General features: G+C 36.8%; 8 protein-coding genes and 1 pseudogene across 10 annotated transcripts; 8 read left to right on the top strand and 1 right to left on the bottom strand.

The window, feature by feature from the left end:
• Positions 1-1,037: 1,037 nt before the first annotated feature.
• LOC145774718 (uncharacterized) lies at positions 1,038-24,459 on the bottom strand. Its single transcript, XM_082586013.1, has 6 exons — positions 23,994-24,459; positions 10,821-10,969; positions 9,050-9,462; positions 5,431-5,602; positions 3,274-3,350; positions 1,038-3,187 (listed from the first exon to the last, which is right to left on the bottom strand). The coding sequence occupies exons 1-6, from the start codon at positions 24,449-24,451 to the stop codon at positions 3,056-3,058; spliced, it is 1,401 nt and encodes a 466-aa protein (XP_082442139.1). The 5' UTR covers positions 24,452-24,459; the 3' UTR covers positions 1,038-3,055.
• A 2,871-nt stretch (positions 24,460-27,330) lies between these two features.
• On the top strand, positions 27,331-37,024 carry LOC145774150 (uncharacterized). The gene is made up of 6 exons (XM_082585316.1): positions 27,331-27,810; positions 28,452-28,600; positions 31,354-31,766; positions 32,565-32,736; positions 33,844-33,920; positions 35,500-37,024. The coding sequence occupies exons 1-6, from the start codon at positions 27,350-27,352 to the stop codon at positions 35,629-35,631; spliced, it is 1,404 nt and encodes a 467-aa protein (XP_082441442.1). The 5' UTR covers positions 27,331-27,349; the 3' UTR covers positions 35,632-37,024.
• A 1,212-nt stretch (positions 37,025-38,236) lies between these two features.
• Positions 38,237-46,127, top strand: LOC145773699 (uncharacterized; annotated as a pseudogene). The gene is made up of 7 exons (XR_014289980.1): positions 38,237-38,682; positions 38,897-39,048; positions 41,413-41,494; positions 42,538-42,849; positions 43,823-43,994; positions 44,326-44,402; positions 44,977-46,127. The product of XR_014289980.1 is annotated as an uncharacterized LOC145773699 (transcript).
• A 139-nt stretch (positions 46,128-46,266) lies between these two features.
• LOC145774460 (uncharacterized) lies at positions 46,267-51,985 on the top strand. Its single transcript, XM_082585714.1, has 6 exons — positions 46,267-46,751; positions 47,428-47,576; positions 47,934-48,346; positions 48,849-49,020; positions 49,379-49,455; positions 49,614-51,985. Exons 1-6 carry the CDS (start codon positions 46,288-46,290, stop codon positions 49,743-49,745), a joined length of 1,407 nt encoding a protein of 468 aa, XP_082441840.1. The 5' UTR covers positions 46,267-46,287; the 3' UTR covers positions 49,746-51,985.
• Positions 51,986-52,109: 124 nt separating this feature from the next.
• Positions 52,110-61,763, top strand: LOC145774468 (uncharacterized). 2 transcript variants are annotated; one of them, XM_082585724.1, is made up of 6 exons: positions 52,110-54,187; positions 54,372-54,520; positions 54,722-55,134; positions 56,381-56,486; positions 58,100-58,176; positions 58,738-61,763. In XM_082585724.1, exons 1-6 carry the CDS (start codon positions 53,730-53,732, stop codon positions 58,867-58,869), a joined length of 1,335 nt encoding a protein of 444 aa, XP_082441850.1. In that variant the 5' UTR covers positions 52,110-53,729; the 3' UTR covers positions 58,870-61,763. The 2 variants fall into 2 exon arrangements, with proteins under 2 accessions (XP_082441850.1, XP_082441849.1); XM_082585723.1 differs by having other exon boundaries at positions 56,315-56,486.
• Positions 61,764-61,767: 4 nt separating this feature from the next.
• LOC145774471 (uncharacterized) lies at positions 61,768-67,283 on the top strand. The gene is made up of 6 exons (XM_082585727.1): positions 61,768-62,256; positions 62,490-62,638; positions 63,071-63,483; positions 63,801-63,972; positions 64,508-64,584; positions 65,174-67,283. Exons 1-6 carry the CDS (start codon positions 61,799-61,801, stop codon positions 65,300-65,302), a joined length of 1,398 nt encoding a protein of 465 aa, XP_082441853.1. The 5' UTR covers positions 61,768-61,798; the 3' UTR covers positions 65,303-67,283.
• Positions 67,283-75,280, top strand: LOC145774470 (uncharacterized). The gene is made up of 6 exons (XM_082585726.1): positions 67,283-67,752; positions 70,009-70,157; positions 70,540-70,952; positions 71,408-71,579; positions 72,678-72,754; positions 72,861-75,280. The coding sequence occupies exons 1-6, from the start codon at positions 67,295-67,297 to the stop codon at positions 72,990-72,992; spliced, it is 1,401 nt and encodes a 466-aa protein (XP_082441852.1). The 5' UTR covers positions 67,283-67,294; the 3' UTR covers positions 72,993-75,280.
• On the top strand, positions 73,022-81,038 carry LOC145774467 (uncharacterized). The gene is made up of 6 exons (XM_082585722.1): positions 73,022-75,756; positions 75,946-76,091; positions 76,682-77,094; positions 77,688-77,865; positions 78,199-78,275; positions 79,757-81,038. The coding sequence occupies exons 1-6, from the start codon at positions 75,290-75,292 to the stop codon at positions 79,880-79,882; spliced, it is 1,407 nt and encodes a 468-aa protein (XP_082441848.1). The 5' UTR covers positions 73,022-75,289; the 3' UTR covers positions 79,883-81,038.
• A 2,794-nt stretch (positions 81,039-83,832) lies between these two features.
• On the top strand, positions 83,833-93,897 carry LOC145774250 (beta-1,3-glucan-binding protein-like). The gene is made up of 9 exons (XM_082585441.1): positions 83,833-83,878; positions 84,339-84,501; positions 84,806-84,934; positions 85,644-85,848; positions 86,584-86,656; positions 88,163-88,305; positions 90,082-90,256; positions 91,328-91,530; positions 92,418-93,897. Exons 1-9 carry the CDS (start codon positions 83,833-83,835, stop codon positions 92,631-92,633), a joined length of 1,353 nt encoding a protein of 450 aa, XP_082441567.1. The 3' UTR covers positions 92,634-93,897.
• The last annotated feature ends 7,899 nt before the right edge of the window (positions 93,898-101,796 follow it).

Below are 101,796 nucleotides of genomic sequence, written 5' to 3'. Positions count from 1 at the left end.
TTCGCCTTCGGTTATACTGTAGTGCTGGTAGCAGGGTTGAGAAAAACCCGGGTTTTTTAAAAAAAAAGCCAAACCCGCATGTTTTTTTTTTAAAAACCCCGGGTTTTTTTGGGGTTTTATTTAAAAAAGATGCAAAAAAGGTAGATTCATACTTATTTCACCTCAAATACTACTTTTTACCAATGAAGTGCCTCTCACTCACAGTACATGCTGGCATAACTCAATAAAATAATGCACTAGGGCTGTTTAACCACAGTCTCTATATTACTGCACATCACATGGTTTAACTATGAGGTCTTCTTGCATAAATGAATTTTAGTGTAGTACAAAGTGGCATTACTTGATTTTTGTGTACAGAAATATCCACTGTGTTTTCAATTTATCCTTGGAAATTTCCTTCACAATCACATCCTTAAGTCCTAATTTGAAGTTTGTTTTAAGTACTGTAGTAGGCTACTTTGGTTCATTTTTTCAATTTTCTGATAAAAATTGAACAAATATGATGCTCTGGGTTTTTTTATGTTTTTTTTTGGGTCTTTTTAAGTGGGTTTTTTGAAAAAAAAACACCCGGGTTTTTTTGGGTCGGGTAAAATACCGACAACCCTGGCTGGTAGATCTGAGATCGATTCCCGGTCGGGTCATGACGAAACGATACCGACTGTGTTCTTTCTTGCATCACGCAGTGAGGATAAGTCAGGTAATAATGTGATGACATCATAAATCTGACAGAAAATTAAAAATGAACCCTGTCGCTGAATGACCGTAGCTGTTGTAGAACAACAATAAATAAAATCGTAACATTATTATTATTACTGCAAAAATGACATGATAAAACTTTTAAAATATTAATGCATGCTGTCGCCCAGACAGCAATAATTGGGTTTTTTACATTGACTTAACCTCTGCAAACATTGAATTAATGTATACAGGAAGATCTTTGGAAGGTAGCTATCACTCTGTTTTAGGCTACTTGCCTGAGAAACTTTATTACCTCCAACAAGGAACACGATGATTTTGATTGATCATATACTTTCGTGCTATGTCGATGGATTATGTTTATTATCGATTTAATTAAACTCCAACACTCATGGCAAAATCGTCATAAAATGAAAACAAGTAGGCCTACACTTAAATTACACAATCATTATTGTTAGCTTCGATTTTGAAGCTTGAATTGTGAAATATATCGAGAAATTTGATAAAAATTAGGAAATTAAGTGTTTGCCAGAAGCTAGAGCAACCTCGCCACCATCGCAGTGGCTCTGGTGCGGGTAGATCTGAAATCGATTCCAGGTCGGGGCATAGCCTACCAAAGACTTTATAAACGGTACCGATCATGTTCTTTCTTGCATCACGCAGTGAGGATAAGTCGGGTAATAAAGTGATGACATTGTAAATCTGATAGAAAATTAAAAACGAGCGCTGTCGCTAAAAGACCTTAGCAGTTGTAGGGTAAAAATAAACAAAACAATAACGTCATTATTAGAGCAACCTAAACTGCCATTCGGTCCTTCCGTGACACGAAGATCTTTAATACAAGATTGAAGTGTAATTTGACGGTGGCTTTTCTGTCAAGGCAATTGCCTTCTTGAGAGGGCTGCCCGTGGAAAACAACGAATGACCTTTCTATATAATTTCAACACAATAAATCAATTCGCCAACCAAGCTGCACTGCAAGAACATTGCACGACATTGGAAACGCTGACATAATCTACGAGCTCAGCATCTAGTTTATCAAAGCCCGCATCGGCTACGAGACATACGACAAGGATGGCATTGGTGGTTGCAATAAAGTATAAAATGCAGGATAGGCTACTGTGCAGTACGTGGGCTACTGGAAAGCAACGTTCCTTAGCCTTAGAGTATTTGAACTCCAAACTACTTGATAGTTAACTTTCACAGTTTTTTTAAATTTCAAAGTTTAAAAGTTTTTAGAGTTAGGGAGTATTAAAGAATTGAGCACACATGGATGCCAGAGACAAATTGGGCAGCAACGGACATAGCATATTTACAATAGTAACTAGAAAATCAGCAAGAAATGGTTGGCAACGATGCTTCTTTAGAGATTAAATCTCAATGTTAAACATTATAAGCTCACTTCACAAGAAGCAACAATGAAATTGGTTGAAAGTATGCAAGGAGAAACACTACTTTGAGATGATTGATGGACAGGTTAATATTGAAGATTGTATAAAAAAAGTAATCGCAACCAAAATGCAGATCAAAATTTTGTAAAATACACTCCACGTGAATTTCTAATTTAAAGACGCTCTGTAGGCAATAACAAAACACAATATGGCGGAAGGTGGCCATTGTTGTTAACGTAAGCTGAGTAAGGGTGAAACTGCAGCTACAGTACGGCATTGCACCATATAGGTCTTATATAAACTCTCAAGAACAGGGTAGCCGACACAGGTAGTTTGCGATGAAAGTATGGAGAATTTTTTTGGTCCACTGGATGTTAAATAACCAAAATCTAACAACGCATTTTATTGGGACCTTTACTGATAAATTTGCCAATATATGCCCGCCCCGATAGCTCAGTTGGTTAACGCGCGACTTCGTGAACGAAGAAACTTTAACATCAAGCGCGCTGATTCGACTTTCGGGGTGCACTTGAGCAACGCACGTTAAGGACTGCTCTCCATTCAGCGGCATTTAATAAATGAAATAATTCCCCGACAACAACACTTCAACAATCGGAAACGTCACTCTGTCAATCTTGGTGATCGGGCCTGCGTCAGCGGTTGGAAGCCTCCACAAGTCCACATGTATGAGAAACTGCCAGGATTAAGCTCTCAAAGAAGTTTTCCAAGTCCGAGGAAAAAGTTTCAATCAATCAATGCAAAAACTCAATCGATGAGCAGAACAAGTTCTCTCTAGGATTCTCGCTGAAGAAGGCCTCTGTCGAGAGTGATAGACGAAAACAATGTGTTAAAATCAGGTTACCTTTTCCCAACCACAAGTCCACATCATGCGTTACAATCGAAATAAAGCAAAAATATTTACAGAAGTGCCCGTGGTACAGTTTCCCTCGAATTTTCGAAGCCAATTACTATTTCTTGCCTTTAAGGAACCAGGAAAACAAATCATAAGCTCTTCTCGGTTGAAAACTTGGAACTTGATGTCCAGCATCCCTCACAGTAGAGAAAGCGAAATTATCGAACTCCTCTAAGTATCCCCCGACCTAAACGCATATAAATGTTAGTAATATCATCCAATGTTCGAAACTATACAAACTTGTAACATTAGGTTTGGTTTAAAGTGACTCACTTGACCTCTCGAATCCATCCAAGGGCGCCAAGGCGCAGTATTTGTCAAAGGGAGGGTCGGACCCCAACGCTGAGTTCCTGCCCAAACACAAACTGTTATTATTAGCTTTGATCATGATCTCTGTTGTGACAATTATATTCTTTCAAATGCACATAAATATTAAAGTTGGTACGTACGTAAATATTTGGTACGTAAAGTTGGTACGTAAAGTTGGTACGTAAGTACGTAAAACACAGCTGTTGGTACGTAAATATTATAATTTTTTAACGAAACAAAAGCAGCACGTTTTGTAAATACGATTTCACTACAATTTCTATGTGTTATGAAAAGGTAAAGGCTTCTGCTATACATTAAACAGCGCCAGAAGAAAAATACATAGGCTATCCAATCTGCATCCATACCCGTGGGCGTCGCTGTAATAGCATCTGGGCTGGAAGCCAAACGCTAGGCCTCATTTTGCATGGCAAACAGCATTGCCATATTGGCGGTTTTAACGCCAAATCTTAGAAACTTGACGTTTTTTCAATACATTTTCAGATTAACATGGCGCGGTTGCAACACCTTAAGCTATGGTAGTAATGGTTATAGGTGAATTGTCCGTAAACAGTTGTTCGTAAAATTAATTCTTCGTAAAACAATTCTTCGTAAATCATTTATTCGTATACATCAATTGTTCGTATAGTGAATTGTTCGTAAACAGGTGATAGGTCAATTGTTTGTGAGCAATTTTTCAGTTGTTACTCAGGGGCGCCGGAACCGGGGGGCAGGGGGGGGCATCATGGAGGGACAGGGAGCAATAGTGCCCTTTTAAAGTCGTGTAAGCTAATGCACATTTTGCAATATAACAATTTCTGCTATTCGCTTTTAGTCTAATTATAACACAGGCCAACAAATTTTTTTTTAGCACAAATAAAGGTAAGAGTCATTTTAAAGTATTTCAAGGCCCCTGATTCCGAAAATGCACTTGGTTTTTTCGAATTGGCTCTAGTTTTCGAGATGTTCGACAATGAAAATATTTTTGAAATCGTTAATCAAAAGCTTTCAATCAAAAGCTCAAAATAATATTTACAGCACAAATTCTGCAACACAATAGGTTACATCATTATAACATAGCATGATGTTCTTCTTTGTATACCGGACACTTGTATCATTACTCGATAGTGAGCTGACAGATGAGCATTATCGCTATATCTTATCTAAAAAGTTTTATAAAAATTGGCCTCTCAGCAACAAAAGTGCCCTTTTACATAATCCTGCCGCCCCCAGTCAAAAATTGTTTCGGCGCCCCTGTTGTTACTCGTGCAGGACATTTCCTTTGAAAATGCTTAAATTTCCAATAAGTAATTTCTTGTCCTTGTGCGTTAAGTGCACTATAATCTTTGTAATAATACAAAAGTTTGGCTTTCCTTTTTCGCTGCCATTGTGAATCAGGGACTTTACACTCTGTCTGCTTGTCTACAGCACGTCACATCTAGCACATCTCTAGCATATACGCTGTCCTAATTAATTGTTCGTAAAGAATTGTAACTGTTTTACGAACGATTAGTATTACGGTCGATTGCACGCACGAAGAAATGCTTTACGAAGAATTGTGTTACGAAAAATTAACTTTACGAACAATTGTTTACGAACAACTGTTTACGAAAAAAACGTCGGACACCGGTAGTACCTAATCATGCTGTTGATAAAATCAGTCCAATATGAAATATTATGAAAAGCATCATCGAGATTCGGGAAAAGTTGCTTTTTCAAACCTGAAATTTTGTAAATAGGCTACTGCACATAAAACAGAATTTTTTAAACTATTTACATTGCTGAGAAAAAAAAAAATTAAAAAAAAACGCCAAAAATATCTTAAAATGCCAAAGTTCTAAAATTTGGCAGTAAAACCGCCAATATGGCATTCCTGTTTACCATGCAAATGAGGCCTAGCGTTTGGCTTCCAGTCTAGATGCCATAATAGCGACATCCACGCCATACCAATCCATTATTAATTTTGATACAGTAATACTTTAGGATACTCACATGAGTGTAATCGTGTAAGTTACACGCAACAATGCCTCAAAATTTTTACATTGTTTGTTTCAACTCCTGTGTTTTGGCATGCGTAGGTTCGCCTTTACACGTTTTATACCCTCTAAACAAAATTGAACATACCCGTGGTACTAATGACACTGTCTGTGTCACCGGAATAAATTAAGATTCTTATCTTTTCTGGAATAAGAATATCTCTGTATATCGGCAACATGGAAGTCATGCAGTCATTTCCATCATAATCTAGGCTGGTAGAACAGTCAACCCATTCGCTTTTTTCTGCGTGGATTGCTTTCTGCAAAAATTAAGAGTGTGTATAAAATAATATTTATTCAACGCTGATAAAAGGGAACTCATATAAAAAAAAACAACTTTAAAACAAATATTTTGATGATGAGGTTAGATTGTTGCACGTGTTCTGTTTTGACATTGGCGTAAACTTATTCAAATACAACAATCTGTTCTAATCTATTGTCTAACATGAAACTTTGCAACTGTATAACATAAAACCTTAGGTAGCGCAGAACTTTTCATTGGCAGTATTTGCTATGAAGGCATTGAAGAGTTATGTAAAAAAATTGTAAGAGGTCACACATGATCAATCTAGAGTAGACCAATACTCATACTATTTAAACAGAAACGCTTGAATAGCTTACACATATGAAGCAATTATGACAAGTAGATTATTACTGAAGTAAATATCTGACGAAACACTGAAGTAACACAAAAACAGGTTTTTAATACAGTAGAATTCGTCTATAACGGCACCTCTAGGGGATTTGCAAAAACTGACGTTATAGCCGAATTGACGTTATAGACGAACTACCGCAAACTATTCCACAACTGTCTTTTGAACCATAGGCATACGAAGCCGAGCAACGTGATCAAGTTTAGCATCTTCAAGTTTATTACATTTACATAAACATAAAACTACGCAACAAATTAAGTATCGAACGTTTTCGACATCACAAGATGTCCTCTTCAGGAATAATATACATACAAATTAACTACATCTGAAAAAAATACAATGGTTAACTAAATCTACAAACAGAAAAAGACAAAAACTGCACAGTACTTCTGACTAGCTCAAACTCAACGACATAGGCTCCACGAGAATCAAAGGTAACTGCATCAAAAGGTGTTAAACAGATCACATGATATGGTAGAAAGGCAAGGTGCGAAAAAACTAATTTTAAAATACAGAGAGCAAGAAAGACGAGCCGCAAGCATACAATTGTCTGTTCAAAAGTGGATTGTGACGTTTTATGTACAAGGCTTCCAAAATCTTAGTTTGATACTCAAGATCTTAATTTGATACCCTTTCTACCATATCATGTGATCTGTTTAACACCTTTTGATGCAGTTACCTTTGATTCTCGTGGAGCCTATGTCGTTGAGTTTGAGCTAGTCAGAAGTACTGTGCAGTTTTTGTCTTTTCTGTTTATAGATTTAGTTAACCATTGTATTTTTTTCAGATGTAGTTAATTTGTATGTATATTATTCCTGAAGAGGACATCTTGTGATGTCGAAAACGTTCGATACTTAATTTGTTGCGTAGTTTTATGTTTATGTAAATGTAATAAACTTGAAGATGTTAAACTTGATCACGTTGCTCGGCTTCGTATGCCTATGGTTCAACAAGACAAACTCTCTACCGAAGCTCTAACTGTCTTTTGATTAAAGAAAGAGGTGTATAATCCAATCAGGGTTACCGTGTAGCCTACCACTAAACTGACAAAAGGCACGCAGAAAATACAGTAAACAAAGAAATTGTTTAAAAAAAATAACCTACAGCGAAAGGTACAGGAAATTTGCGCAATAGGCCTACAGCTCGTTATATAGGCTACAGTAGTAGAGAAGTTCATTGTTTATTCGCAAAAAAAGGCATTGATCTTGAGCTGTTTCGGTTTTGACACAGCTGTAGAGCTGCTTTTTACACGTGATAGTTTTTCACGCGGGAAAAAAAAGTTAATTAGTTTATACAGTAGCCTACTGCACGTACATTGTACAACTGTTGCTTTGAGTTGTTTAAAGGTCAGCTGTAGAGCTGCTTTGTACATGTGATAGTTTTTCACGCGGGAAAAAGTTAATTCAGTTAAAGAAAGTCCCTGCTGAGAACGACGTAGCGAAAAATAAAGGGAAGACATTTTGCAAGCAGCAGCGCTAACTGGATTAAAAGACTGACCGTTCGTAGTGAAGGTGATGGCTTAAAGTGACGTTATAAACGAACAAAAGACATCTGGGAACCAATAAAGGGTGCTGTTACATGCGAATTGACGTTATAGGAGATGCTGTTGTAGCCGAACTACAATGTATGTAAAAGATAGGAATTCTGCCGGGACCGAGCGAAATGTGACGTAATAGGCGAATTGACGTTATAAACGAAGCCGTTATAGGCGAATTCTACTGTAATAATCTTCAGAAAAAAAGTGAAACAGTATCTCCGAAAAAATGTCACACTCTTAACAACACTCTCTATACATAGGAACGATTCGGTAAGAGCGGTTCCACAAGTACAATTGATTTGAAGCTTGAAAAAGGTCTAAAAGTTAAATTTTCTTGATAAACCAAAATGGCAATTTGCTAGATCGCCTTCACAAAAATTCACAAAATCTACGGTATTCAAATACGAAAGAATCCATTTTCAACAACATTAACTTCCGTATCCAACTCAAAAACCACGGTCCCGATTTACAGCTTTCAATAAGCTGCTCATTGATCAAACTGATTTGAACAAAGAAACTCGTTGGGTCATTTTCGGTTAAATGTTATTTTGATCAAATGTAACTTCACAACTATAACGCATTCTTTGGAAGTGACGTTGCCTTGATGAGTCATGATCACGCAAAAATAAGCAACAACACTGCATTTGCTATGAGGCAAAAAAGAAAACAAACTGCAAATGGTTTCGACTGCTATAGTCGGGCATTTAAAACAGTGATTTAAATTGCACTTCATAAGAAATACTAGAGACGAGATTGTTTATAATCGATAGAGACTTATCCAGCAAACAAGTCCTGATTACAAATTAGAAGCTTATTAAGCCTGTTGCACCTGCGTTATCAATCGCTCTTGAATAGTAAACCTTTATTGAATGTTTTTTGTTGAATTATCCACAAAATTTCATGAAGGCTCACTTATTAAATCGTGCAACAATTACATGTACAAAATCTGTTACATTTTGTCTCAAAAACGTTCGTTTTACGAAGTGAAAAAATATTACTTTCTTTGAAAAATTACAAAATAAAAATAACCTATATGAATTGAATATTATCAAAAAATATTATTTTTGTCGGCCAAACTGAGCTGGTCAAGCGCCTGACTTTACAAACAAAGAAACTGCTAGATCAAGTGGCACACCCCGTGGGGGATCAAGCACCACACCCCAGTCACCCCACCTGCACACTCGGGGTGTGTACTGTGTACTTGAACAACACATCTTAGAACAGCTCTCCATTCGACGGCGCCTAGTGGGTGGAATAATTATTAATTAATAGACAACAAGACTTTAATAATAGGAAACTTCATTCTGTCGACCTCAGTAAGCGGGCTTGCGTCAGTGGTTCAAAGTCTCTGCAAGTATGTGAAACTGTCAGGATTAAGCTCTAAAAAAAGCTTTCTCAGTCCAAGAATAAAAGTGCCCACAATCAATCAATCTTTACATGGTTGTCATGTGTGTAAGAAACTTAAGTTCAAGAGTTTAAAGTTTAATCAGTTTAAGGAAAAGACCACTATAGTTTACCTGTACTGCAGGATCATTCAAATACTTTGGTATATAAACGCCTTGGCATGGATAATAAGGAGCACTGAGTATCATCTGCTGTAAAACTCCTCTTGCAAATGCTGACATTTCTGAGTTGGAATGAGCCAAATACTTGAGCAAAGCTTCACCATTTGAATAACTGTATCTTCGATCGGATGGGCACACATCAGCATATATTGCATAGGTATTGATAGGGCCAATATTTTCAGCAGCAATTCGTTGATAAACTGCACACTTGATGGGACTAATCTCACGGTGAGCAGGTGGGTCTCTCATAGTCAAATTGCAGTGTAACTTTAAACCGGCATAAGTTGGTATCGATATCAGTTGATGATCAAAGTAGTAATCAACGGTTGCACCAAAATCTATCGTTCCAACAGTTAACCCATTGCCTGTGAATCGAAAAAAAATGGCAATCTTATTTCCATAAAAATATAATTATAATCTTAACATTTTTTTCTGTTTTTTTATTTATTAATTAAAAAAATAGGAATTAATTAATTTTTAATCTAACATTTATTTTTTAGTATTTTTTTAGGACCTTTTCATGATCACTCTTTTAAGGTGAAACATGCTGTAGAAGTTTTAGAATTTAGAAAGTAATAACTATATTATATTTGATGTAATTTGCTCTGCTTGTTTTTTTTTGCTTGGCATTGAGCACTTTTTGTAGTATTAATAGTATTCATTGTTTAACTATAATATTGTATGATTCAAAAAGCAAATTGTAAAACAAGTAATGGTATTCACATTCACAATTAGACCATAGACAAATTTTTAATCTGCATTACAATACAGTCACAATTCCAAATTAAATACAATATTCACAAACATATTTATAAATCTGACTAAGTAACAAATTAAAAGCCTTAGCAATAAGAAATGTTAGATAGACAAATTTTTAATCTGCATTACAATACAGTCACAATTCCAAATTAAATACAATATTCACAAACATATTTATAAATCTGACTAAGTAACAAATTAAAAGTCTTAGCAATAAGAAATGTTAGATAGACAAATTTTTAATCTGCATTACAATACAGTCACAATTCCAAATTAAATACAATATTCACGAACATATTTATAAATCTGACTAAGTAACAAATTAAAAGCCTTAGCCATAAGAAATGGTAGTTTAATTGATTGATCTTTATCATACAAAATGAAATAATTCCACTTTATAAGTTGACAAAAAATAAGAATTTCACTTTGCATTAACAAATTCAACTGTACTACATATCATGAAGTCTGAATATTGAAAACACATATACTGAAGTCTGAAAACTTGCTCCAGCATTCCTGAAACATAGGCTATACCGTATCACTTCAAGTGCAAATTTTATCATTGAATTAAGTGGCGTCAAAATTTTTTTTAAAATTACAATTAGTTTTTCTGCCCCGTTAGCTCAGTGGTCAGTGGTTACGCGCCCGACTCAAGATCAAGCGGCGCTAGTTCGGCTCTCAGATTGTGTGCTTGAGCAACGCATACAACGACTGCTCCCCATTCAGCAGCATCTTGTGGATGGAATAATTCTTCGGCAACATTACTTCAACTATCGGAAACTCTATTCCGTCAATCTTGGTGATCGACCCTGTGTAAGTGGTTCAAAGCCTTTAAAAGTATGTAGCACTGCTAAAATTAAGCTCTCAAAGCTTTTCCAGTCCGAGGATAAAGATAAATTCAATCAATCAATCGTAACAATATATTGAAGATTTCAATCGGACATAATAAGGACAAACCACCAACCTATCATCAATCCTTTCAGATTGATCGCATCATCTTTTGATGAAACCTGATGATTGTGCTCGATTATCTTGGCAGCTAATGTGGGAATGTAGTGGCCAGCATATGATTCTCCAGTTATCCAGAAGTCGTTAGATTTCAAATGAGGATACCTTGAAAATAAAAATTGCTTTGCAACAATTTTACTAACTGTAACATACCGTACAATATGCTTTGAAAAACTTGCTAAATTGAGTTCAAAATACAATTAAATCATCATGTCTACTGAACGATGTGAACTCATGCAAACAAAGTTGAAGTTTATCATTTAACTTAGATTATATGCTTGTCCGTATATATCTATTATTATGAAGTAATTTTATCTATCCATGTGCTTTTAACATTGTGCCAATACCAGTCTTATCCACAAACTGATTTTAAATCAAACTTCTTACAGTGTTTATGACTGCTCTAAAAAGTAATAAAAATGCAAACGCAATAAATAGAAAAAATAAAAACAGCTGCATTAAAATCATTTCACAATTGACTCAGCTTAACCAAACAATAACATTTAGTGATCTATACAAAAAAAATGACAGAAAGATCATAGGCGCCGACTTTTCAAAAAACTTTGGGGGGCGAGTAGGTGATGACGTCATAACCATAACCTGTTTTTTTTTTCGCTGAGACTTTTCAGTCATTTGCCCGAAATGACTTGAAAAAATTCGGTCATTTTTTATTTATTTTGGTCATTTCTTCTGATGAAAATATTTCTTTTCAAGTAGCAGATACAAACAAAAATTTGCACTTCCTGACTAGCTACAACATTAAGTTTTGCTGAGAAATGTTGTTTTTTTTTTCGGACATTTTGACCGAATTGACTATATTTTTTTCGGACATTTTGCTAAAAAATCGGTCAATGACAGATAAATGACCGAAAAACCCCCCCAGACCATAACGTTATTTTACTCAATTAAAATAGTCTTTGATTAAGCTTATTGTTTTTTTTATATTGACACCTAGGTCGCAAACCTAATTTATTAGAACCGCTGCTGGAAACGATTAGTTTTACGCAAGCAGTACGCCTAGTCGTAAAAATTTGATTTTGTTAGCTCATAATTGAAACAGTTGGAAAACAAGCCGATTCATTACCTTTTCGTGCGAGTGAATAACAACGATCAATGATACAGTGAAGTTATCGAAATAAAACGCAAAAAGTCATGATCACAAGCAGAATGGAAACCCGCTATCTGTTTTATTAACCTCGTTTCGCTCGTTTTGCTAATTACTTGCCTTCAAAGCGTTAACAACGGTTTTTTATCGAAAGTCTTTATAGTCTTTTATGGAATACCGTATATACTCAAGTATAGGTCAAGATGTTCGCAAGTAATTTTCACCTCAAAAAGACAGGTTCAACTTATACACGGACAAGCTGTTGTTTCCAGCTCGGCAGTTTTCAAAATGAACGTATTTTTTCATGCGGCAAAATCATTGCCGACGTAAATTACGGAGTGTGAAATGACGTCGGCCGAAGTAAAAGTTTTAAATACGTTTATTTGCAGTGATACAAACTTGACATCGACTTCAAAGATCATGGAATGTTACGTAGTAAGAACGATTATATCCTACATGTAAAAATAAAAAAAATGATCTCTTAAAACAGCTCTTTCTGCTGTTTTGTCTCGTGAGATGTCAGGTTGGCTCTGAGGTGATAATAGCGGTAAGAGACGTCGTTAATGCAAGCTGAATCTGCGACCAAGACCATTAAACACCTTTTCTTTTATCGGTTTTCGATTTAATTCTAACACATTGCGAACAAAACAATGCGTTCTGTTGAATCATAATTGATCTTATAACGGGAAGACCTCGTTGAAAATAGCGCGGCTATCAGCTGGTTTACTTAATATTGCCGTGAATAATTAAAGTAACTTGCGTTCTTCTGGTGACTATTTACTAGGTTACCTTTATACTGAGTATATACCTTTATACTAGGTATACTGAGGCAAGTCAACTGTTTTTGCTATTATGCTAATGGGCGATTCTGGTGAGTCGCAGCATTTTAAAAAGTCTGGCAAAGGAAAATTGCCTTCATGTCCGGTTAGGCAGACGTCGGTAAAACCCCATCATAATGTGATTTCAGGGAGTTTGCAGTACTCGACTGCTGTTGGCGTACCGCGCGGTGGTGTGACCAGACGTAGTGACATACCGGCATGTTTTTATTGTTCGTCACGTGGTCAAGTTGAATATCATTTTTTGTCTAATTGTAGAGATTTTTTGCGCTTGACACCTAAAGATCGGAGAGATGTCATTGTGAAAGCTGGCAAATGCTTGAATTGTTTGCATCAGCATATGGTTAGGGACTGTAATCATGCAAATAACTGTCGTCAATGTGGGCCTAACAACGATAGGAAACACCTTTTTCTTCTGCATGATTTTTATGTGACGTCACGTGATTCTCTGGATTCGGTCGGTAAAGATGATGCTGGTGCCAGAGTTCCTGTGCGTAATGTTAAGATTGGAAATGTTAAAGCAGCCTTTAACCGCGTTACTGCTGCTCGTGTTTTGAATCCAATGACTGGTAAATCGAAGTTGGTGTATTGTCAGCATGATCCTGGTTCGCAGTTGACTTTTGTTTCGAGTGATTTGGTCTGCAAACTTGGCGTTAAATTGTATGATAAAGCGTCGTTTAAAATGGATACTCTGGCTGGTCAGAAACCTACTTGTGCTAACCTTGTTAAACTCAACATCCAGTCGTTAGAGACGGATGAACTGTTTTGTGATATAACTTCGGTGGTTAACCCAGCTTTGGCTGACGATGTTAAAACTTTACCGCATAAGCAGGATTTAAGTGGTTTCCGTCAATTTCATGACGTGAATATGCTTCATTTGAATGATTGTAGTACTGTAGATGTACTGATTGGCAACGACAACGCTTATGTGATGTGTGCTAAAGAAGAGCGTGTTGGTGAAAATCGTAGTGAACCGCATGCTTTACTCACTCCTCTCGGTTGGTTGGCTTGTGGTGGTAAGTCACCCTTAGATTAAAGCGTTGCTAACGTGTGCAGAGTGCAGACGTCGTCAGAGTCGGATGTCATCTCTGGCTTTCAACGTAAAATTGAGTCTCGTGAGAAATAGCAGACCTGAATAAAGTCATTCAGGATTTGACCTTGCAAAATGAAACCTGTGAATTGTCTCGCAATGACATTTTGGCTAGAGAACTTGTTGAACCGAATATTGAGTTGAAAGATGGTCGATTTGAGATACCTGTACCATTGAAAGAAGATATTGATTTACCTAACAATTTTGTGTTGGCGTCAGATAGAGCTGCTGCTTTAAGGAAGAAGGCTTTAAAACAACCTGAACTTCGTGATTTCCTTACTGACACCATGAAAGATCTTAAATCTAATGGCTATATTGAGCGTGCTGGTGAAGCAGAAAATGCAAAGGGATTTGAGTGGTATTTACCATACTTTGTGACGTCACAATCAAACAAGCGTATTGTTTACGATGGCAAGTCTGAATTTCGAGGAACTTGTGTTAATGATGTAATGTTTTCGGGTCCTGACTTGTTAAACCTTCTGGTAGATGTCTTGGCTAGATTTCGGCTTGGTAGATTCGGTTTCGTGGCCGATATGACCAAGTACTTTTTTTACATTTTGGACACTTCAATACGCAAGCCCAATTTTATTGAACTGCTTACGTACACAGGCAGTGCCGTTCGGATCGTAAACGAACGCCCTTTGGTACCTTTAAGTGACGACCCTAGGGATTTTACTGTCATCATTTAATTCTATTTGAATAAGGTTTAAGGAATTAAATAATGTAATGTAGTGTGGTTTAAAATGTTAAAGTTTATGAAGCTGCTCTGAAAAATCCTATGGATTTCTTGGACTTAACTTTTGGTTTCTGTTTTTGCGCTATCTTATGGCTGCAGCAGACCTTGAGCATGGAAAATTAAAATCAAGAAAGCAGCAGTATACTTCTTCAGGATGCAGTTTGTTACAAGTAAAAAATCTATCAAATGGAGAGTACAGTTTAGAGAAAACAGCTTGGAATGAGTTATTAAAATTGAAAATCAACAGGATTAAGCCAACCAGGAGGGGAAAGAAAGCAGGAAAGTGTTTCAGAAGACCAATTTCAGTTGTGTGCACAAAGTCATCTGGTAGGCCTATAACTTCTCATCGAAAACAAAGTGACTTGAACTTAACTAATCTAATTCCAGTCCAACGTTTTCCCACTTCTAGTAAATTTCACTCCCCCTTAATTATTGGATGTTTAAATATAAGATCAATCAATAATAAATCACTTGCCTTAACTGACTTTATTTTTGACTCTAAAATTGATGTGTGTGCCCTGACTGAAACTTGGTTAGGAAGTTCAATAGATGGTCATGTGTTAAGTAACATCACTGCTAAAGGTTATGACATTTTGCATGTTCCCAGATCTCAAGGAAAGCGTGGTGGTGGTGTAGGTTTCTTGTACAATGTCTCTGCCAAACTTGACAAGAGTCAAATTTTTGCTAGCTATCAGTTTTCTCAGTTTGAACATATGGAATGTATTTCAAAGCATGGTAATATTTCAGTATTAATTTGTGTAATTTATCGACCTCCTCCCTCCATAAAGAATGGATTTAAAACAAGCATATTTTTTAATGAGTGGTTTAACTATTTGGAACAATTGTCTTTATGTAATAATGAAATTATTGTTACTGGAGATATAAATTTGCATCTTGATAATATTGGTTCAGTGGATGTTGTGCACAATTTAACAATATTTCATCTACATTTGGTTTGAAACAATTGATGAATGATCCAACTCATGCAAAAGGTCACACACTAGACTTCATGTTAGTGCGATGTCATACAAACATTGTTGTTGATAAACCACTAGTCATTGATCCATGTCTGACCAATGTTCAGGGTATTTTCTCTTCTGACCATTTTGCATTAATATTAAAAACAAATCTATACAAACCACCTCGTCCCAAGAAGCAAGTAAAATTTCGCAAATGGAAGAACATTATTGATATAGATTTTGCTTCTGATGTTTGTCTTGCTTTTCAATCTTTAAAATTGAACTGTTCTTGTGAAGAACTTGTAAAATTGTATAATTCAACTCTTAAATCTATTTCTAATGATCATGCTCCCATCTGCTCCCAATTGCTCACACTCAGAACAAAATCTCTCTGGTTTACTATGGAACTCAAGAAAAAAAAAACAAATTCGAAAAAAGCTTGAACACAAATGGAGAAAAACTAAATTATCTATTCATCGAGATATTTACAAAAAAACAATGCAAATATGTGAACATGTTAGTACTTAAGGCCAAGAAAAATTACTATCTTAAGCAAATCAGTGAAAGCAAAACTCCAAAACAATTCTTCAAATTTTCTAAAACATTGATGGGCAAAGATAACAGAAATGTTCATCCAACTGGAAAGTCTGCTCAAGACATTGCTGAATCATTTAACCCATACTTTTCAAACAAAATTAGTTTAATTAGGAATACTCTTCCATGTCTTGACCATATAACTGGAGGAACTCAGTCAGCAGATCCTTGTAACTATAATCACATCGATTTTTCATTTTCTAGTTGTTTTTTGAAATGGACAAGACTGAAATTCTTAACATTTTAACTGCATTATCATCTGCATCTTGTGAACTGGATCCAGTACCCTCATGGCTCCTCAAAAAGCATTCATCAACTTTTCTGTCTATTCTGACCTCCATCATAAAAAAATCCTTGACAAGTGGTCTTGTTCCCCCAAAACTTAACATGCCGTTGTTCGTCCACACTTAAAAAAGCCTAGTCTAGACAAAGAAGAGTTCAAGAACTATCGCCCTGTGTCCAATCTATCTTTTGTGTCAAAAATATTGGAAAAAGTAGTTGGCAGACAGTTAAATGATTTCTTAAACGTGCAAAATTTATTTGATATCAATCAATCTGCTTATCGTCAACATCACTCCACAGAAACAGCTTTACTAAAAATCCATAATGATATTGCTACCGTAGCCTACTTGACTGTAATCACAGCGTTGTTCTACTTTCTCTTGATCTATCAGCTGCTTTTGATACCATTGATCACAAAATTCTTCTAAATCGTCTCAAATCAGATTTTGGCATTACAGGAATGGCACTTGACTGGTTCTCTTCTTATCTTTATGATCGAACTCAATCTGTAGCAATTGACAACTCAATGTCTTCTGCAACATTTCTTTCTTCTGTAGTTGCTCAGGGTTCTGTTCTCGGCCCTGTCCTGTTTTGCCTCTACATAAAACCTCTGTTTTACATCATAAAGCGACGTGGGCTTTCATACCACTCATATGCTGATGATATACAATTGTATTTGCGTGTTACTGATGAAGATTCATTGTGTTGTATTAAGTCAAAATTCCAAAAATGTATGGTTGATATCTCAAATTGGATGTCTTATAATATGTTGAAACTGAATCAAGAAAAATGTGAGTTTATTGTATTTTCTCCGAAACGGTGTATTTCAAAGTTTAATGACATGACCCTTACCCTGAGTAATATCAATCTTTCTTCTTCTAACTCAATTAAATTGCTTGGTGTAACATTAAATCAACATTTGTGTTTAGAAAACTTTGTCAGTTCCACTGTTAAATCTTGCTTTTTTCATCTTAGAAATATTGGTTCCATCAGACAGTTTATTAATGTTGATGCTTGTAAAACTTTAACTCATGCACTTGTGACATCCAGGCTTGATTATTCAAATTCATTGTTAAATAACATTCCACATTGTACTATTTTGCGTCTTCAAAGAGTTCAGAATGCTGCTGCTCGGCTAAATACTTTAACACGTAAACGTGAGCATATCACTCCTATACTAAAATCCCTGCATTGGCTTCCAGTGTTGTACCGTATTCGCTTCAAAATATGTTTATTAATTTATAAAGTTTTCCATGGTTTTGCTCCGAACTATCTGGACACTTTGCTTGTTCATTATAAACCTGCCAGAACTTTGCGTTCTCAGCATCAATTGCTCTTGTGCAACTCTTCATGTAAGACACAATATGGAAATCGTACCTTCCCAGTTGTTGCTGCCAGTTGCTGAAACTGTTTGCCTATTTGTGTGAAAGAAGCTGAAAATTTAAATGAATTCAAAGCTCGCTTGAAAACGTTCTATTTCAATGAACATTATGACTGAATATACCGTATTAATTATCACCATTGTCATGTACAGCGCCCAGGAGCATAGTTTGACTGTGGATGTGGCGCTATATAAATATTGTTATTATTATTATTATCACCCCTGCTTCACTTTTGACCCCATACTTAGACCCATACTGTGCTGTTGGGAAACCACATGATCGTGACCAACTAAGAAGGGATTATCGGTTCAATTTGTCACTTCTCAGCAGTTTTGGAGCAAATGGATAGATATTTACTTGCCAGGGCTTCAGGGCCGGAAAAAATGGTTAAAAATGGCCGAGAATTTGGAGCCTGGTCAACTTGTAGTGGTGGGCTCTCTCCAAGACATTGGTAAACGTGGGAAGTATCAACTTGGGAGGGTGCATGAGGTGGTTCCACAAATTAGGAAAGGGAAGCCTGTGGTTCGTAGAGCTAAAGTTGCCGTCTGCAACTATGATGAGAGTACGGGGAAAGTGAAAGTAGACTACGTGTTGAGGGATATTTCGTGCCTCGCCCCCGTAAAGAACACCTAAGTGTTAGGGTTTGAGCCTGGTTTTGTCTGCGGTGGCCGACACTTGTCTGAGCCCGGAACAGTTGGTTATTATCGCAACCATTGTATATAGCGTCATTTAGCGTGTACCTATGGTACCAATTTCATGTATCGTCGTGTATTATTCTTATTGCTGTTCATTCTTTGCACGCCCTTTATATTTGCGTATTAACTTAAACGTGAGTGATTCAAACAATTTGTGTATCGTGTGTTTTTATTCATTGGCTCAAAATTGTCCTTAAATTCTTTTTTAGTTATGCCATGTTAGACTGTCATAACTAGGGGCCGCTATGTTACGGACAATTTTCAAATCAAACGTCATATAAAACCGTTCAGGTCTACTGAATCTTAGCGTATTACGTCATGGAATTTTTACTAAAAAATGATGCAACATTGCACCATCGTTCGTAAGACCTGATGAAACATTGCATCATCGCCTTTGAACACCTGTTGAGAATTGCTTCACAATTCCTTTCATTATTGCGTCATATTAACTGCTTATGTACGTTTGAGATATTGCCATGTATTCTAATCATTCTTAAAATTGTTACTTGGAAGGTGGTCGCATACTTAACTGTTTTGCTTTGTGGTGTATCGCGTTGCACCCCATTTCGACAGCTTTGAGGCTATTTTTACAGAAATACAATTCTTGAATAGACGTTTCCAGAAGAGTGTTTCTTTTGGTCATTGCATACAATATTCATGCTAACTGCATAATGCATACAATACATTGTATTCAGAATGGCTAACTGGGAGTACTATAGCCTCCTCACCAATGAAGCCACACAGTATCTCCCATCCCCTCACACCAACAACGTGGAAGAAGTCTAGCAGGACTTTTGTGATGCAATAACATCAGAAAGCCTGGCCTCATGGTCAGCCAATAATAACCTCATTCTACTGCACGATCCCAAGGGTGCAGCGAGCTTCTTCTCCGGACGCTGGAACACTGGTACAAACCCCGATCTGGCTTTCGCAAGTGATGACCCCGATAATTGCCAACCAGACAGACGTGTGCTAGAGAAGTTCCCCAGGTCCCAACATCGACCCTCGATTATCACGGCTCCAACGCTCATAATGCCTGTCCCGAGCAAGCCTGTCAATCGATGGAACTTCAGAATGGCTAACTGGGAGTACTATAGCCTCCTCACAAATGAAGCCACACAGTATCTCCCATCCCCTCACACCAACAACGTGGAAGAAGCCTACCAGGACTTTTGTGATGCAATAACATCAGCGGCAAAACAATCCATCTCCCGCGGCCGACGAAAGACCTACATACCGTGCTGGGATAAGGAGTGCAAAAGCCTCTACTCCGAATTCCTCCACACCCCTCAGGGCAATGACACCAACAGCTCAGCCACAGCTCTGCTGGCAAGGCTGGACTTAAAGAGGAAGGAGCGCTGGACACAAGCCGTTCAATCAATCGACTTTACGCACTCCAGCCGCATAGCATGGAGTACACTGAACAACCTAACTGGCAGATCACGTGCCTCTCGTCAACAATGTCCCGTTTCAGCAAATTCCATCGCCTCACAACTTGTGGAGAACGAGAAATACAAATCGAGAGACCGTGAATCAGATAGATCCGTCTTGCAAGAAATGACGGACCTCTGGAGGGTAACAACCCCAGACGGGGACAACATCTCGGGTGAGTTCACCCCGGAAGAATTTTCCGCCGCCCTCCAGCATATAAAGCCAGGTAAAGCCCCGGGCCCTGACCACCTATGCCCGGAGTTGATACTCCATACTGCTGCCTCCTTAAAGTCCTGGTTAAAAGACTTCCTTTCCTGCTGTTTGCGCCACCTGAGAATTCCCAGAATCTGGAGAAGAGCCCTTGTGGTTGCAGTCCCTAAGCCGAAGAAGCCCCCATGGGACCCGAAGAGTTACTGTCCAATCTCACTGCTCTGCATCCCCTTCAAGATCCTCGAGAGACTCATCTACGCCCATGTCGAACCAATAATAGATCCGCAGCTCTCCCGTGAACAAGCTGGTTTCCGACACGGACGATCAACCGTAGATCAGGTCACACTTATGACCCAAGACATTGAGGACAGCTTCTCGGCTAAGAAGAAGGCTGGCGCCGTGTTTGTTGATCTCACGGCTGCCTATGACACCGTATGGCATAGCGGCCTTACCTGCAAGTTACTCCGTCTGCTCCCTGACAGACACATGGTCCATATGATGATGGAACTTGTGCAAAACCGCAGTTTTACCCTCACAACCGGTAGCGGTCGTCGAAGCAGACTACGCCGACTTAAAAACGGCGTCTCACAGGGCTCAGTCTTGGCTCCTCTCCTGTTCAACATATATCATACACCTACCGGTACGACTTGCCCCCCACCACCTCCAGGAAATATGCTTACGCAGACGACCTGACACTCCTGCACTCAGCAGGAAACTGGCAGTCAGTGGAGAGGAACCTCAGCCAAGATATGCAAACACTATCAGCATACCTCCAGAAATGGAAGCTACAGCTCAGCAAGTCAAAGACAGTGTCGGCGGCTTTCCACCTTAACAACCGAGAGGCACAGCGTGAGATAAACATCAAGATTGATGGGGAACGCCTGCCCTACTGTGCCGAACCTACATACCTCGGCATTACCCTGGACAGGTCACTCACGCACCGCCGGCACTTGAAGTCACTGCGCAAAAAACTATCTACACGCGTCGCACTTTTGACGCGATTGGCGGGTTTCGGCTGGCGAGCTGGTGCTAAAACTCTTCGTACAGTTACCCTAGCCCTTGTTCATTCCACCGCTGAGTACTGCGCGCTGGTCTGGTGTCGTAGTTCTCACACCCACCAGATTGATACCGCCATCAACGGCGCACTGTGTACTGTGACTGGATGCCTGTGTCCCGCTCCAACGGACTGCCTACCCATCCTAGCAGGCATCCAACCCGCTGAGCTACGCCGTAAAGGAGCCACGATTTCTCTCGCTCGCCGTGCTTTGGACCCGGACCATCTCCTCCATGCAACATTCAAGAGACCACCACCTATAAAGCAGCGGCTGAAATCAAGACGCCCCTTTGTGCCTGCCGCACAACAACTCCTTAAGAACGCAGAAGAACTTGGTTTAAGTGCGGCACACTGGACGAACCATATGTGGAACACGGAGTGGCAAAATCACACCTCTGCGCTCCGTGACTTCATACCCGACGCCGATCCCCGTCCACCAGGGATGTCCCTCGCAAGGCTTGCGTGGGTCAGGCTTAACCGCCTGCGAACTGGCGTCGGCCGCTTTCGTTCGGACATGCACAAGTGGGGCCTGGCTCCTTCATCAGAATGCGAGTGTGGTGCCACGGAACAGACCGCAGACCATGTCATCCACCACTGCCTAATCCACCGGCCTCCACACGGTGCGCATGGTCTGAGAATCCTGCACGACGAGACTGTTGAGTGGCTGAAGATCTCCTGCCCTCCAATCTAGCCTGGAAAGATCGCTCATACGCCATCATCATCATTGCATACAGACGAACGGATCTGGAAATCTTATGTTACAATTTTCCCACGAAGAGATTATGGTTTACCGTTGTGACCAACGGGAGAAGGAAATATCACCGATTTTCAGCTCAAAAGTAGGGGTTCGACTTATACACGAGATCGACCTACATTATACTCGAGTATAAGTTATACGATAGTACAGGAGTGTATATTGATGAGTGTATGAGATGTATATATTTTCACAATATATACATCAATACAGTGCTTATGGAAAAAAAACACGGATAACAGTTTTGAAAAATGCATTTTTCTTTTGCTGTATTCACTTAACTGTTCGTTGTGTCGCAGTTTCAACTCGATAAAGTTTGCTGAAATCGATTTCATGTTTGAAGTCACAAAAATCTAACGGACGTTTGGATAACTCGTGAAATGAGAATAAACATTCAATCTCGCATTCGCTTTTTTACTATCACTCGTTTTGACGTTGAAGTTGCTCCTCATGCGCGGGAAGATAAGCAGTGTGTGACTGTGAGGGTGCGTGCCGTGCGCATCTCAGTAGTAATTCACGTTCCAGAGAAAGCCATGCGATCAGCTGCTGTTTTTTGCTTTCGGCATTCTGTCCGTTTAAATGATTTAAATCTCTTTCGCAAACTATTTTATCTTTGAAACACTACTTTGTAAAGCCATTTTTGTTGCCTGTCAATCATATATTTATGGGGGCGCCGATCCCGGCCCCCTCGGAAGTCGGCGCGTATGAGAAAGATAGGCTATACAATACCGGTGCGGTTATTGTGTTTGTTTAATAAAATAATTCTTTTCAGCAGCAACAACTGCATTATATATATCACTGGATTATTTATTGAGAGTTCTCTCTCAGATGAAAATGATATTTCAAGGCAGGTACGCTCTCAGTACTGTGCTGCAAACAATGCAAAATCTCATTTCGCTAAATGCTCACCCTCTGTAAAAAACATTGTATTTCGCTCTTATTGTATGTCCTTTTACGCATCCCAGTTGTGGAACAAGTTTAGATCTTCTAGTATAAAACGATTACGTGTTGCTTACAATGATTCTTTTAGAATATTGCACAACTTGCCTCGTTATGTCAGTGCCCGTGAATATCAAGTAATGTATAATATAACAACGTTTGATGCTTTATTGAGAAAAAACATGTTTTCGTTTATCAACCGTTGCATTCACTCCTCCAATCGCTTTATATCAGACCTGATGTCATCTGATTGTTTTTATCGCTCTGAATACTTTCAATTCTTCCAACGCTCATTGTATATAAATTTGTAACAGTAGATAGCCCATTTAGTGAGCTTTTAAACCGACGGCATCCATCCATCTCTCTGTGATCTTTGTGCATTTTCAGTTTGTGTATTATTTCGTTGTTTTTGTTTTGGATATGGACAACTTTGTTTGACGCAAATAAATAATAATAATAATATCAAGAGAAAATAAAATAGAAGGTTGGACATTGACAATACAAGTTGCAAAAAAATAAGAATATTATAAAGGACAAATAGAAAAAATGTGTGCAATGTTCATGTTGTGCAATGCGGACATTCACACAATAACTGGTTTAGGGAAACAAAGTCAGATACCTTAGTTTATTCATTCACTCTGTTATTATGCCACAGAAAAGTTCCACAACAAGTAGTAGATAATGCTGATCAAAGTCAAAAATATAATGAAATAACTCAGCAAAACACAACATTTAACATACCGGTAATAAAAATAAAATAGCAAATGCTTTCAACTACACATCTAGCCTTATCATGTTTAGACATTTTAGTGTCATACTGTATATATGTTCTCTATAATTTCGTATTCAATATAAATTAGTTTTTTTAAAGACTTGGTGAAGGTTAGATGCATGGCCAAAAACGGTTGCTATTTTTTTGTTATTTGTTTATTTAAAGTCAAAAATACAAACACTGATTCTTTATGAACATGTACCACAACAACAGTACTAATTTGAGACATATTATTGAAATGGGATGAACACTCTTATATTTAAATGTAAACTCACAAATGTTTTTCTTACTTTTTGAAAAAATTCAGAAGAAACTTCAATGAATCTCGTGCTGTTTTCTCATCATTATATTGAATTTGTTTGTTTATTTTTGAAAATCCAACACCAGCAGGAGCTTCAAGAAAAACCATATTTGCAATCTTGTTCCAGCTATATTCATTGATTCCTAATGTAATGTTGGGTTTCACATAAAATGGACCCAACTCTCCAAGGAAACCTCCTAATGATGAACATCCGGGACCTCCATTGAGCCACAAAACCAATGGGTCATTGAAAGGATCAGATTGAGATTCAACAAACCAATAAAACAAGCGAGTGTCATTTTCAGGATCAACATTGATATATCCAGAATATTGCTTGAAGTTTATGGGGGTATCAAGGCCAGGCAAGTTGGTGATGATTTCACCGAGAGCATGGTTTTGTGAAAGACCAATCAACAATCCGATAGAAAATAATAAGGAGCCATACATTGTTAACAAATTCCTGTCAATGCGAACATAGAATTACATATTGTTTGGTATAAACATTAAACAATCAATTTTGTATAGCTTCTTAATGACAATCAAGTCGATAAAATCAATACCGATATTATGAAAGTTTTTCACTGGTTTAAAAATTGCATTTTGCTTTCCGTTTGCACAACTAGAAAGCTGTTATCACAGTTTTACTGCATTAAGCTTTAAAAAAACTTTCTTCAATATCTTGGTTGATCATCATTGATAAGCTGAACAGCGTGCTGCAAAGAAACATGTGGTTCAGTGTTGGATAGTACACTCATGCCGAACAAATGAAAAATGACATGACTGAAAAATGTCCCTTTTAAGACAGGTTAGCAATTAAACAACACACACAAAAACTTCTGCTTTTGATTGTTCCAAACTAAGTGATGTGTTGATCACCTACTGTTTGTCATGTTGACTAGACTGGAGTACACTTGGCCAGAATCGTAAAACCCCCTGAAAGAAAGTGACCCGTTGTTGCACAGAAAAGCATTCAATATATCACAGGAGTTAAATACCATGGTGCATGTTCTGCAAGAGGTTTTTATGTAGATAATTTTCAATTTAACCAATATCCACGCAGCTACTTTTCAATATTCGTCCACTCTCTCAAGACATCGTTTTAACAACAACAGTCAGAACAACTATAACTTGTATAAACATCTTGAAGATAATTAATCATTGGATAACCAATCTTGCATACACAGCCAATATGTTTTAACACTTTATTAATGAACTCAAAAAACTAAAAGAATTTACTGGTAGTGGTAAATAGAAAATAGTACCCTATTCCGAAGAAACAAGTTAAAGATGGGATAGCTAAAAATGTGTCCATAGCATTGACAAAAAAAAAAGTGTTGGATTTGGTTTTCCTGTCAAAGAATACTTAACTTTGTTAGCCTACTTCAGAAATATGACCATTACTATTTCACGATTAGCATGGAACAATATCATTGAATCTGAAATCTTCTTGGAACTAATCACTGCTACCTAGAGATACACGCTGATCTTGTTATATTCTGCAAACTTTTCCTGATTTGCCAACTTTTAGTAACTGTAGAAAATAATGTTTTAACTCCTTTCTTACTGTCTTTGCCAGGCGACAAAAGAAAAGCTTGCACAGCACTAATCTACATTATCAGTAGGCCTGCCGTACATTTGTTAAGGTTTTCTATGTTTACTATAGGCCTAGCCTATTCTACTAGCTTCAGCCAGAAGTGTTTAAATGGCACACTTCCACTAGTCATTGTTCACGCTAACTTTAGTATTTTAGTCACTTTATTCTTTTCTAATTCTTGTTCTGTTTGTTCTCAGAATAAACGTTATGATGAGAAATAACAAAATTGAACAGATCAAGAAAATAGACTACAGTAGAATTCGCCTATAGTGACACCTGAAGGGACCGCGGAAAAAGTGTCACTATAAGCGAAGTGTCACTATAGACGAATGATGACGTCGTTGATAACGTCACTTTTGCAGTATCTGCGCATGCGCATCCCATGTTGATTTAATTCAAACCCAGGCAGCAAATCAATCCATTATGGTTCAACCTCTGCATACGTTAAATCAATGTAAAAAGATGGATTTGCTGGCTGGAAACTGGCAAATGCTGATAAGGACAAAACATGATTCCAACGTAAACTGGAAATACACCGTAAAGTGTCCTTATACGGTAATTTTTGAGCCCAAGGGACAGAAATGTGGTGTCACTGTAAGCAAAGTGTTCTTATAGGCCTACACGAAGTCACTATAGGCAAAGTCATTTCTATGCAAAACATATGGTTTGCAAACGGGACTTTGCAACATGTGTCACTATAGGCGAAGTGTCACTATAGCCAAAGTCACTATAGGCGAATTCTACTGTACCATTTCATGGAGAACAGATTTAACAAATTGCTGTAGCCTGTTTCCTTCCATGAACATTCGCATGCTGAATAACCTTTGTTTGAAGCTCAGAAGCTTGTGACACTTTTTGCATTGCCAGAATAAGTCACAGACATGAGTCATCCGCATTTTTAGGTACAGCTGGCAAAATCCGCTTCTTTTATAATATTCAACACCTGCAAACGTGTAATCAGTCAATGTAATGAGAAAATATTGGCTAGTTGCCTTTTTGAGGCTTGAGCGATAACTCATCGTATCAGCTGATCACAAAATCAGCAGCCTGTGACGAAGTAAACAGCAGCTCTCATGCTGGGCATGACCTCATTTCCATGCTTACCGATGTTGAAGTAATGTAGTGTATTGTAATGTTAACAGTAATGCTTGAACAACAGTGCTACATTGCAGCATTAAACAACAACGGAAGCTAAAGGCCTGAGGCAATGGTGATTGATTAGTAGAGCATGCAGAGTTGGGATAAGGTGTTATTTAGTTTATATTTCTGACCAAATTGCTGAACATAAGCAATAACAACATAACATGAGATAAAGAAAAAGCACTAGTGAATTAAATTAACATAACAGGAAGTAAGCTGAAATACTTAGCTTCCGAGGAACGGAATTCCATCACGCATTTTGCAATTTGAAAAAAGGCAAACAAACCGTTTGATCAAGCATAAACATTTCGTTTTCTCATTTTAGTGTTAGCAAATTATGATTTGAGTGGGTAGACAAGCTGGGTTTGTTTCTGACTAACCTATCACATTTACAGTCAAGAGAAGGTAGGTGATATAGCTGCCTACAGCAGAGCTTAGAAAGATATCAGAGCTTACTATGTATCACTCAGTTAAACATTCTAAGGTTTGTATTAAATAGATTACGGTACGGTATCACATTTAGCTTATTATAATGAATGGTTTATTAACATAAATAACTGGTGTTTGTTTATGTTGAACAGCTCAAAGAAATTAGAATTAGCTTGGAAATTATGATAAGGTGTAGGGTGCTGCTTACTATTGGCCTGTTTTTTTGTTTTGCACAAAATCATGCACTCGGTGAAGTCATCACTAACTTGCCAGGTCTCGAAACTCCCATAAATTTCAAGCAATATTCTGGATATATCAGTGTTGATCCTGAAAATGACACTCGCTTGTTTTATTGGTTTGTTGAATCTCAATCTGATCCTTTCAATGACCCATTGGTTTTGTGGCTCAATGGAGGTCCCGGATGTTCATCATTAGGAGGTTTCCTTGGAGAGTTGGGTCCATTTTATGTGAAACCCAACATGACATTGGGCATCAATGAATATAGCTGGAACAAGATTGCAAATATGATTTTCCTTGAAGCTCCTGCTGGTGTTGGATTTTCAAAAACAAGCAAAAAGATTCAATATAATGATGAAAGGACAGCCAGTGATTCCATGAAATTTCTTTTAAAGTTTTTTAAACTGTACGTAAAAGTTGTTGACTATTGTATTTGTTCTTCATTTTGTTTATGTTTTAGCTTCATTATTTGAAACTTTTCATTTATTTTAAGCAAGTTCTAGTATGATTATTATTATTGAGTTAGTCTACTATATTTAATATTTGTTCATATGCATGTTGCCTTGTTAATGTATTTTATAAAACTAGGCAAAGTTCAATAGAATCAAAATTATTTGTGGTACTAGTGAGTGCTAAGCTTTGTGCTGATAGCCAGGAAGAATACCCCCTCTCCACGATGTCCTCCCTTGGCGCTTGCTGGTTTTGTTGGATCTTGGTTACTGATGTTGGTTACTTGATCTTGATCTTTTCACAAGGTTAAGAGTTAAATTGACTGGTAAATGCGGTGTTCAATTCTCTGTGGCAGAATTAGTGGTGTGTTATTGGCAAGCCTAGCCTCATTGGCGAAACACGGTGTTTATGGCTGTCCATTCTTGCAACAATCACCTACTGAGAAACATTTAGTTGATTGGATGGCCTAATTGGCTAGCGTAGATGCTGTGCCGTTATGGTTAGAAAATTGCAAATTGCTTGCTGTACTAATGAGTGCTCAGTCTAGTTAACATGTCGCTCCCTTCACTATATCATATTTTGATTATTTTTTAAAAGGTATCCTCACTTGAAATCCAATGATTTCTGGATAACAGGAGAATCATATGCTGGCCACTACATTCCCACATTAGCTGCCAAGATAATCAAGCACAATCATCAGGTTTCATCAAAAGATGATGCAATCAATCTGAAAGGATTAATGATAGGTTGGAAACAAATAGTTTGTTTCTTTTCAAAAATTTCAGAAAAATGCAATGCAAAGAATCTTTAACTTGTTACATCATAAAACTGTATTAGGGTTGTCACTTATGTTCTAGAGTATTTTTGGAGTCTATAGGCTAATAATAATTGAATTTCACAGATTCACAGGCTTCTGAAATGAAATTACTTTTGTCTTAAATTTTCGAACTACTGATATGAACTATAGTTTCGGGAGAGAGTTTGCTTTTTTATACCAAAGGCAGGCAAGACACAACAATAACACAGGGTTGAGCATTACAACAGTATATTACATATTTACAATAGTTCAACATTCAAACGTTTTCGACTTAACTTAAGTCCTCATCAGGAATCTGCCAATATTTATAAACTACAATGAATTTCACTTCTTGACAGTGACTACCGTAACTAACTAACTAAACAACTAACTAAAAGCATAGAGAAACACGCAATGATTAAAAGCAATAGAGTGGAAAACATACAGACAGACGAAAAAATTACATTAAGAAAAGGCAACTGCATGACTAAGTTACAAAGAAATTTGCACCACGGGGTAGGTGATACAACTAATAAATGTTGAGGAGAATAGAGGCGCCACCCGCAAATAATTGTTTGTTTAAATTTGGGTTGTAGCGTTTGATTAAAAGTGCTTCCTGAATTTTTGTGTCAAATTGGGATTTGCCTTTGCGTAAAATTTTAAATGAGTCAATAGAGAATTTTCGATCTGTGCAAAAAGAGCAATCCATGATATGGTCTTTGATGGTACTTTTCTTTAAGTCTCTAAAGTTCAGATGCTCCCGTACTCTCGTGGTCAAATGTCTGGTGGACATACCGATGTACGTCAATGCCGAATCTCACGGACATGTAAAACTGTAAACGACATTTGAGCAGAGAGACGAAGGCGTCTGGGACATTAGTTGAAAATAGAACTAATTTTAAATGTTTTATAAATAGGAAAAACGTCCACATCAAATTTATTTTTCATAAACTGTCCGATTTTACGAGCAAACGTTTTGGATTCTTTTCCCACAAACGGAATGAACAAGCAATGCTTCACGTTTAACTCATTTTCAGCCTTTTCTTTTTGGTTGGAATTCTCAGAGATAAAGCGATTCAATATTTTCTCAAAGTAGAATTTTGGATAACCATTATTATAGAACATTTGTTTTAATTTCTCTGTTTCAATATTAAAAAGAGCATCATTGCAGCAAATCATTTTAGCCCGAGCTAATAGGCACATGATCAAACCAGATTTCCATTTCAATGGGCATAATGCATCAAAATTCAGAAACAAACCAGTATGAGTTGGTTTGCGCCAAACCCAAGTATCAAATCCAGTGGCATTAATTTTAATTTCTATGTCCAAAAAAAGAAGGGTTTCACGTGCTTTTTCGATTGTAAATTTAATGTTTTTATGTTGAGAGTTAAGCATATCTAAAAAGGTTTCACATGAGGTCTCTTTATTAAATGTACTGCAAAAATGTCATCAATGTAACGTAAGAACAACTTCGGGTGAAATGCTAGATGCTTTTCAAATAATTTTGTTTCCAAATGTGCCAGAAAAAAATTAGCAATAGTAGGGCCCAATGGAGATCCCATGGCCACACCATCAATTTGTTTAAACATTTGGTTTTTATACATAAATATGCCTTCGGTAGCTAAATTCATTAACTTGACAAATACGTCACGCTTGAAAGGTAATTGAGTTGGTTTTGTTTCCGCATAAATGTAGTCAGCAATGATGTTAACAGTCTCTTTCAAAGGTACGTTCATAAGCAGAGATTTAACATCAAAACTGACCATCATCTGTCCAGAAGACGGAGAATAATCTTTTAGTTTTTCTAAAAAATGATTTGTGGAGTTAAGCATATACGAATTTGGAATGTACGGTTTGATCGTGCTATCTATGAATTTTGCCAGTTCATATTCCGGAGAGCCTATCATAGAAACAACAGGCCGAAGAGGGTTACCTTCCTTGTGCACTTTTACCAAGCCGTATAATTTACCGCGGTTACTGCCCGATGGAATCAGTTTCGTTATCAACTTAGTCAACTTTGTAACTTAGTCATGCATTTGCCTTTTCTTAATGTAATTTTTTCGTCTGTCTGTATGTTTTCCACTCTATTGCTTTTAATCGTTGCGTGTTTCTCTATCCTTTTAGTTAGTTAGTTACGGTAGTCACTGTCAAGAAGTGAAATTCATTGTAGTTTATAAATATTTACAGATTCCTGATGAGGACTTAAGTTAAGTCGAAAACGTTTGAATGTTGTACTATTGTAAATATGTAATATACTGTTGTAATGCTCAACCCTGTGTTATTGTTGTGTCTTGCCTGCCTTTGATATGAATTAAGCAAATTAAAAAAGGAAATAGGTTGTTGATGTTTCTTGTCTATGGCATGATACTAAGTACCTTCGCCATAAAGTTTCCTGTTGCTTCTATGAATGTTTTCTCATTTACAGGAATCACATAACTAAATAAATTTATGCTTGGTAATAAGTCAAACTTTTCTTTAAAATCAGAAGTGGTGTCACAACATGAAAACTGGAGTTGTAAAGTCTACTGAAAAAGTGATAAAAATTGAATGAGTCTATTCACCAGGCATTTATTTCAATAACATGATACGTTGTTGTGATAATTTAGCTTAGTTCACACTAGCAGAACGTATCATGTTATCAAGAAAGTGGTGTTAAAATTATTCATATTTTTATATATATATAGTCTTTGTAAAAAATTTCAGGGAATGCTTTAACTCTTGGAACCATTGATTTTGGAGCCAGATTTGATTGTTATTTTGACCATCAATTAATATCAATACCAACATATGCCGGGTTGAAACAATACTGCAATTTAACTGTCAGAGATCCTCCACTGCACCGCAAGTTAAATCCTAAGAAATGTGCGACTTATCAACAAAAAGCTGCTAAAGAAAGTGGTCCTATTAACATGTATGACATTTATGCTGATGTGTGCCCATCTGATCAAAGATACAGTTATTCAAATGGTGAAGCTTTGCTTAAGTATTTGGCTCGCTCCAACTCAGAAATGTCTACATATGCAAGAATGGCTTTAGAGCAAATGAACATCAATTCTCCTTATTATCCATGTCAAGGGAATTTTATACAAAGATATTTGAATGATCCTGCAGTACAGGTGATATCTTTAATTTATGCATTTTTTGTCATTTTGCTTAACAATTAAGCTAAAAGGTGTGACTAAACACATGCACAAGTCAGTTAATGGTTAAGCGCTTGGGTTTGTGAACAAAGATACTTCAAGATCAAGCAGTGCTGGTTCGATTTTTGGGGTGCGCACTTGAACAACACCTTCCAAGGGCTACTCTCCATTCAGCAGCAGTTAGTGGATGGAATAATACGCAGAAACCCTTCAACAACAACACTCTGTCCATCTCAGTGACTGGTTAGTGGTTCAAAACCTCTACAAGTTTGCAAAACTGCCAGGATTAAGCTCTCAAAGAAGCTTTCTCTGCCGTAGTATAAAGATTCAATCAATCAATTAACTAAGAGATTAGATTTTGATGCCAAGTTTTTCTATCTTCAAAAGGGTAAAAATTACTTTTTAACAATAACTTGTAATAGTTTCTCAGAGTTAAGGCATTTGTAATCACTCAATTATTACAACAGTATCCAAGAGTTAATGTGGTTGTACTAATGGGATTCTATTTACATTTAGAAACTAGTAGGCTTTGTAATTACCTTTGTTTCTGAATTGGTAGATGTGGATTTGATACCCTGTCTGTTTTAAAAGTGGTGCTAAATCTTATTTCCGCTTGACACTCAGCAAAGCATCGGGTTTAAAGTCACATTGTATTTGGCTGTGCTTGTACAGGACTACCGCGAGAGAGCTACTGAACTCTGTGATGAACACAGTACTATATAAAACATATATATTAATATTGTTATTTACTTATTGTGAATTATATTTTTGTAGAATGCTATATTTGCTGAGAAGACTAAATGGGTAGATTGTTCCACAACTTTAAATTATAAAAGTTCTGATGACATGACCACCATGTTGCCAATATACACAAACATTATTTTTCCAGAAAAGTTGAAAATTTTAATTTATTCTGGTGACGTGGATACAGTCATTAGCACCACAGGTATTATATGATTGTTTAACATGTTTTTGTTTGCTGCCAAAACTAACTGATTTGTTCACCGAGCAGATATCTCTGTTTACTCATTTTTGAAGTAAATTTTAAAATGACTTCTCTCTGAAAGCCGATGATAATTGAGATTTAAATGTTGGTTACTTTATTGGTGTGCAAAGGATTTTCTTAGGGTTGTGTTATCTATGAAATTGATTACCATATTATACTCGTTTGCATTGAAATAAAACAAAAACCTTTACCCGACTCAATGCCCCTTTGCTGCTTTCTGTAATCTGTGGTGTTGCATCGGTGATTGCATTGTCGCATTAGGTGCATTGTACAACATGACTATTTTTGTAATTATTTATTTGCTTATGTCAATGGTTTTCAAACTGAGGTCCGCAGATCTACTGGAGTCTGTGAAGAAATTTCATGGGGCTTGTACAACACCTTTTTAATTCATTGACTAGCAAATTAGGTGGACTAATTGTTCTGACAAATACAGCAGTTTGCATTTTTCTTTGTTTTATATTTCTAAGTTACTTCTCAGAGCTCTGCGTTTGACACTAAAAGCAATATCTGTTACACAATATCAAAAGCAAATATTAGAAAATATAAGAAAATATTAGAAAAACATAAGAAAATATAATAAGATATCAAAAGAAAGTCTCAGACGACTATTTGGAAGAGACTCGAACCCACATCTCAAAAATTAACGCTCTGGTGACTAGTGATCATTTGCATAATTATAAACGACTAGCTATTAATGTATGGTACATTGGTACAGTCATTGTTTTTACATTTTTCTTGTTTTAAAAATTGCTAGGGTAGCCTACTCTGTGTTATTTTAAGGAAGCAAAAATGGGACTATCAGGTAAGGAAAGTTGAGAACCACTGGCTCGTAGCCTACATGTAATATATATTTTTTTGGTGATGTTAGGTTGCATTGCATGTTAACTTGGTATCAATCTGAAGCAATGAAAACATTCTAATCATATTAACTTATGGTTGGCTGAGTCATTATTTAACATTACCAACCCATGAAGTAATCATTTGCAGTCTATTTAATTTCATTTCTGTGTGGGATTGTTTACAAACACATTACTTTTGGACTAGGAACTCGTCGATGGATCCAAATGATCAATATGAAACTCATTCAGCCTTGGTATCCATGGATGGATTCGAGGGGCCAAGTAAGTAACTTAAAGAGCGGGGAAACCCAAATTAACTTTTGCGAGTTTTTTGTTCAGCGTGATGTCATTGTGTACAACATGCGGCGTTATAGCAAAAAAAAAATCCAAATTTTGTTGCCCTCGTCTTGCTAAGGCCGCTTTTGTTTGATAACCGTATGCAAGGTCTCACGCGCATCAAGCTGTGAATTTGTTCGCTGTGACGTCGCAAGGTACAAATAGTTGTGGCCAAAAGTTTAAGACCAAACTTGATTTATGACGATTTTTGCATTACTTTAAAATACAGCATCAGATATAAGATGATGCATAAAGATGATGCAACTGAAACAATATCTGATGCAGTATTTTGAAGTAATGCAAAAATGGTCTTAAACTTTTGGCCACAACTATATGTACCTTGTGACGTCACAGCAAACAAATTCACAGCTTGATGCGCGCGAGACCTCGCAAACGGGTATCAAACAAAAGCGGCCTTAGCGAGACGAGGGCAACAAAATTTGGATTTTTTTTTGCTAAAACGCATGTTGTACACAATGACATCACGCTGAAACAAAAAACTCGCAAAAAGTTAATTTGGGTTTCCCCACCCTTTAAGGATGTAAATAACTTTGGGACCAACTCATTTGATAATAAATGGTTGCTAGGAGTTGCAACCTTGAATTAAAATTTAAATGAAACTCATGAGATTTAGTGTCAATGGTGTCAGATTGACTGTAATCCGTCTAGTTCAATTTCTGTTTGCCACTTGGTACTGGTGTTTAGCAAACTGTGCACATACAACATTTTACGTCAGAGGATGCAAAACTACGGTACAGTCGCTTTTGGTTATCCGCCCCACTAGAAAGGGTCACTTTTTTATTAACAAAATGCTGCGATTTTATTGGCTATATAATATTATACAAGCATCATGAAGCATGGTAAAATTAGTTTTTACAAGTAAAAATTTCTTATTGAGAGCAAGCTTGTAATACAGCATAAAAGTTTGTAGCCTTGACTGTGGACACTTGTAGTGTGACAGACAAATTGCATCCTGTAATGTAAGATTTAAATGAAAATTAATACAGTAAAGTTTACCTAAAATGAACACAAGTTATATGAACCTCTAACGTCGAGGATATTTTCTCTTACCACCCTAGATTAGTGTGGCAAAAAAGGCTACCTCGGAGCAATAGGTTTACTTGACTGGAGGTTTATTTCAATACAGTAGCAGTAAATATTTCACTTTATGGGGACGGGAAAGCAAGAAACGTAAACTATTATTTGTGTATCTGATTGCTGGTGTTTTGCCAAGACAAAGTGATTTGCTCTAAGCAAAAAGGTAATGGACAGTCTCACTTGCATCGTTCAAACAAATGTTTGCTTGACACACAGCCAATCAACACGAGTTGCTTGCAAAATTTTTTATACCGTATATACCACTGCAAAATAACAGCAAATTTTCAATTACATCTAATCCATCCTTGTTGCTGGCAATATAAAATCAGATGCTTGCACGGTTATTTAATTATTATAGCAAATGTATTCTTCATTTTATGTAGCTCATTTGCCTTCTCTTGATTGTTAAAATTTACTTGTGACTTAGGTCGGTGGCTACACAGAAGTTTATGATCATCTCACTTTCACCACTGTGAGGAATGCTGGTCATCAAGTTCCAAGTTTTCAGCCTGGAAGAGCTTATGACATGTTTTCCAGGTTCCTTAAAAGCAAAAAATAGAACAATTGTATGAATGGATTAAGGTTTATAAGCTAGCTTAACAATCATATTAAAATCTGTTTTGTTTTTTTAGCTCGAATGTTTTGGTCATAATAATGTGATTTTCTGTTATCTGCATTATGGAACATAGGCTGCCGAGTAGCCTATGTATAAGTGTGCGTTGAAATCAGTTCTGTACAACAGCACACATTTTAATATATTATTCATAGCCTATTAATCTTTATCACATGATTTTGATTTTTGTCATTAACTTGTCTGAGATGAGAGAGGCAGCCTACTACCATTGACAGTATTTGACATACTAGCACATATTATAAATGAACGGGAAGAAGTTGCAAAGTCTTGAAGGGTTTAAACCACGCACATGTAAGCGTTTGGGAAGTAAGGCGTTTGTCTCATAGCTGGCACGGTCACAAAGCCAAATGTATTGTCGACTTTCGTTATGTAGATGTTTAGATTTTAATGGATACATATATAAAATTCATACCTTCAGTGTATTGTCGACGGTTGCTAAACAATCCAGAAAACAATTGTTGTTATGTATATATAGAGTAAACTAGTTTATTACCTTGATTTTAGTCTTAATTAAAGCAGTATTGTAGATGTAAAGTAAAAGTTGCTAAAAGCGCACACAACTTTCTTGATTAATGTTTTTTTCTGTGGAAATACAATTGCCTTATTATTTTATGCTCATATTTTACCTAACTATACTTTTATTCGTGACGCGACAATTTATCGAACGACAATTTATCGAACGACAGTTAATCGAACGACAGTTTATCGAAAGACAGTTCATCTAACGACAATTCATTGAAACAACGGTTAATCGAACCGACTGTTTATCAAAACGACAGTTTATCCGACGACAAATTTCCTGAAACAAATTTTATCTAGGGTTAGGGTTAGTCGTTTGATTAATTTTTGTTCGATGAACAGTCGTTTTGATAAACAGTTGTTTCGATTAACCGTCGTTCAATTAATTGTTGTTCGATAAACTGTCGTTTTGATTAACTGTCGTTCGATCAATAGTCGTTCGATAAACTGTCGTTCGATAAATTGTTGTAGTACCACTTTTGTTGTGTACTCAAGTGTTGTATATATTTTAGTGTAGGCTTACCATACTGGTTGTCTATATCTATTTCATAAATTTTTGTGCATTTGCTGAGTTGAACCAATCCAAATGAATCACCAACTAACACATTCTAAACTTAGTTAAAAGATTGTGCAATTCTTTGTTAATGGAATTTTTAAATTCATCAAATTTTGTAACCCTTAGTATAAATACCGTGATAAGCAAACCGGATTTATTTTACTGCTAATTGTGTATAACTATTTGGGGAAGAGTTTTTCCCCTTCGTTTGAAGACGTCAATTAAAGATGAAGTTTATATCAAACAAAAATTTCTTTGTTGTATGCAGCATATGTTAAATAGCATATTCCAAGAGTATATTGTAGCAAATGCAAGAAAGTGCTCAATGCAGCTATAGCAGGGCTAATATACATACGCTTTTACTTGATTGTTTTCCATCAGTTGGTTGCATTTCAACTTCTTTCTGCATACTTTTTATGTTATGTTTTTTTTTTAATGCTGCGCCTGATGATTGTTTGGCCACCTAGCAAGAAACCTTAGGTAGCGCATGACTTAGCCAGTTCAGTTTTTTGAAATTAAATATAGCATATTATATAATGTACTGTTACTTAACTTATTAATGCACATAGAATTGGGTGGTATTTATAAAAAGGAAATTTATATGGAACGGCAATTTCTTTAACTACAGATTTGGCTTGCATGCAACACCTTATATCATAAGCGATTTGGTTGCAACAGCAAGTGGTGTACAGATTAGTTTAACCTAAGTGGAAGTCCACGTTATTTAAACCATGATGCAACAAACGTATTTACCTAATATCTCTCATCAGGTAATGATCTTGCTTTTTACTTGCCACCCTTTGCGACAACAAATAGTAGGCTACACTTCGATTACAGAATGCAACGCAACAGGGAACAGCGAAGGGACATGGAGTCAGCTGCTCCTACTATTTTGGCATGCCGTTAAATGTCTTGCCTAGACAACAGTGTCGAACAGACATCCTTCTGAACATCGCGCAGACGTTCTTACCACTCAGCCACGCAGACTACAATAAAATAAAAATAGTAGATGAGATATCTGTGGTATATGATAGAAAGAGACTAAACATTAAGATGACTTGTTAGTTTGCAATCCAAAATATTATATTAAACTTGAAAATGCACAGCCATGTACTTTTACCACAGAAATATTAATATTTGATGAACTCTACTGATCGCCATGACTACTAGTCAATGTTGGTTACTTGTCTTGATTTTGTTTGCACCATCTGTTTTTCGATTTTTATTTGATCCTAGATGCTATGATTGTGTATGAAGAAAAAACACATCTTTAGGCCTACCTCTATCACAATGATTTTTTTTGTACTAATCTGTTCTCATTTTGTACTAAAATATTTATTTGTGAAACATGTGAAATATAAACTATACATTTTGATTTGCTAACGAATTGTGAGAATCGCAGATAACCTAGGCTTGCAAATATCCACAATGCATAATTTTCTATTGTCGATTGGAATGATTATTTGCTTTGTGCCTAACCGTACTCTTAGTGAAATCATCACTAACTTGCCAGGTCTTGATGCTCCTATAAACTTCAAGCAATATTCTGGATATATCAATGTTGATCCTGACAATGACACTCGCTTGTTTTATTGGTTTGTTGAATCTCAATCTGATTCTTCCAATGACCCATTGGTTTTGTGGCTCAATGGAGGTCCCGGATGTTCATCATTAGGAGGTTTCCTTGGAGAGATGGGTCCATTTTATGTGAAACCCAACATGACATTGGGCATCAATGAATATAGCTGGAACAAGATTGCAAATATGATTTTCCTTGAAGCTCCTGCTGGTGTTGGGTTTTCAAAAACAAATGAAAAGTTTCAGTACAATGATGAAAGAACAGCAAGTGATTCCATGAACTTTCTGTTGAAGTTTTTTCGCTTTGTAAGTGTAGTATGATTGTTTTTTTTGTTATAACAAGTATTTGTGATTGTTTTTGTACATGTTTGATAAATACAGTATATATAATTAATAAGCACCTTTCGGCCTTGTGAAAATGAACAAAGTTTTGTTGTAGTTTTTTGAGTTTTTTTTTTTACAGTTTAAGTTTTTTATTGCTTTAAATTCTACCACTTAGTTGATTCGAGAACTAATTTCATATGTTTTGTCATACAGGTATCCTCACTTGAAATCCAATGATTTCTGGATGACTGGAGAATCATAAGCTGGCCACTACATTCCCACATTAATCATGCACAATTGCACAGTCATCAGGTTTCGTCAAAAGATGATGCAATCAGCCTGAAAGGAATGATTATAGGTTGGTGGTTTGTTTTGATAGATTTTCTTCTCAGCTGTCGATTAAGTGTCTGATTACAAACAAAACAACTCTTTGAAATCGTGGTCTCTACTTTGTACATAGAGCTGTGATGGCATGGATAGCACAGCTGCACACAATAGGCTATCCTTTTTAGTAAGATTTCAAGTTTGTGTTCTGTTGATCTTAACCGTTTACGCGCCAATGTTCCCATTATGAGAACATGAGATTAAAGTCACATATTCTAATTTTTATCCGTATTATATATTTTTTGTATGTTGTTGCTGAAAGAATGATATTTCTAATGTATGCATAAAAAGTTATAACTTGTGTAAACATCGTACTTTTTAAGAGCACTAATTTTACTAAAAAATCGACTTTTTATTTGTCGAGTAAGCTTTTTCCAACTAAACACCTGCAAACTTTTTTCGGAAATTTTGTTTTAATTTTTTGCATTATAACTAATAAATCGTTTCCCATATGATTTGTTTGCAAATTTTTTGACGCCTTTTTCTCACAGTTGCATTTACTGTATGTTCCCAAAATGGAAACGTTGGCACCATAGGGTACACAAAAGCTACGGCTTTCTGACATAGTGAGATGTTTGCTATCCAGCTGGCCGAGTGGTTAGCGCGTTGGGCTCGTAGTCAAGAGCCTGCATGTTCGACTCCAGCCACCCGCACTTGCTGTTGTTTCTCTGGGCAAGAAACTTTACGATAATTGCCTCTACCCAGTGATCGATTTCGAGTAATGGGTAGTACCAAATTTAAGTCACAAGTAGAGTAAACCACCAGAAACAGACATTGCAGTCGGCTGCAGCGTGGGTCAGGTGTACGTCTGAAGGCGTACACCGATGCATAGCGCTCCAGTCCGCTTTCCCGCAATGCAGGATAAAGATAATAAAACAAAACAAAAAACAGCTGGGTTTTGAAGAGCGCGTCAGCAATACTTCTAGCATGGTATTCCTGTAATCGCCCTCTAATCTATATCTAACAGTGATGCCACAATCAATGTGCGAGGTCTCGCGACGGGCTGCTTGTATCTTGACCGAGCGTGCTGTCTTAATGGTGGAATTCTTATGCGATATGTTATTTTCGGTCATTGTCCTGTAGTAACCTTTGATTGCGAAATCTGTATTATGTGACGTAATTCCAGATCATTCTACTGCTACGTGCAGATCTGGAAGTTTCTTTAAACTTGCTTGTTTACGTTTAGTGCAACGTGACAGAACAATGAGTTCTTATGATGTAACATTACGTAACCTTCTCTTAGTTACTAGACCAAACAACCTGCTATAAATAGTGGTGTAAATTGATGAATTATTATTATGAGTTTATTATGAGAGTTGTGTTATGAGTTGTGGATTGGTAATAGGTGCAGAGATTATTGTTGATTGAGAGTTGAAGTAATTGAATACAAGTAGATGAGAATTGGTGCTGATATAAATTGTGTTCGAAATTAGAGTTATTTGAGAAGCCGTTCGTTAAAGTCCTTCAAGAATTTTCATTATTATTTCACCAGTAGAAATATTCGACATTTAATTGACTGCCTTTCGGTGATATCCCATTAAACTACGTCATTGAACCTTTCTTAGTCTCTTTCCTGATAAGAGATAGAAAGAAACTGTGACAAGTGATATGACCTTTAGTCCTTTATTTTTTAAAGTTCATTTCAATTCAATTTATTTTTCTTTGTTGGAAAACAACAGCAATGATAAAGTTACCAACAGTTTACGGGAATAAAATCAACAAAAGGAAACGGCAGCAAAACCAAAGAAGTTTAAAACGTGCATGCGATGTAAATTTAAAGGATACGTCGATGAAAGTAAATTTAAGCACGGCCACCAAACCTAACAGTTTAAAATAGATGAATTAGTTAAAAGAATCAGTTGCATCTACATACCTAAAGCAACTGGAGGTCTCACAGTTGATGAAGCCATGAGGGACGACTGAACCTTACAACCAATACAAAAAAATAAAAATAAAAAATACGAGCATTTAAGAATAAACGTACGGTAAGCTTATTATACAAAAAATTATGTACAGTGCTTCGTTTTTAAATAAAATGAAGTTTGCTGGAGATCAAGGACTACAATTGCGTTTCAAAATGTATGATCGTGCGAAGTCTTTTCAATCGACCTTTATGCTCAATTGCTCATATTAGAATTGCGGCAACCTGATTTCCGACTGGCAGAAACAATAACATCTTGTGAATTCGTCGGAAGGCACAACCAGCTTGCACGCATTGTTGAGTAGGCCTATCATCACAGTAGGCTCTGTGACCTTTTTGCCCAGATTGTCAATTTATCAGTTGTGGCTGCTTTCCGCTTTTACAACCATGTGAATAAGTCCTGTGAAAACCATCTCCAATTTAGGAGCGAAATTGCACGATCATTGGCAAAGATGGAAGTGCCATGGCTCCGCTTAGGAGGACCAACTGCGCCTCCGAGCGCAACCGTGAGATTTGACGCTGTAAATCATATAGTTGTATCATACTCACAAGGACGATGTGTAGTGTGCATGAAAAACACAAGATTGCGATGTCCAAAATGTGAAAAGCGTATGCACAAGATATGCAGTAATGAATACCAGAAAGAATAAAGCAAATCATGCTTAGCATTGTAAACAGTCCTTGTAGATTTACTTAACGTGTGTTTTGTCGTTGAAGTTTTGCTTTTTTACACCATGCCTCCAGTAAACAACTTTCGTATTACACTTTATTCGATGGCGTATCCTTTGCGAAAAATACTCTGTTTTTGACCTACCTTTAGATGCCAACGTCCCATTTTGGGAACATAATAAAAACAAAGAAACTGATAAATTTCAAAGTCCAAGCTGGTATTATTCTTTAGTTTGACTGAAAGACACAACATCTAAAAAAATTGTATTGAAATGACTGCAGGAAGTCGTCGCTGCCAGTAAAGGGTTTAATACAATAAAATTTTCAGCACTGTTTTAATTTTTTGTTACAAGTTCTACTGTGTTAGCCTTAGAATAGAGTGACTTATGAAAGCAATCAGTTACATGTCATTTTGAGCAATTACAAAGTTTCCCAGACAGCAGATCTGTCATTTGTATGTCTACTGACGTTGAATCAATGTAAAAATGACGGATTTTGCTGTCTGGGTTTACACACTACACAGCTTACTAGTTGGTAACAAGTTGTCATAAATTTTGTAAAAGTGTGAACATTTTTTTGTCTAAATGACGTATATATGTTTTAAGTTAATTTTACCAAAAGTGTTCTTTTTTTTTATCACTTTTTAATGTTTCTCTTCATTCATGTACCGGTATAGATAAATCATATACTTACTTCTGCTGGCATGAATAAATGTACTGGGTTGGTAACCAATCAGTAGGCTACTGTGTTGTTTGCTTGGAAGAACGCCAAATAATACACTATGAATGTTTGTATGGTAATACTATAACCTTGCAGGTAATGCCTTAACCGTTGGAAGTACTGCTATTGCAGATGCCGTTAATTGTTCTTTTGATCACAATTTGATTCAACATCAACTTATTACGCATTGAGGCAATACTGCAACCTAGCTGCCAGTGATCCTCCACTGCAGCGTACCTTGGATCCTTTTAAATGTGCAGTTTATCAACGATTAGCTATCAAAGAAATGGGTCCCATCAACTTGTATGACATTTATGCTGATGTGTGCCCATCCGATCAAAGATACAGTTATTCAAATGGTAAAGCTTTACTCAACTATTTGGCTCGTTCCAACTCGAAAATGTCAGATGCTTCTAATTATGCATGTGAACACAATTTCATTCAAAAATACTTGAATTATCTTTCAGTTCAGGTGGTTTGTGAATTTTTTAATAATTAGTGTGAGGAAAGCTACTTAGCTAAAATAAAAACCACAATTTTTACATTTACTTTGTTTTTGACACTATTTTTTTAGTATTTCTATCAATTTCGTAATTGTATGTAGACCTAGTGATTTTGTAACAGTCTGTTGTAAATTGATGTTGGAACTAATTTTGACATGGAGATGATTCAATATTTGATTTTCAAATAAGCGAATGATTGTACTGTATATTATTAGTATATATCATGTATTACAGTACATGTTAACTGCCCTGTGAGAGATGAGTTGTGTACTGAACGACAGAAACATTCCAAACTATGTTTAATCTACTACGTGAAAAATTTTTTAGAATAGCCTGCAATTAGATTCTAAAACATTATGGTGCCAGCGGCTGCATCTGAACACTCAAACTTGCATCTGGTGTAACACCAATGGAGGATCATATCCCAAACTGATTTTGCATATTATATATTCCTCATAAAGTTCTTCAATTTTCGGTTTTAATGCAAAGATTTAGTACTCAATGTTTGTCTTACAAAAATTAATCATAGTTGATAAATGGTAGATTTTCTACATTTGTATATTAGTAGCCTATTCGTTCTGATGCTCGAATTCTCTGTTTTCGTACAAAGGTAAACACGCAAAAAGAACCAAGTTATGTTAGTATGTTTTTAGTTTTTTTCAATTACGTATTAAAACTACGTCGTTTCTTTAGCTACCAATTAGGACAAATCAAAATTACTTTGTGTTTGCATAACATCAACGCTACAGTATGTAAAAAATAAAGGAAAGGTCTAATTAATATGGTAATTTAGGAAAATATAAACACTTTGAAGTATCTAGATATGTCTGATATTAAAACACTGAACGAAATACGACATGAGAGGACTGAAGGGTTGGGGAAAAATTAAACATAAATGCACAACATGATTCGAATTAATGCTCAAATTACTTGTTGTTATAGCAACCTATACATGCAGAAAAAAACAGTTGGATTAATTGCGCTACGACTTTAAACTACCATGAAAAGGATGGCATGACTTCCATGTTACCCATATATACAAACATTCTTTTTCCTGAAAAGTTGCAGATCTTAATTTATTCTGGTGATGTGGACTGTGTTCTTGGTACAGCAGGTAACATGGACAGCATTGCTTAATGCCGTTTTTGTTTGTTTCTCATTTTCTACAGAACGTTTGCTAAAATTTCATGCAATATCAATTGTATGCTTCTAAAGAGGTATGGTTTCCATAGTAACAACTTCTGCAAAATTCCTCAACAAAGTTTTTGCGACTTCTTCTTCATGTTCATGAGGCAGAAGTTTCGGTAATCCTAACTACTGCAACCAGCGCACTGATGAGATTTCGCATTCTATGCGCAACACTTTGGTCAGCAATATCATATGTTTATTTTTGCTTTGATTAACCAGTAGGTCTATAAATTTTACAGTTTGGAGTGTTTTTATAGGAACTCGTCAATGGATTCAAATGTTGCCTATGAAAATGCTTGAACCATGGCATCCGTGGATAGATTCTAGAGGTCAAGTAAGTCACTTTATAACTTGAAAGTATTCGATGTCAATTAATTAGCCTTATTGTCAAGAGTTGTAACTAAAAAATCTTACTCGAAGAATATGCCGATTTGAAAAAATTGTTCTGAACTGATTTTCTGCAAATGGTATATTGGTTGTATGAAACCGTGAAGGGTCTATCTATACTGACTCTGTATTCATTCTTTGAATTACAAATGATGATTTTAGCATTTTTTTGCCAATGCATTACACTACATTCTCATTCTCAACCTACATGTTGTATTTGCAACCTCATCAGTTTGCTGAAGTTATACACGTTCTATTGTACAAAGGAATTTGAACTGATATTACCACAAAACATTCTTGTATGTGCACAATATAAAATTATAACCCGGTAGCATGGAAGCATGAGGAAACCTTTGAGCTTGTTTGTGTTAAAATTTTTACAGTTTTTAATAGTTTTTTTTCACTTTATTTAGTTGAAAATAACTTTTTATTTATATAAACCTTTGATTATAACTCAGTTTATTCAGATCTCTTGAAGTGGGTACGTTCATTTTGTTCCTTTAACTTGTTACTGCACTTAGGTGGGTGGCTACACAAACGTTTATGATCATCTTACTTTCACCACTGTGAGGAATGCTGGACATGAAGTTCCAAGTTTTCAGCCTGGAAGAGCTTATGACTTGTTTTCCTGGTTCCTTAAAGGCACGAAAGAGTGATTGGCTTCGAAAATTCTCAGCCACAAGAGTGAAATTGTTTCATGGGCAGTTCTTATACAGACTAGGGACTTCTTTACTTTTACAGACAGGGACTTAGTCTTACGCATTGTACCTACACTGCTCTACTACACTACTCACTAGTGATGCATTTTTCCTCCAGAATTCAATCATTTTATCCATTACCAAGATCTTTTTACTCAGCATTTGTTGTTGGCTTGGCTGAGTTGCTGTGTTTGATGCTCTGGTATATATATACTGTTTATGTCGAAATATCAAGAAAAACCTATGAAATTCAAGTAAAAGCCTAATTGTGCTCATTATGTACGATGAAACTACTCTTTGTTTGTAATGAAGTGAAACTACTCAATTGTTTCCTCATATGACGTTCATGTTTGTTTTTGGGTAATTTTTTTTTTACACATGAAGTGCTTGTAGATTTAGTGTTTCTTGATTAGGAGGTAAACTGTTTGCTTTTTGTTGGTATGCACAATTGTTTTCACCTTGTTCAACAAAACAAGCCCTTTTTGTCTGGGCTTTTAAGAGGAGAAATAATTTCGCGTAAATGGAGACGAACGTAAAACTTTTGTTATACCGTTGTCGAGTTAAGTTACCCTTCTTTAAAGAGAACACCATTGTACATCTCATAATTTTTGTTCATTTATAAAAAGTAAAATATGATATTTATTTGAGTGGCCACGAAACTGTGATGCTAAAAAAGCTTTTTGTGCTTTTGCATTTAATTTCTGTTTAGTATTTAAGTTAAAATTGATCATGTAATAACAAATGCACTAATGTAGAAAAAAGTTACCTAGCCAGTAAACCTGACGGATTTTATGACGTTTAATTCACATTTTAGGAATCTAAAGAAAACATTATAAGCCTATGTTTGGCTTGGTGGTACTCTAGTCTAGGCTTCTCTAGTCTTGCCTCAACTTGTATTATGACTGTTTTGTCATGTGTGAAATGAGGCTGGTTATTGCAGATCTGCCTGATTATAAACAAATATATAAGTATTGGATCGCAGATTTAATGTACTGTATTGCTTAAATGATATGAGATGTTCTACTGGTGCAAATTTAATGCCTGGTGAACAACCTCATTTAATTTTCAGCACTGTATTGCTTCATATTTATTATAGGTAAATTTAGGATTTACTGTAGCTTGGTTTAAGTACGCATGGTATTAATGTATATTTTGATACTGGTGGTTGGATTTTTGGTTGGTTTTGTCCAAAACCATGTTCTTAGTGAAATCATCACTAACTTGCCAGGTCTTGATACTCCCATAAACTTCAAGCAATATTCTGGATATATCAATGTTGATCCTGACAATGACACTCGCTTGTTTTATTGGTTTGTTGAATCTCAATCTGATCCTTCCAATGACCCGTTGGTTTTGTGGCTGAATGGAGGTCCCGGATGTTCATCGTTAGGAGGTTTCCTTGGAGAGTTGGGTCCATTTTATGTAAGACCCAACATGACATTGGGCATCAATGAATATAGCTGGAGCAAGATTGCAAATATGATTTTCCTTGAAGCTCCTGCTGGTGTTGGATTTTCAAAAACAAATAAAGAAATCGTGTACAATGATGAAATAACAGCAAGTGATTCTATGAAGTTCCTGCTGAAGTTTTTTATGTTGTAAGTTCAGCTGTGTTGATTTGTTAGCAGTAACTATGCTTACCGAGAAATGCACGCGATTGTGAACGAACAGCAATCGCTCATACGCAAACCTTATCGCAATGAGTTGTAGACTGTAGTTCTTATGAACTTTTGTTAATTTTTATTTTATACTTTTGAAGAATTTTCTACTACAGAAATTTGTTAACAGTTGATCAGTTGGCTGGTTGTTTATCTGTTTGCTTGTCATCTCTTCTTACATGCTTCGACTTACTTGCTTATTTCCACTGATTGTTCTGATAATGTAGTAATATACCTGCTGTCAGTGTTGTGATTGGGTGGTTACTTTTTGATTCGTTTGATTGAGATTTTTATGTTTGCTTGTGAGTGAAATATTTTTCGTCACGGATCACCGTCGTGCCAACTTTGGCGTGGACTTCGTTATTTTGTGATTTTGAGCTGACTTGAATATTTCAACAGCTTCAGAGTTGATTTTGGTCCGTCTATTTTTAAGTTTTTGATGTTCAATGTATTCTTTTGGTATTTTGAACGTATTTGCATTATCTGGGTTGGATAGTTGCTTTTGCTGCAATACTGACCTTTCCACTAATTCATCTTAATATGGAGGTTATAAGTGTTTCATTGGTGAAATACAGCGTTCAAGAAAACGTGCTGATTTGTATGAATGCTTTTCAAGGTATCCTCACTTGAAATCCAATGATTTCTGGATAACTGGAGAATCATATGCTGGCCACTACATTCCCACATTAGCTGCCAAGATAATCAAGCACAATCATCAGGTTTCACCACAAGATGATGCAATCAATCTGAAAGGATTGATGATAGGTTGGTTGCTAAACAGTATGGTTGTTTTAAACAGGGTCTTTTTTATCGTTTTTCTGCCAAAGTATGTGTTGAACTTTTCAATGATTATAAAGCTATTACGGAGATAGTTTTGTTTAAAATAAGTATATACTGTACGTGTACGTGTGTTTTTCATTGGCTCGCTAACTACACATGTTCACAGATGTATCCTAGCTATGTTCCACAGCAACATTTCCACTCAAAGTTCAGTTTCATCATTTGTATCATGCTATTTTACTGCTTCTTACATTGTTAAACTTTTTGGACAGAATAGTTCAACTCGTTGTTCTTCTGACGTGACGAGTAATCGCTTAACAATGTACTTCTTTGTTTTTTTAGGCAATGCCTTGACTGTTGCTGAAATTGCCTTTGGAGCAGCATATGACACGTACTTTGATCATCAATTGATATCTATTTCGACTTATGATAGCATAAAAGAATACTGCAATATATCTACTAGAGATCCGCCACCTTATCGTAACTTAAATTCTGTGAAATGCGCGGCTTATCAACAAATTTGTGGCGGTGAAATTGGCTCAATTAACTTATATGCTATATATGCTGATGTGTGTCCATCCGATCAAATATACAGTTATTCAAATGGAGAAGCTTTGCTCAAGCATTTGGCTCGTTCCAACTCTGAAATGTCAGCTTATACAAGAAGTGCGTTGCAGCACATGAAAACTAATGCTCATTACTACCCGTGTCAAGAAAATTTCTTAACAAAGTATTTGAATGATCCTGCAGTACAGGTGATGCCTACACTTTGTTAATAGTTTGAAATATATACAGGTACATGCAATAATGTAATATACTGCGTTTATACCTTATTCCTGGGATGAATTGTAGCAATTGCAAGCAAAGTTTTCAATGCAGCAAGCAGAGTTGAAAAACTTACAGAAAAACTAACACGGATAAGTTATGCCCTACCTTGGTTTCGTGTTACATAACAATCATCACGCGCAACACTTATTCAGTCACAACATAATGACAATGTTCTATACAAATAATTTTGAGAATATTCAAATTCTATTGCTATTTGAATACGTGTTACTCCTGATTGTTATCTGTTATGAAGCCTTAAGCTTAAGTAGCGCATAACTTATCCCTGTTAACTTATCTGCATTCATACTTTATATACTGTATACTTTAAGATTGAAGTTTCAACTCAGTGTTTCTTATAGAAAATATAGAGAATGAGGTTTTGTTGATGTTTGTCGTTAACCTTCATGAGTAAAAGGTTGATGTTTTTAGACTGCAATCCACGCTGAGAGAACAAAATGGGTCGATTGTACAACGTCTCTGGATTATGAGGGTGAAGATTTCGTGACATCTATGTTGCCAATATATGCAAACGTTTTGTTTCCCGAAAGTTTGAGAATCTTGATTTACTCTGGGGACGTGGACACTGTAGTTCCTGCAGTAGGTACGCCATTTGACCCTGACTCATTGATTTGTTGCAACCTAAACGCTGTTGTTGTCGAGTCGTTTGCCTTCACAGCCACGTCGGCTGCATTGCCAAGTGGTGAGAGCTCTGGAACGGCAATCGAAAGGACGCTGGTTCGACACCGCTCAAGAGCATGCGGCAGTGTCTTTGGCAGAACACTTAAAGAATAAAGGCATGCCTGAAGGTGGTCACACCTGGCGTAAGCCTGGATACGACAAACAAAAAACAGCCTGATAACGTTATTGATTAAGCTCTGAGTGCTTATAATAGCACAGATAAATTTGAATGTGTTTTCTTATTCTTCTATATAAATGTGACCAAGTTGATTTTCTTATAGGAACTCGTCGATGGATCCCGATGGTCACTAGGAAAGTTGTTCAATCTTGGCATCCATGGATTGATTCGAGAGGCCAAGTAAGCAATTGTGATTGGTTGAAAGAATTATAAATTGATGAAATAATTGTAATTTATCATAAAACTAATCGCTGGAATACATTCAACATATGTTATGTGTAGGCTAATTGAAACAGTCGATTTTTGAAAAAAGCTTTTAAGACTATTTTGATTTATAGGTCGGTGGCTACACAGAAGTATATGATCATCTCACTTTCACCACTGTGAGGAATGCTGGACATCAAGTTCCAAGTTTTCAGCCTGGAAGAGCTTATGACATGTTTTCCAGGTTCCTTAAAGATACAAAATAGAATGAACGTTTTTGGAAAATTATCTGGCACTATTCTATCGACTTTTGAAACGTTTAGTGGCTTAGCGGTTAGAGTTTTCGCCTCTGAATCAATAGGCGTGTGTTCGACTCCCTGTTGGGTTATAACAAAGAGTTTCTAAAAGTGGTGCCGAATCTGATACCTGCATGACATTTAGCACATGACTGGGTTCAGTGTAATAGTGTACTACTCGGCTGTGGAATGGCCCGTTTCGTCGAGTCCGATTCGGCAAGTTCCCTATTCGGCGACAGCCTTTTTCGGCGAGTTCCCTATTCGGCGATTTTTTGAAAATCCAACGACGCCTTCTGTTTATTTAGAGAATTTTGTATTTTATTCCACAATATCGTTTCTTTTGCATTCCGACAAAGAAAAATAAATTAAAATGAAATTTAGCGAAAAATGTTTGAATTGGGCCTATTAAATTAAAATGTTTGCTCACATAAAAATGACATGTATCCTACGTCATCCACCTTCTTTGCGTCATGTTTATGTCATTCGTCATGTCATTCATTTTTTAAATAAGCTATTTGTTGATTTTATATTTTACATCAAAACAACCTTTTTCACAAAACGATGCTGTAACTCAAAACAGTCAAAGAATTTTTGATGTCAACAAAACTTTTGAATGTAATGTAAAGGCAATTACATCGATTTAACATCGCCAGACGTTGAAATCGTGTACAAAAGGGAACTTTATAGGTTGTACCTGAGAAACATATACGAAAGCCATTCGATTTGCTCAAAGAACCCAAGTAGCCTAGCAGTTCGTATTTACATTGATTCAATGTCTGAATATTTAATAATATTCAATCATTGGATTTACAGAAGGCGTCGTTGGGTTTCCAAAAAATCGCCGAATAGAGAACTCGCCGAAAAAGACTGTCGCCGAATAGTAGCAGACCCACTCGGCTGCGCCTCGCCCTCTATACAGCTTCATTGAAACTTTCTGATTTGTAAAGCGCTGGAAGTAACTCGTATCTAGATCAACTCGATTGCCCCAATCGTTACAGTAGACAAGCTGGACTGTCATCGGTTTGAATCATGTGAGGTTTGTTTCTATCAGCATACGCCTCATGCATCACTTTTGTGTTTAGGTACTGTGTAACTGATACAATTTATGTCATTAGGCCAATAATCCTTGAAACATATATAGCAGGGTGAAGTATCATCACTGAGCAGAACATTGTTCTTCATATAGGATTGATGTTTTTTGGCCATCGTAGCAGAGAATTTATCTTCTAATTATATGTAAAGTTTGGAAGTGCATTGGCTGATGCTGTACGTCTATGCAGTAGAAGTTAGCATCTAATATTGAACCTTGCAGTGTTATTTAGTTTTATATATTCATGCTACAACAAGCATTTTACCTGAATACTTGTCAGTTATCCAGTTACATCCTTGTGTATATTAATGAACTCAAACGTTTTAAACACTAACAATACCGTTTTTATCGAAATAAACGTTTATTTGCATAATTTTTCAGTATTTTTCACATTTTAATACGAAGTGTGACCACTTTTATTGTCTATCACCTGTAAAATATGCTTGGGCATGAAGTCGATTAAATTTCCGCACTTTCCCTGTATTTGTTCGTCGTGGTACCAGACCTGAATTATGGCCTCTATTAGATTGGTTTTGGTTGTAATGTACAATCCTTTTTGCGAAGACGAGTCTTCACGGTTGACCATACATTTTTGAATGGATTTAAATCTAGTGAATTTCCAGGGCAGTTCAACACTTTTATCTCGTTTGGTTTGAAAAAATTGATCACAATTTTTGACGTATGGCTAGGAGAAAAGTCCTGTTGAAACTCTCCTGAACCACATGAATGATAAAACTTGAATTGATTGATTGAATGATATGATAAAACAACATCTCAATAAACGTGAAAAAACTGTCGAGTCAATTAATATGCACAAGGGTAGTTGTTTAGTTACTCTTGAATTGTGGAGTTGCTTCCCTGATCGTTTAAATCTTTTATAGATTAATAAAATCTCTCTATTTTTTCCCTTTTTCTTTTATTTTGTTCTTGAATTGTTTGTATTTATCCCGGCATCTTTCGGGTTATTTTTGAAATTTTAGATGCTTCTATTTTTGATTACTCATTCTTTAATGTTGCTGTTAAAATACACTAGAATAGTTAACATCAGTAATAAGTATGATGCACTTTGTGGAATACTCATGCACCACGGCCTACTAAAACACGGCCAAATATGTTGCTATTTGGGAAAATTTCTAAGAGTCTGAATTGTTACAATCATAGCCATGATAAACCTGTCATTTTTCCACTTACAGAAGTATGTAAAGCAAGCAACATTTGCATCTAGACATATTTTTGGCTTGTTTTACCAGAGATTAGATATGTATGTTAAGCACAATTTATGCAATAATAATGTAAAATATGTGAGACTTTCCAACTGCGTCCTGGAGGTAATCTCATCATACAGTCGTTAGGTTTTTTTGTAAAGCAGGATGTTTCACCAAAAGCCATATTTTACTTGCAAAACTAAACTTGGCAAAAAACAAACGAATTAAAATTTAAATTGACACATCAAATGAACAGCTTACAACATTGAATTCACAAAAAATCCTTGATATTTTAAATGGAACATGCAATTGCACCAAACGATATTACCTCCAGGGTGCAGTTGAAAAGTCTTACATATTACATTCTTATTGTGTAAACTGTGCTCAACATACATACCTAATCTCCAGTTAAACAAGCCAAACATATTTCTAGGTGCAAATATTACTTATTTTACTTACTTCTGGTAATGGGAAGATGACAGGTTTATCATAGCTATGATTGCAACAATTCAGACTCTTAGAAATTTCCTCAAATAGCAACATATTTGGCCGTGTTCTAGTAGGTCGTGCATGCACACTTTGCTGCCATGGACATTTTTCAAGTGCACCGCATATTCAGAATTTTTTTGTAATTTTGAATGATAAATTTACTTTTTCTTTGAAGCGTTAACGAAAATCAGTGCAATAATATTGGCCTTATATTTAAGCACAAGTCCTCTTCCAGAGAAAACTAGAGTTTTTTTTCGTTGTGTTGAAAAATGTTTACGTCAGAAGTCTCAGAGCAGTGATGTTCACGTCAAAAGCTCATTTGATGATGTGATGAGCATTCAACGAACTCTTACAGAATTTTCAACTTTTCATGTTGCAATTGGGCTTCCACTTATGTCAACTGAGTCATCAAGAGTTTTGGCTCGTTCGATGTTAAAATCTGGGTTTACAGGTCTGACATTTGGCCATGCCAACTGTGAAGCACGGTTTGTGCCAATTTAAAATTTTATGGCATCTTTTTGTTAAATCATGTGATACGATTTGCGTTTCAGATTAGTTTTTCAGATTAATTGCGTTTTCAGATTTAACTCTTATCTTTGTGGAAAGAAAAGAGCCAACAAAACCAGCAGGTGCCAGGGGTAGGACATGAACTGACTGGTAAAGCGGCGGTCGATTACCCAAGTGGCAAGAATACGGTGCGATACTGATGAGCCCAGCCTCATGGGCGAAACACGTGTCCATCGCTGTCTATTCGATGCTACAATCGGCTGCCTTGACAATCGGCTGCTTAATTTTTGGAATGTTGAAATTAAACATTTTGAACATTTTTCTTCTTGCTTACTGCAACAAGTTTCAGAATACTTCCGATACCGAAACTTCATTTAAAAAGTGAAGTAGGCAGCCAAACCAATTATGCTCCACTCAAGAGTAAACTTCCAGAAAATGACAAAACGTTTTGAGCAGATCAAATATTATCCAAGTCTTGGCCTCATTATGTCTGCCATCACTACTTGATTCTTCTGCTTATAAGCTCAATCAAGCCAATAAATACAAGCAAAATCTATTCCATTCCATTGTTTATGAACTTGTATTAAATGCATTGCGTATTAGATTGCTTGATATTTATTGTAGGCACATTGTAAGATTAGATTATACTATATTAAAAAAATAATGATATTGTATTCCTTGGTGATTGTTGGACTTTTCATTGTTTTTTTACAAAACCATGTTTCCTGCGAAGTTATCACCAACTTGTCAGGTCTTGATACTCCCACCAACTTCAAGCAATATTCTGGATATATCAACGTTGATCCTGAAAATGACACTCGCTTGTTTTATTGGTTTGTTGAATCTCAATCTGATCCTTCCAATGACCCATTGGTTTTGTGGCTCAATGGAGGTCCCGGATGTTCATCGTTAGGAGGTTTCCTTGGAGAGTTGGGCCCATTTTATGTGAAACCCAACATGACATTGGGCATCAATGGATATAGCTGGAACAAGATTGCAAATATGATTTTCCTTGAAGCTCCTGCTGGTGTTGGATTTTCAAAAACAAACAAAGCAATTCAATATAATGATGAGAGAACAGCAAGTGATTCTGTGAAATTCCTGCTGAAGTTTTTTGAAATGTAAGTATAACATTCATGCATTTTATTGTACTGTGCAAGATGTCTGCTTAGCTTCATATTATTGTGACTTATGCTATAGCTTTATTTAGTTGACTAAATTTTTCTATTCCTGCCTTGCATAAGTGAAGTTTGATACTAAAGCCATGTTAGTGAATGACATTACATAAACTTATTTTACTAAAAGGTATCCTCACTTGAAATCCAATGATTTCTGGATGACTGGAGAATCATATGCTGGCCACTACATTCCCACATTAGCTGCTAAGATAATCAAGCACAATCATCAAGTTTCATCAAAAGATGATGCAATCAATCTGAAAGGATTGATGATAGGTTGGTTGAACAATACTTTTACTCAAGCATGTCGAACCTAACGTGTTAAAGCTAGAAGCTTCGTGTTGTGTTGAAATGTGTAACTGAATTCTTTGGTCCTGCCATTTGTAAAAAGGATGCGATCCCTTTGCTTGATTAAAAATTGCAAACAAGGTTCAATGTATTATGTTTGCTGATCACTCATCCGCAATGTATTTTTAGGTAACCCTGCTACCATCGGAAGCATTGATTTTGGAGCTAGATATGATGTCATATTTGACCATCAACTGATATCGTTATCCACTTACAATGCAATCAAAGAATATTGTAATTTGACTTTCGGGGTGTCCCCTCCACATCGCAAACCAGATCCTGTGAAATGTTTAGCTTATCAAAAAAAATCCTTTGATGAGATGGGTCCTATCAACTTGTATGACATATATGCCGACGTGTGCTCATCCGATCGAAAGTACAGTTATTCAAATGGTGAAGCTTTGCTAAAGTATTTGGCGTCTTCCAATGCTGAAGCTTCTACTGATGCAAGAATTGCTTTGTCGAAGATAGAAATCAATTCTCCTTATTACCCTTGCTACGGAAACCATATTCAAACGTATTTGAATGATCCTGCTGTACAGGTAAGGCCTGTTTGTTTTCCATTGAATCCTAACGCTTTGAAGAGTGCTATTTGAAACTTTAAAATCAAAGTATGTCGAACATTACTTTTACTGCGAGTTCAGTTTTTATAGTTTTATCTATATGGAGTAAGATGGAGTAAATGGAGTAAGATGGTATGGACATGTGATAAGGAGGGAGGAAGGAAGTTTTCTTAGAAAGGCACTAGATCTAAAGGTGGATGGGAAGAGGAAACGCGGTCGTCCAAGAAGAACGTGGAAACAACAAGTGAAGGATGAGTTTAAAAAAGTCGGACTGAAGGAGGAAGATGCAAGGGACAGGGTGAAATGGAGAAAAGGGATTAAGACAATTGCTGCGCGGAAACAATCGGCCACCCCCACTAGTGGGGAACAAACCGACGATGGATTATGATGATGATCTATGCCAATTGGTAGAAAATTCTTTTTTCGTTTATATATAATTGATAGATTGTGAGACTGTTTAATTGTTTATCCTCAGACTGAAAAAAATTCTTTGAGAGCTTAGTCCTGGCAGTTTCGCATACATGTAGACACGTAGAGGCTTTGAACCACTGACACTGGCCCAGTCACCGAGATTGACTGAGTGAAGTTTCAGCTTGTTGAAGTGATGTTGTCTGCGAGTTTATATCGACTTCGCATACACTTCGAAGGTCAAGACATCATGACCAAATGTTGTATTCACAATGCCTCGTTTTGAAACTAATATGAAGCAATAATCTTATTGTTATAAAACTGATTTTTAAAATGTTGTTTTATTTCTTAACAGTAGTTTCAATAAAACCTTTAATAGAAGTTTAGCTTTCGGTAGATTTTATTCATTTACTTAGGTTTTGTTAGCGCATCAATTGCTCAGTAATAGTCTGGGTTAAAATGGGACACCTTTTTACCTCCCAATGTACAGGTGTTAAACCGGTCGGCATTACAAGACTACTAGCCAGCAGCCCTTCCTTGGTTTTGGCATAAGTTTGTATATTATATGATAGGCAATAGTTGTTGATAATGATAATGGATCACTTGATCACTTTTTAGAAAGGTCAATTTGTTGTTGATTTTTATGCATGAAAAACTCTACCACCGATGCAGACTGCAGAGACAAATGAGGAATAGCCTACACTCTCTATCTAAGATAAAATGACTGTTTACTTTCAATCCCATTTTCTAGAAATCTATTCATGTTGAACCAACCAAGTGGACAGACTGCAGTAAAACTTTTCATTATGATTCTAAGGATATATTCGTTTCCATGCTACCAATTTATGAAAAGACAATTTTCCCTCAGAAGCTGAAAATCCTGTTGTATTCTGGTGACGTTGATACTGTGGTGAGCCCTACAGGTAGCAAGTATGGCTTTTGGACTATTTTGTTACTATTTTTCTTACAATACATGCTGTTATTTTTCTCTTGGTACATTGCCAGTACTACAAAGCGGAAACCTGAGGTTATAGTTAATAAATGTTAGGAATATTACATTACCGGATTCAAAACTCTGCTTTTGCGGCTACATTAGACGGGTCAATTTGACAATGCTTTGCTACAAGCTTGCTTTCAACAAAAATCCTTAAACTACTCAAAAACCAACTTCTCTACTTTTGTATAACCCATAAAAATTACGTTATTTTGTAAATTAGAAAAATAATGACGTAGCCCTTGCATGGCGGGCAAAAGCCGATGTAGGTTCGCATCCCCATGATCTAACATTCCTAGGACATAGATAGTACATTTTTAGTCGCAATAAACTACAAAAGCAAGTGACAAAGCGATGTGTATTGGTAAAACGTTCTGTTTCTCGCAATAACAATCACAGGAACAGTTGTTGTTTGCGGAGTTTGTTTTTTTGTTTTTTGGTCGGTAATTATAATAATAATAATAATGTTAGTTTTTATATAGCGCTGTATCCATCGCAGAATGCGTTGCTCCTCAGCGCTTTACAAAGCAGCTGACAGCTTACAAAGCAGACAGTGTCAATGCAGCCGTATAGAGGCGCAACTGAGTACATTATCACCCGAATCCACTCCATTACTCAGTGCCAAGCAGAAATTAGATTCAGTACCATTTTTAAAAAGTCTTTGGTATGACCCGACAAGGTATCGAACCCATGCCTACCGATTCAGAGGCGGGCGCACTAACCACTAAGCCACCGAGCCGGTCAAGAAGTTTACTAGTTTAACGTATTATTTTTAGTGATTCGACTTTGAAGGCGATAGACTGTTTACTGTAGAGAAGTAAATCTATCTAATTTTAAAAGAGAATAGAAAAATTAAAAAAATATTTTGTTTCAAATTGCATTTACTGAGAAAGCCGCACCTGTGTGGCGATAAGTTTGAACAAAATTGAAGTCACTGGTTTGACATGTACTGTACATGTTACTTTGTTTTATTCTAACTGTACAGTGTAAACATTTATAAAGCGTTGTGTATCAAACCACAGATCCATGATTTAAAATAGTTGCACTGAATATTTTGTAGCAAATCTTCTACTTAGGATCATCATCAGCATTATTGTACTGCCAACATGTCTTGAGATAATTGCAGTGGATAATCGTAATTGATTTTAGTACATTCATAAGAACTGATGACAAACCTTTGATCGTAATTGTATAATTCATTTGAATTGTTTGATTATTATTTTTGACATTAAAAAAAAAACAATTTTTCTATGAGTTACTTTAATCGTATTTTAGACTCACGTAAAAGTAAATACATTTCTGTAGTTACAAGACGTGTAACCGAGTCTTTTGCATCACTCATTGTTGTGGACTATCAGAAGATACTTCTTTCTTTTGCTGGTTTATTGTATTGTTGTTTGGTTGGCTTTGTCGTGTTTTCTTATTGAATATGTGGTGCATTGTTTTGAATGGAAATCTTCTTTCTCGGCGTGTAGCAGCAGAATTTTTGATTAGCCAACAAATGTACTGATTGATATTTGTCAACGCTCAGTTTTTCGGCAGGTACTCGTCGATGTCTGGACATTCTCAACTTGAAGCTCATCGAACCTTGGCATTATTGGATGGATTCAAAGGGCCAAGTAAGTTTGTTTCTTTGCAATTTTTATTCATACCATCGAAGCCACAATTCAAGTTTTGTATAGAGACTTAGCATTTAAACAGAATTTCAAAATGTCTTTTCAATCGTTGCCAAAGGATGTGAAAGATATGTTGTTGAAGCAATGTGGTCACAGACGTTGTTAACACCGGGTTTTGAAGTTCTTAGTGCAAAATAAATTACAAAAGCTACGAAGAACGTAAATTATTATATTTCTTTTGCTTCTTGAGTCAACTATATGGACATAACGTAAGTTTAAAGCTAGGTATAAAGAGCTGGGCTGTAATTTGCAAAGAGGCAAGAAAACCTATTTTTCTTCTTCTGTTCGTTTGTAGCGACTAGCACGTTCTACAATGTAGACTTCATGACTTATAAAGTTAGTATACAAGTTACAACAAGTGAACTTTTTATCAAAGCTTTAATTTCTAAAAATGATTGTTTTGCCCAGATGTTGTAGCCTAATCGCTTGGCTATGCAGATCACCGATGTAAAACAAATACTTTGTAGGATCTTTATCTGTGCTTGCATTTTTTTCTTGATGTAGGTCGGTGGCTACACTGAAGTCTATGATCATCTCACTTTCACCACTGTGAGGAATGCTGGACATCAAGTTCCAAGTTTTCAGCCTGGAAGAGCTTATGACTTGTTTTCCAGGTTCCTTAATGGTGCAAAGTAGAAAACCTAATTTTATGAAACCGGGACAGTTTTATGATGACATTACACAAAGAGTGGCTAGAAACAATCACAATATGTCCAAGTTTCCGTGGTAGTAGTATGTAGTGGTGTTGGTGTCAACATTTTCTAACCTGCTAATCGCAATATTTTTCTTTTGAAGTCACAATGTACCGCACTGCACCGCTTTACTTCAGCTAAGAATTCAAACTGCTCCGCTTTATTGCACAGCAGCAATTGCGAAGGTTCAACCATAATTTAATTACCAAAGGTGAAAGGAGAACTATAATGCGAGATTTAAGTACTTAGCGAATATGTTGTTTATCAAGTTAACAAAAACATGTAGGTTACTCAGATTCAAACTAGGCCTACCGTAAGTAAGATCACCGGCTCAAGATCTACTCCCCAAATTCTAGTGTAGATATCATGGATGAACCAACATCCAGATTGTCATTTTGTAAACGTAACTTCTAAATGGCTCTAAACACTGGGTGTAGCTTCCCTAGTTTATTTAGTGATGTCGACGATAGTTCTGAGGTTATTCCCGTGTAAAGGAGGTATATGATGATACACATGCAATAGGCTACTCAATTCAATTACACTGTTTTATTATTTCAATACCTCTTAAAGTAAATTACTCTTTTACTACATTATGTAGGTTTCCGACTATATCGTGTTTCTTGTCCTTTATTTTTGAAGTGTTTTATACAGTTAATTTATACACTTCGGCAAATTCAAAGCACTCAAAATTTCTTATAACATTTATAAAATTTTATATTTTAACGGTGCCTTTTATTGTACCACATTCAAGAGGTAAGGTTCGTACACGTAATTTTGTGTAATGTTTGTCACTGGCGCTATTATTCTATCTTACATATGATATTATTGCTGCATTAAATTTACATATTCTTTTGTAGCTTATAACTAGCTTAGCTTACAATATGTTTTTTTGTTTGTTATATCAGCTACCGACTATAATGAAGAGCTTTTTAATAAATTTGTTTTTTTTATACTTACACCCCTCATAGAGCAGTATCAGAATAAAAGTAGCATGTGGCACGCCATAAAAATATAAACCCTTCCTATGTAACTAAAAACGGTCAGGTTTGGTAACCAGTGAAGTGAATTTACAATAGAGGTTTTGCCGCAGTAAGGGCGGCTTCTTCAGCGTTCTTACTCAATGAAAATATTTGAATATTCTATTTGAATAAAAATAATTAATCACCTAATCATTCTATTTGAATATAAATACAGCAAAAAGCTGCAAGGTTCTATTAATTATCATTAAATTTCACTGGTTATCAACAGGACTGCTTTTATTCACTGAATTAGCGTTTATTAATTTGTCGTTTTGGTGAATAGTTAAATTGTAACAAACACTGTATTATATCATAGCAAATGACAAATCTGTGTTCGGTATTAACACATGAGATTTACTGTAGTCTATCTTGTTTCATTTTCTACAGCTTACAACAATTTCTTTCTTTTTTACCATGTTTTGTGGTTCTACCCCAAGAGTGTGTCTTTATTAAGTTTTTCATCTTGCAAATATGCAGATGTTGCATTAAGAATTACAGTATCTGTACTAGCATATACTCTATCGTATTCCGCGTCTTATATGTTTTCTTCAAAAGTGTTTAATGTTTGCATTCTTGTGGCCACGTTTTTGCAATCACAGTACACTGGTTATTATAATATGAATTTCGGTCAGATTCCTTTCTTATTCAGACTGTGTGTACTACGTCCCCAACCCCAGCGAGCAAACTCTGTCTTGTTTACATTACAACGTCGAATCAATGTGAAACAAATAGATTGACTTGATGGGTCTGTTCTGATGGGTCTGATGAGACAAAATGATCATGGTACTGGCATTTGGTTTCCATTTGAAAGTGATACGAAATACTGATGTTCGCTTTTGCAGCGATTTTGTCATTGCCTGGATTTTCTTATGCAAAGTTTCATACTTTTATATTCTCTACGACTGGACAATGTAGAATAACCGGAAACACTGAATATTAACTGCCAAGTAATCAGCTGAACACTAACCCTTCCACGTACAAAAATAAAGCAAAAATTCAACACTAAGGATTAGCACCAATCGACCATTGCATTGCATTGAGAATTTTTACTACGCCGTTTTGAAGGAGTCCCGCTTACTACAATGATTTTTATTCCTATGAAGTGGTGCATTGAAATACTGTATTATTTCAACCTGTTTCAAAATAAAACGTCGTGCTGAGGTTACCACTAGAACCAACACTGTTGCTTTAAAAGTGCTCACACTGAATATTGACTGCCATTTTTTGTTTACGCTTCTTTTTTAATTGTATGCAACTAATCTCGAATTATCAAGACGATGGCAATATTTAAACTGGCATAATATTTATTACGGATAACACTGGTTATTCCCGGAGCATCATTATTGAACAACAAAGCAACGTGATATGTTGCATTATCATTTTTTGTTCTTTGTCTGAAAATTCTGAATTAACAGCTTTTTATGCAAGAAAATAATTACTCGGAGCGATTACGTGTTGTGATGTTATTGTATTGTTGCTGGTTGTGTAGTCTAGTTCTGTCAAGCCAACATCACGTTTTACTAAAACTGTTTTCTTCATACAACTTCGGAATACTTATACACTAAATAAGCCCTTTCTCTGCTGCCAAACTTTTCATCGAAAACCATTCTCGAGCAAAACTGCCATTTCACAACATACAATATTTATCGAAATGTTCAGTTATTTAGAAAGCATACTATACAATTCTTAGAAACATCGACATGAAAGTTCCGTCTGTCTATTTTGGCTTGGATGGTTGAGGTACAAATTATTTGTTATTAGGTGCCATGTTTCATTTTGTAAAAAATCCATATTTGCCACCAACTGCTTTTTATTTCAGCTTCTGTTTTGTAAAGGTATTTGCTAGTTATAGTGATGAAATGTTTTAAGTTAATGGTTGGATTGTTGATTGGTTTATTAGTATCAAACCATGTTCTCAGTAAAATCATCACCAACTTGCCAGGCCTTGATACTCCCATAAACTTCAAGCAATATTCTGGATATATCAATGTTGATCCTGAAAATGGCACGCGCTTGTTTTATTGGTTTGTTGAATCTCAATCTGATCCTTCCAATGACCCATTGGTTTTGTGGCTCAATGGAGGTCCCGGATGTTCATCATTAGGAGGTTTCCTTGGAGAGTTGGGTCCATTTTATGTGAAACCCAACATGACATTGGGCATCAATGGATATAGCTGGAACAAGATTGCAAATATGATTTTCCTTGAAGCTCCTGCTGGTGTTGGATTTTCAAAAACAAACAAACAATTTCAATACAATGATGAAAGAACAGCAAGTGATTCGCTTAAATACCTATTGAAGTTTTTTAAAATGTGAGAAACTTTGCATTACATTAGCTTGATATTTTGAATCTTATTTTAAAGTAGGCTTACATTTCTTGTTAAATTGGTCGAATATTTTCTTGCATTGTAAATTTTATAACAGGCTTTTTTGTTTTGTTAACATTTCTGTGAAAACCACAAAGCATCACTAGACAAGTGAAATTTGTATACCACCTAAAAGTTTTATAAGAGGTTATCACCGTATCACATCTTTTCTTGCAAAGGTATCCTCACTTGAAATTCAATGATTTCTGGATAACGGGAGAATCATATGCTGGCCACTACATTCCCATGTTAGCTGCCAAGATAATCAACCACAATCATCAGGTTTCATCAAAAGATGATGCAATCAATCTAAAAGGATTAATGATGGGTGGGTGGTTACAGGATGTTGTATTTTGCACTAAACAACTAAAGTCGTTACTTTGCAATTGGTAACGTTCATCAAAACTTATGTAAAAATAGCTTAGGATTAGATTACCATTCGCTCCACTATGAAGCGATTCAATGAGATCAAAAACGTTGATTTTCAAATAAATTTAAACGAAAGTATCATGGGATTGGTGTTAAGTACATGTGTGTCGATGAAAAGTGAATATTTACATGGTTCATTTTTTTTTATACAATTGCTCTATTTTTGTTTATATGCTTTTACTTTGCCTTGTCGTGACAAGCAGATACAAACTACATTGTAGTCACAAAGGTTTTATATTAGACCATTTACCCATTTGAGGTAGCAAGTAACATCTTGCTTTAGTTTCTAGTTCTTAGTTTTAACTGATTTGTAAGAAAATCATTTTTTCAGGCAACCCGTTTACCGTGGACGGTATAGACAAGGGAGCAATTTATGATTACGAGTTTTCTCATCAGTTGATATCAATGGCTACTTACAATTCGATTAGGAAACATTGCAACTATACGTTCCGTGGCCCTCTTCCGTCTCGAGAGCTAGACCTTTTAAAATGCACAGTATTTGAAAAGATTGCTGTGGAAGAAATGGGGCCTATAAGTTTGGATAACATTTATGCTGGTGTGTGTCCATCTGATCAAAGATACAGTTATTCAAATGGTGAAGCTTTACTCAAGTATTTGGCTCGTTCCAAAACAGCAATATCTGCTTATGCAAAAAGTGCTGTCGGTCGAATAACCGCCAACTCGCCTTATAATCCGTGTGAAGGGAATTATGTGCAAGCATACTTGAACGTACCTTCTGTGCAGGTAATGTCGATACACTCTCCTGGCTAACTTGTTCACCTAATAATTACCATAGTACTCGTAATGCTACTACCATAATGCTCCTATTATTTTAGCAAACTACATCCAACAATCACACGACACCATCCGACATAAAAACTGGCTGCTGTTGATGTCATGTCAGACGCAAATGAAGTACAATAACTTCCTAAACTGCTATTATTGAAAACTTTACAGAAATTTTAATTTGAAAATTTTTACATTTTGATTTTTTGATATGATAAAGCCATAGCAGAAACAACTGAAGTTCTGTTCATTCAGTCATGCATCATTGTTTTCAGCAAGCGATTTATGCCGAGGCCACCAAATGGATCAACTGCAATGACGCTTTGAAATATTCGGCTGATGATGATTCAGATTCAATGCTGCCTTATTACACTAACATACTGTTTCCCGCACAGCTTAGAGTTTTGATATATTCTGGAGATTTAGATATTCTTGGTTGCGCTACAGGTATGACGCAGTTTCGTATTAACAACGGTGAAACGAACTGTCAAAACGACTTTTCTTTATTACCTTTGCTTTATTGCAGCATTGTTATTTTTTCTAAAGTTAAAAAATCATAGTCGATGTTTTATCGACCATTTCTCTATGAAACGCTGACTGGCGAGCTGATTGGATGACCAAATGGTCTTTTGTTGCTTCTTGCTAGTCAGATTGAATTGTTTAACACTGCCCATACTGAAGCGTTTCTCTATGTTTGTGAATTGCATGTTATTGTGATGGAAGCTTATTGTGCACTATTATAAAATCCGATTGGCAAACGGAGTTATTTCTCTCTCTCTCTCTCTTACGTACGGAATGCTGATGACGTGCGAGAGATTATAAATCAATACCGCAACCTTTATATCAGAGCAATGTTTCATTATCATAGAAAGCCTATGCGACATGATACCCAGACGTCAGATCAGTCATCTTTTTTACATTGTTTGCATTAGTTTAAAAAATGATTGATTTGCCGTCTGGGATATTAGATATTATTTGGCAGGTGCTCGTCGTTGGGTGAGCATGCTCAAGTTAAAAGTGATCGAACCTTGGCATTACTGGATGGATGCAAAAGGCCAAGTAAGTGATTTCTTAAAACTGTTCATTTTTTTAAAGATTTAGGCTAATATCTGTTTTAAAGGAAGTATTGCAGTTGTTTAATTTTTTTGAAAACATTCTAAACTAAGTTTCTTATTTTTTTTAAGGCATTTTAATGAAACTTTAAACAGCAACGAAAACTTAATTTTATTGAAAGTGTCATTTTTCACAAACCTTTAACTGTGATTATGAGGTGTCAAGAAAATACTGAGTCATATAACGTTTCTGAAACGACAATTGTCAATTTCGTTTATGCATGTTTTTTATCTTGGTACACCTTATCTCATCTTTCATATTATGATCTTCACGCTATACAGATCTACATTAGTGAATTTGATTTGTTACAGATACACTTATCTTAACTCTGCTTACTATGTGTTAAAAAAAATGTATATATCATTTTTATACCGTTCTGGCCGGTGAAATGGTATTGTTTCAGTGTATGGTGGTCTTCTGCTCAAGCTTAATGCTTTAAACCTTTCTTGTCGCCTTAAATATTCTATTCTTATGGTTTTATTTAGCAGCTAACATATCCATCATTAGGTCGGTGGTCTAACATATCCATCATTAGGTCGGTGGCTACACAGAAGTTTATGATCATCTCACTTTCACCACTGTGAGGAATGCTGGACATCATGTGCCTAGTGATCAGCCTGGAAGAGCTTACGACATGTTTTCTAGATTTTTACATAAGAGATAAAATCTCAAATTTTAGATATTTTAGAATCCCTTTTTTATTTTATTTTTTGCAAGTTGAAGTCAAAATCGTATTGCAAAGGATATGAACCTACCGTGTTTTTGTGCTACTGTATTGTTAAATTTTTCTTTCATTTAGTTTTTTTTTCATCGCTATGGTGTCTCGTCTTTGTGCTTTCATTTAACTCTTCTCCGCTTTGAGGAGCAGAAGACTGTTTTTCAAATTTTGTTTTTAACATTCAGATTTCACCAATATTTTGAAGCTACGGCTCCATATTTTAGAATGGTACATGTTCCATCGAAGGAAACGGTTGACAGAAAACTGTTGTGCGTGCTAGCTCCATTGTCAGCTTACCACTGGCGTGAAAACTAATATCACTGTTATCCCGGGTCGATCTATGCTTCTTCTTTGACGATTTCACTTTTTTACCGATTGGTTGGAGTAGTTAGTTATGGTTTTAATCAAGAAATTGTCAATTACTTCGATCAACTTGGGGTCTAAACTTTGTGCATGAAGTCGACTAAAGCGCATTTCTTTTCAAATGCAAAATAGAATGTACACAAGACGATATAATGTTTTCAATATTTATGGTTTCTTATTGCGATAAGAAAACCCCGAACGACTTTTTTCATCTTCAAAAGGATTAGGTACCGTACTTTGATTTAAAATTTAAATTTGAAGATTAGGTTATATCTGAGCAAGATTCTCAATCGTTCTTATTCCAGCATATGTTCTGCCTAAACTACATTTGCTATTGCATTGATTGTCACTTGTTTTCATGTATTTGTGTTCTCAATCCACTTTTTATGTTATTGTCCTACGCATCGTTTTGACCTTTCGTGTAGTTATCATCAGTGTAAGCACCTTTTACCGGTGAGCATTGTTTTGTAAACAGTAGGATATGTAGGCTACCGTACGGGATGTCACACTTGGATAATACGGAAGAGCAACGCTTCAGCAGCAAGTTAATTCTTTTTCGCGTTGTAGACAATGAATCAATATAAAAAGAACTGATTTGCTGGTTCGGAAGTACACCACTTGACATCAATTTTTTGTTGTCAAGTCTGGAGAATCATTGGACTCAGCTCAAACGTTTCAAGTCTTCTCATCGGTGTTCGTTGTGAGGGAAAGCATTTTTTCAGCTTGATCATCATCATTATCCTAATTCGTTTTTTTCCCACTGGAGGGGATGGCCGATTCATTTCTTGCAGCGATTTTTACTTCATCTCATTGTGTCCATAGCATCTTCCTCCTCCAGAACTACCTTATCTGCTTCATTTTTATCTCTTTGTTCTCATGTTCTTGTTGGACGTCCCCGCTTTTTCTGATATATATAACTAATATTATTTTCCACAGTCCCCTTTCCCTTTCAATAATGCTGTAGATGTCAACAATTAAAAGATTAAATGGATGATGTCGATCAAGTCTCAACTGTTTGCTGCTTGTGACCTAACAATATTAGAAATTCCTTGATTGCGGCTCCTTTTTTCTGCTGCAAGTATACCGTCTCGATTTGTAGCTGCAAGTAAATTCTCTAAAGTTTACTACATGAATGATCTTTTAAGACATTATGTTGTGCTTAGTACACCTTATCTCATCTTTCATATTATGATCTTCACGTTATACAGATCCACATTAGTAAATGGTATTGCAAACTTGCGTTTGACGAATATGTTATGTTAAAGCAACGCATCAGCAGATCTAACATGACTTGCTTACTTCACAGTGTAGATTCTAACGATCTGTTTAAGCCTGATGCTGCGAATTAGTTGTAGTAATATCGAATTACACGAGCTTTCGGAACACAGTTCCCTAGTCATGTGCTATGACGAATGGTGTTGAATTCAGTGAGTGCTTCTTTCATGTGGCTCTTTGGTTTAGCTTGAGGCTGCCGGCTGTTGAGTTTCTGTGCTGTTAGGCGCTATTGCTGTAAAATTTTGTTGAATTAGTTGTTAGTAGATTAGTAGAATCTTAATTTGTTGCAGACACTAGAATATGTTCAGCTTTATTTCTTACATAATTTATGTTTCTGTTGCTGCTTTATGCTGCCCAGCATTTGGAAATATCATTACCAACTTGCCAGGTCTTGATACTCCCATAAACTTCAAGCAATATTCTGGATATATCAATGTTGATCTTGAAAATGAAACTCGCTTGTTTTATTGGTTTGTTGAATCTCAATCTGATCCTTCTAATGACCCATTGGTTTTGTGGCTCAATGGAGGTCCCGGATGTTCATCATTAGGAGGTTTCCTTGGAGAGTTGGGTCCATTTTATGTGAAACCCAACATGACATTGGGCATCAATGAATATAGCTGGAACAAGATTGCAAATATGGTTTTCCTTGAAGCTCCTGCTGGTGTTGGATTTTCAAAAACAAACAAAGAAATTCAATATAATGATGAGAGAACAGCAAATGATTCATTGAGGTTTCTGCTGAAGTTTTTTAAAATGTGAGCATTGATTGCAGACTATTTTATGCTTTACTCTTTTGTTGCGATATAGCCTATATTAATACAACAAATGCACTAATTTAGTTAGAACCATTTGCTATTAACTATTTTACTGATACTATAATATGGAAAGATGGAGGCTCTCGATGAGATCACTGCATGTTTTTGTCAAGTCTTTTTGTCTATGATTCAGCATTAGCAGGTTTATAGGAATTATTATGACATCAGTTGACATTGACGTACATTGCACTTTATTTCCACTGTTTTTGTACAATATGGTTTACAGTTTGCTGTACATAATATGCTGAAAAATAAATGTATTTTTCCTCTTCTCTTCTCACTTTCCTTTTTTCTTCATTGTTTGACTAAAATATTTTGTTGCAACAAGAGCATCTTCATTATTCTCTTTAATGAGGAAACATACCATACCAGCGGCGGGTTTGCGGAGTCTGATCAAAGAAAGATGCAATGGGTTTAAACAGGCCTCGAAACTGAAGGCGGCCATGGCCGCGATTAACCTTCAAAAACCGACATTTTGTCCGCCGAGTCTCGCCCTTCCGTCGGCCGCATTTGTCCGCCATGAAGTTCCGAGAAAATTTTACGCAAGCGGCCTTGTGAATAAAGTACTTTGCCACTTATAATCACAAAGGATTAGAAAGCAGTCAAAGCACCCGATAAATCACAATACACACTGTCTAATTTCTATGCTTGAATTGTTAACATTATTGATTGACCAAGCAGCTGATGTCTGACATCCACAGGATGCAAGTGACATCACAATACACTTTATTGATGCGATATATTCAGTCTTCGAAATTAGTGTCGGCAATAAAAATGCCGAGGCCACACGAGCGCTTGTAAGGTTAGGGTTAGACATTCCTCCCAGTCGTTATGGCACAGCCATAGATTTGTTCCTTTGTCAACACCCTGATGGATCTCTATGAAAAAGAAAGAGGCGTGTGGATTAGTATCAAAGCCCGAAAGTCGCAAAACGTGGACGCTTCATTGCGAACGGCAAAGACGGTGTAGATTTACAGCCAAGTGATGAGCCTCTTGATGTGTCTGATTCCAGTGATGACGCGACAACCTCATCCTCCGATACAGCATCTGATGATTCCGATTCTGACAGCTAGTTCTTTATCAAACAGACTTTGTGTTGTTCGCAGTATCCCAGTTGTGCCGAAATTATGTTAGTGTATACGTAAATCGAGGCAATCTTCTCGCAGGGAGCTATTAATTTGTTGCCGGTACCTGGTTGAGCAATTGACGTTATTTTATGATAATTCAACGTTGCTAGATGTCGAATTAATGTAAAACAAACGTAACTTTCTTATTGGGCATTGTTGTTACGCAATATAACCCGCCGGGAACATTAAATCGATTTGTGCTGACTCGAACGTTGAATCAACCCAAAATTAACTTACTTTCTCCCCATGAGTTATTTAACGTGAATTACTGTAACAGCGTGCGACGTGCGTATCTTGTTGCTCGCTTTATCGCTACTTTTGGTATTATTACATCACAACAAATCAAACAGTGCGGTCGTGATAGACTACTCTAGTATATTTTTCGTTTCTGCCGAAGTAAAAATGCGCTAATTTCGAAGATTGTATGTTGATGCGTGTCAAAGTTCCGATGGCCGCCATGTGCTTGTGATTGGCCGCCGAACAGCTTGCTTCAGTCGGACACGTTTGGCCGCCGGAAAAAAAAAGTTGTTTCGAGGCCTGGGTTTAAAGATTATTCACATGTATTGGTTTTACTTGTAATGATTTTATTGCATGCAAAGGTACCATTCGTTCATTTTATTTGCTGGAAATGGCCTGGACATCGTCTTGAACTTTTATCAGGGTTGTCCAGTTTTCCTGCAATGACTCTTCCATCTTACTTTGATATTTGCATCTTCAACAGTCAACCTTCGTTTGATCATATTGTCTTTTACTCTTTGGTCTCACATTTTCTGAAGTGTTTCTTTGGTTTCTCAGTCACTATTTTTGTACTTTTTTTGTTTATAATACATTCATCCCTATGACACATCACACTTCTCACACACGCCATATGCACTATTAAGCAGTCTTCCTTTCAACACCACAACAACATTAACACTTTTCCTCAAAGAGCAAGTGACAACTCTCTAAAAAAAATTCATCTTACTCAAATGCTAGCTCTCACCATCCTTCTCGTGCTGTCATCGTCTCTCAACATAATTTCTAGATAACGACGAAGCTCTTTAATTTCTTTTTAACAATGCATGCAAAGGTATCCTCACTTGAAATCTAATGATTTCTGGATGACTGGAGAATCATATGCTGGCCACTACATTCCCACATTAGCTGCCAAGATAATCGAGCACAATCATCAGGTTTCATCAAGAGATGATGCAATCAATCTGAAAGGATTGATGATAGGTTGGTTGAACAATGCTTGCTTTTTCTATGTTTGATGCAATGCAAAGTATCACTTGTTTATCACTCCTGAATAATATCTTCCAATTAATTCTTATATTTATGTGAGGGAAACAATCATTGCAAGTAGACAAAAAATGTCAGTGATTGACACATTGAATATTTATTTTTCGACATGAAAAGCCGCTTCTAGACAAGGTAGTTTTTTTAGTTTACATTTTAACTTTATGCTTTGGGATTAAAATCTCAATTCTCACTTCCATCGATGGTCCTGCATACGAAGTATACAGAACAAGAAATTAGTACATGAGCTTGTTATCGTGTACGGTAATGATTTATTTTTATAACATGAGTTCACAACAGTCTTACGTTTGTATTTTTACAGGGAACGCTTTCACAGACAACAGTATTGACTCAGGCGCGACGTTTGACTACATGTTCGATCACCTATTGATATCAAAGCCTACTTACTTGTCAATCAAAACACATTGCAATTTTACTTTTCGTGACCCTATTCCGTTCCGTCGTCTCGATCCGATTAAGTGTTCAGCGTGGCAGGAAATTGTCCTTGACGAAATAGGTCCTATCAATGTTTTCGACATTTATGTTGATGTGTGCCTGTCTAATCGAAGATACAGTTATTCAAATGGTGAAGCTTTGCTAAAATTCTTGGCTCGTTCCAATTCAGAAATATCTGCTTTTGCCAGAAGTGTTGTCAGGCGAGTAGCCACTCACTCTCCGTTTAATCCGTGTGAAAAACCTATTATCACCAAGTACATGAACAACCCTATCGTTCAGGTAATTATAATATGGGGTATTCTATATCTGCAACTCAAAGTGGCATTACTGCCAGAACAGCAATTTGTGCATTTGGTTGATTTTATGCAATACCTTATGTAGTGTTGTTTCTTGGTCGTATCATTTTGTGTAAAATTGTCGAGATATATTTTGATGTCATATCTTACATGACATTCTATAATGGAAACTGTTTTCAAACGTGTGCTTTGTTAAGTAAACTAAAGTAGTAGAACGATTATTTTTTTTTAAAAAGCCGGTGCTAGCGAAACGTGACAGCAAGAGAAACATATAACAACTTGGAGTTAGTGAATTAGGTTATCAACAATTAACCAAAAACAACTCAGATTATTACTAAACCTTTGAAATTTGTACATTTGTATCTTTGTTTGTTAATTGGATGGAATAGTTCACTTTATTTTTTGTATTTTATTTCTATGACAGCATTCTTTATTTAGCAAGCTATCCATGCTGAGAAGACAGTTTGGACTGACTGCAGTGACGCTTTGATATATTCTGGTGATGATAACTCAGTATCAATGCTCCCAATTTACAAAAACGTGCTGTTTCCAGAAAAGTTGAGAATTTTAATATACTCAGGAGACTTGGACACCGTCGTCTGCACTACAGGTTTAAATGTCGTTTTGGCTAAAGGAAACAAATTGTAAACAAATAAAATACTGGTGCAAAATGCAGCCAATAAACTATTATATTGACCAAATACTGATACAAAGAATTAAAATGAGAAAATATTACATATTTTATAGTATATTGAAATGTTAGTCATTTAATATAAATATTTACTTGTCCCGAGAGATAAAGATTATTTAGTAACTTGTGAGATGGACTACGTAACAAGGAAAACAAGTTGCTAATTTTAATTTGTTGTGTGCCCAAGAAGCAAACAAAAGCTGATACTTATAACAACTTTAGTAAGTTACCAAAGAAGTCCCACAGCGAAAATTAGAAGCATAAAAAGACTGTTAGCTGAATATATTTTTAATTTTGTGAGTAAGGCACAGAGTTTAGGCCTAACATGTTTATTCTTTGATCTAATTTGTATTGTTTTTGTGCTAGTCTAATACAAAATTTATGATTGCATGAAAATGTCCTTCTGAGGTAGCCTAAAACAGTTTTAGAACAATTGATTTAGAACATTTTCGTACCACTCATAAAAACTCTTTTTTGGATTCTACATTCGATTAAGGTAGTCTACTAGCGAATCAGGACACCGTTTCAACATTTAGCTTTCCAGACAGTTGTACCCCTCGATCAGATGCAATATCATACCACGCTTGTGTGCTTCATAACCCAGAATGTTGCGGTATGGTTTGCAGATCGAGTTGATTATTTAAAGATGAGTGATGATGAGTACAGAAAACCTGATGAGTGATGATGAGTACAGAAAACCTGATGAGTGATGATGAGTACAGAAAACCTGATGAGTGATGATGAGTACAGAAAACCTGATGAGTGATGATGAGTACAGAAAACCTGATGAGTGATGATGAGTACAGAAAACCTGATGAGTGATGATGAGTACAGAAAACCTGATGAGTGATGATGAGTACAGAAAACCTGATGAGTGATGATGAGTACAGAAAAACTGTCCTTCTTTGATTAAAAACGCAAGCGAATTCCGTCTGGATATTGACCATCAGATTTTTTATGAGTATCATGGCAAATGCCTTATATGGCAAGTTGTTCAATGCACACATTTTTTATTAGGTACCCGTCGATGGCTGGAAGCACTTGCGTTAAAGCTCATTGAACCCTGGCATTATTGGAAGGATTCAAAAGGCCAAGTGAGTAAATTTTTCACAAGTAATAGCTTACGATATCCTTTCTTGCTTTTCTGTTTTATTTCTTCACTCCCGTTTTCTACGTAATTGCTCTTTTTTCTTGATGTAGGTCGGTGGCTACACAGAAGTCTATGATCATCTCACTTTCACTACTGTGAGGAATGCTGGACATCAAGTTCCAAGTTTTCAGCCTGGAAGAGCTTATGACATGTTTTCCAGGTTTTTGAAAGAACATAAATGAACACCGCAAAGTTCAGTTGTGTAGAGAATGAGCAGATTGAGTTGGGAATGCGTAGAGTTATGTGTGCGTAGAGTTATGTGTACGTTTCAGCTCTGGTTTCATGTTGACATCATTTAGTGTCGTCTCAGAGTCATGTTACTTAATGGATATTGTCCTTTCATAACTGCGATAACCCACTTGGTATTCTTTCTATTTGTTTGTTGTTTAAATCTTGAAACAACATCACTGCTACATCAAATGCCCACACAGCAGTTTTACGCTTAATGCAATTTTAACATGTCAACTTACTTATAAACTGTGAAATTATTTTTTCACTGAATCGAACGATGCTGTTTGAGATTGTGTGAACCTGTGATTTAAACTTGGCAACACTGAATAGGTGTAACAACCGAAAACCCGTTCGAGATTGGAATTGTCTTGCAATAGCTCTGTGGCTTAGTGGTTAGTGCGTCCGGATCGGTGAGTTTGGTGAGCTTTGGTTCGATACCTTGTCGGGTCATATCAAAGACTTTTTAAAAATGGTACTGAATTTAATTCCTGCTTGGCACTGAGCAATGGAATGGATTCGGGTAATAGTGTACTCAATCGCGCCTCTTTTCGGCTGCATTGACACTGTCTGCTTTGTAAAGCGCTGAGAAGCAACGCATTCTGCGATGGATACAGCGCTATATAAAAACAAGTATTATTATAAGCATGGCTACCTAAAGATACGGCCTGATTTGTCACATTTTGCAACAATTTCCAGATTTTGCCAACTTTGGGCGACTGTATAAATGAATTTTTCTAAAAATTATATTTTTTCGCCTTTACTGTTTTCCCCAGATGACACGATAGGTTTTAACATCATCAGATGTTGAAAAACAAAGACAATTTGATTTCGAAGGTTTTAGTCAGACTGTTAATTTTTTAATGACAGTCTGATTGAGCGTTTTTCAACTTATTTTTTCTTACGTTTTACTGCTTCCCCAAAGCAACAAAAAGCTTTTGTATCATTAAGAGACGGCAAAAAGTAAAAACATCTCAGAAAATGTTAGTCAAACACTAGCAGTAGCTGTAATCAAAATCTGCAAAATGTGACAAATCAGGCCGCATCTCCAGGTGGTCATGTTATAAGTTATTTTTTTACTGAATTGCACGATGTTGTTTGAGATTGTGTGAAGCTGTGATTTAACTTGGCAACACTGACTAGGTGTAACAACCGAAAACCTTTCGAGATTGGAGTTATCTTGCAATTGACACTGAAAGAATTTTTCATCGCCTTTCCATAGTATATTAGTTGTATACACCACGAGTATATTTATAGGCTGACGGCCTCAACAAACTTTAGAGTTTTCGAGACAAAGTCCAAGTATTTTCTTGTCGACCACTTGTCATTGCACCTGTTATGTACAGTACACAATGCTCCATCATCAAAATATCTTAATTTTTTCTTTTCCAGAGAAGGGTTAGAGGATTGCTTTAGCAAGAATTCAATATCGTTGCCGCCTTAAATTTTTGTCGTTGAAGTGTTTTTATTGTTTTTGTTACAATAAATTCTTATGCCGCTGTGGTAATAAAACTGAGAAACGTATGACATTTGAAGCTAAGTAGGCTGTAACGCATTCTTAGCCAGTGAATTGAATTTCTGTATTTTATTGTAATGTACGTTTGTTACAATCCAGTTTTAAAAATCGTTCATAATTACATCAAGATACGATGAAATTACCTCAGAAATTTCTGCATTGTCTTTGTTACGTTTCGTACATATGTTTTATGCTTTTGCTTGTTTCTGTCTGTTTTTAGAATGTTATCCCGTTTTCACAGTGGCTGACATATTTTTCATCTTGACTGCAACAATTGACAAATTCTTTTCAGTCATAAGTTTCTTTTGTGCACATTTGTATTGCGTTTTTAAAGAGACATCACTCTCTGACTGAGAATATTAATGTATCTTTGTGCATAATGTGAACGCTTTGTAGTTTCAAACCTTACAATGCTTAATTTTCCAGGTGATCGCTTTATAACTTTGTGTCTTTATAGCTTGTGAAATGTAGAAAAAACATTGAAAGTCCAAAAAAAAACTTACAAATGGTTCAGAATATGTTTATTTTCTCTTTCCTTCCACGCTAAATAGCTTTAGTCCTATGGTTTTTCCTCCTTGCAGAATGCTAGTTTGAAAAATAAAACTTTTCTCTCTGAAAGCGGCAATTCAAAAGTTTAAATACCATGTAAACTTCTAGATACTTGAAGAATTTTCATTACGTAAAAATTCAATCAGCATAAAAGTAAATTCTGTCATTCTTTTTCAGGCCAAGAGTATGGCTAGCTTGATTATTCAAATAGTTTGTTTAACACTTCTTCTGTCAACTGTTTTTCACTGTATAACGTTGGGAAATATCATCACCAACTTGCCAGGCCTTGATGCTCCCGTAAACTTCAAGCAATATTCTGGATATATCAATGTTGATCCTGAAAATGACACTCGCTTGTTTTATTGGTTTGTTGAATCTCAATCTGATCCTTCCAATGACCCATTGGTTTTGTGGCTCAATGGAGGTCCCGGATGTTCATCATTAGGAGGTTTCCTTGGAGAGTTGGGTCCATTTTATGTGAAACCCAACATGACATTGGGCATCAATGAATATAGCTGGAACAAGATTGCAAATATGATTTTCCTTGAAGCTCCTGCAGGTGTTGGATTTTCAAAAACAAACAAAAAAGTTGAGTACAACGACGCAAGAGCAACTACGAGTATGTTCAATTTCTTGCTAGGCTTTTTTGACCTGTAAGTATTTGTGTAAAATATGACATGTTTGCGCATATTTTTGTTTGAAAATTATTAATCAGACCTTTTTCATGTGACAGATCGATACACTACAAGCTCTTTCCAATCTGCAACCCATTACTTTACTCCGTTTTTATAGACGTTAAGTATTTTGTTGTTGATTTTTTTATAATTGTGTTTATATTTAAGGTACCCTCATTTAAGGGTAAAAGACTTTTGGATGACTGGTGAATCCTATGCTGGGCATTACATCCCACTGTTGGCAGCCAAAGTACTACAATACAACGCAGTATCTTCTTCTAAAACTAAAATCAACATGAAAGGTTTAATGATAGGTCAGTATAGGTCAATTTATATGCTTGTAAGCGTTCTTAAAATTTTCGGTTGTTTCAAGTTGTATGGTTTTTAGAACCTTTTATGATTAAACCGTGAATGCATGTGACAGAAATTTCTGTTTTGTAATTTAAACAATGTTGTTTGGAATCAAGATAAAATTTATGTCCTTAAGAATGGCAATGAAAAATAGCATGTTCTAATTGATACATTTTGTTTCATTGCTTACGAATGGCTGAAAACTCGTGCCATGAAAAACGAGCTACTTTCTCAAAGTTGAAGTTAGATGCTTTTTACACAATGCTAACGCAGCTTTATGTTTTCAATAAAAAGTTGTAATGTTAAGCGAATGAGCGATATTGCCCTATCCGGAAATAAGATTACAACAAGAGCCGAAACGTTCTTTCTGCATATTTAGCTTGACTCATCTTGGCCAGTATTTTGCATCAATTTTCTAACAGCAAAGAATGGTAGCCTAAGACTAGTCAGGTATTTTTGTTGTTGAATTAATTGAAGCAAAGCGACTGATTACAGCTTATGATAGATAAATGTCAATTATAGTTTTGTTACTTTTTACTGAATTATGTTCTAGGAAATCCACTGACGGATTGGCCCATAGACAAAGGTAGTGCTGTAGACTACGTGTTTTATCACCAGCTGATATCAAAGGAAACTTACGATGGTTTACGAAGACATTGTAACTATACTTTTCCTTATCCTCCAACATGGAGAGAGATTCACGCAGGAAAATGTGCTGAGTACGAAAAGCTAGAAACGAAAGAAATGGGTCCGATAAATCCTTTGGATATTTATGCTGACACTTGCAACCACAAGCGACAGCACATGCAAACAAATGGGAAAGCTTTGCTAAGGTTCTCCGCTTATTCTCGAACGAAGATGTCTGCACATGCAAAATCACTCTTAGAGCAATTGGAAGCGCAATCACCCTTCAACCCGTGCCGAGATAACTACGCAAAAGATTATTTGAACTTGCCCAAAGTACAGGTTAGGTATGCTTAAATATTACTTGGTCACTCAGTCAATTTTTTGTAACTTTGACATTATTGAAGGCAAGCACTTTGAGTAATATTTTAGATTCTGAATGTATTGGCTATTCCCCCTATTCGCGGATGATGATCTTCGCAACAGAAACGTCTGGTATTGCGAAGGCAACAAGCACACATAAACTTGACAACGCCATCAGCTTTGTCCAATAGCAATGTAAGCCACGACAATTGAAGCTGGTGACATGCTACAGCCTTCATCCGCCTTCACAGTCGTTGAGCTTGATTAACTTCATCCGCCTGTTGTGCTGTTGGGTACTTTGGACTACGTTTTGTCTGGCCTCTACCTTTCCACCAACCTGGCATGGGTGACCCTTCTGGGAGCAGTTCGCTCCCCCCAGTACAGCTCTAGAGGTCACTGAAGCACGGAAACTCTCACACCACGTTAAGGGAGTAGTCCAATGAGAAAGATTCTTAATCTAATTGAATAATAAATAAGCAATAAGCATACTATGCCATTACTTACAGCAAACCTCATTCCTATATGCTATAAAGGCCTTCAACAACTTGTCCAATACAAAGTTTTTGTTTCAGAATGCGATACATGCTGAACCTACTAAGTGGGTAAATTGTAATTCAACAATTAATGACTTGTATTACGTGCCTGACGTAGAAGCATCAATGTTGCCAGTCTATAGGAACGCGCTGCTGGGAAAAGGCTTGAAAATTCTTATTTATACCGGCGATGTTGACTCACTGTCTACTGGCACAGGTAAGTTCCATCGATGTTCCAAAAAAATTGATCACTTTTTACACTCCAACGAAACTATAGGAAAAGCTTTATCTGGGTGACAAAGGTGTTTTTTTTCTGCGGTTGACTGTGGTAAGAGTATGTTTGGCCTTGGCGAAACTTTTCTTTCTCCGTATTCAATATTGTTTGATTTCTACAGATTGATATCAGCATTATCATAGCCTTCATAACCACTAGCAAACAAAACTTTACTCACATTTTACCGTTTCGTATTTTAGATTCAGAAAAATTTGCTTCATTTAGTTTTACAGATTTTGTTCTCCAACTTAATGGAATTTATTGACATTTTTACAGGGACTCGTAGTTGCTTGAGTCGGCTGGACATGAAGACCCTGGAATCATGGCATCCTTGGATGGACTCGAGAGGACAGGTGAAAGCTTATTTTCTCTGCATTCAGTTTTATACAAATATTGACACGTTTGCTAGGCGAAGAGAAAAAACTCATTATTATATCACAAATTCACAAAGTCTCATATATTTCATCATTCAGAAATTAAAATAGCTCTTTACAAAACGTTTTTATACAGTCGTGTCCATATTAATTGACTTAAGCAGGAAAAAGCATATAATTTCAGTTATTCAACGTTTTTATTATTTATTTTACACAATACATTTCAAAACCCAGTGTTAATAACTTGTGTGACCACCTCGATTCTTCAGCACCTCTTTCACACGCTTTGGCATCGATTCAACAAGCTTTTTGCATTTTTTTTTGAATTTCTAGGTCTCTATACCATACTTGAATAATGGCCTTTATGAGTTTGGTTTTTGTGGGGCAATCGAGTTTTTGCAAACGAGATTTCAAAATTGACCAAAGGTTTTCTATTGGGTTGAGGTCAGAAGAGTTTCCAGGCCAATCTAGAACGTTTATCTTAAGTTGATGAAAAACTTTCTTCATTTGCTTGAATGTATGGCATGGAGCAAGATCTTGATGAAATACCCCCCCCCCCCCCCCACCTTCAGGAAATGCCCTTTGCAGGTCATGAGTTAAGGTTCGTGTTATCAATTCAGAGTATCGAGCTGAGTTCATCATTCCCTCAATGAGGATGAACTGAGGGAATGATGAACTCAGCTCGATACTCTGAATTGATAACACGAACCTGAACTCATGACATGCAAAGGGCATTTCCTGAAGGTGGGGGGGGGGGGATATTTCATCAAAATCTTGCTCCATGCCATACATCCAAGCAAATGAAGAAAGTTTTTCATCAACTTAAGATAAACGTTCTAGATTGGCCTGGAAACTCTCCTGACCCCAACCCTATAAAAAAAACCTTGGGTCAATTTTGAAATCTCGTTTGCAAAAACTCGATTGCCCCACAAAAACCAAACTCATAAAGGCCATTATTCAAGTATGGTATAGAGACCCTGAAATTCAAAAAAACTGCAAAAAGCTTGTTGAATCGATGCCAAAGCGTGTGAAAGAGGTGCTGAAGAATCGAGGTGGTCACACAAGTTATTAACACCGGGTTTCGAAATGTATTGTGTAAAATAAATAATAAAAACGTTGAATAACTGAAATTGTATGCTTTTTCCTGCTTGAGTCAAGTAATATGGACACGACTGTAGGACGGAAAATGGAAACATAAATACTTAATCATTTCATGCAGCGTTAACTTTTGATTATTTTTTCCCGAGCTACATTAATTGCTTTGCACAGTTCGGTGGGCCTGGTGGCGAAGCCTCGAGGGCCGGGTATATCCGCGGCGGTAGTTTGTTGACCCCTGATATACACTATTAACAACCAATCCTAGATTCATGTCAGGGATACAAGTCCGGTGACTACTGAATTTATTGTATCAATACTTAGGCCTTTGAATTTACAAACATTAGATTGGTTCACATATTTAGGTTGGTGGTTACGTGGAGGTTTACGATCAACTCACTTACGCCACCGTGCGGGACGCAGGTCATCAAGTTCCTACCTATCAACCCAGACGAGCTTTCGATTTGTTTTCAAGATTTTTAAAAACTTAAAAAACACTTAGTATCCATTCTACCTCTCTCACAACACACATTGCTACAATGTTCTCATAATAACCTTAAAAGTTTGTGTGCAACTTATGTAACCTGCCAGCCTTAGCTGTTGAACTTTCATGCTATGTCCAGACTCGAAAGGTATCTTGTCATCATATTCCATTCGTTTGATTCTGTTTGGATTAATCATATTTTAAATGTCAGAGATGAAACATATTTAAATATCATATATAGTGGTAATATCTAAGATCATATATCAGTGGTGTTGCATAATAAATATCATATTTCTATTGTGATGATGTAAACGTACAGTTTCCATATTATTAAATCGTTTACCGCTTCACGCTTTTAGTGTGGATGTTTATGTAGCCTACGTTTTGAATAAACCTTATGCCATTTTTCGCATATTAGCACTACTTTGAAAGTGAGAAGTATTTTAGCTGATTTTTATTTTTACTTTTTCTTTGTGTTGCTTTTATTGCTGCGTTTTCTTTAGAATTACAAGTTGTTAGTTTATTTATCCATGACGATCCAAAGAATGTCAATTGAAATGTTGTTTATTGTAGTTCACACACGGTGGTGACCCGGTAGTTATCGAGATCTGCGGTAAAAGTATTAAGCCTAGTTGATTACTGAGTAAAAATCTGTTGGTATATTAAGATGCGTTTTTCACTTCTTCGTTGAATATTTTGGAGTTTTAGCCTGCTAACACTGTGGAGTTGTAGATGCAATTTTGCTTGTTGTATTTAGGTTTAGGTTATATCTCTTGGCTAACGATTTGAATCGTGCACGGGAAGTCTAAAGGAAGTCAATCTTGATCAACCTTCGGGCTTGTTAAATGTCTTACCACGGAACGACCGCGCGTTGCCGATAGGTGTCAAACAGATGACCTTTGCACTAGCGATCAAACTTTCTCATCGCAGGACAGTTGCGACAATAGCAGACTCCAAACAGCAGCTCAGAACGTCTTCCAGTTTTGCTACAGCCAGCTTTAGACCTCTTCAGCTGGTGATTTTAGGGTTTGTTAGCCTAGTACCTCAACGATACCATGGTTCCTTTGAGGTGTACTGATGGGTACGGAACGTAACGTTACGATTATGTTTGTCATTTTTGTTGCGACTGCGTGAGTTATTGATAATAAAGAAAATGTTCTTCCTCGAAACATTTGTGTGGGTGAACTAAAACAAAAACATCAAAGTGGCCAGTGCTTGGTTAGTAGGCTTACGATTTGGTGTGGTGAAACTTAGACAAGGATTTTTCGTGCAACTCGAGACGATGAACTGAGACTTGCTTTGTTTGTCAACCAGTTAGTGTGTTTTGCTTGAAAAGATGACGCATCTAGGCTGCCGTGCATGCAGTCAAAATAAATTTGCATTGCTGAAACCGCCTAGAATATTTGGATCTCAAGAGAAGCAATTTATGAAATGAAACAATACGTGAGTCATTTTTACTCATAAAATGCCTCTTCTCAGCAATCGGAAAAGACTAGAACATCACACGCCCAGGGCGAAAGAAAAAATTGAATTGAGTCCTGTCTTTGTCATGAGTTACCAAGGGGGTGGGGGGGGGGACTTAATATACCAGTCCCAGGTATAACCTGTCCCCCCCCCACCCCCCATGGTAACTCATGACAAAGACAGACCTCAATTCAATTTTCTCTTTGCCCTGGCCGTGTGATGTTCTAGGCGTTACCGAGACAATCATGCTTCAGCTGGTGACAACGATTATGCTAGAAACTGCTTATTTCTTGCAGTTTTTCGCCCGCCCCGTTAGCTCAGTGGTTACGCGCCCGGCTCAAGATCACGCTGTGCTGGTTCGACTCTTGGAGTGTGAGCTTGAGCAGCGCATTAAAGGACTACTCTTCATTCAGCGGCACCTAGTGAATGGAATAATTCTCCGGCAACAATACTTCAACAATCGGAAACTTCACTCTGCCAGTCTCGGTAACCGGCCCTACGTCACGAGCCTCTACAAGTATGCGAAAGTACCAGGAATAACCTATCAAGGCTTTGTCAGTCCGAGGATAAAGATTCAAAACCAAACCAGTTTTAGATAGGCCTATCGGTATAGAGGCTTTAAACCACTGACGCAGGCTCGGTTACTGAGATGACAGAGTGAAGTTGCCGATTATTGTCTGTAAATTATTCCGTTCACTGGAAGCCGCTGAATAGAGAGCAGTCCTTAGAATGCCAGCTTGTGGGAGATGAAGGAATAACAAGTCTAAACATTTTCATGAAACAATGCAATGAATGATAAAGCTTGGTAGAGAGTTTGCTTTGTTGAACCATAGAGAAATAAAACAGAGTACGGTAACCTTAGCGGGTTTAACATACTTTTTTACACACACAAAAATACAGCCTAACATAATTAAAATAAACTCAAACATTTTCGACACGTACGTGTGTCCTCATCAGGAATTAAATCTGCAATAGGCTTTCCAATTTTGTTTAGATTTTTCAATTTCATGTAAAAATCTTTTTGTTGGCTGCCTGCTTACTTTTTTATATTTGTAGATCTTAATTAAATGTGGCTCCTTTTGAATTGATCCTAAAAACACAGTGCTTACATTTACATGTGCTTTCGATAACACGAAACAATGTAAGTTATTGTGAGCTAATCTGTTAGACCAGTGCTTTCCAACCTTTTTCGGTTCGCGACCCACTTTTGATGCAAGTGTACACTGCACAATTCATGAAAAGTCAACAAATGAAGTGAAGATTAGTGATGGCGAAGTAGCCTACTGTTCAAGACCAAACTGCGGCTTGTGAGATCCATAACAACGTCAGAAAATTTTAACATTCGGTAACATTTAAAAATGCTTCGCGACCCACCTGAAATAGCTTTGCGACCCACCAGTGGGTCGCGACCCACCATTTGGGAAGCACTGTGTTAGACTACAAACACCTTAGGATACGTGTGATGTTAAATGGGGTCGGGGATCAGCTACAACTGAAAGTGAGTTTATTGGGCTTAAAGCTTTTGCATTTTAGGTGTCAGAAAGAAATTAAATTCTTTTCAGTACAGGATAAACTTCTTTTTTTTCCAAACAAAAGAGCCACTTCTTCCAGTATGAGGCCTGCTTTTAGTGTTTAAATTTTCCAGCTGTGGAATTCACACGACTCGCAAACATAAGCATCAAACAACTTTGCAGTCTAACAATAGATTCACAATAGTTTTCATTAAAAAACGTTACGGTAGATAAACAGTAGGCCAGGGTGGTCCAAACCGTGGCACGCAGGCTGCATGCAGCTATTGCGTGGCCGCGAACACTCCCCGCATGCCGAATTTTCCAGTACAAAATTCGCAGGTGTCATTTATTAATGCTGTACAAAGTGTACATTACCTGCGTTTTACATAAATGCATTGCGTCAGCCACAACCCTTAAGTCGCATATCATCAAAATGCAGGTCAATAGGTTACTACATGGTTACTATTATGGAATTACGGGTTGTGATGACACAGACTTGCGTTGACTTATAGCATACTCTATGTTGCTCGCACAGACTTTCGAATTCAGTTATAAGTTAGCTGCTAACTTATCTATTTAGTCAAGTGAAGTAGGCTGATTTATAAAACTGTTTTGGTTTGTTAATTTAATGATGTGCTATGTAGACTATTATATCTTCTTTGCTAGCTGGAAGCCACATTTTTGAGTCGCAAACTAGCTGAAAATCATTTTATGTGGCCCGCAAAATGTCCCGCAAAACTTAATGCGGCCCTTCATACTCGCAGTGTTGGACCACCCTGGCCTAAGCTAATCAATTTTGTCTCCAAACAGCAGTGGCTACTCATTTCATTGAAAAAAGTCATGCAAGTCAAACTATATGACATTTTGCAACGTTAAAATGATGTTGTAATATAATATGATTGACACACCCTTTGCTTCTTATAAAGACTGGTTTATGGATGATCTCCAGCATTTACTATTGGTCAAATCAAAGTAAGGCAAGATGTTACGCTTCTTCGCAGCGGTTTTGCTGATTGCTGTTACATTTGGTGAGTAAAACAAAGAAGATTTAAGTGACGGTTATTTTACTAACTGAAGACTTAGGCCTGGTAAATAAGTTCTAGTTTTAATGTACACATGGTTTTGCTTTTTGAAAATATAATTTTTTGTAAAAAATGAAAGCTAACGTAATTGAAATAGAATCAGGATTTGGGTCATGGTAGGCCAACAAACCAGCGACGAGATGCTAAACCTAATTTTCACACCAGAGGCTGTCAATTTCCAAGAGTTAAAAAATGATACCCTACTTTCCGAGATTTAGGCTAACAGAGATTGCGGAGTCAAAAGAAAGCAAAGTAATGACTCTGTTTCTGTTTATTAAAATAAGTAGCTTTTTAAGTATATATATATATTTTTTATAGTTTTTTTAAGTAGAGTTTTTCAGGGTTTGCAGATTTGTTTTATTTTAAAATCATGATTAAAATGGCTGTCTTTGTAATGCTTTTACAGCTGATCCTATCTATGTGGAGAACTTTGATACTCTGGACACCAATGACTGGTATATCGAAGTTGTGTCAAACCCACACAACAATGAATATCAATATTACACTTCCCGTACGGAAAATCTAAAGGCCGAAGGAGGGAAACTGGTCATCACTCCTTTGAAAGAAAAGTTTGTGTTTTCAGACGTTTGTTACTCTTTGTAGTTTTGAAGAAAATAAAAATAGCTTTTTCGTTGTGTCTTAGTGTTGTATTCACATGAATTACAGTATAGGTTACCATGATTAGATTTTGAACGATTTGATTTAAAAATTGAAGGCAGGTTTAAATGTTGTAATGGCTGATTCATAATCTTTAAGTTTAGATCATGTTATAGTTTAAGGTTTTTTCCATTTATCCCAACAAGCTAAATAAATTTAGAATTTTATTGCACATCTACCGACTACCTTCATTATCCCGTTATTACTTTATTTCAGCTACGGCGGAAGACAATACACTTCTGGAAGAATGCACAGCAATTTTGCATGGAAGTATGGCCGAGTGGAGGTGAGAGCCAAGTTGCCCAATGGATACGGATTGTGGCCTGCCATTTGGATGATGCCAAGGTTGAGTATCTCATTGTTTATAGCCCATATGATAAAACCAAAAACGTCCCAGACGGGCACTTTATCTATTCCAGATCTAGTCAGATCCGTGCCTAATCTAGTAAAGACTTCTGGACCAGATAAAGTGGTTGTCTGGGGCACATTTGAAGCTACAGTAGTTGGTTTTTCTTTTTTGTATTAAAAAGGAATTATTTTTATCTTCAAGATAATTTTACGATTCTATTTATAGAAATGTAACTGCTATTTTAAATTACAAAGTAGGACATAAAAGTATCTTATTGCTTTTCCTACATAAAACGTCGAGTGGTTGTTTTAAAAATGAAATAAAAAAAATCAATTGCACACTGTAGGCTACTCTTTGATTAATCGTCAAATCAGTAACTGGAGTTGTACTTGCCCTAAAGGTTTAAAAAATCCATCAGTATCTTAAACTGCCCGGATTAAGTCTCAGGCAAGACTTTTTTTTCAAATATTCTTCAAAGTAGGCTAGTTAGCTATTTAACAACCCCAATTACTGAATTTTGTCAGGTTTTACACTGTCCCATTTGTTTCATCCAGCTGCTTTTTTTTCACTTCGTTTTTTTTTACAGACTCCTTGCTTCTTTATAAACTCTTGCAGTAGGCTATTTTAGAGGTTTTTGAATTGAGTAACCCTAATGCTTTTAGGTATCATTATTAACAAGTAAAAACATTTTTCTTGCTCAACCAGAGACAGCGTGTACGGAGGATGGCCACAAAGCGGAGAAATCGATATCATGGAGGCAAGAGGGCAGGACAACCATCAATTTGCAAGCACGATCCATTACGGAATATGCTGTGATAACCATTACTGGCAATCCAGCGGAGATTTGCAAACTCAATGCAACAATGATGAATACCATGTCTATTCAGTGGATTGGACACCAACTCAACTTGTAAGATATTGCACTTGATTGAAAAAATTGCGAATAATATCAGCAAGTCATCCTGTTAAACCCTTTCTTTCCCGAATTATTTTCCCGTGGCGGGAAAATTTTTCTAAAGCTCTCATGGGGGTAGTGATAACTTCAAAAAAAAAAAATGAAAAAAAAAATTTTTGTTTGTTTATTTTATTTAGTGTTGCCGAACGGCAACGCTGGGAAAGAAAGGGTAACAATGGCGGTTAGGCTTGTTTTTTACTGTAAGCTACTACAGTATAGTCGCTTGTCGTTAACAAAATAATACCAAAAAGTAAATACAATAGAATAATAGATAATGGTTCATGTCAGATCACAGATCAGTAGCGCTGCAAGGGAGTCTAGGGAATACTTGCAGACCGCCGCCCACAACCTTTTTAAAGATCCCAAGAAATCAAAGAAAACACAGCGTAAACTTTTCTAGTGTATGTTTAGGCTACATCCAATTTATGTAGGCTACGTCTATAAAATACATCGAGCAATATTCTGAGTCGTGTTTTATCATGTGTCAGCTAATATAACAAAGCAAACATTAGGCATACTACCATAATCAAAATTAGTCGCTATCAAAACGCGGTATAATATTAAAGGACGAGCAAATACAGTACAATTGGTCATTAAAATCTTTGCTTATTTAATACATTTATATTTAGCATCGTTGTCTTCGCAGCAATTGTATGCTTTGTAATGTTGTGTTGTTTTGACTCCATTCAGGTCTATCGATTGGATGGCAAAGCTTATTATCAGCAGAGTTTGGACCCTGCTATTAGCTGGATGTATTCTGCAGGTAATTTGCTCTATAAGCATGCTACTCAGGGGCGCCGGAACGATTTTTGACTGGGGGGGCAAGATTACGAAAAAAGGGCACTTTTCCTTACTAAAAGGCCAATTTTTTTTCAAGTTTTAAGATAAGATATTGCGATAATGCTAATCTATCAGCTCACTATGCATTGAGTAATGATAGCCTACAAGTGTCCGGTATAAAAAGAAGGTCATCACGGTATGTTATAATGATGTAACCTACTGTCAAGCCTTAAAGCAGCCTGCGGCCATGGCCGCTAAGTAGTGCTTGAATGACCGCCGGTGCTACCTCCTCAATCGGCCAAGTTTGGCCGCCGGTCTCTTCTATCCAATTATTTAATTTCACAATAGAATGATCGTGGATTAACTGTCGAAAATATGTACTGTAGTATCAAAGAGTGACGCAAAATTACGTCAGCGCGTCATAATCGCCACTGTTGTATTGTACGGAAATATTTGTTATTGATGGAATATATCCATCTGCGATCACCAGCGCTGTAAGTCTTGTTTGTAATTCCCGACGTTTATTTTAACAAAGTCTTAATTCAAAGTGCTAATTTACATCGGCTGGCAATATTGTCGTTTTTATGTCGATTCGATGTTGTCGGACATTGAATCGTTGTTAAAAAGGAGAACTAAGTTAGTTGACATCCGAGGTGAAAACAGTTTTTGATTCTTGCTTGATGCTTCTTTTAGTACCGGTAATGTCGTTCACATCATTGAAATATTTATTTTATTACCTTGTCGTCATCGTCAACACATGTCGAACGTTGTTTTTCGTTGCTAAAAAGAATTCTAGGGGAGTGATGAACTTCTTTAAAATCAGCCACATTGGAGACACTCGTGCGAGTGTCGTTAGATGGTCCCGCAGTACTGGATTACAATCCGATAAAGTAGTTATTGCGTGGTGCAACGATTCTATTGTAGGACGTCGCCCAGGCCCAGACTTCAACAACGCTGAATGATCATTTTAGCATTGTTGCAAGTTTAATTCTATTTCCTTGTGCTATCGTTATTTTTATTTTGTATTTTGGCCTCCAAGCACGCAGATTTGGCCGCCGAGAAGGAGCTCCCGGTAGGCCACGATGGCTGCCGAAAAATAAACGAGTTTTAAGGCCTGTTAACTGTGTTGCAAAATTTTGTGCGGTACATATTATTTTGAGGTAAAGATGAAAGATTATAATTAGGCTAAAAGCGAATAACAGAAATTGTTATATTGCAAAATGTGCAGTAGCTTACATGACTTTAAAAGGGCACCATTGCCCCCCCTGCCCCTCCATCTGCAGAAAAATTGAGGGCAAGGGGGGCATCCGCCCCCCCTGCCCCCCCGCTTCCGGCGCCCCTGATGCTACTAGGCTTCAATCAAACGCAAGATTGAAAATCTTTAAATGAAACACAAAATAACAAAGGAGAAATTTGGAAAAAATGTTATTTTACTTTTAGTAAAAAAAATAAATAAAAACTAAAGCCTACTAACCGTAACAACTTCTAGGCCAGCCTTTCGACCAATATTTCTACCTTATTTTGAACGTCGCTATTGGAGGAGACTATCTCGATGGTCCAGATCCAAACACAGTGTGGAATTACCCAGACGCTGAAATGTATGTGGATTATGTAAAGGTCTACCCCATTGAGGTAACATGTTTTGTTTTGGCTGTATGTGGATTATGTAAAGGTCTACCCCATTGAGGTAACATGTTTTGTTTTGGCTGCTTTTTGAAAGCATAAAAATTTAGTTACTCGATTTTTTGCTCTTTGATAGGATATTTGCGTATCTCAGCAGTCGACTGTAACAAAAATTGACAGGGATAGACACTGGTTTCGCCCATGAGGCTGGGCTCATGAGTATCGCACCACTAATTCATGCCACATAGTTCTCAACCGCTGCTTTTGCTGTTCAACCGCTGTCAGTCAATTGCTGTTCACTTTTCCAAGCGTTCTCATCATTTGTTTTCCTCTTCGTTTTACATCAATTCATTCCTTCCTTTCCATGATTAAACTTAACATTTTCGTTTTTCTACTTCGTTTTCGCTTTCTACCTTTAAAGCAATCTTTACATCGTTTAGCCAAAAATGTAATAATTTCAATGTCAGCTTCTCATTTTTTTTGTTTCATCACACACAATTTCTGGCCGTGATTGCTATAATGTACCAGAGCAAAAATACATGTTTCTTAATCTCAATTTACTCAAAAATCATCAGCTTGTTACGTATAGCTGATGAAGAACAACATACTATAACTCCTTGACGAAAACTATAACAAGCAATAAAACAATAAAAAAGCATAAAATATCTAGCTCCATCGAAGGCTTAACCCCACGGTGCACGTCTTTTTGTATATCCGCATTCATCTGTGATGGCACTCAATGATTGCAGGTCACGCTTTGCAGACCATGCTTTGCAGGTCACAAAAATTTGACGTTCGTCTTAGCATGGTTTTCTAGCAAAAAAAGTACGTGCATACCTATAGCCTACTGATTATTGAGGCTCGTCATTAGACTGCATTGTCTGCGACTCATCGTTCTGATTGTGACTAATGTAATTTTGCAAAGCGTGTGATCAGTGTAAAGTTTCGATGCTGCATATAGCCGAGTTGTGAGAGTCTTTGTTCGACTTTCGAAAGGGCGCTGGTTCGACACCGCTCAAAATCATGTGGCTGTGTGTTTGACACTTTCATGTCCAAAGGCAACTACTTAAGAACAACTACTTACAACTAAGAACAACTAAGAACAACTAAGAACAACTAAGAACAACTTAACAACAACTACTTAAGAACGCTGTTAACAAGAGACGGGTAGAAAAACTTGGTTTAAGTGCGGCACACTGGACGAACCATATGTGGAACACGGAGTGGCAAAATCACACCTCCACGCTCCGTGACTTCATACCCGACGCCGATCCCCGTCCACCAGGGATGTCCCTCGCAAGGCTTGCGTGGGTCAGGCTTAACCGCCTGCGAACTGACGTCGGCCGCTTTCGTTCGGACATGCACAAGTGGGGCCTGGCTCCTTCATCAGAATGCGAGTGTGGTGCCACTGAACAGACCGCAGACCATGTCATCCACCACTGCATAACCCACCGGCCTCCACACGGTGCGCATGGTCTGAGGGTCCTGGACGACGAGACTGCTGAGTGGCTGAAGATTTCCTGCCCTCCAATCTAGCCTGGAAAGATCGCTCATACGCCATCATCATCATGTCCAAAGGCATGGCATGTCTAAAGGTGGACAAGGAGATTGGCCTCCTGGCCTTTCCCTCCACTTAATCTAAAGCTTTAACTACCGGGCGTAAGCCTGGCTACAACGATACATTTTTGTGGTAGGTTAATTGTATGCTGGTCCACCAACATTTAGTTGGAATGTATGTACTGTAATAAGTTTTGCTGCGGCATAATTGTTTTCAATTTTGCTTAGGATATTGCTACGTACTCGTGTGCTGTTAAGTCTGATGCGGATCCAAATGACATTTGTGGAAATGTGAACTGGGCTTGTTACCAGCAAAATTTCGCTGACGTGTCTGCTCAATGCACTGGAGAACTACAAACCTGCTGCAGCTCTCCAGAAACTTGCGATTACAACACTCTTCAAAGTAAGACTTTTATTCACCTCAGCCATGAATGATGATGATGATGTGCTTGATCTGATACAGACGTTGGCGATCATGGTCTTCCAAACTTCTCTGTCATTTGCCATTCGTATAAAATTGTTCGATTTGACTGTTGTGTTTGTGGCTCATCGATTCAAGCTGTTTAAATAAGTTAATCTTTGTCGATCTCTGCTTCGTTTTCCCTGTATCATCCCCAATAGTGCTATTTTTTCAAATCTCCATGTCTGTGAATACGACCTACAAATTGCATCTGGCGCCTTCTAACTGTTGTTATTAATCTCCTTTCTGCTTTTGCCAATTTTATAACTTTGTCATTACTCTTCTTTTCAGTCCAAGATATCTTCAACATCCTTCTGAGAAACCACATCTCAGCAGCCTCTAGTCTTTTCTTCATATTTTTACTTATTGTCCAGCATTCACATCCGTAGGTTAGAATTGGTTCTACATAAGTTTTAAAACTTTAATTTTGGTCTTTATTGTCATGTTGCGATTCCTGAAGACTATGCTCATTTTACTGAAAGTATCCTTTGCTATAGCGATTCTCTTTTTAATTTCAGTGTCACTTTTGCCACCGAAAGTTATAATGTAACGTAGCCTACCCAAGATATTTAAATTTATCAACTTGTTTCACTGTAACACCATGATTGAGTGTAAGGCTGCAATTTAGATAAGTTTGCTTTTTTGATACCGTCATGCATTCTGTTTTTCTTGAATTTAATTCCAAACCAATTGCTTTAGGCTACTCTTATTGACAACAGAATTTAATAAGTCCTGTAGATTGTTTGCAGATTCTGCTATCAAGACTGTATCATCAACGTATCTCAAGTTTTTTTTGTTATTTTTTGTCCTCCAACCTTTACTCCATCCATATATTGCGTTGAATATGCGATGAATATTCGTTGCAATTGAATGCTTATAAATTACTTCAAACGAGTTATTTCTTCAAACATTGCTTTAATTACGGTACTTTTCTTGTTGTTAATTTTTATGCAGAAGAATTTTCTCTGAAAACTAATTGAACAAAATGCAAGTTAAAGTTATTTCGTGCCACAGGTTTGGCGAGCGCTGTCTTTTCGTCCTATGACGCACAAGTGAACGACGCTGGATCGTGCGACTTTAGTGGAACAGCCGAAAAACAATATGTCTTAAAGGATGGAGGTGTGCCCACAAGCCAATGTCTTATTCAAGACAATGCCAATGCTAACGATATCTGCGATGGTATGATTTGGGCTTGCACCAGCCAGAGCTACGCGGACGTAAGTATTGTGTGGGATGGGATAGCCTTAAGCTTCACTAAAGGGTTCATCGTTTTGTGTAGTGACCGTTCAAACTTCGTATGCTCTCCTCATGGAGTTAAGAGAATTGGTTTGTTTGGTTTTTGAATCTTTATCCTCGGACTGACAAAGCCTTGATAGGTTATTCCTGGTAATTTCGCATACTTGTAAAAGCTTTTGACCCCGGGCCGGTTACCGAGATTGGCAGAGTGAAGTTTTTCGATGATTGAAGTGTTGTTGCTGGGAAATTATTCCCTCCATTAGGTGCCGCTGAATGGAAAGCAGTCCTAAAATGCTCTGCTCAAGCGCACACCCCAATAGTCGAACCAACGCCACTTGATCTTGAAGCTTTTTCGTTCACGAAGTCACGCGCTAACCAACTGAGCTAACGGGGCGGACAATATCATTATAATTAACCACAAACGTCGTAGGGAGTAAAGAGAACGATGTTAGGTAAAATTGGAAAACTACGGCGTTTCATTTCTAATGCACTCAACCAGCAAAGACATATTTGATTGAGATATAAGTATCCCAGGCTTAGGCGATGAATAGGAAAGTGGGAGGCTTAAAAAAAAACTAAAAAATAACATCTAGTCGGCTGAGCTGGCAACATTGATTTGTTTTTGTTACCCCGCAAACCTTGCATTTTGGGTGTCCATTTGAACGTGTGGTTTTTTAACTCAAAAGGATTAAAACTTGTTTTTTTTTAGATGTAGCCTATATGTCATAGCCCAAAGTAAACGGACTCGATTGATAAACATTTTCTCCTTCCCTACTATCAATATGCTACTGAGTTTAGGCCTAATAAGCTCATTTCATTGCTGAGGTTATATCGTCTAACTCCTCTTAACAGAGTTTTAACTTTCCAGGTTTCCCAAGAGTGTTCAGCTGGAAATGACGCTCTTTCCTGTTGTTATAGCAACCCTTATAGTTGCGACAACAACAGACTTCGAACAGCAGCTCAGAACGTTTTCCAGTCTTACTACAGCCAGCTCCAGACCTCTTCAGCTTGTGATTTTAGCGGGGTTTGTTACCTCGATAACGAGCTGGTTCCTTTGGAGTGCACTGATGGTTATGGAGCGTAATGTCGCAATTCAGGTTTCTGTGCTCTTTCTTTTTCTCTTTCTATTTCCTCCTCGTTGTCTCTCTTTTATCTTTCTTTTTCTCTATTTTTGGTCTCTTTCTTCTCTGTGTGAGTGATTTATTTGCCTGAGAATAATAAATATTAATAAAGAATGAATAAATAAACAGCACAAAATTTAGATGACAAGTTTATATTCAACAATGTTTCAAAAACTGAACTGTTTTCATCTTCGTTGCTGAAAGTAATCCCCGATGTCGCCAAGCATTAAACTAAAATGCAGCTGACGTTACAAGATCTAATCATCAGGCTAAAATTCAAGATATTAAATTTTTTCACTTGAATCTAGCATTGTTAATCCAAACGGCAGGAAATAGAAGTAGCGGTGTGTTAAAGGCAAGTTTTTATTGAAACAATGCATCGCAAGAAAAGCAATCCTACCTACAATAATCCCACCCGAACGTTTTCATATAGACTACGAGTATAAATCAATTGTGATGCGAAAGAATAAATTAACAGAAAATTACAACTAGGCCTAATAAAAAAGCGAAAAAAAAAACATCAAAACAATCTTCAGTAACTCGCAAAAATGGGCTATTTTACGAAAAACAAATTAAAATCCACTCTTCGAGATGGGAATGACGAGTTACGGCCTATCAGTTCAACATTCAATAAATCTAACTGCGGAGGTCTTTCTTTTATGAATAATGTTTCCAAAATTTTAAATTTCTTTGGGTTTTCCACGCTCCTTAATATTTCTACTTCGTTACAATTGGTGTTTTGACCGGCATTGGTGCGTGGATGGCTTGCAACATAAGTGCCTTTTGATTGGTGATTGTTGGGTTGATGCTCCGACATTAATTGCGTTTTGTTTCATCCATGCAAATTGCTATTCAAGAACAAGGCATTGATAAACGACGTTGCAGCTCGAAAGTTTGGAAATATAGATTTTCAGTCTTTGGAATGAGAGCGTTTTGAAACTTTCGTCGTTTTGTGGACAAACGAATGGATAATTTTTTTTGGTTAGTCGAGAAGTTAGATTTTGAAGTTTTTGGGATTTGATGGGACATATCACTGAAGAGTGGGAGCTTGAAAATTAAGAAACGAGCTTGCGGTTTCGACGAATTTTGGCTGGGTGAAGTAGTTTGAATTTATTCAGAATAATTTTAATGCATTTACCGACAAATTGTCTGGGCTAGCCAATATTTTTTGTTTTTGTGTTTTCAAATTCATTGGCTAAAACATTGAAATAAATTCAACAAATCCAATGCTTCGTTGGTAAACTGTTGCTCTAGTTAAACTCAGGTTTTTAAGCTTAAGTTGGCAAGGGAGTAGTCAGATATTACACATAGGCTACCAGCGTAAATGCCAATGAGAACAGGTAGGCTAATCAGATTACGTCTTTTTAACAACCAGTGCTGCAATTTAGGACATCTCAATCAAAACCAACCAGCGTTCAACACCCAGCTTAGCTAAGTAGCGAAACAGGACCTTAGGCAGAGATAGGGATTCGCTACTTTAAAAGTAGCGCGCTCCCGCTACTTTGAAAATTTATAAAAAATGATTCCTTTTTTCTACTTTAAATTAGAAAGTAGCAGAAATTCGACAAACAAATGTCGCGCCTCTTCGCTACCTTGGGAAAAAGTAGCGTCGCTATTGCATCAGCTGTTCCAAAAAAAAATTTGGCGCCGCTATTACTACCAAAAAAGAAGCGGCGCTACAAAAGTAGCGCACTACTGCACTGCTTATCGCTGACCTTAGCCTACGATTGTAAGAAAACTTTTCATGCTACTCGGTCTTTTCAAGAAGTAATTGTAGTTGCCAAAACACAACTTATTTTCGCTATTTTGACAAATAATTTCAATTCGGTTTGCAGAAGAATGTATCCATTTGTAAAGAGTCAATCAAATCTAAAAGACTCTATGATAGAAGTTTTCTAGTTTTGGTTTAGAAAAATATTGTTTCTATTTTTCGATTACGTGGCCAAGTCGTGAGAGTTGCGTGTCTCTTGGCTGAATTCAGCTGCCTGCTGAGTTGCATAGGCCTACAGTAGCTTACAGTAGGTTATATGTATTTCGCAATATTCTGTAGCCTATGTTGTCGCAATGAGCGCAAAATAAAAACATAGACCTCATAATTAGGCTATTATTATTTTCCTTTAGCAGAGACAGGTAGCTTAAAAAGTTCTTTTGGAATTTCAGTTAATAAAATATCAACACAAAACTGCCAATAGCAACCTATAGGCCTACAGTAGGCTAAGTTCACTTAGATATAGCAAGCTCCATAGCCAACAACAAATAACATTTTTATCTTTGAACTGTCGAGTGCACTGATGATCCAGATCAAGCAAGAAGGAACATTGGAGTCACAATTAAGCAGGGGCGCCGGAAGCGGGGGGGCAGGGGGGGCGAATGCCCCCCTTGCCCTCAATTTTTCTGCAGATGGAAGGGCAGGGGGGGCAATGGTGCCCTTTTAAAGTCATGTAAGCTACTGCACATTTTGCAATATAACAATTTCTGCTATTCCCTTTTAGCCTAATTATGATCTTTCATTTTTGCCTCAAAATAATATTTACGGCACAAAATTTTGCAACACAGTAACTTACAGGCCTTCAAACTCGTTTTTTTCGGCAGCCATCGTGACTTACCTTCTCGGCGGCCAAATCTGCGTGTTTGGAGGCCAAAATAGCACAAGTAAATAGAATTAAACTTGCAACAATGCTAAAATGATCACTTAGCGTTGTTGAAGGCTGGGCCTGGGCGACGTCCTACAATAGAATCGTTACACCACGCAATAACTGCTTTATCGGGATTGTAATCTAGTACTGCGGGACCATCTAACGACACTCGCACGAGTGTCTCCAATCAGTGCCGGTCTTTGGGGTGTGCGAACCGTGCGATCGCACAGGGCCCGCAAATTGGGGGGCCCGCAATTTACTTAAAAAATACATTAATTTTTGTCATTTCTAATGGAACAAATTTGATTTAATTCGCAAGCAATTAGGTCTACCGGTATCCTTTAACATAGGCGTAGGAGCTAGGGTGCAGGGAGTATAACCAAAACCCTCAAACTTTTTAATTAGTCGAAAATTTGGGCTTAATTGGATAAAAGTTTGAGAAAGAACTTTCAGCATGTTTCAAAAATTTTATTACGGTTGAACTTATTTTTGATTGTTTGCTCGAATAATGGTAATGTAAATGTCAAATAAAAAAAGCAAACATTTTTGTAGAAATCCCAAAACAGTATTGTGAACAAAATTGAATGATTTTTTATCACACGTCAACATAATTTATATACGAAGTAGACTAATTTATTATGACTAACACAGAGATTTTGTGTTTTTGATCTATCTTCATTCATGCCTTTTATGCATATTTATGTAACCAAGTAAAATTGAACCAGTTTTCGTAAAAAAAAATTGAATCATTGTCATGGGAGCCCGCAAAGCATATTCCGCACAGGGCCCGCAATACCCTAAGACCGGCACTGCTCCAATGTGGCTGATTTTAAAGAAGTTGGCCATTCCCCTAGACTTCTTTTTAGCAACGAAAAACAACGTTCGACATGAGTTGACGATGACCGCAAGGTAATAAAATAAGTATTTCAATGATGTGAACGACATTACTAAAAAGAAGCATAATTTTTGCAAAATATGACCAAAAAATGTTTTCCCCTCGGATGTCAACTAACTTAGTTCTCCTTTTTAACAACGATTCAATGTCCGACAACATCGAATCGACATAAAAACGACAATATTACCAGCCGATGTAAATTAGCACTTCGGATTAAGACTTTGTTAAAATAAACGTCGGGAATTACAAACAAGACTTACAGCGCTGGTGATCGCAGATGGATATCTTCCATTAATAACAAAAATCTTCCCGCACAATGCAACAGTGGCGATTATGACGCGCTGACGTAATTTTGCATCACTCTTTGATACTACATATTTTCGACAGTTAATCCACGATCATTCTATTTCGGTCTCAAGCACGTTTTAACGTTCGCGTTTTGTCGCTTCTACCTTTTTCTCGACCTTTGCTATGCTGACGTGTATTGTTTTGATATGATGATCAGAAATAAAAACAACTGAACTGAAATTAAATAATTGGCTAGGAGAGACCGGCGACCAAACTTGGCCGATTGAGGAGGTAGCACCGGCGGTCATTCAAGCACTACTTAGCGGCCATGGCCACAGGTTGCTTTAAGGCTTGACAGTAGGTTACATCATTATAACATAGCATGATGCCCTTCTTTGTATACCGGACACTTGTAGGCCATCATTACTCAATACATAGTGAGCTGATAGATTAGCATTATCGCTATATCTTATCTTGAAACTTGAAAAAAATTGGCCTTTTAGTAAACAAAAGTGCCCTATTTTCGTAATCTTGCCCCCCCAGTCAAAAATCGTTCCGGCGCCCCTGCAAGTAAGCCGCGCCGTAATTAACGAAAATGAAATTAAAATTTTCTCAGAGTAATCCTCAATTATGAGTTGGCTATCTGCTTAAAAATCTGAAAAGTTTAATTCAAGCTCCATGTTGCTCTAAAAAAATAATGTTAATAGAATTATGCAAAAAAATAAATAAACAAAGCAACTAAAATCAAATTAAAATAGTAGCCTAATAAATAAAAATAAATATAAAAATAATTTAACTGATTAATACTTAAAAGAACAAACTATTATTTATTATTGACCAAACGCATTACCAAAATATTCGTAAGTTCTGAATGGACAACTATCATTATATTGCCACCCTATTAAATAAAATGCTGCGTTTCAAAATTTTGAGTAGGCATGATTTTAAGCTTGATGAGTCCAGCAAACTTTTCCCAGGCGTTGCAACGAAAAAAGTTTGAGAACCTCTGACCTAGACCCTGCATCATAGACGCTTAAACACCCCTTTGAATAAAATAAATTATCACACAGTAGCAGGGGCATAGCCAGCAAAACTTTCGTAGGGGGAAAGTAAGTAAAGTAAACAATATCACACCAAATCAGAAGAATCGGTTTATTTAAATACAGAGCTTTCGCCACACAAGTGTGGCTTCATCAGTATAAACTTATTCAAATAGAATTTTATTTGAATATATTTGATTCTATTTGAATAAGTTTATACTGATGAAGCCACACTTGTGTGGCGAAAGCTCTGTATTTAAATAAACCGATTCTTCTGATTTGGTGTGATATTGTTTACTTTATTTAAAATGTTTTGTCACACCGTGCATCCCAGTGGATCATCAGTTGAATTATAGGAAAATTTGATGAAAAGTTTAGGAACGAAGCTTTGTTTTGGAAAGTAAGTAACCTATTTTTGCAGATGTCAGTGAGTCGGGCAACGAGTCTGCGAAAGAGAATCATCTATAGAGAGGGTATGAGAGCTACCCCCAAATTTTTGTAATAAAATATCTTAAAATTGTGCACTCTGAGAGTACTTTCAGCTTATATCTGTAGTAAAACTCTATCAAACGATGCTGCAACAGAAGGTAAAATCTTTATTCAAACTATTTCCGGTGGGGTAATTGCTCCCTTTGCTTGCCATTGGCTAGGCCTACGCCTCTGCACAGTAGCCTAATGCACATTGTGTCATCTGAAAATTCGCGCAAATTCTATTATTTTATTCTATAACTCTTTTCAACTTAGGTGATTTCCTTGCGTAACCTACCGCCTAGAAGGGTTTCGCGTACCATTAGACTGATTAGAGGTACGAGTATCAAAGTTTGAGAACCGTTGTTATAGAGTAGGGATTGTAGATCATAGGGATACGAAACTTCATCCGCTTTTGGCTTATCCGCAACACTAGAAGGGTTACGTTTTTTTCTAATTTACAAAATATTTTACTTTTTATGGGTTATATTTGGTTTTAAAGTATAATTTAAGGTTTTTAGTAGAAAGCAAGCCTGCAGTAAAGCGTAAAAAAATGTCAAATTGGCAATTGACCCTTCTAATGTTGAAGGAACAACGGAGTTGCGCGTCCCGTAATGTACCGTCCCTATTATAGAGGCTTCAAGTCTCTGACTCTGGTGCAGTTACTGAGATTGAAACAGAGTAGAGTTTCCGCTTTTTTTGAGGAGTTATTGTCTGTACAATTACTCCATCCATTAGGTGTAGATAAATGAAGAGCTGTCCTTAAAGTGCGTTGCTCATGCGAACATCCTTAGAGTTGAACCATTGTTCTGTGACTTCGCCGTTTCTTTGTTTACGATCGGTCTTTTGAATGAGCAATCTAGGCCGAGACCGACGAGAAATCACCGACGCTTCGCAAGACGCGACCACAGCGATTGAGTCGTGTGTTGGCATCGAGAGCGAAGAAAAGGATCGTGGATTTCTGGTGATATCTGCAGAGATGTTTCGTTTTTGTCTTCATTGAAGAACAATTAAGCGGCTGGCACAAATGGGTGGGTTACCTTCAATTCACGGAGTGCGATTTCGAGGGCGCATAAGCCTAGGAGACGAAAAGACAATTTAGTTCCATTGAATGAAATGCACCACCAAACAGATGCACTGTTTGAGACGGCCGACTTTCGATGTTGGCATAAACTTAAATATCTGATTCGATAGCACTAAGAAGATGGTAGCCTACTGGAAGAAATATTTAAAAATAGTTGTGTACGTAAAATCTAATATGCTATAGCCTAAAATAAGCTCGATATTTTGGCCAATAGGCTTATGGTTGGTGAATCGGTTTATTTCAGTATTCTTGAATGCGACACGTTCGATGACGCAGTTGGGCGTCATCTCGTCATCAAAGTGCTTATGTGAAGCCCGTAAATGAAATATTGGCATGACACCAGCTTAACCTTTGCCATTAAAACTATGCAGAATGGTTAGAAGATTTTTTACAACGATTAAAATCATTAAGTAGCAATCTCAATATTATAAATTTTACTTCCATTAGGGTACATCCGACAGCAAATACTCGAAGATAACGTTCTTCAGCTTACTGCCGCATTTAATAAAGCAAAAAGCCTTAATGAAGATTGCAGGGGTGCTGATTACCATGAATTGGTGAGCAGTAACATGGCTCACAACAAGTAACTTGTTCACCAGCTGAGTGGCCGAGTGGTTTTGCCTTCAGCTCTGGTGCAGGTAGATTTGAGATCGATTTCAGGTCAGATCAAACCGAAGACTTTAAAAAACGGTAGCGATTGCGTTCTTTCTTCTATAACGCAGTGAGGGTAAGTCGGATAATAATGTGATGACATTGTCAATCTGATACAAAATTAAAAATAAGCCCTGTCGCTAAAAAACCTTATCTGTTGTAGAGCGACAATAAATTAAACCATAACATTATTAGGAACTTGTTCGTTTTGCAAACAAACACACTGCCCAGCAAAGGAATCCATAAGCTAGGAATGTGGACGTCAGGGGCATTATTCTAGAAAGTGCCGATGAAGCAGCAAAGAAGTTGCTGTGTCTGACCTCTTATAGCTAAACCTTTCTGTTAAAAAGGAGAACGTGAGTCTTTGAATGACAATATTAATCGTGTTTCAATTTTCTCCCTTTGTGACAACATACAGTGGGCCTACACTGGCAACACCAGACAGCTGGAAGCGACTGTAGGCACTTTTACATTACCCACTCGTCGAAGAGCGCCTGCTTTTCAATGTGAAATTGCTTTGTGTTTTGTTTAGTCACAATTTTCCTTATAAACTCCATTGATTGCAGTCATTAAGATCCTTCTTGCACTCAGCTCAGTTGCAGAAGAAAAAATAGTAGTAGCACAGGGTGGGAATCGAACCCACGAAATCGAAATTACTACTCCTCTGCCCTAACCATTAGGCAACGGTGGTTGTGGCAAAGCATTCAGTTAAAATTCTTTGTATCAAAATTTTTCGATCAGAATATCACGTGTCGAGTCACATGACTGAAATCAGCTGAATCGCGAGTGAACATGTCACGCATGATTGCGTACCTCTTCTGTTAAATTTCGTGTGTGTATTGTTTTTTATTTTGTAATGTATACAATATATATTTGCGTTCAACTCCGACACCGTTCCATGTCAAATAAGCTATGACACCACACGGGTGTGGCAGACTTGATGACCAGTTCGGTCCTTCTGCCACTCCCATCATCGTCAGCAAACATTAAAACAACCTAGTTCACATTGTAATCTTGTATTGTTTTTTCCACATGTGCTGTTGATGCAAATAAAAGAACTTCTCTCTCTCTCTTCGACGAGTGGGTAATGTTAAAGTGCCTACCGGAAGCGACAACTACAGACACAACGTCAGCGAGTCAGCTTCTCCCATTATTTTAGCATGCTGTTAAGCGTTCTTCCAAAATACAGTAGCGGAGTCGCACCACCGTCTTCTGCGTATAACAAAACGAATTCTTCAATTAGCTCTCCATAAGGCTCTTCATTCTTGGTGATGTTTTGTTTGTACAAACATTATTGACGATTTTGATTTTACAATTTACATTTTGCAGCTCTTCTCAAACTCCTAAAGTTTGGAAACATTGTATTGCTAATGCAAAGGTAAAAATTAAGGAATTTGTAAATGATTCACAATGTGCAATACTTGTGTTTGTCGCCAGTCGAGTGTGGCAAGAATGGACAGCGATAGACACGTGTTTCGCCTAAGAGGCTGAGCTCATCAGTATCGCACCAATAATTCATGCCACATAGTTCTCAACCTCTGCTTTTGTCAGTCAATTGAATCCTTAGTTTTGTGGAAAGAATACAACTAAACTAATTGTCGCCAAGGGTTTGACTGACAAAAGCAGCGGTTGAGAACTATGTGGCATGAATTATTGGTGCGATACTGATGAGCTCAGCCTCTTAGGCGAAACACGTGTCTATCGCTGTTAATTCTTGCTACACTCGACTACCGAGAAACACATGTTTTTGGAAAAAGTCTTGATGGCTAGTGTGGAGGCTACACAGGTATGGTTGGCGAAACACAATGTTCGCTGTTCTATAGTGAGTAGTCAGGTAGTGCTAGCGCCAGGAAGATCGCTTCTTCACAACATGTGCAATACTTGTTGACTGATCATTTTAAATCAGATATGTAACACAGTCCTAAATTAGACACCATCGCTAGGCTTCAGATGCCAAAAGTAATTTCCAATCAATTTTGCGTTTTTCGAAGCAAACTTTAAAACCTTTGAACACATGTTCTGATGATGACACCAAAACCCTATTAATTTTCATCTTAACTTACC

This window comes from Aplidium turbinatum, chromosome 7 (assembly GCF_918807975.1).
Source record: "Aplidium turbinatum chromosome 7, kaAplTurb1.1, whole genome shotgun sequence".
In the NCBI taxonomy this organism is placed as follows: Eukaryota; Metazoa; Chordata; class Ascidiacea; order Aplousobranchia; family Polyclinidae; genus Aplidium; species Aplidium turbinatum.
The sequence above is the reverse complement of the archived record's forward strand: the minus strand, read 5'-3'. Positions and strand labels throughout refer to the sequence as shown.

Excerpts from the sequence above, each read along its gene's own strand:
- LOC145774718 (XM_082586013.1), bottom strand. The coding sequence starts at position 24,451 with ATGTATGGCTCCTTATTATTTTCTATCGGATTGTTGATTGGTCTTTCA. Across the intron at positions 10,970-23,993 it reads CTTCTGAATTTTTTCAAAAA|GTATCCTCATTTGAAATCTA; the intron begins GTAAGAAAAACA and ends TTTATTTTCAAG. Across the intron at positions 9,463-10,820 it reads TCTGAAAGGATTGATGATAG|GCAATGGGTTAACTGTTGGA; the intron begins GTTGGTGGTTTG and ends TTCGATTCACAG.
- LOC145774150 (XM_082585316.1), top strand. The coding sequence starts at position 27,350 with ATGATAAGGTGTAGGGTGCTGCTTACTATTGGCCTGTTTTTTTGTTTT. Across the intron at positions 27,811-28,451 it reads CTTTTAAAGTTTTTTAAACT|GTATCCTCACTTGAAATCCA; the intron begins GTACGTAAAAGT and ends ATTTTTTAAAAG. Across the intron at positions 32,737-33,843 it reads TACAGTCATTAGCACCACAG|GAACTCGTCGATGGATCCAA; the intron begins GTATTATATGAT and ends CTTTTGGACTAG.
- LOC145774460 (XM_082585714.1), top strand. The coding sequence starts at position 46,288 with ATGGTATTAATGTATATTTTGATACTGGTGGTTGGATTTTTGGTTGGT. Across the intron at positions 47,577-47,933 it reads TCTGAAAGGATTGATGATAG|GCAATGCCTTGACTGTTGCT; the intron begins GTTGGTTGCTAA and ends TTGTTTTTTTAG. Across the intron at positions 49,456-49,613 it reads GGATTGATTCGAGAGGCCAA|GTCGGTGGCTACACAGAAGT; the intron begins GTAAGCAATTGT and ends TTTGATTTATAG.
- LOC145774468 (XM_082585723.1), top strand. The coding sequence starts at position 53,730 with ATGATATTGTATTCCTTGGTGATTGTTGGACTTTTCATTGTTTTTTTA. Across the intron at positions 55,135-56,314 it reads TGAATGATCCTGCTGTACAG|AAATCTATTCATGTTGAACC; the intron begins GTAAGGCCTGTT and ends CCCATTTTCTAG. Across the intron at positions 58,177-58,737 it reads GGATGGATTCAAAGGGCCAA|GTCGGTGGCTACACTGAAGT; the intron begins GTAAGTTTGTTT and ends TTCTTGATGTAG.
- LOC145774471 (XM_082585727.1), top strand. The coding sequence starts at position 61,799 with ATGAAATGTTTTAAGTTAATGGTTGGATTGTTGATTGGTTTATTAGTA. Across the intron at positions 63,484-63,800 it reads TGAACGTACCTTCTGTGCAG|CAAGCGATTTATGCCGAGGC; the intron begins GTAATGTCGATA and ends CATTGTTTTCAG. Across the intron at positions 64,585-65,173 it reads GGATGGATGCAAAAGGCCAA|GTCGGTGGCTACACAGAAGT; the intron begins GTAAGTGATTTC and ends ATCCATCATTAG.
- LOC145774470 (XM_082585726.1), top strand. The coding sequence starts at position 67,295 with ATGTTCAGCTTTATTTCTTACATAATTTATGTTTCTGTTGCTGCTTTA. Across the intron at positions 67,753-70,008 it reads CTGCTGAAGTTTTTTAAAAT|GTATCCTCACTTGAAATCTA; the intron begins GTGAGCATTGAT and ends ATGCATGCAAAG. Across the intron at positions 70,953-71,407 it reads TGAACAACCCTATCGTTCAG|CAAGCTATCCATGCTGAGAA; the intron begins GTAATTATAATA and ends TTCTTTATTTAG.
- LOC145774467 (XM_082585722.1), top strand. The coding sequence starts at position 75,290 with ATGGCTAGCTTGATTATTCAAATAGTTTGTTTAACACTTCTTCTGTCA. Across the intron at positions 75,757-75,945 it reads TTGCTAGGCTTTTTTGACCT|GTACCCTCATTTAAGGGTAA; the intron begins GTAAGTATTTGT and ends TTTATATTTAAG. Across the intron at positions 77,095-77,687 it reads TGAACTTGCCCAAAGTACAG|AATGCGATACATGCTGAACC; the intron begins GTTAGGTATGCT and ends TTTTTGTTTCAG.
- LOC145774250 (XM_082585441.1), top strand. The coding sequence starts at position 83,833 with ATGTTACGCTTCTTCGCAGCGGTTTTGCTGATTGCTGTTACATTTG. Across the intron at positions 86,657-88,162 it reads TAGCTGGATGTATTCTGCAG|GCCAGCCTTTCGACCAATAT; the intron begins GTAATTTGCTCT and ends AACAACTTCTAG. Across the intron at positions 91,531-92,417 it reads CCAGCCAGAGCTACGCGGAC|GTTTCCCAAGAGTGTTCAGC; the intron begins GTAAGTATTGTG and ends TTAACTTTCCAG.